Source organism: Scardinius erythrophthalmus (genome assembly GCF_964197995.2).
Source record: "Scardinius erythrophthalmus genome assembly, chromosome: 23".
NCBI classification, from domain to species: Eukaryota; Metazoa; Chordata; class Actinopteri; order Cypriniformes; family Leuciscidae; genus Scardinius; species Scardinius erythrophthalmus.
Window position 1 is genome coordinate 7,291,054 of NC_138243.1, and position 144,179 is coordinate 7,435,232.

At 39.0% G+C, this 144,179-nt stretch overlaps 6 protein-coding genes across 13 annotated transcripts; 3 read left to right on the forward strand and 3 right to left on the reverse strand.

Annotated features, from left to right (window-relative positions):
* Nucleotides 1-23,750: 23,750 nt before the first annotated feature.
* Nucleotides 23,751-54,847, reverse strand: smad2 (SMAD family member 2). Of its 5 annotated transcripts, none has more exons than XM_081354756.1 (12): nucleotides 54,685-54,847; nucleotides 54,368-54,446; nucleotides 50,084-50,501; nucleotides 38,955-39,044; nucleotides 37,271-37,464; nucleotides 37,024-37,158; nucleotides 35,749-35,823; nucleotides 33,959-34,012; nucleotides 33,591-33,803; nucleotides 32,543-32,680; nucleotides 31,269-31,413; nucleotides 23,751-25,892 (listed from the first exon to the last, which is right to left on the reverse strand). In XM_081354756.1, the coding sequence occupies exons 3-12, from the start codon at nucleotides 50,320-50,322 to the stop codon at nucleotides 25,769-25,771; spliced, it is 1,407 nt and encodes a 468-aa protein (XP_081210882.1). In that variant the 5' UTR covers nucleotides 50,323-50,501; nucleotides 54,368-54,446; nucleotides 54,685-54,847; the 3' UTR covers nucleotides 23,751-25,768. The 5 variants fall into 5 exon arrangements, with proteins under 5 accessions (XP_081210882.1, XP_081210885.1, XP_081210883.1 ...); XM_081354759.1 differs by having other exon boundaries at nucleotides 35,761-35,823; nucleotides 54,685-54,837; XM_081354757.1 differs by having other exon boundaries at nucleotides 54,368-54,442; nucleotides 54,685-54,825.
* A 3,437-nt stretch (nucleotides 54,848-58,284) lies between these two features.
* Nucleotides 58,285-90,025, forward strand: LOC308683387 (uncharacterized protein). 2 transcript variants are annotated; one of them, XM_081353855.1, is made up of 52 exons: nucleotides 58,285-58,355; nucleotides 59,211-59,330; nucleotides 59,446-59,676; nucleotides 60,704-60,817; nucleotides 61,073-61,192; nucleotides 61,869-61,994; nucleotides 62,078-62,281; nucleotides 62,385-62,553; nucleotides 62,627-62,795; nucleotides 62,883-63,111; nucleotides 63,591-63,710; nucleotides 63,809-64,027; nucleotides 64,507-64,827; nucleotides 64,909-65,127; nucleotides 65,205-65,372; nucleotides 65,633-65,899; nucleotides 65,977-66,192; nucleotides 68,063-68,269; nucleotides 68,347-68,610; nucleotides 68,688-68,903; nucleotides 70,277-70,483; nucleotides 70,561-70,824; nucleotides 70,917-71,132; nucleotides 71,446-71,598; nucleotides 73,195-73,461; nucleotides 73,557-73,772; nucleotides 74,077-74,229; nucleotides 74,318-74,584; nucleotides 76,045-76,260; nucleotides 76,353-76,505; nucleotides 76,596-76,859; nucleotides 76,937-77,152; nucleotides 77,316-77,498; nucleotides 77,580-77,783; nucleotides 78,107-78,271; nucleotides 78,361-78,576; nucleotides 79,234-79,463; nucleotides 80,214-80,343; nucleotides 80,429-80,622; nucleotides 81,886-82,072; nucleotides 82,317-82,532; nucleotides 83,773-83,956; nucleotides 84,040-84,241; nucleotides 84,831-84,995; nucleotides 85,096-85,302; nucleotides 85,566-86,115; nucleotides 86,828-86,953; nucleotides 87,405-87,512; nucleotides 88,403-88,636; nucleotides 89,213-89,492; nucleotides 89,573-89,687; nucleotides 89,929-90,025. In XM_081353855.1, the coding sequence occupies exons 1-52, from the start codon at nucleotides 58,301-58,303 to the stop codon at nucleotides 89,968-89,970; spliced, it is 10,284 nt and encodes a 3,427-aa protein (XP_081209981.1). In that variant the 5' UTR covers nucleotides 58,285-58,300; the 3' UTR covers nucleotides 89,971-90,025. The 2 variants fall into 2 exon arrangements, with proteins under 2 accessions (XP_081209981.1, XP_081209982.1); XM_081353856.1 differs by lacking the exons at nucleotides 70,561-70,824; nucleotides 70,917-71,132; nucleotides 71,446-71,598.
* Nucleotides 90,026-91,502: 1,477 nt separating this feature from the next.
* On the forward strand, nucleotides 91,503-95,885 carry LOC308683305 (uncharacterized protein). 3 transcript variants are annotated; one of them, XM_081353723.1, is made up of 4 exons: nucleotides 91,503-91,926; nucleotides 93,245-93,534; nucleotides 95,205-95,283; nucleotides 95,387-95,885. In XM_081353723.1, exons 1-3 carry the CDS (start codon nucleotides 91,924-91,926, stop codon nucleotides 95,251-95,253), a joined length of 342 nt encoding a protein of 113 aa, XP_081209849.1. In that variant the 5' UTR covers nucleotides 91,503-91,923; the 3' UTR covers nucleotides 95,254-95,283; nucleotides 95,387-95,885. The 3 variants fall into 3 exon arrangements, with proteins under 3 accessions (XP_081209849.1, XP_081209850.1, XP_081209848.1); XM_081353724.1 differs by having other exon boundaries at nucleotides 91,556-91,761; XM_081353722.1 differs by having other exon boundaries at nucleotides 91,560-91,745.
* A 315-nt stretch (nucleotides 95,886-96,200) lies between these two features.
* cldn23.1 (claudin 23.1) lies at nucleotides 96,201-98,016 on the reverse strand. The gene has a single exon (XM_081353720.1). The coding sequence runs from the start codon at nucleotides 98,013-98,015 to the stop codon at nucleotides 97,182-97,184; it is 834 nt and encodes a 277-aa protein (XP_081209846.1). The 5' UTR covers nucleotide 98,016; the 3' UTR covers nucleotides 96,201-97,181.
* A 1,323-nt stretch (nucleotides 98,017-99,339) lies between these two features.
* Nucleotides 99,340-101,442, reverse strand: cldn23.2 (claudin 23.2). Its single transcript, XM_081353746.1, has one exon. It carries the CDS (start codon nucleotides 101,312-101,314, stop codon nucleotides 100,595-100,597), a length of 720 nt encoding a protein of 239 aa, XP_081209872.1. The 5' UTR covers nucleotides 101,315-101,442; the 3' UTR covers nucleotides 99,340-100,594.
* Nucleotides 101,443-104,125: 2,683 nt separating this feature from the next.
* Nucleotides 104,126-109,773, forward strand: parm1 (prostate androgen-regulated mucin-like protein 1). Its single transcript, XM_081353738.1, has 4 exons — nucleotides 104,126-104,277; nucleotides 105,048-105,644; nucleotides 106,879-106,957; nucleotides 107,474-109,773. The coding sequence occupies exons 1-4, from the start codon at nucleotides 104,241-104,243 to the stop codon at nucleotides 107,553-107,555; spliced, it is 795 nt and encodes a 264-aa protein (XP_081209864.1). The 5' UTR covers nucleotides 104,126-104,240; the 3' UTR covers nucleotides 107,556-109,773.
* The last annotated feature ends 34,406 nt before the right edge of the window (nucleotides 109,774-144,179 follow it).

Here is a 144,179-nt window from a genome sequence, read left to right on the forward strand (position 1 = left end):
TTATAGTGTTACAGTACAATAAGGCACTAAAACATTTCCTGTCAGAAGAAAAAATCAGTTTTTGTAATGTTTATGATTGTAACGCCTCACTCTTTTTGAGATGTTTATTAGATTGTGTGTACAGGTCAGTGTAAGTGTTTTTATTTGTACAAAATTCAGAAATGTGTGATCATCAAAGATTTGTTCACTAGATCGTAACCAAATCTAAAATGGCAGCACTTATGTTAAGTGCCTCAAAGCTGTGTGTGTTATCTCTGAGCTCTTTATCTTCAGGCCTGCTTACACTGATCAGACGGTATCTTCTCATTGACTCCCTCCATGTGTTTTTTGAGACTGATCTTATAGCTAATTCATGATGCAAGAAAGTGATATTTAGGGAAAGGTGGCGCTGTAATTACACTCCAGACACATTAGCTAAACTCGTTCTCCATTTGGTTCCCTCTCGCATTATTACACTTTGACGTGACGACCTGAAAGAAGATCTGGCTTTGCAGACGAACCCTTTGACTGTGCTTTACAAGTTTTATAAAAAACTGCTGGGGAAAAAATTATATGAAAGTTTCACACAACGTTTTTTTTAAAGCACAAATATTCCATTTACAGTATAGGGATAACAGCTTCGCATTTTAATTATAATAGATAAACACAATTAACATTACAATATTTTTAGTAGAGTATAATGCATCATGTTATGATTGCGACTTGTATCTCGCTATGTGACGTTATGTCGCAATTCCATCTGTTTTCTTGTAATTGTGACTTTATCATCTCACAGTATGACCATTTCTTGCAATCAAGACTTTGTTAGACCACACTCATAAATGTGATTTAATATTTCACAATAATATCTCTTTCATTTCCTATAATTGATACATTATGTCTCACAATTGCAATTTCATTTTTCAGTTTGCAATTTCATTTATTGTAATTGTGACTTTCATCTCACAATGGGTTTATTTGTTACAATTGCGACTTCGTTACTCATTATTTTGACTTAATATCTCACAATGTACTTTTATAACTAGAAATATGACTTTACTACTAATTATGACCCTATGTCTCATAATTATCACTTTTTCTCTCAAAATGTGACTTATTGTCTCACAATGTAACTTTAGAACTAATAATGTGACTTTAGTTCTCATAACTGTAACCATATTTCTTGTAACTGCGACTTTATATCTCAAGATGGAACTTTATTTCTCATAATTGTGACCATATTTCTTGTAATTGGGACTTTATTTCTCACAATGAAATTTTATTTCTCATAATTTTTACTTTTTCATTTCAAAATTGGTTTATTTCTTACAATTGCGACTTGGTTACTCATAATTTTGTCTTAATATCTCACAATAACTTTCTCATAGTTGTGACCCTATTTCTCATAATTGCGTCTTAATATCTCACAATATGACTATTTCTCATAATTTCTTGTAATTGTGACTTTATATCTCACAATGTAACTTTATAAGTAGTAATGTGACCCTATTTCTTGTAATTGCGACTATATATCTCACGATGGAGCTTTGTTTTGCATAATTGCGATTTCATTTCTTGTAATTCTGACTTTATATCTCACAATGGGACTCTTGCAATTACAAGTTTGTTACTCTTAATTGTGGCTTAATATCTCAAAATGTGACTATTTCTTGCAATTGCGACTTTTTGACATACCGTAATGTCTCACAATGTAACGTCTATTTGTGACTATTTCTCATAATTGTGATTGTATCTCACAACAAGACTTTATTTCTTATGTTAAAATTTAACTCACAAAAACCTTTAAAAATGTATTAAACAAAACATTAGGTTAAGGTTGTAAAGAGCAGACTTTTGAATCATGTGACTAAATGCATCGCCCCATTGTGGCCGCGTTCTGAGAGAGTATTTAGGAGACACATTTGGATGAGGGATTCTGGGATAGCTGAAGCAAAGACCGAGGCAGACCGCGTTTACTGCGGCCTTGCTAATTGAGTGTCGGAATGTAACGTGAACGCCAAACTGACCTGATGTCTAGCTGATAAATAAGTAAAGAGGGGATCTCTCAGGTTGCCTGCCAGACTGCTTGAGGAATGGCTCCTCCACATACACGTCACCCATGTGCCAATCTAACCAGGCAAAAGAATGATAATGACAGCTAGTGATATGCTAGGCTACATGTAAGCAACACAACACTTTTAGCTAATTAATAGTTTGATTTGCTCTATTAATACTACATTTCTAATATAAATATATCCAACCAGCATTTGAAGTCAGTGCGAATAATAGCTAAATAATGTAAAACGGTGTGCGACAGGGAAGAGTGAGAGTATATGTGTGCATCACTGTCAGTAACTTGACTTAACGTCTACAACAAGTCTAACTCAAGGTCACTGCATGGAGATAAAGTTTCCATTTGAACACAGAGAGGCGGACAGGGTGCAAAGTATCATGCATTGCAATAATGGAATTTCATCCAATGCACATCTGTTGTGTTCAAAAGCAACACTTTATGACACAAAATAATGGTTGGCAATAGGGCCTCATTTGTTAGCATAAGTTAATTAACTTAACATGAACTAACAAGAGTTTCCATTCAAAGTTGGGAATTTAACTTCTGCACAAAATTGGAATATCGCATAAAACATTCGTGAAAAAAAGCAGTTGATCCATCCCATGTGTTCAAGAGATCAAAATCGTCACTTCCTGGGAAATTGGTGTAAAATTTTGTTATAAATCGGCTTTTTTTCTCTGCTCTGACATGGTTGAGGATCCAAATTCAGCTTTATTAGTGCAATCTAGAATCATAATCCATAAAACTAAGAAATAGGTCAAAACACAGGGCAGATAATCCAAAAAAAGACAACATGGCAGAAATCACAGGCAAATAGGGAAATCTGGGAAAACAAGTCAAAACCAAAACACAGGTAACCCGAGGGAGAGCGCTCAGAAATGCTGTGTGACACACACAAGACTTTGCAAAGAGTGAGTGAAAACACAGGGCTGAAATAGGCTGAGTTTAACAGGATGAGACACAGCTGAACCGAAGCACACATAATGAGTCCAGGTTATGGGAAGTGCAGTTCATGTTAGGAAATCAATGGGCAAAATATCCTGGGCACTCCAGCATTAAACGCTGTCATGTTCTCTTGCGTCCGGATGCTGGTGTTTGGAAACACAATCATGTGAGGCGCTTCTTGGAGAGAATTAAACCAAATCATTGAGATGCTGTTCGATTGGTCCGCTGGTTAGTCCAGTTATCCAATCACAGCCTCTGTTGAGGCGAAATCACAAGAGTTTTCTGTTGCGCATTGAGGGATCCGCCTCATTTTAGTGCATATGTTTTTATGCTCATTTTTACAATTTAAGCACATCTTGGCGTTTCAACTTTTTTTAGCATGTGATATCAAAAAAATGTGCATAAAAATAGATGGTGTGCATTATATTAACAGATACAACTTGTAAATGTTGAAATTGACACTAGCTAAGACTAATAAATGCTGTCGTTATTATGTTAACTAATGTAATTAAAGGCCCCTTGAAATCTAGTATTTTAGTTTTTAGTATGAATATGTTAGCCTTAGGTTATTAATAAGACGGTATGTTCCAAAACAATGACAAAATTCGCAATTAGGAGATACAAGCATTTTAAACTCTCTCTCAGTCTCTTATACAGTCTCTCACTTCCGCTAAAATGGATCACAGATTTTTATGACATCACCAATTCTGTCCAATCAAATGCCTAGAATCTAAAGCTCCACCCCCTATGCTATGAATGACACCTGGCCAAAGTGAACATTGACACGTCACAGAGCAATATGGGTTGGAGATGTGTGTTCAGTTGCTCAAACGTTCGAGTTTTATTCCGTTTTCCAACTCTATGTAGTTAAGAATGAAATGGCTAGAATTTATTATTGAATGCAACGTATCAGCAGCGCTCAGATTCGCTTCCAAGTATGACTTGCAGTCTGTGAGGTAAACTAAACGCTATTGGCTATTTGAAAAGGGGGAGGGGCCATTCAATATGTCCCGCCTTAGCTTCCTGTCTCAGTGGAAATGACGTCAACGCATCAAACAAAGCCGCGCGTTCCAAGGCACTTCAGTGGGGCTTTAACTAATGTTAACAAATGAAACTTTATCGTATAGTTTTACCCATGAGTCACGTACTCATGAGTTTCTAAGCAAACCAGTTCAACAAGTTAGATTTTGCTCTGCTCAGCTCAGAATCCATAACGTTACGTTGGACAACAGGACAACTCCTACAAACACATGCTGGGCGTCCATGTCACTTCCATTCAGACCGAGCGTGTAATCGTGTGTGTGGACAACCGCAAAACACCGCGGCCAGTTATTAAGCGCATGTAAACCAATCCGTCACCCCGCTCAGCAGAAAGGTGTCCGCGTGTGTGTTGGGGTCACAAACAGAGTAATTAATTTCCATGCATCTCATTGCCAGAATTGCTTACTGATCCAGGGAGCAAGATCAGAGATGTCACTGGGTAAATTGAGTCAGAGGCCCTGGCCTCACATCAGGCACTCGCCCAATTTCCAGCACACTCTCCTTGACAATGAGAGGGGAAGGGGTCCGCCACCCTTCTCTTGCTGTGATGGACAGGGGGAATTGGCCCAATAAATTGCACCCTGTAAAAGCGGTGTCTTCTTCATTAAAACACAGTGAATCTCCATTGCTATTCATTAACATGCTGCCGGACTAGACAAGATGTTTAATCTAGCGAGCGCGCATCTCGCATTGCCTCGGACGGTGTGGGACACCGCGAAAAAGAGATTCTTATTTATTAACGGGAGGTGACAGGTACTGAATAAGTTGTTGTTGTTCCCATTTCGTCCCACGCTGCTCTTCCTCGGCACAAAATTGCAGGGTTTGCTTATGAAGGGCTCTAATTTGGGAGAAGGTGTCTTCCTAAAGCAAAGCTGACAGCGCGCTGTTGGGTCAGGCTAGCTGTCCGTAAACATTAGCACGTACAGAACTTTAAGAAAACAAGCCTTATGGGTCGAGGGTGGGCTGGAAATGTACTTTCCCTGTAAAAAGAGTGCATTTGTTATAGAAAGAAGCTGTTGACTCGGTTTAATGAAATAAAATTGAAGCAGATTTTTAGCACTGCATGGCAAAAATGCTTCCATATAGTGAATATGAAGTTATTTGCAAAAACAAAGATGTAGCTATACATTACTACTTGTCAACATAAAAAAGTCTATACTTATATAATAAGTAATTATATAATAAAAAAGTTCGATATTTTGCAATGATATTCTTAGGCATTGCCACATGAAGTGCAAGTTTACAGTGTTGGCAAAAATGCTTCCATATAGTGAACATGAAGTTATTTGCAGAAATATTAGCTATTCTTTATAACTATTTGACAACATAGTAAAAAAAATAATAATCTAATAGACAGTATATTTTGTTTACGCTTAAACATGATCAATACATATATTTAAGCACTTATTTATGTCTAATAAAAAGTAATTATATAATAAGTTTAGGTCAGGTCACTGTAAACAATTATTTTCATGATTTGTTATCCCAACTTTTTATCTTTTGTCAAATCAACTTAGATAATTAATGTGGTTCAGATAACATCATATTTTGAGTGTCTATTTATTAAACCAATCTCCTTCATTGTACTAACTCAAATTTTTAATTTCAATGAACTCAAAATTTTAAGGCAACCAGATTACTTACTTTTTTACGTTAAACCAACAATAACTTTTTACCGTGATATTTTGCGATAATATTTTTTTAAGTGTTACCACAGGAATTACATTTAGATGGTGTTATCAAAACAATATTTCTGTTCTGTAATTGCGAAGATATTTTCAGATTTACATGTTCTTTATAACTATTTGTCAACAGAAAGAAGTTTAAGAACTTATTTTTAGACAAATATCTTAATATATTTTTTATATATGCTTAAACACTATCAAAACATATTTTAAGCAATTATTTATTAATAAAAAAAATCAAGAATACTAATAAATTAATTATTTTCATAATCACCAGATATCACACAACTAGATATTTTGCACAAAACATATAATACATAATTAAAAGAAAATACATAATTTTATACATAAAATAGAAAAATAATATTCTTTATTTATAAGTACGTGTTTTAATTATAACATTTATTTTCAATATTACAGATATGCATTATTATAAAAAACAATAATCTTGATTTATTAAGTAGCTTAAGTACACATGTTTTATTAATAATATTTAATCAATAATACACAAGCATCATTCTGTGTGGGCCCCGTAATATAAAACAAGTACATGATATTTCCGACACTGATGCGTGACGGATGATTAGTTGTCACGTCCGTTATGTCAATCTAGTGGAATATACAAAAAACTGTGCAGAGACTTAAATCCGATCAGTCATTTATCTAATAGTTCAAATAATGATATATTTGTTCAGATAAAATGTATTTCTGATTTTCAAAGCAAATATTACATGTACTTCTAATTAAATAGCAGGCACCTCCATTTATCAGTGATATGAATATCCCCAGAGGATTTGAAGCTTGTAATGCACACATTTACAAGCTCTCCTGCTTAACACAATGACAGCGGTGCACACGCCTCAAACTACAGCTGGAAATGTCAAAAGTAGAAATCAGACACATGATATGAAAAGAAAAAGAAAGAAAAGTGGCAACAAGAAGCGTTTCTGCAGCATTAATCCCATTGTGCTGGTCTTGGGCTATAGTCAGAAAAATAGAGTTGATTCCCTGGGCCTGGACTCCATCCATTTTCTGCCTCCAATCAATATTTATGAATCCCCAAGGATGTTGCGGAATAAAGCACATAAACAATCAGAGCAGTGGATGGGCCAGAGTTTGTGCCCAGCCGAAGAACACTCAGAAAACCCAAACCACTGCAATGAGAACGAGAGACCTCCATTAGCAGAGACCAGATCACAGTCATAGCACAGTCCCCAAGCCCTCTTACTGTGAGCAAATGTGTGTGTGTTTGTGTGTGTATACTGACTGTATATATAGATGGAAATTCAGATTTTTGTACCTGAAGGAGTTAATGACGCAAGAAAGGGCCTCAAAAGATCTTTGTGGGATTTGTATTACTTTAGCTTGATTTTATACGCTCCATATCACGTTTGTAATGCTCTTTAAAAATAATGGGACACTTAGATTATATTGAAAATACTCAGCATTGAAATGAAATGCTATTTTTGTGTTGGTTTTGGTGCCTGTTATTGAATTGTAGTATTTAAGAACATGCAGTGTTTTTCCTTGTGTTTCCCTTGTGGCACAACACTGTAAAAATGTCCACCTTTCAAATTAAAAACTTAAGTTTGGTTGCTGACGTACATTTTTAAGCGAAATAAAATTGGATGTACAAGTCATGTTAAAGTTCATTTGAAAACAAATGTTGGAATGACTTGCTGATCATCTTTTTATTTTACAGTGAAGTTTACTTAGATTTGATTTACTTTTGTTAGCTAAGCTAGAATATATTACATTTAAAAATTAAATTAAATTACAATGATTTGTATTAAAATATTAAAATAAAATATTTGTATTAATATAGAAATATAAAACAATAATATAAAAGTGAAATAAGATGTCTGCACTATTTCTAGGTCAAGTTTGGAACTGGGAATTTAAACTTTAAAATTAATTGGGAATTTCAATTTAGAATAATGAAAAATTTATATATATATATATATATATATATATATATATATAATATAAAAATATCGTTTTTATTACAAATCATAACAAATTATGAAATAATATAGTATTAGTATTAAAAAGTAAAATGCACTATACATGTGTGTTATATAAAAATATAAAATAATGACATAACTGTAAAATATTTTAGGAAATATAAATAAAATCTGCACTATTTCTAAGTAAAATATGTGACTGAGAATTTGAACTATTAAGTTAGAAAATAATGGTTAAATTTGAACTTGTAATAAAGTATAAATATATATATTTTTTATGAACATTTACATTATTAGTATTATAATTAATACTGTAAAATATGTGTGTTAAAATGTAATATATTTGTGTTCAAAGTGTATACATAACACTATAACGAACTAAATTGTTACATTTTACGCCTTCACGCCACCATCAGAACATCTTCAATGTGACAGATCCCCCACAATTAATTGATTAATTAACAATTCATTGTGTTTTTATCTCCAAAAATGATATTTGTCTCGGTGCGGCTCCTTTTTGTTTTAGAGTGCACCTATCAGTTGTGCAGGTGCAAACATGGCATGTAATTAACATGTCATAATCAAAATGACTAAGTTTGACACATTGTAATCACTGCATGGAGATTAGCCTGTAGCCAGGGGCCATCCATGCGGCCTGTTTTAATATCATTTGCATAATGAAAGCCCAGCGCCAGTAATAGCTTTGCTTTCTCTTATTATCATAATTTCACCCTGGGCAGAGAAGACTGCCACCACGTCTCCTCATTACCTTGGACAAACTAAGAGACAAAGTCACGCTCAAGTCTCCGAAACTCAGGGCTCTGCTGTCCTCTGACGCTCTCAGGTGAAGCTCATAGAACAAAGCTGACGCCTAAAACAAGTCACCTTGATGAATCAGGCGAGGGGGAGGGACATTCGAATGTGAAGTATTCAATAAGTTTGGAATTTTTACATAAAAAGGCTTTTAAGATGCAAACAAATTACATATATAGTCATTTCATCTCAGAAAAAAGGGTCCAAAAGCGAAAGGTTCTAATATGTAGACTTTGGTACCAAAATACCAATACCTTAGTCATTAAATGTCATGTCATATTTTCCCTCACATTATTATTATTTTGCTAGTAGATCAACAAGATTGACCCCAAAATAGACACACTAAAAATGTCACACTGTTATTACAAAATATCAGTAACGCTTTACAATAAGGTCCCACATATAATGAAAATCTTCAAAACCTTTCTTTTTAGTAAACTCTGTGTACACAAACAAAGCTCTCAATGCTGGAGTTCATGTGTAGAGCCCATGGTGATACTTCCAGCAAAGTTTCATGTTGTGTCGAGCCTTCTTAGTGTTTTAAAAATAGCGGTTTTTGATGCTATCATAGAAGTGCCCCAAGAACTCCCATTCAAAAGGCAATTTGCTCGAAAACGAAAATACGGTCAAACTTAAAAGTGGCGTTTCCATCCTAATTATGCTTTTAAATGAAAGTTTGCCTCGGGTAGATTAACAAAAAGACCCTAGGTTGCATTTTGGCGAGAGTTACCCTTTAAAGAGTAGACAAGGGATCAGTGATAAACCTATACCTTCTGTTAACAACCCTCTGTCGATCCGACGGTCTGTGGGCGGGGACACAAAAACGCAGAAGCGTAATCTGCAGTTTTCACGAGAGCCATGGAGCGGTCAAAACTTTTGCTGACAAATAAACGTGAATTTCTTGGTCAAGGAGAACTGGTAAAAAAAATTCCATTTACATATACCAGAGACACTGTAACAATACAAAGTGGGTTGAAAATCAAATGAGTTACAATGCACAAATGCACTGTGAAATGACATAAACATAAACGACGGTTAGTAACAAATGTATTGCTCATTGTTAGTTCATGCTAGTTAATGCAGTAACCGTTACCTTATTGTACATTTTTACAAAAACACTCAAAATCCTATTTAAATAATTGAAACAAAAAGCAATACACTTAAAAATCAGACCTGAAGGTGAAAGCTTGATAAGACGCTACTCTCTCTCTCTGTCCCTGGTGTGTGTGTGTGAAGCTAAATGCACTGTAACCTGCTGGGACCCGATGTGATGGGCTGAGATGGCCTTCCTATGGGATCACACACACACCGCACTATCACGGATCTGTCCTGCTGGAAACACTCATTGATGGACGGGAAGACACTGATCCTCAATCAGTACAAACACCTCGCTGATATGGAAAAGCCAAACACTAGTTGAAACATGAGACCGCATGGTGACTTGCGGAAACACATTCATCTGTAGTTGTTTGAATTTAAATGTGTGTTTGTGTTCAATCAGAATTGATTAGATACACTGTAAGAACGGCCAGAAATTCACTGTAAATACACTGACAGTGTTTCAGGCATTACGGCAGGAATATTGATTATCTAATTTAATGATCTAGAATTATAAATAGCTAAATAGCATCAAAACCATGAACAATAATAAACCTGCATAGACAAGGAATAGTCTAATCACAAACATGGAAAAATGCAATACACGTGACGTTAAAATAAAGCAATGAGCAATATTTATATTATTTTGAATATTAGATTCATAATTTTAACAATATTTAAGAGCATGTCACATCACTTTTTTGAATTACAAGAAAAAGTATTGATATATTTTTGCCATTGAGATGAAAAAGTGTCCCAATCATATATGTATGTGTGTGTATGTATATAATATGGTGTATATATATATATATATATATATATATATATATATATATATATATATATATATATATATATATATATATATATATATATATATATATAAAATACAGTGTGTGTGTGTGTGTGTGTGTGTGTATATATACACGTGTGTGTGTATGTATATGGGTGTGTGTGCTTGTTTATATGATTTATTATGAGGACACAAATTTGTATAATGACATGGGTCACACTTGTAATATGACGTAAGTGTGGTTTATAATCCTCAATTAAAATGGTTTAAAAAACATTTGACAAACTGTTTTATTAAAAATGTAAAACTGCAGAAAGCTTTGTGTGATGGGTCGGTTTAGGGGTAGGGTTTAGTGTAAGAGGGGAGAATGTACAGTTTTTCCAATTTTTCCATTTAAATCATCAAAATTTCTGACAGAAAAACTCATGTACTTTTGACTCAAAACTTCTTTGACTAATTTGCCACTTGAAAATGGACCCTACTAAAACCATGCAATATTTTATATCAGTCCCAAAATGGTGACTCAAAGAGCAAAAATCATACAGCATTTTGAAGTTCCAATTTAAACTCAAAGACAGAAACCAAGTGTGTGGAGAAAAACGTGCAAAGAAAGACTGAGTGAACATAAAAGGATGAAAGATGAACAAAGAAGAGACAGGTGATTGTTAAAACTAATGCAATGTTAAATAGACTGTATTCATGAAGTCTAATCTAACACCTGAGGCTGTCGGGAGTGAAGTGGGACATGTCCGATTTAACAACAGCCTTACAATACGTTCAGAATCAGAGTATACTTTCTCATTAAAATCAGCTCTAAAAGATGATGCAATAGACATCATTGCAGAAAAACAATATTAAGATCTAAAGATCTCTTTACAAACACGTATATGAATTACACCACTGTAGGATCACCAGAAATCAAATTAATGTGGCATTTCATCTCTGGATCACATTGATTCCCAACTAAAATGAACTATCAGCAAACGTGGCTCTATAAAAGCAGGATCGTGTTTTGAGCCGTCGAGACGCGGAGGATTCCTCGGACTGATGTAACTCATCGTAACCGTACCGGTCCCACATCTGTGCAGTCATAAAGCCCGGGCAGAGTCGGATAGGGTGGGCACCCAAAGCCAACAGTATTGACAAAGGCATGCATTTGCTAAAATGATGATGAATATTTCATGTGGACAAGGGTTTCAGAGCTCCTTGAGCGGATGTAAATAAGTCAAGAGCATATGATATTTACCCCAGGATGAAACATTGATGAGAGCTCTGGCTATTTAAGAGGGCTAAACATGACATGGTGTTTACACTAGGGTCAGACAGTAGGGTCAGCCAAAGGCGTATGCTTCCAGCTTTAAAGAGGCGGATAACGTTACAGGGCAAAAAGGCACACAACGCCACAGAAGTAGTGACAAGCCATCAGGCTAATATTCCCACTTAAGATGCTTGTAAGACTGTTCGTGTGTCATAGTGTATTATAGAGTTGTTGTGTGCAAATGTTTCTTGTCCTTTCTGTATTTAAAAGGACAGTTCACACAAAAATGTATATTTTGTCATCATTTACTTGCCCATATGTTGTTCCAAACTTGAATGACTTTCCTTGTTCTGTGGAACACTGAAGAAAAATTCTACTAAATACATTTTTTTAAACTGTTATCCAGCTTGTCAAATGTTGTTTTGGGCCCTATTGTCTTTCATTGTAAAAAAAAAAAAAAAAAAAATATTTCCAAATGATCTTGTGTGATCCACAGAGTGGATTTGGTCATTTATGGCAGATTTTAAACTGTTGCTTCAACAAGCACAACTAGATTTTTACATTTTCATAAGAACTGTCACCACCACAGTGTTATCAGTAGTTGCCAAAGTGTTGTTAGACAGTTGTTAAGGTTTTTAAAGTCAAAAGAGCGTCTGGTCCCGAGACACGACTTGCAGCTCTCCTACTGGCTCATATAATTATGCTAATGCAGTCATAATTAGAGCTTTTGTTTTTCATAATATTCACAAAGCTCGTTCATTAATGGCAGTTTAATCACTGGCTCTTCCCTCTCATACACTAATGCAGTGTTATCAGTAGATTTAATGATGTTAGAAGTCCAGTTCACGCAGTGCTTCTCAACCCTGTTCCTGGAGCTCCCCAACACTGCACATTTTGAACATTGTCTGACATCTATTTCAAGGCTTGAGTCTCTGCTGATGAACTGATGAACTGAATGAGGTGTGTTTAAGGAGACACGTAAAATTCACTCTGTTGTATTCTTGGTCATGCACTTTTACCATGGCAAGACACTCTTGTTAATCCATAATGTTCTTGTAGTTGCATAACATTCTTGTATCAGTGAACCGTTCTTGCCACGTCACAACGCTTTTGCCACAGCTTGACCTTCTTGCCATAATGTGACCCTCGTATCATGGTGTGATATTCTTGCCGTGGCAAAGTTTTTGCCCTTGCGAAAGGCTCTTTCTGTGGTATGACTCTCTGGTCAATGGATAACGTACTTGTAGTTTTGGATTAAGCTTTAGATTCTTGTCATAGGGAAACACTCTTAGCATGACATGATGTTCTTACTGTCATGATGCTCTCGCCATGGCATGATCTTCTTGATTGATGTTCATGCTGGGATTAACATTATTTTGCATGGCAGTGTTTTTGCCCTTGCGAAAAGCTCTTGTCATGGGCATGCACTCTTTCCATGGCAAGACTCTCTTATCAATGCATGAAGTACTTGTAGTTGTGTGACATTCTTGCCATAGCAAAACACTCCATTTGTCCATTTATAAAGTTACAGAATGTACAGGAGTGCATTTCTGGCCCTGTTTACACCTGGTATTAAGATGCGTTTTGGTCGATCGGATCTCGAGGGGAGGGTCTATGGGCAGGTAGATGAGTGGGCTTTTTCAGATATTTGGATCTAATGGACGAAATAATTTTGTGCAATTTACATATAAACGTGACCGGAGACGAAAGAAAAACACAGAGACAGCATCAGCTTTAGTTTCTGCTCTGACAACTCAAGACCAGCCGAACGCTGTGAGTGTGTGTTAGAAATCAGGAACGGTGAGAGAACATTGTGATTTACGTTTTTCATCTTCAAACCTAATTTGGGTCTCCAGCCGACAAAGTTTAAATCCCGTCTGGCTAGAGCGCTTCCCATAATGTTTACTCGTTAGGTCAGCAGGAGGAGAGTAGACGGCCTTTAGTGGCTGTTCCAACACATTTGATCGATCACATGAGCATTTACTACACTCTGATGTGTTTCCGACTACCTCTGAAAGTGTTCAAAAGTGTACTCAAAACGTTTAGACCCCGTTCACTCCTGTATTTAGCGTCGTCCACTTGTGATCCGATCTTAATACCAGGTGTAAACAGGACCACTGACAGAAAGTGGAGTTGTAAGAGTGATCAACATGATAATGTGTTCCCAGATGCACTTCAACTGTTAGGCTACATCAGTCCTATTGTTTAACAGCAATCCCTCAGCCCATGTTTACTCAGGATACTTAAGTCAGAGAGAGCTTTTTAATGTAAGGTGAATGGAGAAGCGTAAATACTTTGGCAGTGGTCAGAACTGCTGCATTATGTATATTGCGGGAACTAAACCGAGGCGCTGCGGTCAGGCCACAGAACAGCCCGAGCACTTCACTCCGATCTGACGCATTACCCATTCACCGCAGCGAGACTGCCTGTTTGTGTGCATTAGGTCTTCAGTAGCCACAGTCATACGATATCAGATGAAGTGGTTGCTGTAGAGCGTATGGCCTGTATGTGTGTGTGAGCGTATCCCATGCGCACACAGATGAAGCCACAGAATTGACTTACCTCACTACCGCCCTGCTCCAACAACAACAAGAAGTCAAACTAAAGACAAACAAAAAAAGGACTCATGCGTAAAAAAAACCCTCAGAAACGATAGAGTGGCGACGTCAGACTTGATCAACAGATGACTGATCATACTGAGTGCCGCCCATCCTTCACAAGCCCATTGTTTGATGACAGAACGGCGAGCTGCTCCTGTGCATCCATTTCCCACAAGTCCCTTTCAATCCCTCTCCTCCTCCTCCTCCTCTTCTTCTGCTCCCCCGGGGCAGGAGCATCAATAACGCACACACCCGGCCGGTCGAGGGAACAGGGCCGGCGTGAACCCCCCAGGCCTCTACCACGTGCCCCCAACATTACAGCCCGGCCATCCGTCATCACCCCGACCCCGCCTGGGGTCAACGCCACCCTGTGACCAGCCAGAGGATGGGGCCGTCCAGGGGTCTGGCTACTGGTTCATATCACTCATACATCATATATCATGAGATACGGGAGATTTGTTGTACTCAGTATGTCCGTATGATGCATGTCGGATATGGTGCAAATGACAGAACAGCTGAGCTATGAATAGCGAAATGAAATGTTCAAAAAAATTGTCAGGATGACAGAGCTAGGGAGGACGTTGACAAAAACAACAACAAAAAAAAAAACGTATAAGCATTATTATTTATATATATATATAAAATACCTGGCAAACATCACTAAATTGCATTTTACATTCAGAAATTAAAAAATAATAATATTTTTTGTCTTTAAGAGAATCTTTTTTAGAACACCACACAATAATCTTTAATTTTATTTTTTCTACAACACAACGCCCCCAATACCTGACTACCTGAAATACAAGTTGTCCCTTTATTTATTTATAGTTGTTTTGATGACTACACATGAAATGTCCTTCTACTAAAGACAAGGATACGAAAAATGAGAGCAGAGTTTTTAAACATTTATGATACAAGCCGTCATGTTTTCTTGTATATAGAGCTGTAACTGTAATACGCATGAGTTCTGACACATCACTGTCCTTCTACTGACTATCTTTTGCAACTGTCTTGATAACTTCGGGTGTGTAAAATCTTTGAAGTGACTCCCATGAGCACAGAATTGTAATGACTGATGCTCTAGATTGACGTAAAAGTCGCATGAATTCCCATATGACTGTTCAGACTGAGGTCTCATTGCAAAACATCTGACCTGTGTCGGATTTAGGACCACAAATGGAAGTGGCCCAAATCAGAACTGAAAAGATCAGATTCCACGTGGGTTGTGCCGTTCACACTGTCGTGACAAAAACAGATCTGAGTCACATGTGGGCAAAAAAAAAAAATCGGATTTGGGCCTCATTTACCTGCAGCCTAGCCGTACACTGCTGAAATAATGAATTTGGCTTTTTGAATTGAATTTAAATTGTCCGACTACCTGACAGAAACCTGAAAAAAAAAAGTTTTAAGCTTTGTTTCAGGCTCTGAATCTGTCCATGGCCCTTGTCTAAACCATGGTTGAGGGAGAACTGAGGAACCTATTTGTAAACTGTATTTGTAATGTGTAATTGTTTGGTCCACGTACCTTAAACTCTTCAACACAGATCGCATAAAATGGATTTTGATTCACCACATGAAAGGAAGCTAAATGCAAAGCAAGGTTAATGCCCCCTTCAATCCATAGTTGTTCATTATGATCTGGGTGTCAATGTCAGCTTGATGAGCTCGCTGAGTGCTGTCCTGCTAATTGAACGTAATGACCTTTGGTTGCTTGCCAAAGGCTGCCAACTCCTGGAGGAAATAACAGGTCTCCCCCACTTCATCTCAGATGAATAAGACATTAAAGTTGCCCAGGACACGCAGTCTAGGATCGAGCCACTCTAGTTTAGACCTGAAAGTAAAACATACTACCACGTAAAGTGTGGAATATCCTGCAGTTTCAGGGTGGTGATGTGTAGAGGTTGAAATCTTCCTCTACGAGAAAGTCGAGGGTAATCAATACATTTCTAGTTGGTTTGTTTATGGCGTCCCAAAATTACCAGTCCACTGCCACCTTTAATCAAGATCAATATCACAGATGAGACACAAAATGAGACCGCTAACTTATTTTGCACACACACTTGTTTGTTTGCGCACCGAAGAAATGAAACGCCATTTCATCCGAGACTTACCACATGCAAACCTAGAATGTGTCAAGAATGTTTGCAATTAACAAGAACATGTTGTCTTAAATGAAAGTGTTTTAGGCTTTAATGAACTGGAACAAAAGCCCTTGATAGTGATTCTATTAGCATGGATTACTGCCGTCTTTTCTAAGAAAATTAACTTAGCCTCAGTCAGTACGTATATCGTCAAGTGTATCTTCTTTATTATGAATAAAAGACGGAGAATGAAATTGATTAGCAGAACACAGAAGAGTACACTCAAGACAAAAGCAGAAGGGCCGGCGCTGTGGCCCAGCAATCGGTTGTTGTTCAAAACGGATAATAAGCTATCCGTACAAAAGGGCCGTTCCCAAAGACGGCAAGTGCGGGAGGAGGTAAAGCGTGCGCCCGGCTCCGAGTGTAATGGGAGGCTCCTTCAACACCTGAGACCATCGCACATTTTCAAGGCCTCCAATCCTGCCACCAAACCTCTCGCCACACTCGCTTTTCTTTCATCTCTGACAAAGCCCTCCCTTTGCCTCCTTTTTCGCTATTTGGTGAGGGGACATCTCTACAACCGGCAGAGAGAGGAGGACACAGAATTAAACAAACAAACACAAAGCTCCGTGAAGCAATGCTTAATAGAGTCGCACATGGCTCCCTTTTCATCTTCTCAATAGCTGTTCAGGAAGGATCAACACTCGAGAGCAAGTCCTCTCCCGCTTCCTCTCTCAGGGGCCTTGTATCAGTCGCCACTTCACAAGGGAACTTTCTTTCTTGTTCTGACACACTTTTTAATTAGATTGTCCACCGCGCGATCATTTCCACCGGCCCTAAGGTTCTACATAAAAAAACATGTGCTATGAATAACACTACTAAACAACTGGCAATTCAAAGGAGTCGCCAATAATGAAAATTCAGTTATCATTTACTCACCCTCAAGTTGATCCAAACCTGCATGACTTATTTTCTTCATTGGAACACAGATTTATATATATATATATATATAAAGTCTAAAACATTGAAATGTTGGTGTTGAGTTCATATGGTTTCGAAAAACCTTTGCACAATTTTCAATTTAATGACTCTAAAAAATACCATGTGTAACCAACCACATAATTTTTTACACCTTGAATACATGAGGATAGATCTTTTTTACAGTAATTATTTACAAAAAAGATATCTTTCAATGTGAAACGAAGTAATGCCTAAATATCAAGATTTTACAGAATTACACAAAATGAAATTGAACTAAACTTGTCATAAAACAAGTCTAATTATCTGATATATTAGAAATCTTATAGACCTTGACACACTTTCATGAGGGTCTGCAGAGGTCCTCTCTATGAAATGATTTAGTGTTTTATGTATCTTTTTCTGAATGTTTATGCATGACGAACTACCCAAGACTTTCTTTTCCAAAGATTTAATTATTTAAAGGCTTTTTTCTTTGTCAGATGTCAGAACATTTGTATCACCTTGACTTTATGCCAGAAACGTTATCAAATAATTTTCAATTTAGTAATTAAAAATATGCATGTCATAGAAGTCATGTATTTAAGTCATATGAAATGCATTTTTATGTTTATTATTATAATTATAAATTAGACATATTGACCCTTGAATTTCACTGTTCTTCACACAAAGTTATCTTAAGGCTTTAGAAGACTGTGATTACTGCAGAAAACTTCTCAGATGCCCATGCTACTCATTGACTAAATGGCACTTTGACAAAACTGACCTTGAAATATCCAAAGGAAATCAATTTGAAATCAATGCCAGAGCAAAAACAGGCCTAAAGATTGAGTCAAGCTGACTTTTCGCCTGAGTCACGGATGGATTTTGGAGGGAGGAGGTGCCTCTGTATATTTAAGGATTAGCAACTCCCCCTTCCCTTAACTGAGCTTCTTAGTTATTAATTTTACCGTTAAATACCCAAAGAAAAGCACTTTTAAGCAGCTCTCATTAATACGCCTCTCCTCCATATAGCCCAGCTAGGTGAGAACCGTCACTGTGGCTAATTATTACCTTCATATGCAAATGCCGTTAGTCATGCTTAAAGTGTACTTTTTCTTATTTAATTAATTAAAACAATCATCTATGAACTTTAAATTAGTCTGGTGTAAAATAATCTCTTTTTATCGTTTAATAATTAGCAGGCAGTAAAGCGGCTGTATTAATTGCATTTAGACTTCCGCCCCAGGAGACGCACGGAGAGGAACGCATCTCTGCTTCCTGAAATAGCGAATTCCCATGAACTGAGGAGCTAGGAAGGAAAAGAGCGAGAGAGAGAGAGAGAGAGAGAGAGAGAGAGAGAGAGAGAGAGAGAGAGAAAAGAATAAAGAAGAGAATAAACTCTTTTCTGCGTTCTTTCTTTAAATTACCCCTGGGAATCAGAGACAACCCTTAATTAGCCTAGCGCCATGGTAAAATTGATTGAAATGCAGCACATCAATTATTAAGCGAAACAGTTTTTTTTTATAACTCTCCCCTGCCTCTCTTTGGGTGGGAGTGGGGTACGGCAAATCGCTTGGGTGTTACCTCTGAAAAAAGACAGTGAAATGAGAGGACGTTTGTTCAGATCTTCACAACCCCTCGTATCTCTTGCATGCGGTGCCGTGCATCAAAGCCAAGTATCATTGATACTCCTCATAGCTCTTGTCTCCTTTGTTCTGATGCAACGTTTACATAGTAGGTTAGGAAACTATGACGCGTACTTTTTAACACAACCATTCACACACTTAGTGCTTTGAAATAACTAAGGGGTTCAGCAAGGCTATGTATTAGGCCCTTTTCAAAACTGCTCGAGCATATTTTTATGACTTGCGAAGTGAACATCTCAAAAGAGTGTAATTCCATTCATCTATATCAGCTTTGATAAAGGTTAGCATGACAAAAACATCCCGGTCCAGGACTCCAGTTGTTCATATGCAGCTTGACCCTTGAGGTCAAACAGTCACTGTCAGTTAAATGGCCTCCCTCCGATCTGGAGTGTCACCATGTTTAGGTCAAGACAAGGTCATAGCATTCACAATCTCTTTGTATCATTTACGCAAAATGCTATTGTTAGCATAGCCTCCATAACATAGTTAAGATTTGTCCCCACTCAAAGCCACCTAAACAGCAAGTACTCAGGTAATAAGCAGCTGGCACTTTAAATTATTCATGTGATTACCAAAACAGAGCTGTTAGTTAAAGACATCTCACTGGCAAGTAAAAGTGTTCATTACTGAAACGGTATTAATCGGTTAAAACAGCAATAATCTGTATAATTGCTTTAATTACCCTGCCAATAAGAGCAACACAAATTCACAGCCTGGCTGTTGGCCCACAGCCCCACACAGATCATTTTCTTTATAACTGCTGCCAGCTGCTGGTAACAATGTGCATTACAGTATTCAGAGGTGCATTGATTCTTGAGGGTTAGGGACTTCCCATAATCAAGTTAAAATTACGCTAAAAGTTTGTCGTTTCAGGTTCCAACAATCATCCGCCACTAAATATGACCTCACAAGCAAGACGATTGCCTATTGGACAATCATTGAAATTTCTCTCCAGGACTTTCACATGACGTTTCCATTACATGGCACCATATCTTCTTATAAGATGGTTGAGTAAATCATGACAGAATTGTCATTTCCAGGCGGACTATCCCGTTAATGTCTCCACCATCCCTGGCTCCTGAGGTCTCTCTGGGGTCACAGGCTGGGAGACTACCTGACCACCCTGATGTCCTGTAGATCCTGGTCATTGTCAGTGCTTACCATGGGTGGAAAAACTCATTTGAGCCTAATTAATTCTTTGCAGGGCCCTTGTGCTCCAGTTACAGCTGCAGACCTTTGCCAAAGTATCAGGAAAAAGACTTCAGAAGACATCCAACACTTCACACTGGACAAGTCGGAGGGCAGGGCACAAAAGGATCTGTAGAGCCCATTGTAAAGGAGTCAGGGTCAAGTATAGGTTAGGACGATGTTTTAATTAGTTGGCCATAACTTATACATGATTGCTCTTTCCCTATGGCCAAAATTTAACAATAGAGCTACTCTTGAGTGATCCAAGCAGAATAAGACGGTGGAGTCATTGTGAAGGTCAGTAAGGTATTGTATGTAAAGAAATCTCACAGTTAACCAATCATGTGAATGAAGAGAGCTTCAAGTGGCAAACTCTGAATGGAAAACAGTATCGTACTTACATTATGGATAGTTGGACATAATAGTTTGGCCCCTGAGTACTTACCGGGTTAAGCGAAAAACAGCCTTCCTGAAGCTCAAACAGTAGAAAATGGCACCAGTATCACCGCCAAGGTCATGCTTCGATTCACAGGGAAAGCTTGACACAACAAAAATCTATACCTTGAATGCATTGCAAGATAAACGAGTCTGCCAAATGCGTGAATGTAAAATACTGTGCAAGTACCACAGTCATATCGAGAACACGCTGATGTCCTCTGATTGTACGCCCATTCAAATCAAACAAGTTGTGAACCCAATAGGCCTATTTAGAAGGCATTTCCAGTAAGTCGGTTTGTAAGTAAATATACGTTTTTGGGAAATGTTTTTTTCTGGTGCACATTAATGAGCCATCGGGGTTTACGCCCTGAAACGCTGCCAAACCAGATGTAACTTCGAGACTAAATGCCACATGAATTATGAACTATTACAGTGTAACTTGGAGAAACCACTTAGTGCCTATCCCAACCACAGAGAGGGGTTTTAACAGGAGAGGAATGATTAACGAATGCTGTGATACGACTCTGAGCTTTTAGCAACCGATTGGCTCTATGTGGTCTTGCCTAACATCAAGGCCCCAATGGACATAATCAACAGTGAGGTCTTGATTCAGTGAAGTGGCCGAACACTTCTTGACATAGTGAAACGGCACACAAACATTCATCGTAGATGTATATATAAGCCTTTATATGCCGTTTGTGGTGATGACAACAATTGATCAAGGTCCAACCAACTCACCTGCCAAGAACTTTAGCAGCCCTGAAGACTTGATTCGCATGTTCAGGTGTGTTTGATAAGGGTTCAGGTAAAACTCTGCAGGAAAGTGTTGAGAGGATAGAATATCCATCAGGCATTTGATGGGCAGCTGAAACACCGTACCTTACTGAAGCTCTTGCGCTCCCTGGTGGCCAAAGCAAGGAAGTACAGCAGTAGTTGTTTTTTTAATTGACTCATACAGAGTTCAATGCTATAATTTAACAGCTATCCCAGCACTTATGGAGATAATTTTATGCATTTCATTTTTTCTTTTAATAAAACTGCTATACTTGGATTCATCCATCTTGTTCTGTCTGTGCCAATTATTAGAGAAGACTAGACCTCGGGGACCGCGGTGGCAAAGAGCCCACCTCCATGTGTCAATGCTATTATAGTGCTGAATTATGCTTATACTGTTGTTAGTAAATGATAAATAAACAGTGTGACATTAAACAAGTCTAATAAAAAGTTTGGGTATTTAATGTGATCAATTTATAGCTACAATTTTAAGGTGAGATGCTATTAATTGTAAAAGATTATCAAGTTGATTCGGTCCCACTTTATATTAAGTGGCTTTAAGTACTATGTACTTACATTGAAATGAATAATTTGATACAATGGACTTGTGTACCTACATGTTTTTACATTGTACTTACATTTTAAAAATTCCTGCATGTAATTACAGCTGTAATTAATTTAAGTAATTACATTTGTAATTACACAGTTGACCCTTCCCTTACACCTTAAACCTACCCAATCCACCACACCTGTCCCTAACCTTACCCGTGTCACACCTCAATAGCAGCAAAAGTGTTTTACAATACAACATGAACACAATAAGTACATTGCACCTATTTTTTGATGTAAGTACATAGTACTTAACGCCACTTAATATAAAGTGGGACCGTTGATTCTGAAAATTGTCAGATTACATTATAATTATTATTATAAATATATATTATTGGACAATTTGTGTTTTTGTCTAGCTCAGTTTTTCAATATTAGCTGATTTATTATTATTATTATTATTAAAATCAGGAGTTTTCACTCTCCACATCCAGAATAAAGCCTGTGGGACACCTGTTGGATAATGGCCACTGACTATGAATTAAATGATTTTACCCTATTAGTCCATTTACTATAATGAATAATAAAGATGTTTGGAAAGTACCTCTAACCACCCATGTCACAGAATGAACCTCTGCACATTTTTATAACATCACTATTACATAACCAGCACGTTTCAGGATCACACAATTCACAAGGTAGTCATTGTTACTAGGAAAACCCTAACAAATGTGTTGGGCTCTTTGGCAATCTTTGTGCATCTTATCTTCTCTTTTACCCAGCTTGGATTGGTATGTGGTCTTGATGCAAACCAGAAAATCCTGCCATGCACAAATAAAAGCTACTAAACACCACCAGCAGCTTCAGTAATACCTCTCCATATTCACCTTTTATGGCACAAACAAAATCCTGCAGGTATATATAACTGGACACATTGAGTTCACATTTTATCTCATGTAATCTTGTAGATATGAGAGAAGGATGTAGTGTGCAGTATACCATTTATATTTAGTAATAATTTTGTAAATTCAGACCGCAACTTCCGTCCTTTTGTTATATAAAGGTTATATAACATTTATTGTGTGAATATGTAAGAAGTTTCAGTAACAAATTATTTTATGGTGTCATTATTACATATAGTTACTATAGTAATAACAGTAAATTATGCCTAATTACATGCAACTAACCCTAAACTTTTAGTAAGTACATGTAGTTAGTTATTATTACTCAGTACTTAAAAGTATAATTACAGTCTAACAAAGACACCTTGAAATAAAGTGTAACCGAAGTTTCACACAAATTATTTATGACTCTCACATTAGCAGCATCATCATTTCCATCACAACCAACAATTTTGTTGAAGTATAAAGTTCCAAGAAACTCTTCAAGTCATGTCGGAAAGAAAGGACGCACATGAACGCAAACAAAAAGTTGTAAATCCCAGTGGGAAGCTCGGGATTCTCTTTAAGCCCCGAGTTTATGAGTTGGGAGGTGTCAGTGAGAAACATGGTGGAATATTTAGCAGTGACACTGTCAGGCTTTTTTATTTACAACAAACTAAGCTAATTACCTCACCAAAATATAGCAGCATTGTATTATGATGTGCAACGATAAAGTTTACAGTGGCTTCATGAATTAATTAAAAACATGAAAAGCAAAGCACACCGCATGCACAATCTTTGTTCTTCCTTTGCTACAAGTAGTTTAAAAACATTGCTGTATTTTTGTGTAGTTTATTAAGTGAAGGTGCACTGCCATTTTGCTCTGACGAAAGGGACTTCCCAGGAGGACTTGAACGCACCAATAATTTATGCAACAAAGAGAGAGAGAGAGAGAGAGAGGGAGAGAAAGACAGGCTTTAACATGAGAATTAAAACTTTTTATTAGTGTATTTATGAAGTCTGCATATGCAACACGCCTGAAAAGCTTATCGCCTGAAGTTCACGTCCTACCAATACATCTCTCTAATGGTAAAACAAGCTCACCAACTGTTAAATGCTTTGCAAAAGGAGAAAAAAAAAATTAACAGAAAAAGTAAAATAAAATTATATATACACATTTATATGCATATATGTCTGGTCCACTTTCAGTTCTATTTGGTTTTCTTTCCACACCCAGTCAAAAATGGCAAACAGAACGTTCCCAGTGTCTTGTTGGCCGCTTATGGGCTTTAAAAACGGGCCACAACATCTTCGTCAGCTTTTTACTAGATGCACTTAAAGTACAATCACAAGAGTAGTAAGATCAATGAAGGAAAAGATGGAGACAGAGGTGGGAAGAGGGGAATGGATACTTGCAACGCCTGGTCACAACAAGTAAAGAATAACAGACAGCTATATCACAGTCATTAGTTAAAGTTGTACAACGAGCACGCACACTAAAGTTGCACAGTTCTCCCTGTTTGGAAGTCTTTTTTTCCCCAATTGCAAACAAATAAAACACTGCGATGTTCCCGTAGGCTGAATGTCCCCTTCGGGTAACCGTACTTTGAGGGGCGGTGGGTTAAACAGTATCGTGTTGTGAACATGGGAGGAAAAGCAACTAAAAGAAAATCAAAGAGTGGTGGGGTGGGGCGGGGGGCTTGGGTTCAAGATCAGGGCGAAACGTTAACCGGGACAACAGCTTGAATTGGAAGAGGAGAAAAGATATTTGCGCTTATAAAAATTTCATGCTAAATAACGTTTTCGTATGATAGGACATTTCATTATGAAGCCATGTTCCTTTAAAAAGAGGGCATGATCTAAAAAAATATTCAATTCTAATAAAAAGGAAGAGAGCTTTAAAGATCTTAAATATATTTATATATAAAAATACATGAAAATACAAAAAGTAGCTAAAAGAAAGATAAAGGGAAAAAAAAATCTTGTAATTGTGTGAAGGATAACCTAGTTTATTAACACTTAAAGCTTAAATACTTAGATTTTTTGTTTTTTTTTTATCAGTTTTTTTTTAAGATTTGGACTGCGTGAGACGTTTTAATAACCTTTGAAAGTCTTTGTCCGTCCTTAAAAGAAGCCACTTTCTGAAGAAAACCACTCGACAGCCAACTAGTGAATATTTCACCCAGTGAATAAAAAGTTAATTCTGAAGTTCGAATTGAACGAGGGGCTTTTTTTTTTTTGCGCTAAACATTCCTATCAGTTTGAATAAAAGAAGCATGTCTTACAGCAGCATACCTCGAATCAAAGGCAACATTCATATATAGTGGTTTGGGGGGAGAACGCGTAAAATATTCAAATAAAAAGGTATCTTTTGGCATTACTGAAGAAATCGAAAAACATGATTAAGTCTTAACGCGCCAATCTACACAATCATAACGTGTATAAAAACAAAGAATGTGACTTTTTGCCAGAAAAAGTAACCTCCTTGAATGACCGGATTGGGATCGCCATCCAGGAAAAGTATTTACTTCATCAAGGGGGGAAAAGCCTTTCTGCTACAAGTGTGTGTGTGTGAAGTTATTTCCTGCCTTCTTGAACTTCCACACATCATACGCACATTCCCTCCTTCTCGAAAACCATCCAAATAAAATAAAAAAACCAATATACATTTCATATTCTACTACTAATACATTTAATATTGAGGGTTTATGAAAGAAAAACAAGAGAGAATTAAAGGTGCATGAAGCTGATGAGACAGCAAGTGCTGCGTTCAGGTCCGAACGGTGAGAACGTCAGTGTCGGGAGATGAGAGAGAGACAGAGAGAGAGAGACACAGAGAGAGAGATAGAGAGAGAGAGAGAAAGGCTCACGAGTACTATGATAGAGAAAGAGGGGGCGGGGTTATAGTAAGTCTGTTGTTCTTGTTGTCGGTTGATGTGATTGTAGAATCAGTCGTTTTTGGGAGGGGGGGGGCAGAGGACAGAGAGCTTGGTCGTGTCGATTAGGACATACTGGAGCAGCGTACGGAGGGTGAGCCCATCTGAGTCAGGACCTTGTCCAGCCACTGCAGCGGGCCGTTCAGGTGAAGCTCGATCCAGCATGGGGTGCTCGTCACGGTCTGCCGTCTACACAACAGCAACAAACGACAGGTCACAGGGTGCATCATGGGAACAGGCAACAGGAAAATTGCCTGTTACTATGGTGAAACACGTCCATTAGGAACTGCTAGAGTGATTGACAGCCGGCGCTTCAAATCCTACTGTGGTGAAGGCGTGGCTCATGAATATTAATTAGCTCCTGGAAAAGTAGCATAGCAACAACCTCTCTGACATGCATGAGCTACACCTTTGCCATGGTAAGACTGGAAGTCATTTTAGCCATAAGTACTACCAATGCTGTACAAAAACTGTTCCCGTTCTGAAACACTGCTGCTTTTAATATCCGGAATTACAAGCACAAGTGAGCTAGAAAGTAACTAGCTAGAAAGATTTTTGATTCGGCTGATGCATTTAAGACTTGTCAATACGGATGTGTTCACACTTGTAGTTTGGTTCTCTTGGGTCTTTTGGTATGGACCAAAAACAAAAAGATGTGTCAATAAGGATAAAAAACAAGGGTAAGATCACAAGCTGATTGGATGGCTGTTATGACATACATCCAAAACAATGCTGGGCTAAATGTTGTCGTCGTATGTGTGCACATTTTATGGTATTTGTCTCAACTTATAATGAGCTTATAAAATGTGTAAAGGAGTAAAAACAGCGTCAGGAATCCCGCCGTCACACACACACCAAGATCTGCTCCGAAGAGACACGGTTCTGACGCCTGAACTGTGATGGGCAACGTCACGACTATGATGAGAAAAAACAGGAACGCTGGAGTATTCCATCTTTTTTTGTGACATCACATCCTGTTTTTGGTTTGTTTACATGTCTTTGGTCTAGGGGTGTGCTCAAAATATCGATTCTTAGATACATACCGATATAATAAAAAAAAGATACAGTATCGATATTCTAGCCCTTAGAATCGATACTCCGCCCAGCCATTAGGGGGCGCAGCGGCGCCCGCGAGTTTAAAAAAACCAGAGCCATAGAGAGAAAGAGTTGCGACACTCCCTAGACCTCCGTTGTAAATAATGGCGGCGCTTTTAACCATAGACATCATATAGGTAGACGCCCTATCGACCGCTACTGCCTATTGGCACGGACGAGCCGTGGGGCCGCCATCTTAAACCGGTCAACCGCTCCGCTCAGTGTAATCTGTTTGCCAGGTGTCAGCACATTTAATTAATCATATCTCACTGAATACCGAACCGATTTTCACGCGGGTTTTTTTGCTGCAAACGTCATACATGTAGCTATGATACAGGACACATTGCATATTTTATTCACAAAATACAATCAATAGTACGGTAATGTTAAATGTTAAATCTAACTTGTGAAAAGTAATCCCAGAGCGATGGTCCGCCGATTTGAGCAGGAATATGTTGCACAGTGCTCTGGCGTCTACTGCTGCTATGCAACGCAAATAGGAGTATGACCGGTTTAAGATGGCGGCCGCATATTTTGCGCCCAGCGGCCAATAGGGCGTCTAGCTATATATGATGTCTATGCTTTTAACCGCCCACTTCCGGGATTTAAAGATCGGAAAAGTTCCAAACACTGTCATTTTGGCGTTGGACCCCATTCACTTACATTGCTGCGCGTCGAGTTGTTCCAGAGTTAAGTTGTTGAAATATCGACCTCTTTTGATTTGTCAACTGTCTATTTTGTATCAGAGGCCCTTTGCGATGCTTATACTGGTCTTCATTTGTACATGCACAGCGTAATTATTTATATTTTATGTTAGTTGTTTCAACCAATTTTCAAGCACTGCCTGCTAACTTAGCTAGTTAGCTAGCGCGACTTCGTCAGTTAAGAGTTCGGTAATGAATCGCTGCCACCTTTATAGCAACTTTTATTTAATTTAATTTTTTGGGATATACTAACTGTTTTATTGTCTTGAGTGAAGCGGCTTGTGAGAACAATGCTGGACCTCTAGGATTGTTATGGCCATCACCAGTCCTGTCTGTTTCATGGATCACCTGCCCCTGGTTTTTGCTTTTCTTGTTCACACAAGCACACATTTTTGTTGTCTGTCATTGTTTAATAAAAATAGTTTATTTGAAAACCTTCATTTGTATCAGCAATGCTTAAATTCGTTTTTAATCTGTTATAGTTTTGATAATGTGTATGGCTTAATATTAAAATAATATTCTTGGTCTTAACATGATAATGTTTCACGTTGTGGTCCTGGGGTGGCCACTTTCATCAGAAGAAGTGAGCTAGCTTAAGCGAACTCTGAACGGACCGCCACGGCAGACCTCTTTGCGTGATCACGAAGGTAGGCTAATGGCTGAATCAAAATTTATAAGCAAAATCATGTGAATCAATAGCCTAATACAGCCCAGTTGTGCTAAAATAAATATCATGAGACGTCCATCATCAGATGAATGATATGGAAAAGTTAAGTTAGAGCCGCTAAAGCCATCAGTGCTACAACCCATGCGAACATGAACACTAAGCTTTTCCCTCCAAAAATATAGCCTAAAACTTGTCTCCAAATGCAAAACTGACATTAACAAAATGCAATAACAGCTGAAAAAGTACTTGGGGTGTGTTTTATTTTATATTTACCGTTCAATAATGCAATCGCTGCTGTCTGTCCCATAGAAGAACATGACAGCCAGCGTATGTTTTAGAACTATTGGGGCTTACATGAACCACGTGACAGCCATAGCGGCGACATCAAAGAGTGTCGCAACTCTTTCTCTCTATGGCTCTGAAAAAAACTAATGGAAAATGTCGAAGATTTTATTACAAGCCTTTGTTACAATCACTTGCCATTATGTTAACGAGGAGTGGGAACTGATGTCGCACGTTTTACAAACGCGAGCCATGCACGAGAGCCATACGGGGTCAAACATTGCAGAGTTATTGAAAGCGGCGCTGGAGGAGTGGGACCTCGTATCCAAAGACCCAGCTATTGTGACTGACAACGCCGCAAATATGAGCGGCGCAGCGGAGCTTGCCGGTATGTTGCATTTCAGGTGCTTCGCTCACACTTTAAACCTTTAAAGCGTGCACTGAAGCTTCCTGCTGTCGCTCGTTTATTGGGACGTGTTAGACGGATATCCACCTTATTTAAGATTTAATAATAAGTTAAAGGAGAACTCCGGTCAATTTTAACATTGAGCTCATTTTTTTGTACATTTGGAGTGCTGTCAATACAGAGAACAACGTCAAAAATCGGTGTTGCCTACAAAAAAATTATGTTATTTAAGCCAGCGCAAATACCTGTGTTTACATCCTGTTTTTCGGTTGAAGTCCAAAGTAATCGATTGCCGAGTTCACGCGCGTGATCATTGGTAACTAAACCTATGCACGTGAACTCGGCAATCGACTACTTTGGACTTCAACCGAAAAACAGGATGTAAACACAGTTATTTGCGCTGGCTTAAATAACATCATTTTTATACATATCTTTCACATCTACTGCAGTCAGATCCACCCGTGTTCACTCAGAAGGAATCACTCACATTTTCTGTGCACTTGTAATGACACATCAAGGATGTTAAGAGGCTAAAAGCAGGTTTAGTACTTGCCCCATTGAAGTCAACAGGGTGCAAATTTTAAAAAGAGGATAACACGGTGTAGGCAACACCGATTTTTGTAGTTGTTCTCTGTATTGACAGCACTCCAAATGTACAAAAAAATTAGCTCAATGTTAAAATTGACCGGAGTTCTCCTTTAAGAATAAGAAGAATAAGAAGATTTTGTGCTTGTGTGAGCTCAGACTGTACCCTTGGAAAGTTAAATGTTGACTTGTGGTAATTTCCAGATTAATACAATTTAGCCCCTTTCACACAGCGCTTTGAACCCGGGAAATTGCCAGCAAATTGCCAGAGCGCCTTCTGTGTGAACGCAAACTCGACCCGGGATTGATGCCGGATCGATGCCGTTTTGGGGACCTAGTAACATTGCCGTGTTCAGTCCCGGAACGCGCGCTGTGTGAACAAAAGCCATAATAATGCCGTGTTGTAGTGATGACGCTGAAGCCGGGATCGTTCGCCAGCTGTGAAACGGTACGTAATGCGCAAGTTTATGATCGAATCAGATAAAAAAAAAAAAATGCTCAAGCATGGTTTCTCGAGAGAGAAATCGTAGCTCATAAGCAAACTTAAGACGCTGCTGAGACATTACATGTCACATCGATGTCACGTGTCTTTACGGGATTTTTACGGGTTGTGTGTGAACGCACTCTCTGATTCCGGAAAATCACTGGCAGTGTGAATGAACCAAAATTAAACGAACCCGGGTCAAATCCCGGGACACTTTATCCGTGAATTTTCCGGAATCTCTGTGTGAAAGGGGCTTTTGTGTAGAATTAATCAGAGCACTTAAAGTTGCAAATATTTAAGCAAAATGCACTTTGTTATAATGCACTTTTGTCTTTAATAAATTGAAGAAAAATGCAGAGTTTTGTTTGTTGAGTAAATGTGTTCAGCATTAACTAATTGGCTCTGGCCCATGTATTTTTATTGAATCGTATCGAATCGTGTCACATTATATCAAATCGTATCGAGACAGCTCTGTATCGAGGTACGTATCGAATCGTGACCTGTGTATCGAGGTATGAATCGTATCGCCAGGTTCTCCAAGGTATACAATACAGCCCTACTTTGGTCCATGTTGAGTTCATATTTCAGTCAAATCGCACCAGAGTTCGTTTTAATCCAACCAAACATGCCAAGTGTGAACACACCCAAACTGAGCATCGGGATCTCAAAAACAGAAGAGATCACAGGAAAACCAAGTTCAACAGTCATTTCAGCAGGAAAAATTGAAAAAAGTGAAAAATGAGACATTTAAAGTCATTTGCATGGTTGAATTCGGTAATCTAAGGTCAACAGCAAAGACATTGGTAAATAAAGTGAGATTAAGTGCATAACGTACATTTGCATATAATATTAATTATAGGAGGTCTGCATAATATTCAGTGCTTGTATTCCCGTGTTTATTAATTTTGAGAAATGTTGATTCATACATTTCACTGCAAGTGTAATTTAACCTTTACCTCTCTCGAAAGGAACCGTATGCATTCACACTTTAAATATAGTAAAAGACTTGACAGCTCCACAGGAATAAAAATAAAATAAACATTCACATTTGACGTGAAGGGGGCTTGATGTGGAGTCGATAATTTGACTAAAAAAACAATTTATAAAGATAATACTGAAGTGCCTCCTTGGCATATTTACCATGCTGTCGTATATTTGGTCATTGGGGTTGCATTTATTTTTTTGTAGTTATTAGATGATTTTTTTCCACCTTCTATAGCTTTAGCTAAATTAATCTGAATACAGATCATATTCCCATCCCTGAGTGTAACGGTGTTATTTTCTGGCATTAAAAAGATGCGCTATCGAAGAAGTCTATGCTATTGGCAGAGCTTGTCCATACCTGTACTCGGCTCCCCAGCCTTTGACAAAACTCATGCGAATGGTGCACATCCTGGTCAACTGATATACAGCCTCAAAGCCCTGGTTCACTGACTGAGCCAGCAGTGCCGCAAACTCCTGGTTATTGAAGATCTTCAGGTTACAGCCTAAGAAAGAGGATATCATGATGTCAATAGTTGACGTAAATTGGCACATTCTGATGGACGGTACAACGTAAGGTGAGCGATATGACCAAACTCTTATCAAACGATACGAGGAATTTATTTTCCCGTAAGTAAGGTTGTTACGACAACAAAATTTTAGAAATCGTAGAAAATGTCATAATTATCAAAACATTTTTGATATCACAATAAAAAACAAATACTAGCCTAACTAATGTAAGTAAAAAGTTCAAGCTTATGGAAGACAAGAAAACAATTAGTAATAAAATAAGAATTAATTATTAATTACAAGCAAAATGACAAAAATGCAACAGAAAAAAAGATAGAAATTAAATAAACAGTGCTTACATTTCTACTACAGAATCTGAATGAAGACTATGCAGGTTTTTTTTCCTTTTTCTTTAAACATAGTATTTCACATAGTACTTTACTATGTGAATTAAATACACATTGATTTTAATACACATGACCGTAATATTGTGAAATAATATTACAATTTAAAACAGCTGCTTTCATTGTGAATGTGTGTTAAAATGTAATTTATTCCTGTGATCAAAGCTAATTTGTCAGCATAATAATCAGAAATGTTTCTTGAGCATCAAATCATCATATCAGAGTGATTTCTGAAGGATCATGTGACACTGAAGACTGGAGTAATTATGCTGAGAATTCAGCTTTGATCACAGGAATAAATTACATTTTAAAATACATTCACATAGAAAACATTTATTTTAAATTGTCATAATATTCAAGAATATTACTGCTTTTTTTGTGTATTTTTAATCAAATAAATGCAGCCTTGGTGAGCAGAAGAGACTTCTTTTAAAAACATTTAAAAGAACAGCTCTCGGACAGCACTCGAGTACCAGATTGAGTTCACTTTTGCAGCTTACTGCGCTTGAACGATTTCAAATTACTTTAGTATTTAAACTGGTAAGGCTTAAAAACACATGCAAAATTATAAACTTTAATGGCGATGCAGCACCGCAAAAGTCACGACAGAGACAAAAATCTTACACAAAAAACTACTGTCGCTGTTTATTCTGTCTACCGCTTTACTGCCCACCTGAAGTACCAAGGACACATGGACACTGAAAGTGAGTGAATCTCTTACCTGGGGGGATTTTACAGACTGTTGCAGGGTGCCAGCCATACCTCTGATTACAGTTAGGGCTTTGAACGAAGATGGCACTATCGCTAAGACATTCGGCAAACACTTCCCCACCAATATAATACAGCCTGACCCCTCGACCTAATGAAAGACAAACAGCAGTGAGAACTTAATATTGTACATGTGACCATTTTGCAGGAGTCTCAAATTGTCTTGGTACATACAAAGGGACAGGTCAACCAAAATTGAAAATCATCATCTTTTACTCATCCTCATGTTTTTTCTGTATCATTAACTTTCATTGTATGGACAAGAAAAGACCAGTTTCAAAATATTATTTAGTTTCATTAAAGAAAGTCAATAGGGCTTTTCACACTTGAACTAGTTAATCCTGGGTTATTCTGAACTGAGGGTAAACAGAATCCTGGGTTATCTTGCTTCACGTTTCACACTGCTCATAATTTACCCGAGGTTAACAATTTATCCTGGGTATTCATAAGATGCCATTTTACATTCCTAAACCCTGGGTTAACATCCTTGTTTGCATATTTGAGGTGTCAGTGTCACTGACTGGATGAACACTGTACGCAAACTGTTCACATAAAGGCTCTAGCATTGCACATCTTTGGATTATATCTTGCCGACTGAACAGTCAGACTATAAAGGTAAGAATTTAACTGTCTCTTCTTCACTACAATAGCACATTTTGTGTCACCATTTGACATTTTCCCCCTCAACCGCTGAAACACAGCTTCTGTTTATACAACACATGCTGTTCCTGTGACTTGCAAAGCATGCAAGGCATGTGATTGGCTGTCTGTTGCTAAGCATCTAGCCGGGGCTTCACCCGGGGTTAAAAGCAGGGTTTAGAACAATGATAACCCGGGGTTAAGCACAGAGCGAAAAGCCCTACTGAGGTCTTCTGTGTTCTGTAGACTAAAGCAAGTCATACAGGTTCAGAATGACGTGAAAGCAAATATAAGATGTCGATTTTAATTTTTGGGTGAGCGGTCCCTTATGATAGTAGACCAGCTGAAGATGTCCTGGATACCTATGTGTCTCCGGGTCATCTCCACGGTGGCGTTGCGGTTGACGTTGGACAGCAGGCCCAGGCAGAACCGCTCTGAGTTGGAGGGGTCTGTGAAGCCATCCACAGTGAGGGAAGGCTGAGAGGCGTGGAACGTTTCTCCCACCCGCTGGTTTAGTTCATAGTAAGCTATGGAGCACCAAAACGCAGGCTCCGAGTAAGTCACTGGCTGCAGGTCTAAAACAGAGATGAGGAAGACCAGTATAAGGGAACAAGTTGACAATCTTGTATTAACTGTGCATAGATCTTTGAAGTCCTCAATCTTAAGAAATGGTCAAGATGTCAATATAATGGCTATCAAGAGTGAGGTTCAGCAGTTAATCGGCTCTTACCCATGCCATGATTGACAGGCGAGAGTGTGCTTGGCGAAAGTTCTGCAGGAGAACCTGACAAAAAGAAGAGGTTTTCCTTACAATAATAGAGATATTGGCAGCAACAAGAAATAACTGGTTTATTTGGTGCTTGCCAATGTAAAAGTGTAATAGTCCATCAATGGACACATGATTTGAGGCATCATTCCTGTCTGAAACACAACTAGTGGTCGACCGATATATCGCCAAGGCCGATATATCGGCCGATATTTGGCATTTTTGAAATATCGGCATCGGCCGATAAGTTTTTCTGATTGGCCGATGTGTTGGAAGCGGGACTTTTATTTTGACGGCGCTCCGGACTTTTATTTTGACGGGCGGCGCAGAGAACACCGGTGCCTGAAGAGAACGGCTGCTCCTCAGATCAAACAGCGCTCACTCACATTCTCAGTCTTCATTAATTTACGATCTCTGTCAGTCATATCTAATACTTTGTTAGTCAGAACTGGTAAAGAAAGAAAGTAAATGGTAATTTATGCGAAGTAAGTAAAGTAAAGCGTTTGCTTTTATATTATTTGTAACAAAAGGCCAAACAATCAGGCTAAAATACTTTTTTATTTGCCGTCAACATTCAGCAAATGCGCACCTACGTCATTTAAACAAATCTCTGAATATCTAATAAACATTTAATTTCTCAAACCTTGCAGGTTTAATCAAATCCAGCTGTGATATCATGTGAAGTGTGCAATACTGTCTGCAAGTGACGGTCGGTCCGTGCGAAGTGAGTGAATGCGAACAGAAGATCAGCTTCACAGGAGACGCGATCGAAAAACTTTAAATCCTTCATTTTAAAATATGCTGATATATAACCAGTTGCCAACTGTGTCATATTCATAACATTTTCACTGTGCTGTATGTAAAATTAGCGTTACCTTGTCCTTATTTGAAAAAATATGATTACCAGCAAGAAAATAAACCAGATTACTGAGTGCCCTGTACAGTGTTTACATTCTTTTTATTCACATATTCATATATTTCTAAACAATTACTTTGTGAAAAATACTGTAATAGGATTGCAAATTTAAGAAGTTGCCATTCTAAAGTATAAAAGCATGTTTATTTAAAAAATTTGTTTTATAATTTATTTATAATTTATTAAATATTGATTAAAATAAATATATATAAAAATATCGGCTTTATATCGGCCATCGGCCACCCTGCTCTCTAAGATATCGGCATCGGCCATCAAAAACCAATATCGGTCGACCACTAAACACAACTGAAGTTTAATCTTTAATTCAGGGGTCTGTTTAGACCTGGAACCCAACATATGAGCAATAACAAAAGACAGCACTGCACTAAAATGGAAATTCTTGGTACACTGGGTTGAAAACTGAGTAAGTTGCAATGTTGTGATGTACATCTGAGTAAAACAGATTATCATAAACACAGAAAATTAGGACAAGGGCTTGGTTCAATCCATCGGTTGTTGAAACTTGCAGATGATGTGACCAGAGAGAAGTCTGTCTCTCCAATGGAAGATTGAGTTGCATTTAAAAATAACATATTCATGGATGAATTGCTCATAATAAAATCAATAACATGTATTTAGAAAACCTGAAGTGAAATGAAATTTGGAATATTTAAAATAACTAAAGAAATTCTAAGTATTATTATAAAATTTAAGGTGGCATGTGTATGATGCCTAGTGTTTTGAAAAAAGTTGTGTAGTGTATTCCAGTCTATAGTAAACATGTTCTGTCCAGGGAGGGCTGTCATTCCCATGTAGTGATGTCACTGTGGGAATGTACCTGTGTCCATACTTTGATTCATCTGCTGGTCGCTGGCCTCTCCATCCTCACTGATGTATCCCGGGGGAGGAGTTTCTGAACAGATTCAGAAATCAAAAACAAAGATCACCAATTTACTCTAAAAGCCCGTTCACACAGAGAAAGATAACTATAAATATAACTATATTCGCATTAGGGCTGCCAATCTTCCTCTATAATACTATTCGAATTCCATTCCTTATTTTATTTAATATTCGAATAATATTCGAATATTAAATGCTCAAATTCATCCTATTATTAATATTTACGACATTACACAGTCTTATGGATTGCCAATGCGTGATGTTGATCGGTCTCATATCTTCACAGATAAACCGTCAGTTTGTCTGTTATTGCCTTTTGGCGGACAGCTGGTAACTTAGCAGTTGAGCCCCGTGATGAGGAGAGAGAGAGAGGCAGAACATAAGTAATTCTTGCCTGTTTTAGCGGCGGTTCCTCGGACAGATCGCCTAGCTTGTCAGGTTGTAAGTTGTCATAAAAAAAATAATGTATATTTTCCTCTCCGTTTTGGCCTTCCGTCCACAATGAGACGGCGTTTTTATTAATGAAAACGCACTCCAAAGTGGATATATTTGAAGACGCCGTTTTCACGTTGTAGTGTGGACTGAGAATCAAATTGTTGATCTCCGTTACCGTGGAGACATTCCTCTCCGCGACTTTTGACCATGCTTTTGACAGTTGTGATGATACAGCGTGGATAACGTGCACAATTGTGTTACGATTCAAAAACTTTATTGTTTATCAGACGAAACAAAAGCTTTTAATTTTCACATGTGTGTGCCAAGGCGGCGACAAAGGCAAGATTGCATTTTTTAAAAAAAATATACATAAAAAAGCAATATTCGAATAGGAACTTCAGCATTCGAATAGTATTGATTTTTTTAATATTCAAATTATATTCGAATTTCGGAATTCGTTCCAACAGCCCTAATTCGCATCCACACCAAAGAAAAATATCTTTCTTTATTCCAAGCATGCTGCAGTTTAAAATGGCCGAGCTCTTTAAAGCAGGATGGATTCGGATTGGCTCGTTCATCAGTTAGATAAAATCATTCTGAAAGTGAGTCCAACGATATCGTTTCTCTGTGCCGTCATCGTTATAGTCTTTTTGTTATTACAGTTATCTTTCCTGGTGTGAACAGGCCTTAAACTACACACTAACCCATAAGGTCTTCGGCCTTAAATTGGGAGTGAAGCGATCTGGTGAGACATTTGGTGCGAGACGTGTGTTCCTACCTGGTATGTAATTGTTAGGGGGCTCTATCCCTGTTGGGAAGTTGGTGTTTTCAGGTATGGAGTTGGTGTAGTCGTCCAGAGGCGGCAGCTCCGTCAGGATCTCTGTGTGTCTTGGCACGAGGACGGGAGGAAGAACTACAGGAGAGACATTCAGAATCGAGAGGACTGAATGAACACTCGGTTCAAATTTCACACATTAGGAAGCGTTCAGAATCTTTCTTGGCAACTCCGCTGCCAATTTCCCCACCTGGCGTCTCCACCCGCTGGTAGTGGTAGGGGTTGATGCAGACTTCATCCTTCTTGAGGTTGAAGGCGTACTCGCAGGTCTCGATGGCGCGCAGCTCGTGGTGGCTGTGCAGGTCGGGCCATCGCCACAGGCGGCAGTAGATGACATGAGGCAGACCTTTACGGTGAGACACTTGCAGACGCCCGTCCAGAGATCTGACCCGAGCATCCACAGAGAGAGGGCGAGAGAAATGGAAGAGAGGGGAGTGTGCCAAATGACCAGAGAAAGACATGCATGGATGGAGGGAAGAGGGAGGGTGGTGCGGTTAGACAGCAAATCATGATCAAGATGCAAGGTTAAACCATTACGATTAAAACTCCTGAATGTTTATACACAATAACGGAATACTATCATATTAAATCAATGGTTCTCAACTGGTGAGTTGTTGTGACCCAAAAAATTAGTTGTATACATCAAGGGAGAAGGGAAAAAACATTTTAAAAGCAATAACCATATAACAGTGCAAAGTCTTAAAACGTGTGTGCGGGGGAGCTTAATATTAATTTGGTCCCAATTTATATTAAGTGTCACTGACTACAGTGTTAACATTTAAATGAATCATTTGATACAATGCACTTATGTTTTTACAAAGTACTTATATTAAAAATAAAATAACTGCATCTAATTACACAGTAATTAATTTATGTAATTGCATCTACAATTAGACTGTTGACCCTTCCCTGACACCGTAACCCAACCTTCTTTTTTGATGCATGTACATAGCAGTTAAAGACACCTAATATAAAGTGGGGCCCTAATTTTGAGATGCATCCAATCAAACGGCATAACTAAATAACTATATAATACGCATGTATACACAACCATTCAAAAGCTGAGCCTGTAAGATTTTTAAAATCTTTATGAAAGTCTCTTCTGCTCATCAAGGCTGCATTTATTTAATCAAGAACACAGTAAAAACAGTAATATTGCTACAATTTAAAATAGCTGTTTTTAATGTGACAATATTGTAAAATGATTAAGCCCTGTGCTCAAAGCTGAATTTTCTGCATCATTACTCATGTCACATGATCCTTCAGAAATCATTCTAATATGATGATTTGATGCTCAAGAAACATTTCTGATTGTTAATGTTAATAACCCCTTTTCAGGGCTCTATGAATAGAAGGATCAAAAGAACAGCATTTATTTGAAATCGAAATCTTTTGTAGCTTTACAAATATCTTTAACTGGTAAATTTTGATCAATTAAATGTATGCTTGCTGAATACAAGTATTAATTTCTTTCAAAAAAAAAAGTTTTTGTTGAGCCCAAATCTTTGAACGATATATAGGTTAACATAAAAAAAGCCAGAGGACACGATTAATTCTGCATAAATTTGGCAATGGGTTGGGTCACCATTTCAGAGTAAAATCAGTAAAACCAGTTGAGAACCACCGTTTTAACCCTTTTCTTTAGAGAAGTGTATGTATGAGTTATGAAAATATGTCGATCTGCTTTAAATCTATTGTAACATTCAGAGTTAAAACTCTACAATAAAATAAGTGATGCCATCATTAAGATATGTCAGTCTAAATCATCATAATAAAGCAGGTTATTACACGGCCCCTGGAGCCCCCTGTGCTCGTTCATCCCCACCTGTGGCTTGTGGGGTGAGTGTGGCACAATGTCAGCAGAGGATATTCACCTGGTTTGGTCAGGGTAGCTGTAAAGGCCTGAGGTATCCCACTGTTCTATCGTATTTGGTGTACTCAGTCCCCAAATTTCAGAGCAATTGCTGTGCACAGAAAGTAAAAAAACAAAAACAAACAAAAAAGAAAAACAAACACAAAGAAACAAAAAAAATGATAAACATGGGGCATGATTCATTCAAAAATACCAAGATGAAGTACCATGAGGGGAAAATCGAAGGGCATCGTTTCTTTTATTTGAGATGTTTTGCGCAGGTCGTCTGAAACTGGCGAACGACGCGGTCCACCTCGAATAAAAGAAGCCACTCTAACGGAAAATTCACATATAACAGTGAGATGAGAAAACCGAAGAGAAACTGACAAATGTATTTACAGTTAGGGCTGGGCGATATATTGAATATTCACAATATATTCGCGATGAAAACTAGGCAGTGTACAGTATGTCAGTCTGATTCATTTCCATGATTCGAATCAGCTCAAGATTGTCATTTAAAAAAAGTAGACTTCAACAATTACCGAGTCAAATGTTCCTGGAAAATTGGCATATTTTTTAACTGAAACAAATGCTGCTGCACAAATGTCATTTAGTGGAAAAACATGCCTAATTATTTTAACGTGACTATTGTAGTTGTTATTTTAAAAGAAGTTTTATAGCAAAAACGTATGTCGATATCTAAAAGGCTAAAAAATACATTTAAGAGGCATTTCCTGCTACATCGCCCAGCTCTAGTTACAGTGCATAATCTCTTCCCCGGTCATCATGCGGTGTTATGAGACGAACAGGGCAATTGACGTTATAAAAAGACGTTTCATTCAGGGATTGATTTGACATCAGATATCAACATTTACACATGCAGCACAGGACAGGAGCCTATGACCTACTGTCGCTCGACTACATCACACTCAAGATAAAGAACGCTATCAGTCAATCAGACAAGCACACAGACCTTCAGTAGTTCTGAAAAAGAAACATGGGATGAGAAACAGACATGGTGACGTGACAGGAACAGGACTCGCACAGACTTGATATGTGATGAATGAAGTTTTGGCCCCCTGTGGTTTAACGGTCTCTGAAAAGGGACTCGAAAGACAGAAGCTCGCAAACACGTGCCAGACTCCACCAGCAACCTGGAGTCACTTCTTATCACAAACGGTCTTGATAATCTTTTTCAAACACAGACTAAGTGATTTATTTATTTTTACATCTGTCCTGCAGCAGTGGTCCTATTGGATAGAGAAGTACTTTTCCAACTTGCACTAGTCACAACTGAACATAAAGGCTCATGTATTTGACAAAGAAAATTCAAATATCTTTAAAATCGATAGAGATCACGCAGAGAGTTCCCAGAAGGTTGTTTTGATGCTAAATATATTTAGTTAAATATTCCTTTTACTACGCTTTCTGACACGGTTTTTCTTTGTTTAATGTAAATGTATTAAATAAAAAGATTTTAAATGTAGCTACCTTGTGACCCTTAAAGGGAAAGATCACCAAATTAGTTATTCACCCTCATGTTGTTCCAAACCCAGACCCTGTAGACCTTCATCTTCATTTTTAATAAAACCTGTGTGATTTCTGCTCCTCCATTGAAAGTCCATTCCACCAAAACTGACGGCTAAAAGAGCTGATCAATGCATATTCATAGCACATCAAATATGGCAAACGCTAAAGCTCAACTGTACTTGCTTGCCGTGCAAGAACTTGCTTAAACCTCTCAATTCATATGGATTACTTTTACGCGGTTTTTATGAAGTTTAAGTGTCAACGTTTTGGTTGAATAGACTTTCAAAAGGAGGAACAGAATTTTCATTAAAATATCTTTATTTGCGTTCAGAAGATAAACACAGTCTTCTGGGTTTAGAAAGACATGAGGGTGAGTAAATGACCATTTTCATTTTTGGGTGAACTATCCCTTTAACTTCTTCAAAAGACTAATTTGTGTCACGTTTGTGTGAAGCTTGAAACTCAAAAGTAAAGCCATTGACGAACAAGCATTTATACAACAAACTAACCTACATTAAAACAGGACAAGACCAAAGGAGCCTGTAAAGAAAGAAAACTCTTGAGGAGAACATTAACATTAGAGCAGGTTATCTGAGCGGCGCGTGTATCGCTAACCCTCGACCTGTACACTCGCTGCTGCCTGATGTCAAAAGTTAATGAGACCGACCCTGATGTAGCGATGTTACCCGAGATATTGAGCGAAGCTTGCTCAGAGTATAACGTGTCCTTATTCCTCCGGGGAATTAAGATTTCATGATGCCCAGAGAACATGATCGATAGGCAGTTTTAGTCAACGACATGCCAGGAGAGTATACAGATTAAATCATTCTACTCATTTTTATAGGAGAGATTCATTTGTAGAACTTTTAAACCAGAAACTGGTTTAAAAATGGCTTTTGTTTTTGTAATTCTACATGGTGACGCTAGTGGCATAGAATTCACTTTTTCTTTTTTTACTGTAATTATGCATAATAACATCTAATTGAACTGTTCCATTGTTAGTATTGGACCAATATTACAAATCTGGACAATACTGGAATAATTTTATGCTGTGGCTAATAACGATTACATAATATTTAAATTCAATAGAATTGCATCTAAATAGATTAAATAAAAACACTAAAACCTGAAATTGTCAATTTAGGCATCATAACATTGCAATTTACAGTATCAAACATGTATATTCATTTTAAGATGCATGTTTAAGTTTTATTAAATCCGTGTTTTAAAGATTAACTTTGAGCGTTAACCCTGCCTTTATTTTATTTAATTATGCATTTTAGTTATAAAATAAAAAAAATCCCCACAACACTCCAATATTCGCCATTAACTGATACTTTCTTTGTAGTCTCAGTTTGAGCTTTACTAAAAGTGAATTTCAAATGCCATGCAGTGTTTAGGCAGAAAGAAAGAGCAAAGTGAATGTATATGCGAAGCCATTAAAGAAGTGAAACCACAGAGTTTACATAAACTCACATGACCTGCTTTAGGGGGGATGGGGACTTCAGTTTCAACACCAGTGGATGGGAGGGTTTCCCAAAACGCTCTTAAAACACACACGCTCGGCACACAATAGAAACCCGATTCAGTATTAACCCTCAAATTAACAATAGAGCAGATGGCCGATCACTGTGTGATATCAGAGGTGCATTCAAGCACAATAATGATAATTCACAAAACTATGATAAACTTTTGCAGAAATTCTATCAATATTGCATGACTCTAGATAAGTGGTGAAAACATTAATGTAATTTAAAAAGAAATGACTAAATATTTTACAAATGCCCTATACCCAAAATGCAATGGTTTATTACTTAATGTCACAAAAAAAGAAAGAAATCAGGACTAACCTATATTAAAGTCCATCATAAGATGGACCCCATCAGCAATTCAAAGTAGAGCTGCTCGATTATGGCAAAAATAATAAATCACGATTATTGTGGTCGATATTGAAATCAAGATTATCAATCAAAGTCTTATTTCATGAGATGAGCAATTTTAGTTATCTGTAAAACAATTATTCACAATTCACAATTATGGATGGGTTTATTAGGCTACATCAGCAAAAACTAGGTTACTAGGTTAATACTACTAAGTAATGGAGCCAAGTAAACAGTTACAATCCTCAAAACAGTTACAGGTTACAAGTAAACAGTCGGCAACACAAGAAACTAATTACAAAATACAACAACACAAAAGATAAAACCTAAATAAACAGTGATTTAAGTTGTTCAGGGAGATGTACTAACAGTGGCATTCAGATAACTAATAACCTACAACAGAAACTGAAAGTAATCCAATGTAAATATACAATACAATAAATATAGATTAATCCTTATTAAAGCTACTAAAGTTGAGTGATTTTATCTTTGTTATTGTTTGATTAACATTAATGACACTGAATTCGAGCAGTAATATCAGGCCGCTGCCACTCAAAGAGCTAATGCATGGATCCAATATACTGTTACACGCGTTTTCTTTCTCAACGGTTTACATTCACTGAAGACATAACCGACTGGATTTACGAGGACACTTAAAACGGCATCTTGGCATTTGTGCATGTAGGCTATTTGACCGTTTAGCCACGTATCTGAAGCCCACAGAATCCTTTGCTTATGCGCGTTTGGCACAAAGAAAGACACCGGGGAAGCGTCTCTTTCGCGGCTTAATTTGCTTTTAATGATAGTTCATATCAGGCACGTCCCGCTGTTTAGCAACAGTAGACTGCATTTTACAACACTCACTTATTCGGCCGTTTTGGATGTTAACCCCCTGAGGTCGGCTATCGCGCCGGCGCGATAGGCTCGTTTTTTTCCGTATGAGTGCAAAAAAATAATAAAATAAAAATATTAATTTTTATCTTATATGCTTGTGTTATACATCAATCTATCCTGTTAAGTGTGTATTGTTTTTGTGTACACTCACAATAAAAACAAAGTGTTGTGCTTTTCGCCAAATAAAGAAAAATAAACACGAAGCGAGTTCTGCCTTCTCTCTGTCCGTGTCGTTCATTCTGAAACGCGTCCGAAAATGAATCATAACTCAGCGAATACTTCTCACACAGGCACGTGAGATATGTCTTTATGAAGCTTGAAATCTCCTCTTTTAAATGAAGTAATTTATATAAAAAACAAATGTTTTCAACTCATGTAATCCGTTTGAAAGCAAGGAGAGGTACCGTTTTTCCTTCTGCCTCATTATCTCTATAATCAGCTGCGGCCGCCCCGCCCCCGGCGCGATTCACATGTAAATCGTTAGATGATCTAGTATGCAGCGCACCCGCCCCCTGATCAATGCCATAAAAAGTTTCTTCATCAGACTTACTGATAGTTCATCGCGTTTTGAGTATGACACGCTTCTCCGGTAATAAAGACTCCCTTCAGATGATTCTGGACGGCGAGGAAGAATGCACCTTTTCCTCAGAGGAAGATTGTAACTCAGACGACGAACGGCAGCATATTGAAGAGCGAAGTAAGTTTTACTTAAAAGTCTTTTGTCTTTTATTTTTCGTGTTCGCATTTATGAGGAAAAAACAATATTACGTGACAGTTCTCCATTATGGACGCGAGCGCTCTAAAAAAATCACTAAAAGACTTTCAAACTTTCACAGAGACCTCAAAACAGAAAGTACAAATCCTTTCTTTAAAACGAATTTCGTTTTGCATCAATTGTATCTTACTTTTAATAATTTTTTCATTAACAAATTTCCTGGATTTAAACTGCAAATTAACATTTATATTTCTTATAATAAAAATGAAAGACCTATGTTACAGACATATGAAAGACAACATTTCGTTGATTAGTTTTGGATAGATTATACATTTTTAATGTAAAATATCTGCCACCTCAAATAAGCTTTTGTTTGCCAATATTTGCTTATGTTAAATATAATATGTTTTGTCAAAAATAAAGTTATCAAATAATCAATCAAATCCTTAACTTTGAAATATGTATGATAAAATGTATACTTTAGTTTTTACAAAGAAAGATTACACTTGAATTGTTGTTGTAATTGTAACCTTTTTAATAAAAAAATATATTTACAAGGTAGATGTAAACAAACTATTAAAAGGTAAATATAAGCCTTTTCTTTAAATAACTTTTATTGTGTTTTATTATTGACAAATTTGGGGAGCACATAAATATTCCAAAACTGAAAATACAGTATGAGAATTAACTGCACAATTACTAGACATGTTTTCCTTGGATATTATAGGCCAAATTGCAAGCACAATATGAGGAAAAATAAAAAAGAATTGAGATGCTTCCAACTGTTGCTCTTGCATTCTTGTGGCTCAGTGACTCACCTGAATGAATGGCTAATTAAGTATGCGGGCCCCATTGTCTCCTCAGGTGTGAACCACTACATATACATGACCGTTGACGCCCACTCCGCATATGGCCTTTCCAAACAGAAAGTGCTTTGCAAAATTCAAATCAATGTATTGTGTTATGTGAATGATAAGGCAGGGTGATTTTCACTTCATTTTGAAGAAAAAACACTAGGCGATGACATCTTTTAGACAAAAGTCTTATTGGCACATATTTAGAATGTGTTTTATGGCCTTATTTCAGAAACTTTAGTTTTTAGTTTTTTCAATAACCACGCATAAACATTATTCTCTCAAAAATGCAGACATGTACATTCTTGTTGCTCACATTTCATGGTAGCCCTGTTTGTGCTAAATAGTGTGTAATTTTTTTTTGCCATTAATATGTTTATAAGCAACTGAAAAAAGCAAAAATGTCAGGGCATGTCAGAACATCTCAAGGACCCCAAAAACACCTTAGACCCCAGAGGGTTAAGTTTGGCTTATGGAGGAACGAAAGCACACTGTTGCCACATTAATCGCGCAATAATCATTTTACCTTGATTATCTTGTTTTCATGATCGTTGGACGCTAAAAACGAAATCGAAAATCATTTACAATTAAATCACACAACCCTAATTCAAAGTGACCAGAACCAAGCTGATAAATCTGGATCCCACACCAGCATCACTGGGCGTCCGTGTCCCAGACAGATGACACACTTTTGGAAGGAATTAAGCCTTGTATCCTGGTGAGCGGAGACCCCATCCCCACTAAACCACACACAGAGTCCATCTGCTACCCTCACTTGGCACGAGATGAAAGCAAAAAATACGTTCTTTTAAAGCAGCACCTTCTTTGACTACCATGTGACTCGCTAATAAAGAAAACTTAGTCTTAAAATACAATGCAAAGATTTAGCAGGAACAATGAATGGGCTGCGTATCAAAACAATCCCCAGGACGGATTAAAACAGATCCATCACAAAGGAAACCATATGTCTCTGTCAAATCTCAGGATCATTCCTGCAAATGAACAGTCAACGAGTGTCCCGTTTCAGGCTTCCATTTGAACACGTGCCAAGTGACCAACATCTTAATCCCACGAGAGACGTCTGAACAAGCAATCCAAGATGGTCTTTTTAAATGCCTCATAAAATGATTTCCTTTCACATAAAACATGTATCCTTTTGTTTAAATGGCTAACATGACTGTCTCTCCCACTTATACGATCTGTTGTATTGATTTGCATTTTTGTTGGCAATCCCATAATACAAAGGCTAATTAACAGATATGGTATAACTAATATTCTGACTACATTGTGAACCGAGAAAAGATTTTTCCCTCAATTCTAAAGTCATTTATCAAACCAAATGAAAGCCAGGCCTTAATTACTGTATGGAAAGCCAGACAGACAACAGAGTCTTCAGGTTACAATCAATAGACCCGAAAAAGCCACAGCGCCAGCCGGCTCGGTCCTCTCGGAGAAACCCTCTTCACATTCTTACACTCACTCAAGGCATCTTACAGATACCCTATCAGCACTTCTGTACAAAAGACCTGCGGGGAGATCTTCAACAGGAAGTTAGGTCGAGACAGATACGGGTTTGTTTTCCCTTTAAACAAGAGTAACGTAACAAGTAATGAAAAAGGACTAAACATCAGCTAAAATTGAACGCCTATTCGTATTGTTTAGTTCTGGATGTACGCATGCAGGAACATTTTGTTTTGTGCAAATTAAACACATGGCATACAGCTGGATCTGCTTGGGAAAATTCAAGACTGATTTCCCAAGCAACTATTGAAATGACAAAAGAACAAATCATCTCCTGACTTTCATCAGGTCTGTATAATGCACTTGATAACTGGATAAAAATCCTTAAGGAGGGAAACAGGGTGGTTTCATCACGGCATTTTAAAAGCACATGATAAATCATTCACTTGCAACTATTTCAACTTCGAAAATTCAAGTCTGTTCGGTACAGCTACAATACAGTACATATTCTGCTTATCGTAACGTGTTTAAGTGATGTTTGTGCTTCACTTCAAGACAAAAACAGGGATCTAATTTGCTCTAATACAACAGAACAAATGTTGAGCATTAAGTAATTGAAACATTGTGGATGTATTATTCTCATGCTGCCAAAAAGAAATTCAGTTTGATAGAGTAAATGCACAAGATATGCACATTCTGTAAATAGTGGTTTTGTATGAAACACTGTATAGAAATGTGTTCGAAAATCTGTGGAATGGATTAAAATTATGCTCCACCACAAAGATGAAAATTCATTTCAGTCATCAAGATCCTTTAACAATATTAATTCGGAACGAGTTGACTTCCATTGTACGGTGCGAGAGAAAAATGAATTTCTCAAACTATAATAAAGTTTCAGAAAAACAGATTTTGTGTGGAAAATCATTTAATGCCAGCTTCTTTTAAAGTGTGCCATTTGCATAAGCTCATCTCATGAATATGATCGTTTCTACACGACTTTCCAGGGCGAATCATGGTATGAAAAGCACGAGACAGAAAAAACACAGGAGATTTTATATTTGAGGTCTCACTGGATGTGATGTACAGCACAAACGGAAACAAATCTGAAATCAATCTTCATTTCATTTACAAGCTATTATGCCCTTTCATAAATGAAGAACTCTCTAGCTGAGCCTTTTGTTCACGGGTATGTGAGGGAGGCTGGAAAGGACAGTTGCGGAGGCTTTTGACGTTGCCATTACCAAACATGACAACCGGCGGACACAATGACTGATCCAGCCGTTCCCACAAGCCTCCAAGGTTAGAGAACAGATTAGCAGCAGAAAACACATGCTGGAAGCAAAGTTTCCCACCCTCTGAATCCACTCTCAAGGGAAGACAAAGCCCTCTGGATGACTTGGAAGCATTTCTGAAGGCCTGACCTGGGCTCTGCATCTGAGCAGAGAAAAGCCATCATTTTAATGTTCACTTGTACACATTTCAGCTGGAGGGAGGATAGATTTAACCTGCATTTACTGTAAGCTATACAGTCTTAAGAGGTTTTGCTGAGTGAACCTGATCAAGTATGAAGGCATAGTGCCAAGTCACAGAGCATTTTCACAATAACCATTGCACAATGTTTCAATAAAAAGAGGGAGATACGCATTCAGGCCTGCATTTGTTAAATTACACACTTAAAAAGACTCTGTGGATTTGAGAAGTTAGAATTAATTCAAAAAGGGTTCAATAGAAATAAATCTCTCAAGGACAAAGGACAAGGCCTGTTTGCCATTACAAGCGGCTTGCGTTATCGGTTTCGACAACACCTTTTCAAATGATTTAACCCTGGAAATGTTTAAAGCCGCTTTCATGCCCTTTTCACGTTTGTTCAGCATCTTACAGCAAAATTAAACTATATTAGACGGCAAAGAACTAAAACCTGTGCTAAACCTTTACATAAGCGCTAGATAATCTAAATCTTAAAACAGGCTGTGGCGATCTTACAAATGGACGGTTTATAGAATGTTGGCGTTATAAAACGAAGCAAAAAAAAATGTTTTCCATTCAAAGTTGCGAATATAACTTATTCGCGAAAATTTATTTATCTCGAATAACACACCGTTTCCATTCATGGAGTTGAAGAGAACAAAACCACTTCCTGATAAACTGGTGCCAAATATCACATAAGAAAAATGGAAGTTGCTGCAGTAGCAGAAGCCACTGTGGGTCTTTTATTCGTATATAATAAATGACTTGCACACAGGTGAAACGTAATAAACACTGTCGTGTTATCTTGATTTCGGAGGCAGATGTCTTCTGTTTTGGGAAGTCGTGTCAGACGAGGCGAAGGCATTTCTGAATGACCAAAACAACATTTCAGCGAGTTTAGTCCAGTTATGCCGTCCCATTGGGAAGTCACGTGTCTCTTTTGATGCGCGGAGAAATTTGGAGGGTAAATGTGTTTCCAGTGTAGTTTATGTGCATGTTTTCTTATCAGTTTTCTGTATCGCCTTAAGCAGACAAGCTTTTTATGCACATTTTTTAGAATTTAGGCGCATCTTGAAGTTTCCATCCAGCGTTTTTTATACGGTATTCTAAAATGCACATATAAATCTGGATGGAAACAGCTACTGTGAATATCATGCTGATCTTGCACTTTGACCAACTGCAGATCATAACGACTGCTTTACACTTGATTTATTAAAAAAGAAATTCCATTTTTAACTGGAACTTCAAAGTGGACAATTCAGATTTCCATTATCGCTTCTAGTTTTTAATCATGTACGATTATGGATTGCTTTAATAAGGCTGTAAAAAAGTTAATCAAAGTTGTCCTAAGATGTTCAAAATTCAACTGATGAAAGGTTTTGATCCACCATCAAATGTTGACTACTGTGTGTGTGTGTGTGTGTGTGTGTGTGTGTGTGTGTGTGGGTGTGTGGGTGTGTGGGTGTATTATGTTTAGTATTTAAAAGTAAAAATGTGAAGCTTGTTTTCTACAAGTTCTTACATTAATGCATTTTACATTTACAAAGGAACTAAATCCATTCAACTGCAAATACATCAATATATTTCTCTCAAATATCACCAAAGGGCTGAAAACAGATGTAATGTATCAGACGTCACCCGACCCTTGTGTATCTGTAACGTCTTGGTTTCAAACTATTGATATGTTGTGGCTCGGACACACAACTCATCCTCTCCTCTTAGCATTTCCCTAAAATAGCAGCGCTGATATTTCACCATTTGTCATGATGAATGGAATAAAAGCAGCCTGATGGTTGATAGCGCAGACATTCACAGAGCATGAGAAGCCTTCGTGAGCTCAGAATGGAGGTGACGTGGAGCTGTACAGAATGACCTTAACTCAAGTCGAGACAGATGGAGCAGAAATCATTGAAAGAAACAAAGGGGAGTAATGCTGATATTTTACAACGGTAGACGCAACTCGGCGTCACACCTTCACCTTCACTCACGAAGCAACACACGCAATGATACGGCTACGGTTACTTCTAAACTTAAAAGCATTTCTAAATCATTAAAGGAGTTTATAATAAGATGAATGCAATGCGGTTTGCAACTCTAACCGTATTAAAGGGATACTTTATCTAAAACTAAAAAAGTACATATTTACTCGGCCTCATGTCGCTTCAAACTTACATAAACTGATTATTAAATTACAGCATACTTTTTCAAATGACAAGGAGATGAATAAATGACACTTCTTTTTTCTTTTCTTGCGTTTTCCCATTTCAAAAGACTGAAGCGCTAGATTCCGGAGTCTAAGACGACACTGGGCTAAAAGCAGGAATGCGAGCGGCTTCTGGTGTTGGCGTACCTGGGGATGGTGACACACTTGGTGTTGAGGTTCTGTGTGGTGATGGCTTTCTCCAGCTCGTCCAGCTGGCCCGTCTTCTTCAGCTTCTTCACCAGGCTTTTGACGGCCTTCTCGCACCATTTCTCCTCCTGGCCGTTCTGCTCTCCGCCCCCTCCCGCTCCGCTCGAACCGCTGGCCGACTTCTTCCAGCCCAGCAGGCGCTTCACCACGGGCGGAGTGAAAGGCAAGATGGAGGACATGTTTTTGGGGTGTCCGATGAGCGGTCAGAGTTAGAGAGACAGATGGAGGCTAGGAGAATGGGGAGGAACAGACCCAACGTTCCTAACTGGCTTTTAGGAAGAGGGTCTCTGGGCTGATTATGAGGGGGCAGGGGACAGAAGCTTAGGAAACGGGAGAGGAAAGGGGGGCGAGGGGTCACCTGAGTGGAGAGAAGCAGAAATCAAGAACAGCTGATGACAGACTCTGTAAAGACCAAACTTCAGGGATGACACTAGCACCTCCATCCTGTTTCTTGCCCTGATTACAATTGCAAAATAAAGACTTCATTCACTTGTCTCTTCTTTGTTGTATTGCTTTTTATTATTATTATTATTATTCATTCTATAGCTATTAACCCATTTCTGTATTATAATTATTGGTCACTACTGAGGCTTTATTACCCAATAATTAATTGAAAATCATGAACCAATTTGGTTCATTTTTGTTGTTTTTTTAATACACTTTTTACACAACTATTCAACAGTCTTGGGTCGGTGAGATGCCCCAAATGTTTTTTGAACGATGCTCACCATGGCCGCGTTTATTTAATCAAAACTACAGTAAAAACAGAAATATTGTGAAATATTATCATTTAAAACAACTTTTCTATTGTGAATATAATCTGAAAATAGTTGTGTTGATTAATATTTTGGAAACCTTGATTTATTTTTTTCAGGATTCTTTGATGAATAGAAAGTTCAAAAGAACAGCATTTATTTGAAATTAAAACGGTGTCACAAATGTCTTTAATTTACTTTAATTTAATGCTTCCCTTGCTGAATAGAAGTATTCATTTCTTTTTCACACACTGACTTAAAACTGTGTAAAAACATTCTCTTATTGTAATTAAATATGCAGAGACAACAAAGAAGCCATTTCTTACGCCAATGCCGTTGAGTCTGGACTATCTGTTTTTTGACCAATGAGTGCTTGAGAAACTTAAAACATAATTTTTGCAATTTGGTGACACTAGTAGAGCAGAAATCACACGTCAGCTTTAAATAAAGGAGCGCGTTCAATACAACTGGCGTTTCTTGTGCTACCAAGAACCGTGGAATTACTCTTGCTTTGGTCTCAGCCACTCAGATTTCAGTAGTGACTCAACCCTAGTCAGCAAATGAGAGATTTCATTGACAACTATTTTCTACAGGAAAAAAACTGCAGAGGACAAGCTAGCCTTTCATTTAAAAGGGTTTAGGACTTCATTTGAAAAGAGGTTCCGCATAAGAAGAAAATCTACGCACAGAAACCAGGCGAATCCTGCCAGGTTGTGAACATGGGGAAGTGGAAGTAAAACATCTTGATCATTTCGGTTAGGCTTACAACATACCATTACTCCGGGTGCCATTTATGATCAGGGAAATGACGGGCAATGAGAAAACACCTCGAAATGCAACTTCAGCAAATGCATTCGACTTTGAGAAGGGATGACATCAGAAAAGATTTAATGATCTAATGGACTTTTCAGACGCTTTGGGCTGGAAGAGTTTCTTCGCCCGTCACAGCCAAATGTGCTAATGTAATAAAACCCAAACCCAAACAAATCCTCCTAATTGTCTTGCTTATATGAAGAGTAACTAGGGTCACGATTCCTCGATTAAATTAGAGTAGGCTACTCGATTTAAAAAAATCTTTGATTGCAATTTACCCGTGTCACGCCTTCCACGAACGAGAATCCGTGAACCGCATTATTATATTAGGCTGTTTTCTAAGGCTGCATAATGTATTAAAACATTTTTAAAAGCCATCCTATAGCATAGTGCTATTGAGAATTAACAGAGGCTGCAATTCAATTCAATTAATACATGTCCTGTGGGTTTAATATATGCGCTTTATTTACAAGTCTCAGCGCGGCTCCGTTCACAGTAAATGTTGCTCCACGTGTTATCATTCACATGCATGAAGCGTCTCAGACTCAGTCTCTGCTTATGCTGTGAGTTTGAGTTGCTTATAACATTCATCTAGGAACACAACGTGCGCCATTTCATCAGATTTGTAAGATAAATCATGTATAAACATACGCCAACACAGGAGAATACATACATATTCAAACTCGCAATTTCAAAATAAAGGTTTAAACGCTCGCTCTGAGTTTGCATGTTTTGATGTCCTTGTTCAAGAAATTACAGTGGCTGTAGCATTTCTATCATAAAGAAGTGGCCAAATATGAAAGATTAAGTGAACATTTGAATTAAATATTGTTTGGCGAATATTAAACAAGGATCTGATCTGCTGTAGAGAGTGTAACAACACCTGCAGGCATTTGTTATAATACATAACGTACATAAGATTATTAGGCATAATATGTATTTTAACAGTGTTGTTATATAAAACCAAACGATTAGGCTACTTGCTTTTGATACTTTATTTAAACCAAATATTATTGCCTCATTGTTATTATACATGTATTAATTCATCTTAAAGGCAGTTGTTCACTTAGGTCTAGTTTTATTACCATAAAAAAAAAAACCACCTAATCATCAAAATAATCGACCGATAACCAAAAAAATCGTTAGTGAAACTATTCAACATTTGAAATCTCAAATCGGTCAAGCTTGACAGCACTTACATGCTAGTCTGAATGATTTCAATAGAACGTTTGAAGCATTTTAGCACATCAAAGGCACATTTGGAAAGTTACATTCGAGCATGAATAGCAGATTTCGGGAGCATTTGAAAGATTTATTATAACATACCAGTCATTTTGGGGCACGTTCACCTTTTTTTGGCAACGCGTCTATTTGAACGGTTTAAATTAAATATTAAACGCCCACTGATAAAAATTATTTTGCTGTGAAGTAAATACTTCTAAAAAACAAATGTAATTTCTACATGAAAAAGAATATAATTCTATATTAACACTCAATTCAAGCTTGAAGAAATTAAGCGTAAATATCAGCGTTATAAAATTAAGTAAAATCAACTCAACTTTCTGTTATGGTGTTCCCATCATGCACTGGAGCACGAATAATTAATAAAGTTGATTTTTCTAGCTGTATTTACACGCGCTGTTTTGTGGCATCTGGAGTTAATTTTCTTTATTAAAAATGACATTCACACTCAAAAACAATCCATCAAATATTACCGTCATTCTGTACCAAGTATCGAGGTTCCTGTGTTCGGGTGGGAACTGTGTTACCTCTATTATGTAAACATGGTGTCTACACAATAGCTATTGTATAATTTACTACTTAGATATTTCTAAGTAAAGCATACACTTTAAAAGCATGGTTTAATTCAGCGTTATCTTGTTTGAGAAATAAGTATTGCAAAGTAAACTTCAAATAAAGTTATTATTTACTTTGATAATTTGACTTAACTTGCGAAAGAAACAGTAAGTCTACTTAAATAAGTTAAGTAAATTGCACATATGGAATTTTACTTAGTTTTTTCAGTGCATTGATGAGATATAGACACGCCTGGAAGATTGATTTTTGCTTTAAGTTTTCTGGTATTATGGACCAAAGTGGAAAGCACAAAATAAACGCATTTGGAACACAGTAAGCAGGAAATCATTGAAGTGTTCTGAACGTTTTTAATTGAACGTTCACAAAATTTGAGCATCACAGATGCTTTGAAAGTTTCAAATGGAACGCTCAAATGGAACGCTCAAATGGAATGCTCAAATGGAACGCTCAACTTTGCCTATAATTCGCGTGCTGGAATGTTTGATTCTAACGTTTTGGCGCGTTCCTTGTCAGCAGCATTTAGAAATGCAACTTTGAAGCCCAAAAATGTTGTCTAGGCAGACAGCTCTGTAAGTTTTGACAGCCCAACCCTGCGATGAGCAATACACAGAGGCCAATAAGGCAAGAGTAAGTTATATCACAATATTCTTATGAATGCATTTGTGTACAAAAAACGCCAAAGCAAAAACATATGTATGGGCAAAACAAACATCACCATGTACATCAGCTGGTATCATCTTAATCATGCATAGAAGTCGAGCCAAACAGACCCTGCTCGCCATTAACTCATCTGTAAGCTCTAAATGACTAATAATTAATAAATAAACGCATTGTTTACCTTCTCCAGTGATCTGGTGGAGTATCACGGGCTTGTTATGGCTGCATGGGCCGCTAATCGACTCACTGTCCCGGTCTGCCTGCGATATAACAAACCCCAGGATCAATACACTTACATTAATCGCTGCATTATAAACTCTTTCATCTGTGCAAAAGCGAAAAATCGGCATTTGCCTGTTTATGAGAAGCGTGTGAGTTTGCGTGGCCGTTGAGTTTGTGGAAACCGCTAGCAGCCTGCGCTACTTTCTTTGACAGAAAAATAAACAGCTTTCAAACGGGTTCGCGAGCCGTTATCTTCACATTTACCCTTCAACTCACCCTTTTAGCGAGAAACTTTCTCTGTAAGGAAGGAGTAGCGTAAAATCCCAGCGAAACGGATTATTCGTGGGTGGGTAAAAGTCGACTTTAAACAATATTTTCCTTCCCACTGTAGCCGAATTACAGCAGCAGACGACGGCCTCCAGCGCGCGCAACCTAACCTTAAAGCACGCAACGCGATACGCGCTCTGCACAAGCCCCGCCTTCTATCTTTTCATTGGATAAACGAGAAGCCTGTCATGGATATGCTTATCGTCGATTGGCTTATAAAACCGTCAGTCTTGATAAAAATTGAATATGCAAACTACAGTCGATTTTTATTGGCTAATCAGATTGTGTCTTCTAATTAGCGATGTTTAGGTTCTAGTAGAAGGCAGTGGTTTGTCAATGTGGCTGTCCATCTATTGACTTCATAATAGACTCGAAGCGAACGGGGTGGGGAAATTGCAAACGAGTTACTGCCTCTAAATAACATTACTATGAGAGTGGGATGTGTTGTGTGCGTTCATCCGCCATTCAGTGTGTAACAAATAGGACTAAAACATCCCATAAGCGTGTGCTATAAACCACCTGTGCTCCTTTGCGGTAATAAAGCATCTGTAATAAAGATTACGAGGCAGCGTGCACATACATACACACACCACACACACACGTTTAAAAAAATAATCACCATTGTTTTTCTGCCCTCAACAGTGGTGATGTTCGCTGTAACGTCGAGAAATGGGCAAAAGTGTGAGATTAGGGAAATCATTATAGCAATATGTCAAGATATGGTCTAAATTATATATATATTTTTTTTCTTCATAAAGGTGATTTAATGTAACGATAAAGCCCAAGCACATAATCCAGTAATAACAAAAAGCACACAAAGCAATACCAGCTCATGATCACTAGATGTCACCATTGTCCATTATTCAATCGCTGCATGTTGTTTTGCTGTCAAGAGCACACTGTAAAAAAAAAATAATAATAATAATAATAAAAAAAAAAAAAAAAAAATATATATATATATATATATATATATATATATATAAAATCAGTAAGTTATGACAACACGTTTTTACATTGCTTTAGCTTATCCAAATAAATGAAGGAATTTATATATATTTTTTATAAGTTAAAGAAGATTCGACTAATTTTGTAAAAGTCAGTTTAATGTAATTTAAGTTTAAAATGACTTAAACATCCAAGTTGATTGTACTTTTTTTTTTTTTTTTTTTTTACTACAGTGCATGAATAAACGTGTACAGGTAGAGTACATGTTTCATCCTTTCCGGACAGAGACATGTAACGTGACATCTGCACAGTTTCTTGAGATACAGCAGGAAGAACCTCTGTATTGGAGAGATGGGGGAAACTAGAGGTAATATTGCTCAAAAATATAATTTTAAAATAATAATTAAATATGAATTACATTAAGTAGGTCTAGATTAAAATTCATCCGTAAAAATAATTAAATTATTTTTATTTAAATTCATTATTAATTATAATTACATTAACTAAGCATCTTGCTCTGATATATCTTAAAATATGTCAGTGCCATTGTTTTGTCTCAAGATGCATAACAGTAGGGGAGAGTGGGGTGATTTGTGCCGGGGGGGAAGTAGTTCCACCCCTTGTTCTGGAAAACCATAGAATAATTTGGTCATGTGACCACATAATTTTGAAAAGCAATCAATTTTACTCATCCTCCAAAGAAGAGAGATACATGGCATGAGAGTTAAGCACATTTTAGTGCAAAAAACTGTTTTTTCCCTTTCAAAGTAAATTTTCTATGATTAAGGTTTTTTGATTGTAGTGTCTGGACAATTATAGACAAGTTTGAAAACATTTCACACATGTTTTAGTGCTTTAGTAGGCTACACAATGAGTCTATACAGTTAGCATGATGTTAGCTCTTAACTGCTGGATCATGCTAATTATTCAAACTTGTGGGTCTGGGGTGATTTGTGCCAAAGGGCATGGGGTAAGTTGTGCCAGATCCAGACCACCTAGAGACCTACATACTTACAGGGGATAATCTTGAGAAGTGAGGAGATGGGCATGCCTCATCAGTGTTTGACTTAGGCCTACCTGCTATTTGTTTAATTGAGCTAACACTGATTTCAGTTTTGAGTTTGCACTATGTTAATAAAGAGAAGTTTTATTCAGTTTTTAAGTGGCCTAAGTCACAATAGGATGTTTAGAAATTAGCCTAGTAACTTTATTCTTATGTTACATAATTGACAGACAGCGTTCTGTCAACAGGCATCTATTGCCAAAGCCTTTTTTGCCTGAAATGAATCACAAATATCATATATTGTGTTGCTATGGTGCTCTAAATGGTTGCTAGGGCGTAGCTTGATAGCTTCACAATGATCCTGAGAGACTGATTGGTCGTCTGAGTAAAATGAGCCCGCCCCCTTGTCTCTGTGACACTGTGATCCAGAGTTGTGTTCAATACAAAATCCCTATGCAATTGACCATAGTAGGAAAAACGCATGCTATGGTATTCCAGGGTGACAATATCTAAATAAACCTTAAATTAGTCATTTTGTATTGAATTTGTCTTGCTTTCATATAGCATACGGTTCATAACAGTAAAATGTTCTGTTTTACTTCAGAAAGCACTGGCACAATTTACCCCAACATATTTCCCCAAAAGGCACAACTTACCCCGCACCAGGGGCAAGTTGTGCCATGAGACCACTTTTTTCCCAAAAGCTATATTTCTGAAACTATTTATTTCAGATCCAAAGTTATTGTTCTCAGGGATGCACAACATCCTGAAATACATGTACATCCTTAAGTTGAAGGCATTACTGTCATGGCCTCACTTTAAAGTCACTTTGAGTAAAAACTGGCACAACTCACCCCACTCTCCCCTAATGTTTTGTTTGTATAAAAGCTACTTAAATGTCCTAATTGAACTAAGGCCTAATCCTGGCTTAATCTAAACCCTGTCTGTGAAACCAGGCCTAACTATTATAGTTTAATCTCTTCTACATAATTTGGCAAAATTGCATCTTGAAATTACCCACAATAAAATTATATTATTTAGTAATAGACATTTTGTTACTCACTGTTTTTGTACTATATTTCTAAAACTTTGACTAGACTAATATTTTCATGTTTTCTTGCTACAAATTAAATTATAGATGAAATGTTAATATTATGTAGGAATTTTCAATAAGACTCAAAATGTGTCAGTGATGTGCACAATCATCCCACAAGTACTTTGTTCATATGCAATGTATTTTTACACTTTATTTAATGTTTTGTTTTAATATTTTATTATATTCTGTATTATTCAGATATGTATTTATGTTTGTAAATCATTTTATTTACATTTTGTGACATTATCATTATGTTGTGTAAAAAAAAAAAAGAAAAATGCAAATTAAACTTTGTGTATTTGTACTGAACTAAATGAAGTCTTGGTGAGTCCTTTAAAAAAATATTTGAAAAATCCTAATTATTCCAAACTATTGATCGGTAATGTACTGTATATACTTATTATTTAAAACCAAAGATGTTTTATTTGACATGCCTGCATGACGTCATGATTGAGCGCGTCTTCTCCAGCGTATAAAGGACTGTGATTGGCCCGCCGGCGCGCGTGGCTCGAACAGGTGTGATGGACCTGAGGCGTGTAATCTGCTGGTGCACGGCAGTCTTCGCCTTACTGCCAGGTCAGTGTCTTGCCTTTCGCCTTTAGATTATAAACTTACAAAAGCGGCAGGACATTTTATTTTAATATGTCACCGATAAAACATAGCTAAAGGAGAAACCGGGGCTAGTTGTAATAAGGATGCGTCTCAGTTCGGTTTCACAAGTGACTAATTTCGTTTGTTTGTTTCAGACACTCTCTTCAAACTACAGTACTTCTGTTGTATGAATTCTGTCCTTTTAAACTAACCTAAGTAACAAAGTTATATTATAATTTTTCCATCCTGAGACAAGTAAGCACAATAAAACCCATGTCACACCACCATTCAAAATTTAGGAAATTACACTTCAGAGTTTGATTCATTTTGATTCATATATTTTTTTTATTTTTCTATTGACTCCAATAATCTTAATATTAAAAAACTACCCTTTCTGCTCATGAAGATTTTTGTTTTTCAGCAATAAATGCATTAAATTAACCGAAAGTGTCAGTACTTTCACATTGTTGCACAACAATTGCTATTTAAAATAAATGTTGTCACACACAGGGTATCATGTTTTCCACAAAAATATGAAGGAACACATTTGCAGGCCAAGTTTTATGTTGCAATTTTATATAATTCATATAATAGTTTTTTTTTTTATCGTTTTTCTTGCAAATGGTAAATGTGTGTTCAGTTCTCAATCAGGAAATCATAGATGTGAGTAGGTATGCCACTGAAAAAGCTATAAAGAAAACAAAATTGGACATCCCTATTTTCATTTTACCTGCTGAAAAGTATTCATTTCATGCATTTAGTATGAAGTATTGAGTGGTCGTATAATGAGTATGTGTCAGAAGCACTGAAAGTGAAGGAGGGCTGTGAATGTTCTCTCAGGTGTGTATGGAGACTGCAGCAGGAGCCAGTGGCAGTGTGATGATGGGGTGTGTGTGCCGCACAGATGGCGCTGTGATGCTGTCAGCGACTGCCAGGACGGGTCTGACGAGATGGACTGTTGTGTGTACCGCCTGTTTCTTTACATTCACAATAATCTTGTTGTAGTCACTCGATTGCAGCTTGATTCTATGGAAGAAAAACACTTAACAAACAAGCATACGTTTTATACCATTAGTATGTCAAGCAGGGGACTTTGAGTGTGCGGATGGCTCCGGGTGCGTGCCTGGGTCGGCTGTTTGTGACGGGCGGCCCCAGTGTCCTGATGCTTCAGACGAGTGGGATTGCAGCTGGCGTTTAGGGTGTCTCTCGGGTGACTGGAAGTGCAAGAACAAGGTCTGCATCCCGCAAGACCTTCTCTGCAATGACGTCAACGACTGCGGCGATGACTCTGATGAAGAAGCGTGTGGTGAGATGCTCTAGAAGTGTCAACTCGTTATATGGTGTATGAATGTCATTGCATTTGACACTTGAACTGACTTGTTAAATTGCTGTACCACTTGGTTAAAGTAAATTCAAGAAGAGACAAGCTCTGATTATCAGAGTCTTAACACAAGGGGAATTTGTTCACATAATGTTTGCAAAATTGAATGGAAAAGATTCAGATAGTTGTATTTGGTGGAAAATGAAAAGTGCCTGTAATTTGCTATTTTAAAGATTCCTGATTTGGTTTACATGCATTCATGGTCAAAATACACACTTTCTCATATTTCTCTCCTGTGGCCTCATATGATAGAAAAGTGTTCATTGTATGCACAGAATGCACACTAGATCATCTGGGGACTTTTTACCTACTCTTTGAGTACCTTGAATTCGGACATACCACTTGTATCACATACTGTTGTTTTCGCCTACTACATCGTAGGTAAGTTATATATATATATATTTATTATATATATATATTATTATATATTATATTATTTTATATTATTAATATATATATATATATATATATATATATATATATATTTTATTTTTTATAATAATTTTTTACCAACCCTATGCAGGTTCGAGCAGGTCGTTAGATTGGAATTACTGACGACTTGATTCAGGCAGTTCAGAATCGCTTTCTTTTTGGAGACAATAACTCTATTTATCTGCACTTTGATCTTTGAGACTTTACACAGCTTTTATATTCACAAACAGCCATATATCACACACTACCTGACGGGTAACATCTGAAAAAAAGCATAATAAGGGTACTTTACCATTGTTACTCATTGGTGTATGATTGTGCATGTAAATGCCTTCACTTCACTGTCCTGTGAACTTTGAGTATTGCACTCAACACGCAAGCCAATGGAAACTCTGGGTTACGGCTAAAAAAACGACACCCTATATGTTGTACAGCACTTCTGTTGATGTCCAGAATATCATAATGTCCTTTTTTGTTGATGATCTCTAAGATTGTTCTATATGTGTGTGACGTGTTGTAGGTTCCTGTGGGAAGATGAGCCTGCGCTGCGCTGATGGCAGGTGTGTAAGCCAGAGAGAGAGGTGTGATGGAGTCGCTCAGTGCTCGGATCGGAGGGATGAGCCTCTTACATGTGGTACATAAAGACTCGCAATGTTATTTGTGTTTTGTTTTTGAAGTATGTTTGAATTTGATCATGCAGCATATCTCCAACAACAGGTTGGCTCATTTATTTTATTTGTTTTAGTTATTTTAGTATTTTATTGTTTAGGTGTTTGTATTTAGTTATTGGCTTAGTTTCATTTGGTTTGTATATTAATTTTGGTTACTTATGTTTACTTTTTTTTTTTTGTATTATTTGGAATTCATGTTTCTCTTCTTTCTTAACTAGGTAAAACCTGTCATGATGGCAATGGTGGCTGTAGCCATTCTTGCACTGACCAGCTTTGGGGAGCCTTGTGCTCTTGTCCCACTGGAATGACCCTTTCTGCAAACGGACTCGATTGTGAAGGTACAGTCGTTGCACTTGTGCCTCTAAGCAGGCTGTGTTTGGAGTAGCACACATACAAGTCATACAGAATCTGCAATGCAGTATCTGCACTGTTTTATAGACGAATGTAATTTGACAAACTGTTGCATAATTACTAGATGTACGTCGTTTTCTGAAGAAAACGTGAGTGGTGCTTTGCAGTGCACAACTACACTGCCCTGAGACAAAAGCTCACCCCCATTTCTCTACAATATTCTGAAATGTATATGGGTGTTTTTTTTAGCATGTGTCTAGCATGATGCTAAAACAAAATGACATGTTAACGTAATGCTAACACAATTAGCATGTTGTTAGCATCATGTTTAAACAATTAGCATGATGATAACATGTTCTTAGCACATTTTACCACAAAGATAGATTATGCTAACATGATTTAGCATGATGCTAGCACATTTTGACTTCTCAACAATAGCGACGCTTCGCAAGCACAACTAATAGTAGTTGTTGCTAATACGTAATGGGTCGGCAGTATGCAGTTGTCTGTACACTGCTAATTCCAAACATTACCTTTGTATCGACAAATGTTCATCTTCCACGTGACCAATAGTGTTCAGTTTTAGAATAAGTAATTGGTTGTACACAAATCTATTGCGGTGTTTTCAGTTTGAGTTAAGGATTCTTGTCTTTTATATTGCAGATGTCAATGAGTGTGATCAGTCTTTTGGACCATGCATGCATTTGTGCTCTAATACACCAGGCTCTTTTCGCTGTCTGTGCCAGAATGGTTTCAAACCTCTTGGCAATGGCTCGTGTGAAGCACAAGGTAACTTATGGCATACATTTTTCAGATTTCACAAGTAAAAACTAGTAGACATAATACTGATAATGTCTAATTGTTGTTTCAAGGAGCCGTGATGAAGATTTTGACAACTAGGAAGGGACTCATTGGGTTAGTGAATGTGAAGACCAGAGTGTATGAGCCACTCTTTACAAGTGAGAGTGACCCAGTAGCTATGACCTATGATATCCAGAGGAACTTCATTTACTGGGCTGATCAAAATGGGAATATCTACAAGGCTTATAACCGGAAGAGCATGATTCTGTATTCAGGTTAGACATTGGGAGGGATTTTTGCTAAATTCATGAAGAAATTCCTCATATTTTGGCATGGACCAAAAACGTTATGTATGTGTTTTTATTCCCCACTTATCAGGGCAGTCTGGTGTGAAGAGTCTAGCCGTCGACTGGCTCACTGGACAGCTGTATTGGGCGAGTGTTACCCAGAAAGCCATCTACACTGGTGCAGCTGATGGTAGTGCTGTAGGCAAAGTCATGTCCAAAGAAATGGACCCAAGCGATATGGTCCTCAGCCCAATCGAGAGGTACAAACTGCTTTTCACCTTCACACAGATTTGAGGAGCACCATTTATATCTGACTTTTTTTCCTCTGCGTAGTTTCATATTTTGGATTAATACAGCAACGAATGAAGAAATAACCATTGAGAGGGCGGAAATGGATGGTTCGAATCGGACAACACTGTTGTTTATTACTGCACAGTTACCAAGAAGTCTTGTGTTGGATGCGGCAGCACAACGCCTGTATTGGATCAGTGTTTATAAAATGGTGCGTTACATTTGGAAAAACCCTCATTTTGTATGTCAAATGTGTTGATTTTATATTTATTTTGAGATCTTTAAATTGATATTCCAGTCAGTTGAGAGCATCCGGACAGATGGCACTGGGCGGCACACCTTTTTGGGTGTCTTTCAAGGAAATCGTGCTCAGACTCTGGCTGTATTTAATGGCTGGTTCTACTGGGCTGATGATCAAAAACTCTGGCAGGCTCCTCAAAATCTGTCTGTTGCCAAACAAGATGGATTCATCCTAAAAGCCTCGCTTCCTGTCCTGAATGTCTACCATGCGCTTCAGCAACCCCAAGGTGAATTACATATTGTAAACGGAAAATGCCTTCTTTCTGAATTCAGTGTTTACTAAGTGTGTGCGATATACAGTATTATGTTTACGTGCCGATCTGATACGCATTGCATTTTCAACTGTTTAAGACTTCATTTAACTCATTTAAGACTTTCAAGGATACTCGACAAAACGGGCATTTTGGCATAATTGTGTGGTTATGACCGTTCAAGTGTTGTCTTAAGTGGCTTTCTGTGCGCACAAGTGTCACGACCACTGCACAAAATATGAAGAATGGCAAAAACTTTAAGAGTCAGTGGTCTACGGCAGTCCTAAACCTGCCAAGGACCAGCACAATAACACAGCTCAGCAAAATACTTCTGATCATTATCAACAAAATCCCAGGAAATATTGAGAATTTGTCAATATCGCACACCTCTAGTGGTTACACCATGTCATTGGCTCAAGCCTTAACTAAATATTGTTTCCATCATGTACATGCAGGTTTTACACCATGTAAAAACTCAGGCTGCCAACTGTGTTTGCCCTCCAAGAAAAGCACTGTTGGATTCACCTGTCTGTGTCCTGAGGGAGCGTTGCCCATGTCTTGGGGATCTTGCGAAAGTGTGTTTGTTTATTTAGCATTTAATATTAAGCATTTATTCAAAGATTGGTCTATAACTTGGCTTTTCACGATTTGTTTAATCTCTCGTCATTGTCAGATTTTAAGGTTGCCTATGCAACTGCCACAACCATATACAGTTTGGAGTTTGCTGGAAAGACTCCTGTGAAAACTGAACTCTTTACTTCGGATGAAGACATCCAGTCCTTTGACATGTACTGGCGGCGAGGATGTCTGGTTTGGTGTAATGGGACGGGCCATGTAAAGATTAACATACGTTCTCAGGACTTATCCGAGTACATTCTGACTTTAAAACCTGGTAAGTTGTTACCATTTCACATAAGGCCTGAACACTGATGCTTCAATCTGCACACACTTGATTTTGTTGGGCCAAAAGTTTAGAGTGAAAACTCTCCTGATATATTTCATGATGGATAAAAGCCTCATTAAAAGAATTAAAAAAACAAAGGTTGGTATAATATTTTATTACCATTGCTTGGAAAAAGTTAACTGATTTAGTTTTTAATCCCTTTAGTTTTATTGACATCGCATGGTTAATCAGATTGTAAAATGCCATGTGGTGTGACATTCCTGAACCTAATTATATTTATGAGTTAATAATTCTTGATATTTGAAAATACTATTTATCTTGGGAAATATTAAACATATGAAAATTGATGCGTACACTCACATGTATAGGTGTAAGCAAAATACGATTTTTTTTTTATTGGTTACACTTATTCCCACTGATAATTCCAGCTCATGAGTAATCCTGACTTGCTTTGTCTCGTCCCTTAGCCTGCGTCGTCAGAGTTGACCAGAGAACCGGCAATCTGTATTGGCTGACATGTGATGAACTTTCCATTGGTGTTTCAACCATTGGCCCCCTTGACCAAAGCATTTCCAGGCAGCTGTATCAAGCCAAAACTGCAATCCTAGACCTGTTTGTGGATTGGCAGAGAGGAAAGCTGTACTGGCTAGAGGGAGCTCAGATCATGAGAATGAAACTGGGTCTGATTGGTGGAAGAGCAGAATCTGTCTTCAGCTTTGAGGACAGTGGAGTCGACAGCGTTGTGTTTGACAGAAAAGCGAATGACTTCCTTTGGAACATGGAGTCTTGTGAGTGTCCTCTTTCTGAATTGAACATTTGTGTGAACACTAGCTTTCATGTACTTCAGCTGAATGTTACGTTTGCTTTAGACTTGCAGGTTATGAGTCTATTGAAGATGAGGAAGTACGCAGCTGGTTTAGACTGGGTGATTCCTGGCTCCATCGTGGCTGCTTATGAACCCTACATGGTGGCATTGTTCAATAGCGTCCTGACCGTTTGGAGCCGTAAAGACGGAGCTCGTGTCTCTGGGGTGGCTGTCGAGAATGGAGTTGTAAGCGTATCTGTTGCCCTCAGGGAAATCCAACAAGGTTTGTAATGTTCTTCTGGGCTTCATTTTGTGTGATTATGCTACAGTTACTTATTTGTAGCTTTGTATGCACTTCAGATAAGATGACTGAAGATGTTCATCCTACTGAGGTGACTTGCAAAAGTCCTCTAGTTTTGTGTCAAGGCTCAACGGTGTGTATCAGTCGATCTCAGCGGTGTGATGGGAAGAAAGACTGTCCAGATGGGTCTGATGAGGCCTCATGTTTGGACATGTGTGCAAAGCCAGGTATGCTTTATGATAGGCATATTTCACCCAAAAAAAAAAAAGGTAATTTATTAACTAGGGATGTGCCCAAAGCCTAAATCTGAATGCAGAAAGACCAGAAAAATGAATGATGCATTTTACGGAGCTCCTACAGAGACATGGTTAGGTTTGCTGCTTTGCTTTTTGTGCATTTTGCTTAGTTTTATTGTGTTTCTGACTTGGTGTGCAGAGGTCATTAGACTGCAGGAAATTTTTAATTGAAAAATGCTTTGTTCTTCCAGATGATTTCCTGTGTAATGATGGAAGTAAGTGTGTGGAGAGAAATTTGGTGTGTGATGGTCGCGCTCACTGCATTGATGGTTCAGATGAGATGGGATGTACCACCATGGCTGCTAAATCTTCAACCTCAGGGCCATTAAAGTGTCGTTTGGGCTCTAAACCCTGTGAGGATGGACGTGAGTGTGTCCTCTACACTCATGTGTGTGATGGAGAGAGGGACTGTAAGGATGGATCTGATGAACGGGGCTGTGAATATAAGTGTAAAGCAGGTAAAACACATGAAGCTGATTCGTAACTGAAGCAAAGACATGTGTAAGTGGCATTTAAACCAAACGTTTCCTCCTAGATCAGTTCCAGTGCGCTCATGGGAGGATGTGTATCGACAGAAAGCAGGTGTGTGACGGCACACCTCAGTGTCAGGACCGCTCTGATGAAATGGACTGTTTCACTCGCTCACACGACTGCAAACACCAGTGTGACAATAAAACTCGCTGCATCCCAGAAAACTTCCTCTGTGATGGAGAGAAAGACTGTGTAGACGCCACTGATGAAGACAACTGCTGTGAGTTTTTCAAAAGATGGAGACTGTCATATTTATGCCCACTCAGTGATTATATAAAGTCCCCCTGTAGTCAATCTTATCCCTTAGAACTCATCTTTGATCACCAAAGACATTTGAACTTTTTTTTTTTTGTAAAAAATAATTTCTTCCTGAAAATAGCTTGACTGTAATTCTACACCCTTGCTTCATTTAATATACGTGGAAACCATGAATCTACAAATTAGTCCCCGCCTCCACCTTGTATTACACCAGCTCGGACTACCTGTTTCACTCAATCAACCTTACTATTGTGCACCGTTTACTATGGCCAGTGGAAATACTGGTTTAAGTCAGCCATATATGTTTGAACCAGAAACTGATTCAGAAGAAGTGGAAGAGTGAATTATACTGGGTCATCTACAAATCGTTGTATCAGAATGGTAATGCATTTTAGCCTAAATCAGCATCCTTCGAAATGCTTTGAACAACTCGAATGTCAGTGGAGAAAGGCATATAGTTCATCATAACGTTGTAATACACATCATATGAATAATTCACCCGCTATATTGTTAAATCTACCTGAATTTTCATATCACCAGAAAAACATACCTGTATAACCTGGCTTCTCTTGAGACTCCCCTGCTTCGCAGCAGTTAATGATATGCTAAAGCCCATTGACGGGATTGTTTACGACAGCATTTTGGCGTTGAGAACAGCAATTTCAAACCGTGTTTGAGACTGACTTTGGTTCATTGCAGTTTTAAGGAGAAAATACTCAGCAATTGTGCTGACTTATGAATTTGCACTTGGTTTGTTTTAAATCAATTAAAAACACGTACTGCGTCTCAATTCGCCTACTAGTACTACGGCCTAAAATATATACTCTTTGCTACACTCAAAAGCATCACTTTTTCTTCACAAAAAAAGTGGACAAGCTTTGGGACTTACTATCACGTCATGCAACAGGACACAATTGCATCTTTAACGGTTGCTCTGTTGCGTTCTGTCACAGTAAACTAGCCTGTCAATCAACTTGTCACAGTTAAAATCCTCCATTTCATTTCCAACTCTAACGGAGAGAAACGCAGTAGCACATTGATCTGCAGTCGCGGGTCTTTCATGCAGAGAACTTTTGATTGGCGCAATTGATTGTGCCAATATTGGCCTTTATTAGCCACACTTCGAAAATCCATCGGAAATAGTAGACCATCCGGGGGGACATACTCTTTTCAACATACTTTGCTTTGGGACACTACTTTTCATCTCACATGCTGTTTAGGATGGATGGTATGGACCTTGAGACGCAGGGATAGACATAAACAGCATTAACAACTTGATATTCACCGCAGGGGGTCTTAAAAGGTGAACTATTATCTGCATCAATAGCATCACCAAAATGAGTTGCCAAGTTTTTTTTTTTGTTTTTTTTTTTTTTTGCGGATTCACAAACATTCCACTTTTTATTGGTTGACGAACTGTTCCAACCCAAACTCTCACCATTAGTTGAGTCAATTTTGCTATGCCAGCCCAATCATACAAACAGGTGTTTTTGGTTCGCACCACTGCTATTTCTAGCAAAATCAGCCTGCCAATGCCTTGGTTTGCTGTTCCATACAAATCTGGAGTAGGTGAAAGTATTCTAACAGTTACATGCATGCCTTTTAAAGGTGCAATATCCTGTTAATTTTTTCCCATGAACTCCAATAATCATTTTGAAAATATCAATTCCTGACCCTTTCTGGCTTTTTTTGGTGCTATATACTTTTAAGACCTCTACTGTGTGTAAATGACCTCTTATTATTAGTTTACCTCTTGGCATGTGAAATGTAACCTGTGCTTATTGTTCTGTTTAACCGTTATTGATGAACGCCTGGTCTCCATGTGTTCACAGCTGAGACTAACAGAGGGGAAGTAAATTTGGTGTCTCTGAACAAAGGCGGTTCAGGTTTTGCACCTCCGCCTCCGATCTGCAGAAGTCCATCCATGATGTGTCCAGGAACATCACTGTGCATTTCCCAGACTCTGTTCTGTGACGGGAAGATAGATTGTCCGGATGGTTCTGATGAAGTCTCGTGCGTACACGTTTGTTCAAAACCTGGTAAATCTCTGCTTTATTTTCAATGTAAATCTTTTTGTTATACAAGTAAAGCACTGACATCTGTAATATTGTGCCAGATGACTTCCTGTGTAAGGACAGGAGGAAGTGTATTGATGGGAATCTGGTGTGTGATGGTCGCACTCACTGCCTTGATGGTTCTGATGAGGTGGCTTGTTACATGGCTGCTAAATCCTCAATCTCAGGGCCATTAAAGTGTCGAATGGGCTCCAAACCCTGTAAGGATGGACGTGAGTGTGTCTTGTACACTCATGTGTGTGATGGAGAGAGGGACTGTAAGGATGGATCTGATGAACGGGGCTGTGAATATAAGTGTAAAGCAGGTAAAACACATGAAGCTGATTCGTAACTGAAGCCAAGACATGTGTAAGTGGCATTTAAACCAAACGTTTCCTCCTAGATCAGTTCCAGTGCGCTCATGGGAGGATGTGTATCGACAGAAAGCAGGTGTGTGACGGCACACCTCAGTGTCAGGACCGCTCTGATGAAATGGACTGTTTCACTCGCTCACACGACTGCAAACACCAGTGTGACAATAAAACTCGCTGCATCCCAGAAAACTTCCTCTGTGATGGAGAGAAAGACTGTGTAGACGCCACTGATGAAGACAACTGCTGTGAGTTTGTTTTCAAAAGATGGAGACTGTCATTTGTTCTATGCATTATCATATTTATGCCCACTCAGTGATTAAAGTCCCCCTGTAGTCAGTAATCGTATCCCTTAGAACTCTTCTTTGATCACCAAAATTACATATTTGAAAAAAAAAAGAATTCTGTGAATTTCTTCCTGAAAATAGCTTGAATGTAATCCTACACCCTTGCTTCATTTAATATACGGGGAAACCATGAATCTGCAAATTAGTCCCTTTAAATGCAAATGAGCTGCTGCTCCCCGCCCCCGTTCAGACAACGGCCGATCCTTTGATCAAGCTTTGGATACTACAGGAATAACGAAACATACAAATCTCATCCAAAATCTCAGAAATGTCCAGTAGCGAGTGCAGCCTTAGAGAATCAGGAAGAGGTTGCAACTTTTAGATGCACCTGGATGTTTCTGAATGTTTAGTTGATACATTTATGTAGTTGTTGTCTGAGTTACATTGATTCATCTCATCGACTTTTGTAAAAGTTAAACATGACTGTACATGCAAGTTGAAACGGTTCCTTGAGGTCTTTATTTGACCAAAAAAACGTCACAGCTGTCTTAGTGTTCAGTGCTCGTCTGTGCTGCAGCAACAGAACAGTTTGCATGCTTTGCTCGAACTTTTGCCATTGTTTTAGAACTGGTTACACTGTCACCTGCAAAAACCAAATGGCGGTGCCATGGGTGGAAATGTGCAGATTAAGGGGTGGTAATATTATAATAAGATTCCCTTCCTACGTCAGAAGGGGAGTGAAATCTGATCGGCTTATTTTTTGACATGCATGCAGAGAAAGGCTCACCAAAACAGTAACTTGGGTTGTCACTTTTCACATTTGCTGGGTTGGTAGATGCACCGATATGTCCCCTTTAAAGCATATTAAAAACACCACACCACAGACATATAAACATTAATAACTTGATTTTCACCACAGGGGGTCTTAAAAGGTCAACTAATATGCATCAATAGCATCACCAAAACAAGTTGCAAAGGTTTCCCAAGGTTAATTTTTTTTTTTTTTTTTTTTTTTTTATTGATTAGACAAACAGTTCCAACCCAAAATCTCACCATTGGTTGTCAATTTTGCTATGCCTGCCCACTCATACAATTTTTGGTTCGCACCACAGTGTTATTTCTAGCAAAATCAACCTGCAAATGCCTTGGTTTATAATGTTGAAAATAATTCCTGACACTTTTTGCCTACTATATACTTAAGACCTCTATGTAAATTGCCTTTTATTATTAGTTTACCTCTTGGCATGTGAAATGTAACCTGTGCTTATTGTAACCTGTGCTTATTGTTCTGTTTAACCGTTATTGATGAACGCCTGGTCTCCATGTGTTCACAGCTGAGACTAACAGAGGGGAAGTAAATTCGGTGTCTCTGAACAAAGGCGGTTCAGGTTTTGCACCTCCGCCTCCGATCTGCAGAAGTCCATCCATGATGTGTCCAGGAACATCACTGTGCATTTCCCAGACTCTGTTCTGTGACGGGAAGATAGATTGTCCGGATGGTTCTGATGAAGTCTCGTGCGTACACGTTTGTTCAAAACCTGGTAAATCTCTGCTTTATTTTCAATGTAAATCTTTTTGTTATACAAGTAAAGCACTGACATCTGTAATATTGTGCCAGATGACTTCCTGTGTAAGGACAGAAGGAAGTGTATTGATGGGAATCTGGTGTGTGATGGTCGCGCTCACTGCCTTGATGGTTCTGATGAGGTGGCTTGTTACATGGCTGCTAAATCCTCAACCTCAGGGCCATTAAAGTGTCGAATGGGCTCCAAACCCTGTGAGGATGGAAGTGAGTGTGTCCTGTACACTCATGTGTGTGATGGAGAGAGGGACTGTAAGGATGGATCTGATGAACAGGACTGTGGTCGTCAATGCCAATCTGGTTGGACAAATTTCAGTACTCAACTTTATCACAACAATTTGGTCATCATATCCAAGGACTGACCCCATCATGCCCTTGTTCCTCCACCACAGGGCAGTTCCAGTGTACCTCTGGAGGGAGATGTATTGAAATGAATCAGGTGTGTGATGGGACTCCTCAGTGTCTGGATAAGTCTGATGAAGCAGGATGCCAGAAACCCTCAATGAGCTGCAGCATGCGTTGTGACCGGGATACTCGCTGTATTGCTGAAATCTTCATCTGCAATGGGGTTAGGGACTGTCTGGATGGCACGGATGAAGCCAACTGTGGTGAGCCAACAGTTCTCCTGAACTGTAGTAAACGTCTAAGATTATGTAGTAACTGGATTAAAATTGCAAGCGCTTGTGGAAGAGTTTTTAATGTGCATGGTCTTGTACTGCAGAAATTTTGCACTGCCTGCAGTGAGAGTGAACCTAACTTTATTCCAATATCAAGTGTATCAGTAGTTGCTTGTTTCTTTCACTCTATATCAGTCTTCCCCACTTTTCAAATCGTGTCATATTTCAAAGACTTATTCTAAATCTGGTGGAAGAATGAAATGTTATCATAATAAGACTCCACCTGCTCCGTGTTTTGTGACAGCTATATCCAGACCGGCTCAGACAAGCTGTGAGAGTCCCTCTGTACTATGTCTGGGAACATCTGTGTGCATGTCTCAGGGGCAGCTGTGTGACGGCAGAAGAGACTGTCCCGATGGATCTGATGAAGCTTCTTGTGTAGATGCGTGTGCTTCAGGTAAAAAGTTCTCCCAGCTGAAAAAAAAAAAGTTTTAACCAGTCTTGGGTGTTTTGATGTTGTTTGAAGGATTTAGGTTGTCTCCTTTAGTCACCTTTATTTCTTAAGTCAAGTCATCTTTATGGTGCGCTTTTTACAATGCAGATTGTATCAAAGCAGCTGTACAGTGAAAACATGAAAAATGTTTGTTTCTAGAAGAAAATTGCATCATCCACCCTTAAGGCAGATCAATAATATTGTTGAATATTAAATGCCCCCAACTAAGCAAGCCAAAAGCCAAGGCAACAGTGGCAAGGAACCAAAACTCCATCAGGTGACAGAATGGAGGAAAAAAAACCTCAGTCGGGGGCCAGTTCTCCTCTGGCCGACGAGCGAACAGTGTATGATTATGATCCAGGCAGCATTACAGGTCAGAAGTCAGATTGGATCAGAACATTCAGAATATTATCCAGTTCCATCTGGTTGAAGATCAGAGTCATCACGCCGGTATGAAGACGAGTTTGAGGATCAGTGCCGATGGCTGTCGTGTCGATGAGGCCTTCACAGGGCTGATGAGGCTGGCACTTCAGGGATGCGTCATGGATGGGTCCAGGTCCACCATCTGATCTGGATACGGCCGGGGTCCGGCTGACTTCAGTAAATGGGAGGGACTGGTTGACACTTCAGGACTGTTGTCGTCATGTCCAGGCGCAGGTCCTTCATCAGATCTGGATACGGCCTGGATCCGTGGGCTGCGGTAAACCTCAGGATAAACAGACTAATATTAGCGCAGACGCCATACTTATGATGTAACAAGTACATCAGGATTTATGGGGAGTGTTCCCTGTTCCGGCTGACCTAATCTATGCAGCCTAACATTGAATTATAGAAGTCTATAATGTGTTGTGTGTATGCTAGGCCAAAGATGTGTTTTTAGTCTAGATTTGAACTGACCGAGTGTGTCTGCTCCCCGGACAATGTTAGGAAGATTGTTCCAAAGTTTTGATGCTAAATAAGAAAAAGATATACCGCCAGCAGTCGATTTTGAACTTTGTACTAATTTGTACTAATTTCAACAACCTTAGGCTAATTTTAGGCCTCCTTCTCAATCTCCTATTCCTTCCTTCTCCTTGTTCTCCTGCTTGTTTTTGTTCTCCACATTTTTCCTCCTCATTCTTTTACCTTTTTTCTCCTCATTCTTCTCGTCTTTGGCATCCTTCTCATACTCCACTTCCTTCACTTTTTTTTCTCCTCATCTTTTTGCTTCCTCGTTTCCCCTTCTGCCTCCTCATTCTCCTCATCTGTGTTCTTCTCCTTGTCCTCTGCCTCCTTATCCTTCTCATTCTCCTCTTCCTTCACCTTTTCCTCTTCTTCTGCTTCCTCGTTTCATCCTTTGTTTTTCTCCTTGCCCTTTTCCTTTGAATTGTGCCTCCTCGTTCTCTTCCTTTTTCTCCTCCTCCTCCTCGTCCTCTGCCTAGTTCTCGTCCTCGTTGTCCTTCTCTTCGGCTTTGGCATCCTGCTCATATTCCTCCCCTCTCATTCTCCTTTTCCTCCTCCTTTTTTCCTCTTCCTCCTGCCTCCTCTTACATTGTGCTGTTTTCCATGTTATCCATTCAGATGACTTCCTTTGTAAGGACAGAAGGAAGTGTATTGAGGGAGATTTGGTGTGTGATGGTCGCGCTCACTGCCTTGATGGTTCTGATGAGATGGGATGTCCCACCATAGCAGCTAAAACTACGACGACAGCACCCTTCAAGTGTCGTGTGGGCTCTAAACCCTGTAAGGATGGACAGGAGTGTGTCCTGTACAGTCATGTGTGTGATGGAGAGATGGACTGTAAAGATGGATCTGATGAAGAACATTGTGAACTTCAGTGCAATCCTGGTGAGATGTTACCACGACTTCACAATATCTACCCTAGTTTATTTTTTGTCTTTGCTTACTTCTCCTCTTTTTCTGGTATGCTGATTCATTCGCAGGGATGTTTCAGTGTATTCAGGGAAAGAAGTGTATTGACTTCCGGCAAGTGTGTGATGGGACTCCTCAGTGTCCAGATAACTCTGATGAAGCAGGCTGCTGGAAACCCACCAAGAGCTGCAGCATGCGCTGTGATGGGAACACCCGCTGTATCCCAGAGGTGTTCATCTGTAATGGTATGAGGAACTGTTGGGACGGCTCGGATGAAGCTGACTGTGGTGAGTCTGCTGTAGAAACATCACAAATGACACATTTGCTTCTACATATGGGCTCTGAAAAGTGATGCGAGTCATTTTTGCACCACTGGTGTCAACAAATTAAACGCAACAAAAAAAATATCAATGTGTTTCTGAGTCATAGTGACTCAAATTGATGTAGCAGGTCACATTACTTAACTATGTAGGAATTGTCTATCAGACATTGTCAAAGAGTTTTGACTTGGATGTGAACAAATCTTAAATATAATTATAGCCTTACTTATTTAAAAAAATAATTTGTTTTAACAATCGCCAATGGTTGCAGCCATGCCGACGCCACCATCACCATGCAAAAGCCCTTATGTGGCTTGTCAGGGGACGTCACTATGCATCCTGCAGCGATATCTGTGTGATGGGAGAAAAGACTGTCCTGATGGCTCTGATGAGAGACCGTGCCTCCGCAACTGCCCATATCGCAGTAATGAACACATTTACTTTGTTTTACTGATAATATGTATTGCTTGAGAGAAAGTTCTTGCTGTCTTATAACTATCTCTTTCTGGCAGGTGATTTTATGTGTACCGACAGGAGTAAGTGTGTAGAGAGAGATTTGGTGTGTGATGGTCGCGCTCACTGCATTGACCGTTCAGATGAGATGGGATGTCCCACCATGGCTGCTAAAACCTCAACAACGGCGTCATTAAAGTGTCGTGTGGGCTCTAAACCCTGTAAGGATGGACTTGAGTGTGTCCTGTACACTCATGTGTGTGATGGAGAGAGGGACTGTAAGGATGGATCAGATGAAGCTGACTGCGACTTCAATTGTAAAACAGGTAGTCAAACCAAAGATTATTTTATACCAACACTTCATAAATAACTTAGTTTATTTATTTGTATATGTATATATTTATTTCTATATTTTTTCTTTATATTGCTATTGTATCTTTTAGTCTTCTTTCTCGTCGGCCTCTTCCTTAAGTCTGTGGCAGTCCATAGAACCGTATTGTAAAAAGTAGTGAAATGTGGCACACAGAGGACAGTATAAACCTCAACCACAGTAAATTGACCTTAACCTTTTTCTTTTTTCAAACTCCTTTTGACTGAAAATCATGAAACCAGTTTAGTCGAGCAATTCTTGAACAATGCACAAACTGATTCCAATGAAGAGCATGCCAAAATGAATGCAAGGCTCTAACTCCGCAACGCTTTATTGTATTCAGACCAAACTTAGTGTGTTGAGACTCATGACCTAAGGATTACCTGTAGTTTTGGTGCAGTGCCACCTAGTGTTCAGGAGACATGAAAAATTTATATTTTTGCTTCTAACTTCTGAACGGTCTTTTTAGATTTGGTGCTGCAAGTTGAACGATACACTGTTCCCATATCAGCCATTTTGGGTATTGGCCTCACGTAGTCACACCTTCTGATTGACGACAGAAGGCCTGAACTCCATCGCAGCTTTCATTGGCTAAAGACATTTTGTGTACTTTATGAATCGAGTTCAGCCAACAGTCCATGGGTGTGGTGTCTGAGGCTGAGACTAACATTTTACTAATGCATTGGCACATTGTTACAAATCTCTAGTGTCATTGCCACCATGTCCTGAAGGTATTTAAAAAGTATCAAGACAGCGCCACCTTGTGGAAAAAGCTAAATGTTTTTGATTAATTTTTCCTATTGTGATGAATATAGTCTTAATAGAGTCCTTGAACATGCTGAGAGCATACAGTAATGCAAATTTCTCAATACCGGCTGATCTTTCTGTCCACCATTTAGATTTTTATTTTTATTTTTTACTTTGAGACCGTTTAATTTTTCACCAAAATCAAGTCAGATCATCGGCAAAAGTCCTGAATTTTATGACGAGAGAACGATTTCCGTATACCACATCAACGAATTTGATGGCATACTGGCATGCTGCCAAACTGCAACTGAGGCTGGCCACACCAGATCAATTTGGTGTGACAATTGCTTATTGCTTGACCAATAGGTGTCACTGACATTACAAGTGATCGTATTTATGGGCTATCTACCATTTTGCTTAAAATCCCTCTAAATGTTCTCATTTTTGCAGTTAGTCTGATACTTATTGCCTTTTTTTTTTTGCTCATACTGCTTCTGTGGTGCTTGGCCCTTTTAATTTTAGCTATATTTATTATAAATTATCAATTGTTTTCTGGCGGTAGTGGCACAGAAGTTACCTTTCACCTTTAAGTTTGGTACTCAAACAAAGGACCGTTTTTAACATTACTTATTCAAAAACTGTCTTAGTAGTTCTGTTGTTGCTCCTCAGGGGAGTTTCAGTGTGCCCATGGGAGAAAATGCATTGACTCAAAGCTTGTGTGCGATGGCAAACCACAATGTCAAGATTTTTCTGATGAGAGGGATTGCTTCACACGCAGCAAGAGCTGCAGCCATCGCTGTGACAACAAAACTCGCTGCATCCCAGAAAACTTCCTGTGTGATGGAGAGAAAGACTGTGTGGATGGCACTGATGAATCTGACTGTGGTGGGTCTCTCTGATACTGAGATGTGATTTTTAGCTCTATGAATTTAGTTGAACTAATCAGTCTATTCAATATCGTTTTTTTTCTTCTGCAGGATACCCCATAAAGGTGGTGAAGTGTGAAAGTCCCGCTGTCTTGTGCCGTGATGGGTCGCTCTGCATCCCTCACACTAGTCTCTGTGATGGCAAGAGAGATTGTCCTGATGGATATGATGAAACCTTTTGCTTTGACAGATGTCCGAACTCAGGTACTCAAAGGATCTTAATTGCGTACTTAATTGCAAAGGATACTATCTTTTGTATTACAGAAGAACTCATAATTTTCATTTTACTTTTAGGTGACTTTCTTTGCAAGGACAGGAGGAAGTGTATTGAGGGAAATCTGGTGTGTGATGGTCGCGCTCACTGCCTTGATGGTTCTGATGAGGTGGCTTGTTACATGGCTGCTAAATCCTCAACCTCAGGGCCCTTAAAGTGTCGTGTGGGCTCTAAACCCTGTGAGGATGGAAGTGAGTGTGTCCTGTACACTCATGTGTGTGATGGAGAGAGGGACTGTAAGGATGGATCTGATGAACGGGGCTGTGAATATAAGTGTAAAGCAGGTAAAACACATGAAGCTGATTCGTAACTGAAGCCAAGACATGTGTAAGTGGCATTTAAACCAAACGTTTCCTCCTAGATCAGTTCCAGTGCGCTCATGGGAGGATGTGTATCGACAGAAAGCAGGTGTGTGACGGCACACCTCAGTGTCAGGACCGCTCTGATGAAATGGACTGTTTCACTCGCTCACACGACTGCAAACACCAGTGTGACAATAAAACTCGCTGCATCCCAGAAAACTTCCTCTGTGATGGAGAGAAAGACTGTGTAGACGCCACTGATGAAGACAACTGTTGTAATTGTTTTAACTGATTGCTTAAAAGGAAAATGCTTTATTAGTTCAGTTTAAAAACAACTTATTTTTAAATGCAACTTCTTTAAAATACATTGTTTTTTTTTTACATTGCATTTAATTTGGGTTAAGATATTAAATGTACTCATTGATTTTTGTTTTTTAGCTCCTATTACTGGCCCATCCATCACAGACACTTCTAAAACATCCCAGCCGGTCTGCATTAGCCCTTCTGTGTTTTGTCATGAAACCTCAAAATGCATCACACAATCCCAAGTATGTGATGGGAAGAAAGACTGTCCGAGTGGAGCAGATGAGCAGTTTTGCATATATTCATGTCCAGATCCAGGTGACATGTAGAATTTGTTCCATTCTTAAATGGGATAGTAGTCCATGTACATTTGCTGATAAGGTTTTGTACTCCAATCAGACCAGTTTCTGTGCAAGGACAGACGGCAGTGTGTTAGGAGAACCCTAGTGTGTGACGGTTACCTGCACTGCGCTGACGGATCGGATGAGCAACAGTGTCCCACCTGTGCTTTACGTTGCGACCAGAAGATGGTGTGCCTGACTAGCCAGCAGCTCTGTGATGGAAAACCAGACTGTAGAGACGGTTCAGATGAGAAGAACTGTCGTAAGTAATTTACTGAACCATTTATTTAATCATTTACATGTTGTTCAGAACCCAAATAATGCTTTCTTTTGTGGAAAACAAATAGGAATGTTTAACAATGTCCTGAATCCTATTTTTCCATAAAATTAAAGAAATATGCTATATCTTCGGAAGCCATACTATAACTTAGTGTGAGGAGCAGATAGAAATTAGTCCTTTATTAATGGAATATCTGCAGTAGAAACTCATGTGTCTGGAACATGAGTATGATGATAGATTTGTCATATTTTTGTGACCTTTACCATTTAATTTGGTCAATATTTTATATTTTTATTTTATTTCAGACACTAGTGTGGTTGCAAGTGCTTCATTTCCTCTGAAATGTCCCCTGGGATCCAAACCTTGTAGGGACGGGAAAGAGTGTGTTCTGTACAGCCATGTGTGTGATGGAGAGAAAGATTGCAAAGATGGATCTGATGAGAGGAACTGTGAGCGTAAATGTAAAAAAGGTATGCTTTGCTGTAAAAATACAATGAATTCATTGTCAATTTGGTCAGTTGTACTGTCTTCCACATATTTCGATGATTCAACCCTCCAGACCAGTTCCAATGCGCTCATGGCAGGAAGTGTATAGACATGAAGCTTGTATGTGACGGCACACCTCAGTGTCAGGACCGTTCAGATGAGATCAACTGCATGAAGCTCTCAGAGGAGTGCAGACACCCATGTGACAATAAAACCCGCTGCCTTCCTGAGTCCTTCCTCTGTGATGGAGAGAAAGACTGTGTGGATGGCACTGATGAAGACAACTGTGGTAGGTCAACGACACAGTGTTCATATTAGGGAGCTAATGGCTATAAATGTAGCTTCAGTCCCAAGGACTTCTCTGGTGACCCGAAATGAAAAGAACATTTGTTTTAATTTCAGCAAAGTTCATCTTGGCATGAAACTTAATGACTTTGTTGACACTTGCTAGCTCTACAAAAAAAATAAAAAATAATTGGAATGATATCTGGTTGTAGCCTATCATAGTGTGTGTGGGGGGGAATGTCACACTCAGGATGTTTGAGGTCTCCCCAGATCCCACATTGGAAATTAATGGGGAAATGTTTATTTATTTATTTACAAGTAAAATCACTATCACCCACAATGCGGAACGCTGGTACACACACACTGTTTCCCTGTCTTTGTGGGGACTCTCCATAGGAATAATAATTTTTATACTATACAAACTTTATTTTCTGTATCCTACCCATCACAGAAAACTTTCTGCATTTTTACATTAATAAACATACATAAAATAGTTTTTTTGAAAATCCATTTCCTTCATGGGGACTGCTGACTGGTCCCCACCATGTAGGTAATCTCAGGTTTCACAATGTAAAATAAACCTGTACACACACACACCATTTTAGCGATTTACTTTGTTCAGTGTTTGGACAGTTTCCCTTACACTTTACTTGTCCTGCAGTGGTGGAGCCGTGTTCAAGTGACCGTTTCCAGTGCAGTAACGGTCAGTGTGTGGCTCTGTCCCTCCGCTGTGACGGGTTCGCTGACTGTCGTGATCACTCGGATGAGAAGAGCTGTGCTCAGCCGCCTCACTGTCCTGTGGCGCTGCGCTGCCCTCACACTCACGAGTGTCTGCTGGAAGAGTGGCTCTGTGATGGAGACCAGGACTGCAGTGATGGCTCTGATGAGAGGGTGAGGAGCTGCACACGTCTTGTGCTAGGGAAACCTACTCTTCCTTAACAGCAAAACACTACCTATACACAACAGCATTGTGTATAGATAATGTTTTTGTGGTGTGTTTGCACTGGAAGAGTGTACTATGTATGACTTGTACTATGTTTGTTTTGTTTTTTGTAGTTTGTGCCAATATTCGTTTGTTTGTCGTGTTTTGCGTGCTTTTGAACTTGTACTTGTTTGTCTGGAGTTTTGTGTGGTTGTTTTCTTTGGTGTGTTTGTAGTTTTGTAGTGTAGTTTTTGTTTGGTGTTTTGTAGTGTAGTTTTTGTTTGTTGTTTTGGTGTTTTTGGTTTATGTTTGTACTTGTTCTGTTTGTGGTGTATTGTGATTGTGATTTTTGTTTTTGTTTTAAGAATTTTTTTTTTCTTAATCAAATGGATTTTCAACATTGCTCTGTTGGTTTTGTATTGTGATTGTGATTTTTGTTTTAAGAATTTTTTTTTTTCTTAATCAAATGGATTTTCAACATTGCTCTGTTGGTTTGAGTAGCCATTGTTGTGACTTTAGGGCAAATTTAACTTTTGTTGAACAGTGGTTTTTGGGAAACCTTTTGAAACATTTGTTTTTGCAATTTTGTCTGGTGCCATTACTAGTTTAAGTGAGTTTACACGTCAACTTGTGGTGATCTCCTTCTTACTCTGTTAAACAAATGTGCAAGTTATCAGTCTGTGCCATACAATCAGACAGGCTCTTCTCTCCGTGTGTAGAACTGCAAGGTGACTCCGCTGAAGTGTGGAGAGTTCCAGTGGTCATGTGCATCTAAAACTCAATGCATTGCGAAGACGTGGAAGTGTGACGGCGTGAAGGACTGCAAGGACGAGAGTGATGAATCTGGCTGTGAGTGCATGTCTGAATTCAATTCTAAACTCATAACAGAATGCTTTCAATAATACTAAATTGTAAGTATTTGCTTGTTTTGTAGGTGGTCAAGTCAAATGCCCGACACACTTGTTCCGATGTGGAAGTGAGGAGTGTGTGGACCCAGATCTGGTGTGCAACAGAGTCTCTGACTGTGCAGACGGGTCTGATGAGGGTGTGGGCTGTCTGAAGAGCAACTGCTCCAGTCCCAGCAGCCCATCATGCCAACACTACTGCTTCAACACTCCACATGGAGCGGTCAAACACTTCTTTCATTTTATATACAGTTTTATAATACCTAGGGCCAGATTTACTAAAGTCAAATTAGTGTGAGACCACAATCCGCTGATGGGAAAGTTCTGCAGGTGATCTAATGACAATGCACAAATTAAATAACTAAGGCTCCTCTGATTGGGTGCTGATCATTATCGGCCGATAATAGCTTTATATAGTTTGATTGGTGGTCTCTATAAAGGCTGATCAGATGAGATTTTTATGGCAGATAAAATTGCTTCACTACATTAGCCATCTGGTAGTTCTACCAGGTGTCTGAAAGACAAATATGCAACGTATTTGTGGAGGCATTGCAATGATGGCAACCCTACAGCAATGACAGCAAGAAACTAGAGCTGTGCGATTTTAGTGCATTTCTTTCCTTCACAGCTGTGCGCTTTCGTTCCTCCCTGAAATCAGCTAGGTCAGTGATTGTCGTAGAATGCAAGATACTGTTGCTAAACTGCAGGATGTACTCGATAATAAAAGGGTCATTAAAACCGCATTAAGCCATGAAAGAGATGATGTTCTCCCAGTGGCTTTCTGTGCGCGTGTACAGAGAACACAGAAGCAAAGTGAACTTTGAGCTTTGTGTTCATGCCTAAAATGGTTAAACACCAAGCTGGGAATTGACAGATTTCTGAGTATTGGCTTAAACGTTATGTCTTAAGTGAACAAACAGTTAGTAAATAAGTTGCATGTGTAACAGTATATTGGATCCATGCATTAGGTCTTAAAAGATGCCTATTATGCCCCTTTTTAAATGTCTGTGAAGTTTCAGCTCAAAATACCTCAGATAATTTAGTATACCATGTTGTAAATGCCCATTTTTGAGTGGAAGGAAAAACATGCTGTTTTTGTGCATGTATCTTTAAATGCAAATGAGCTGCTGCTCTTGCCCCACTTTCACAGGACAGAGCCTGCACCGCTCATGCCTCCCATACTCTGCCAAAAACTAAAACATTGGTTTGGATTTGATTCTCTATCGTGGTACACTGCAGTTCTTCATCATCATCATCATCATGAAAGTTTATTATCTGCATGCGCACATCCAAAACACGTGCACAGAGAGCTGGCTGTCAAACGGCGTGTCTGTATTAAACCAAAACTGGATTTGCACTAAAGCAAACTGTTTGTAAATCTGGTCCTTAATGTTTCAATCATGATTAAAACAATTTAAAATTTAAACATTGAGCGAGAATATAAATGCAATCAGCTGTATGTTCAAATATTCTCTTGTGTTTCCAGAGATGTGGCTGTAAGACTGGCTTCAGGCTTCAGCCTGACGGTTTAACCTGCAATGACGTAGATGAATGTAAAGAGATTCAGCCCGCTGCCTGTAGTCATAACTGCGTCAACACGCTAGGCTCCTACCTGTGTCGATGCCACCCTGAATTTATACTTGAGCCAGATGGTCGCAGCTGCAAGACAGCAGGTATCAATCCATTCGTTTGTAAAGCGAACAACCACAGTTCACCTTCTGTGTGCTGCTCCTCATCTGAAATGGGCCACTCAAAAAATGCTAATGTTGGGCAAAAATATAATTGAAATAATTGTGCGTGTATTTCCACAACTGGAAAATAGCAGAAATGTGCTTGGACCATATTGAGATACAATAGTTTTTCTTTTCTTAGTGTTCTACTCTATTAATAGTATATGTGAATCTTGTTTTTGTGCAGAGGAGCCCAGTCTGTTGGTCTCTGAACAGTACGAGCTGTTAAAGTTGGGTCTGCGAAGCTCCAATATTCAAGCTCTCACCACACCAGGACGGAAGCCCGTCTTCTCTCTGGACTATGACCTGAGAGAGCATAGAGTTTACTGGGTCAGTCTGGAGGAAGAGAGCATCAAATATGCCTTCCACGGAGAAAAGGACAACATTAGAACTATCGTCAAAGGTATTAAATATTTTAAGATTTAATAAGTTACAAGACACCGTGTACTATATTGTGAATATGGTCACTGTTGAAGGCCATTGTTAGGCACGATGACAAGTGTTTTCTAAGGGTGTTGTGCAATGACACACAGATCTGTTGGGTAAAGCGACCATAGTAAATAAAACGTGTCTATTGACCAATGAGCATCAAGGACAGAAAAAAGATGGACTGTGCTGTCTTCCACTGTAGAAAAATGAAGCCAAAATATCCCTGAAACGGTCATTGCTGATTATGCCTGAATCTGCGCAGTAGTGATCCTGAAGTGGAGCCGTGGCATCAAGGTCCCGCCCGATACTCCCGCAGCGCAGAATCAAACGCGAGCACTGCGGTCAATCATGACGTTACACCCCATTTTATAGCATCAAATAACTAAAACCAAACTCACTGGTAAAACAGACACTTTGTCATTTTAGGTAGTTCTTATGCAGACTTATGATCAACATCTTTAGAAGAAAATGTTTTGAAGTGTAATTGGTTTATTTATTTTTAGTTTGGCTTGCGTCCCATTCGATTACATGGAGAGGGTGGGGTTCATGACCTTTACTGCATACAGTCACCAGGGGGCGATCAATGCATTGACTTTTCAGGATGTGTGGCACACTTGGTCACAATGTGAAATTAGAATACCTTTGGAATAAAAAAGGATTACTAAAAAAGCCATGCATTTAAATGCATGTAATGTGACCATTAACCAACATCAGAGATCTGTTAAATTATCGAAAAATGACCTTTTGCATCATTCAGTGTAACACACATTACATTCAGAAATGTGAAATACCAGTAAATAAAACCAAGTTTTACAAACATTAAATACATGTATCTTAGTCCCCCCTCATTCCACCATAAATCCTTTCAATTTAATGTTATTCAGAACCGAAATGAAAAATGTTATTCATACAAATTATTTTGGCGTTCATTTATAAATAGAATTTATTGTAACCGCCAAGCCTAAACGAATTTAGAGCGAAACTGAAAATACTGGTTCACGCATGTCCCAATTAGCTCTAGTCCAAATTTGTGTGCTTTATGCGTGTTATGGCCTTGTCAGTAGTTGCATTACAAAAGTCGCTTTGGAATAGAAGTTGCACCCTGTTTCAGATGATAAATGCAGCATTTCTGAAGAAATACCTTTAGTATTTTAGATCTTGCAAGATTTTTTTTTGGTTAAGGAAGGTATTCCCAAACTTTTTTGCATGTTCAGGTGTGAAGTCAGACTCCATTGCTATTGACTGGATGGGAAGGAACCTTTACTGGGTGGATGGTGTTGTTGGGCAGATTCTAGCTGTGAGATTGGCCAGCAGCATTGTAAAGCCCCAAAACTACATTGTCATTCTGGATAAGGATTTGGAGCAGCCACGCTCACTTGCGCTGCTGCCGCAGAAAGGGTAAGAAGAACCTCCACAAGTTGGCGCTATTACATGATTGTTCATCTGTATGGATGCGTAATGTCCCCAGCTGTTGCTTGCAGGATAATGTTCTGGTCCAAGATCGGAGGTCCAGCACAGATCGAGCGCTCTAGCATGGACGGCTCGGACAGGACGGTGGTGATCAGCCGTGGTCTCAACTGGCCCGTCAGTGTGACGGTGGACGTTTTGATGGACCGACTATATTGGACTGACGAGAAGCTCGGATGTATAGGCTCAGCGACATTTAATGGAGAAAAGATACGGGTAATTTGAAGTATAACATGTTTATTGTGCTGCAAATGGACCGGTAAAATATATGATAGCACACTGTTTTTGAGCTCTACTAGAATAGGTATTCATGTTTGAACGTGAAAAAAAATATATCTTTTTTTTTTTTTTTTTTTTTTTTTTTTTTTTTTTTTTTTTTTACATGTTCTCCATTGCAGCACCTCACTTTCCAGTCTGTCAGTAACGCTCTGTCTCTATGAAGCCCCTCCTTCTGAAAAGCGCAGTGTGCTCTGATTGGTCAACCTGTTCGATCATGTTTGAGAAATGTCCTGCCTCTTACATAACCGCCAATTTCAACACACTACTAACAAACTCAATCAGGCCTCGTCCCTTTATTTTGCATGTGCCTTGCTCAGGAATTATTTAAAATCAGGAATATTGTGGTGTTCATTGTAGTCTTGAGTTTTCTTCCAGGAACGGAGTTGTTTCAGGGAGTTCAGAAACAGTGACACTTGATCTAGAGAATAACTCCTGCTAGAGGGACTTGGTGCTGTTTGTGCATGAAAAAGGTCTTAAAGCACTATTACACACTTATTAATTTTTTTTTTTTTTTTTTTTTCTGCAGGTGCTACAGCTGTCCGAGATGCCCAGTCCTTTCTCTGTGGCGGTGTTTAATGACATGGTCTACTGGTCTGACACTCGTAGAAGATCCATTCAAGGTGCCAATAAACTGACGGGCAAGAACCGCAAAGTTTTTCTCAAGAGACCCGGACAGCCTTTCGGCCTCAAAGTGAGAATACATACTGTAGATGTAGTAATGTCATCAACGTTGTCTTATACATCAATATATGCTTGCATTACTGATGAGTGTCTCCTCTGTCTGTCTCTAGGTTGTCCACCCTCTCTTGCAGCCCAACGTGTCCAACCCCTGTAAGAAGCTCAAATGCTCCCACATGTGTTTGCTGGCTGCGGGGCTCACAGCGGTGTGTCGCTGCCCCGCAGGACTTCTGTTGGCTGTGGACGGAGTCACTTGCACCCCACTTGTCGATTCCTCTTCCTCTTTCCTTATGCTACTGTCATCTACCATGATCACTCAGGTACTCCGCTTGAGAACGACTGAATGGCTTGTGACCTTGTGACACACAATAGTTTGTCGCCAGGACAGGTTGCGGTGGACCAACCTGATAACCAACAAAAAACTTAATTACAGAATAGAACTATAACTTGTTTTATATGTATATGAGGAATGAGGCTTTTTGCCATCGATTGAGCTTTTTTTTTTTTTTTTTACTGAACCCTCAGTGCTCCTTTGAGGAATATTGAGCCATTAATTCCCTGATCTCTTTCTTCTCCTGCTCAGATCTTCACCAAGAGCCTTCAAGGACAGGTTGGGCTGAAGAGCTGGCCCGAGCACCGTAACCTGACTCTCCCCGGCGTGAAGGAGGCTTCAGACTTCGATCTGCTCCTCAGAGACCGCACCATCTCCCTAGCTGACGCGGGACAGGGCTCCGTGGCTCAGTTTAAACTCAGCAGCTCTGGCTTCACACCGATCGGCCCCGTGCTTCAGCTGAAAGGGGACCTGGTGACCGCTCTGGCTGTGGACTGGGTCACCCGTAACCTGTACTGGAGCAGCGTCAATAGCCCGCAGCTGTACGTCACGTCCCCTGGAGGGAAATTCACCGTCCTGGTGCTGCAGGCGGAGCTGGGGGGAACGCTCTCCATCGCCCTGCACCCTCCCTCGGGCCGGCTGTGCCTCACCGCTGTGGGGCGGGGGGGGCCCGAGCCCATGCCTCAGGTCCACTGCGCTCACATGGACGGGAGGAACCGCACGCTGCTGTGGAGCAAAGCCAAGATGCCCGCTTCACTCGCTTTTTCTGAGAAGGGAACATCACTCTATTGGGCAGATATTGGTGCGTTAAAAGCAAAAATGACATTCCCTTTCCACAAATAGAGTACAGATTGTCTTCTATGGGCAAGTCTCACATGAAACTTGGTCAGTAGTTATAGAAAATCAAATTGTTGTTAAAACTTGGACACTAGTTATATAAACTGTTATTTTATTTATTTTCTTCTCACTGAGAATTTATCCTTCATGAAGGTCTCGCACAGTATTTACAGAAATCCTGATTTTTAGTTTGTGTAATATTATATATATTTATATATTTGACTTATGTTTTGCGTACAACCCTGTTACTGCTTTAGTTATTTTTTTCCTCTAAAAAACAGAATCTTCCATTAAAATTGAGACATTCAGGAAGTGACATCATATTGGCTCTTTGTAAAGTGTTATTATTATTATTATTATTATTATTATTATTATTATTATTATTATTATTATTATTATTATTATTATTATAATAACAACCACTAAACAAACTGTTGTATTTCCCAAAACAACAACAAAAAGTTATGCCTACAAACCAACATTGTAGATTCGGCCTAAATTAAGATGGAGCTCGCTAGTTTAGGATACAATCTGCTTAATCACTTTTAAACACTATTTTGTTTTCATTCACTAAAGTGAATGTTTATTTGTTTGTTTGAACAAGAATTGAATGGCTTGCTTTATGCTGTGGTTTTTCCAAAGCAATCAATAATGGCAGCTGACTTTGTTTTTTCCAGGCAGTGAACTGATTAGCTCTATTAATATAGACGGCTCCGGTTATAAGGAGTACAGCACCGGACCCGCCTTCATGATCTCTTTTGCCCGTATCGAGAACATCAACTTCTGGATCACCCTGGACAACGGTAACGATTCGAGACCTCAGAAAACCAGTTTCTGTGTCGGTGCCACTAGATGGCATGAAGCCATTAACTTCCTGTTTTCACTCCTAAAATATACAAAAGATAGATCTTAAATATAAAATATATTTATTATTAAAATGCAACACTTCAAGGCTTCTGTAACCAAGTCTCAAATAAAACTAGGACAGTAGTTTATGGGAAGTAAAATTCATAGACAAGAGTTACAAAGAGTTATAAATTCATTAATCAGTCAAATTTCATATGTTGATTAATCAAACTCTGATAAATATCAGTATTTGTTGAGAAAAGCTTTCAATCAAATGTAATTCAGGCAATAGACATTGCATTCTAAAACAGAAAAGCATTTAATGTGCAGTGCATTAATGCACCCTGTTAAACAAAAAAAATCAGAATGGCAAAGGCCAGCTGTGTGTGTGCTTTCTTCTTGAAACAGGGACAACTCAAGTGTGGTACAGCGACGGCTTCCAGCCCAAGCAGAAGTGGTTTGAGGTGAAGATGAGCATTCTAGAGTTGAAGGCTTTCAGCAGGTCCAGTCAGAAAGGTATTCTCGTGTGTGTGTGTGTGTGTGTGTGTGTGTGTGTGTGTGTGTGTGAGTGATCTGAGCTGCACTGAGGGGCGTGTCACGTTGTGTTCCACACAATAGACAGGTTCTTCAGTGAGAACTCTAGATGTGTCTATTTGTTCAGAATGACATACAGCTCTTCCTATTATTGTGCATAGTATGTAAATGTAAACTGCTTACATTTTCTGTATACTTGAAATGCCTTAATAATCAAACACATTTAACCAAAAGGCACACTATACATCAGGACACATACTTTATCACTATGGTTTATTCCCCACACTGGAAATGTAAGGCCAAATTCAGTGCATTGTGGGATTAAGATTTTTTTTAAACTATTGGTCAATTGTTTTTTTTTTTTTACCTCATTTTATCGTTTTATTTATATCCAATTTTTAACTTTGGCTTTTTACTTTATCTTTTTTAAGTTTGTGTTATTTATCATTTATCTGATTTGATCTTGTACATTTGAACTGATTTTGTTTACTTTTTGTACTTTTTTTTTTTTAATCATTTTTCTTTTTCTTATTTTATTTTTATCATGTATTTTAGATTTCTTTTCTTTTATCTATATTAGTTTTCTTTTTTTTTTGTCCTTATTGAACACCAATACATTTATCTATACATTTAGTTTAACTTTGTCGTCTTTTTCTTTTATATTTCTTTTAATTTTAGTTTCATCTTTTTTTATTTTAATTTCTTATTTATAAACAAGAGAAATAAATGCATATCTATTTATTTTTATTTTACCTTTTTATTTTCCAGCGAGTCAGCTAGTGTTTCCGTCTGAACACTACAGTACTGTATGAGCTGTAACCCTCCCTAAAGTCAGTCATGTGACATCTGGTTTTGTCTTTTCAACCCACCAGGAACCAACGTCTGCTCTGAGAGCAATGGGGGCTGCAGTCACCTGTGCCTGCCGTATCCCGGGGGACGCTCGTGTCGCTGTGCGCAGAACTACCTTTCTGTGAACAAGACTAAATGCGTTTCCAACCTCAAGTGTCCTGTTGGCAGTAAAGCCTGCCGGGATGGCCTCAAGTGTGTCCCTGTGTCCAAGTTCTGCGACCAGGTCCCAGACTGCCAGGACCGATCGGATGAGGACTGTGAGTGATTTAGTTATTCTAAATGACATCATAACTAAGAATCAATAACAAGTCCTATAACATATACCGGTATATAATTACTCCTGTAATGAACTTCCTGTCCACATGTTACACTTATTTATATAGCAACAAATAAATACAAATAATTAAATAAATAAATGGCGACGATGCCGCATATCGCGCTATTGAGGCACTCAAAATTACCGCAAGGGAAATTCCTTCACCACGACAGCCCTAGACGTAGTTCACAGGCAGCCGATGAAGACCACAGGCCAGCATTATGCAAATGTGTCACCGTTGCAGGTCACTGAAGTGAGACCGGGATTACTGAATTACTATTCTTTCTTTTGGGAGATAATAACTTTTGACTTTGCAGACCGTTTACGTTGACAGAAAGCTAGATTACACACTGCATGAAAAGGGGATTTTTGAATAAGCATAATAGGGGCACTTTATATTTTAGTGGGCATTTGTCATCTTGTAGTACAGCATTTTAATATGAATGATTTTTAACCTGGTATTAATGTTCAAAACTCACACAAACCAGACTTACCTAAATCTCCTGCTTGTTGACAGGTGACCTTGTGAAAATCAAACCAGGTGTCAGATCCAAATCTGGGCCTTTCTCTCTGGGCTCTGTTGTGGAGCAGGATCTGGGCGGGCTGTCGTGTGAGGAGCGATGCGGGAGTCACGGGAAGTGTGTGAGCGTGGAGGGAGAGCCGGTGTGTGAGTGTGAGGAGGGCTACAGCGGGGATCTCTGTCAGAAGAACACTAGCTCCAGCTCCACTGGCCTCGCGCTCTCACTCAGCTTTCTCTTCGGTGGAGCTCTGCTGGCCGCAGTCATCCTCAGGAGGAGGTTCACACTCTTAATATAATACATGCATCTCTTCTGAGCCACAGACTTTTCATACTATCCCAATATGATTTAATTTACAGAAGGGTGCGAGCAGCGAGGGAAGAGGCTACTGAAAAAGAGACGCTGGTGCCTACTGACATGGAGCACACAACCTACACTCAGAACTTTGATAATGAGTTGTATGATCCAGAAGAGGTACGATCATGTTTCTCTCATTTTTCTTTTCTATTAACTAATCTGACAATCTTCTGGAGCACAAAATGAGTTTTGAATGCTTGCATGGCTGTTTTACATACAATGACACTGACTGTTATGGAGTAATAATTGTCTGTGAATTTAAAAAGTATGTCTGGCCACAGATTTGCGGGTCTTGTTGTGTGAAAAGTACTCTTGATTCAGAATTTAATCATGACTTTTCTTCCCCTCTCTCCTGTAGGCTCAGATTCCTCCAGTTGTCACCACACCTGTTGTCAGCTAACTTTTTTTCTGTTTCTTTTTTAAATGTCTAATAAAACAATTGACTTTGTAAGAAATAGGGTGTGGTTTACTTTATTCAAATAAAAAAGCTTTAACATGGAAAAAGAGCTGTAGTGTAATCATTGCAAAGTCTAATGTCAAGAAAAGTGTCGTGACGTAGGCTACTGTGTATAAACTTGTAACTGATGTCAAACTGCAGGTGAAATATTTACACAGCACTTAAAAAAAAAAAGCTTGTTGTTTCCTTCTAAGTCTTTGTATTTCTAACTTGAAAACTACTTTTAAGCAGATGTTTGGCAAAGAGTTGCTCTGTTCTGTGCTCAATATTGTAGTGTCTCATACAGTTGTAAAATACCCTTATTTTATGGGTGTGTATTTTCCTATGTAGCTGTCAAGCCAAAGCTTTGAGGGCTTTATTGAATGGTAATTTGAGAATGGTGTGTTCCTCCTTGGGCTTGAGTCACTTCTGTCTGCCTCTATGCACAACACAAAAGGCTTGTTTGGCTATTCAAATCAAGGCCTACTTTCAATACTGTTACTCCACCCCATCGCCCTCACTGAAACCTGAGCCAGTATCTGAACAAGAGGAAGAGGCTCTCAGTGCGTTCAAGTCAACTCGTAAAGATCGTGTTTACAGCTGAACGCACATGAACGTCGCCACAATGTCGTAAATACGAGTGGGAAGCTCAGGATTTTCTTTAAGCCCCGATCAGAGTTGTAAAAGCGTTATAATTCACCAAACTTTAATCAATTGTTAACCAGATGCATGCAGAGAGACTGAGCAAGGGATGATCAATGATTTTGGGGTTTGGGATATCAATTCCATATAGGCCTCCATAATATAAAATGCTGATCTCAACAGTTCAGATTATTTAATGTTAAAATTAATTGAGCTTTTCCACACAAATGTACTGTTGGTAATGGAGATTTAAAAAAAAATAGAATTATTAAATAATTTGCATAAAGCAAACCCCAATAGAAAGTAGCCTACATCAAATACTCGTGTTTACGTTAAGGTAATCTTAGAAAAGTGTTTTTGTTTTGTTTTGTTTTTTTGGCGACTCGAACATAACCTGTTGTGACGATTTTCTGTTCTGTGAGAAGCAAGCACTAAGCAGTCTGTCTGATTCAACAGATTCCCTTTGAATCGGTTCTTCTGAATCCGGACAGCATCGGCCACTACTGGACACCAGCCGAGGAAAATCAATGAATTCACATCTTTACATTATTCCAGAGAAATAGTAACACGTGACGTTTTGAGATAATGTTGCAGCAGTATTGTAGTCACCAACAACAAAAACCGAGTTCATTTTCATATTTAACTTTTAAGATTATTCTTAACGTTTAAGACTTTACAACAGTTCATTCTTTGAATCTTTAACTGTTTCAAAAACAGTTGGGATGATTTGTGGACTCCGTTGTTGATTTTCGGTCTCTTTCTCGCATAAAGCTATCGTTTGAGTTAATTGTATATAGCCATAAAACATTTCTGCACTAAAATATGAATTAAGTCACATTGTGGCAGTTGTCCTCACGTGACCGCGCTGTGGATCGCAGTGAGATTAGAGAACAGGACGTGCGCCGCTGGGCGCGGATATATGTGATTGTTTAAAGGGTGTCAGCGCCCGCATGATACATACAACACTGATTTAAATGTTGTTAGACTGTTACTGCACTGTTATCTTCATCTCTGGCCCTTATTTTACCTTAAGTTCACCCCTCCTTGCCCACATGGTAGGCGACCAAACAGGAATCTTGTTTCACCGAGTTAACCAGGTGATGTGGTGAATGGGTGGGTCTCTCTACTCTCTTCTGCTTGAGAGCATTGCTTTATTCTTATCGTGTCAAGCCGTTCAGCTCCTCTAAAGCCGTTTCTATCACTGGTTTCTCTTCAACATTTGTATACAGTTAAACACCTTGAGTTTTGATTGTGTTTTCCACCTTGACTTGAAAAATGGTGAGTATATTTGGACACTCTCGCTAGTTATTTTGTCTTAGGGCTTTAACACGCTTTCTGAATGCTTCCATTGACACTTAACTGTGTTATAAGGTGTGTTCATGATGTCTTCATGTGTAAATTTGCTTGGAGAATTTGCCTAAGAATAGCTATAAACATTTGCTTCCTGGTAAGTGGTCAAGTTTACACTGGCATACATTTTTTACTTTGTCTCTTTCTAAAGAATTAGCCTAATTTATTTTTTATTTTTATTTTATTCTTTTTTTTATCTGAAAAGAAAGGCTCAAATAAGAATTGACTAAGATCGTCCTTGGTTGAACTGGCAACAAATATTGCAATTCCACATTGTAATCTGTTTATGTGTTTAATTGTTTGATCCTTTTAGGATTGGTCCGGTGTTAGAAATTCAATTCACAATTATTTCGCATTAATTTGCAAAATTATTTGCTAACTTAGTATCTCAATCCACTTGTTCCAACAGAGAAAATTCAGAATGATTTCTGAAGGATCACGTGAGACTGAAGATTGGAGTAATGATGCTGAAAATTCAGCTTTGATCACAGGAAAAAATTACATTGTAAAAGAGTTATTTTAGATTGTAATAATATATATCACACAATTACGTTTCGACTGTATTTATGATCATTAATAAGAAATCTTTTAGAAGTATTTTTACATTGTGTCCTCTCCGTTAATTCAACTTATCCGTTACCCATAAAGTGGGGTAAGATGTGTCACGACACACCTTTTTATGAAATAAGATTTCTATGGGCTTGTGATAATGCTGATTTCTTCTGATAACATTCGATTAGAGCAGGGCTAGGCGACATCAGTCCTTCAGTGCCGCTGTCCTGCAGAGTCTAGCTCCAACTCTAATCAATATCTTCAGGCTAAGCAATGGATTACTAAGGCTTCAAGCAGGTGAGGATTTTTCAGGGTTGGAGCTAAACTTTCCAGGACATACGTTGCCTATCCTTGGATTAGATAGATCCTGAAAAACAACTGGGCGTAGTTCCCTAGACGAGCAATGTTTCTCAACCCCAGCCCTGGAGACCCACCTACCTACATTATTTTAATAAAAACGTCTGTTTCAACTTCTCAGCTTCTTTGTGGGTTGTACTGTAATATGGAGAGGCATCTGCGAGGTTAGTCCCGGGGACTGGATTTGAGAAACACTTCAACTTTTGTAGGAGGTGGCACATCTTACCCCACTGTCCAGAACCTTGTTGCCACTAAGAGATTTTGAGGTGTGTGTCTGTGTTCTTGAAAGCGATTTATGCAGCAGTTGTTTATGCAGTTTGTGTGTGTTTGACTCCAGAGCTTGGGTATGTCTGCCCCGTCCACCGGTCCTCTGGATGAAGAAGGTGGCGTGTCTCGTCTTCTGGCTGCATGTGAGCATGTCATATGCCAGTATGGTAGATGTGTGCTGGCCAACGGGGAGCCCGGCTGTGAGTGTACGCTGGGATACATGGGAGACTCCTGTGACGAAACCATCAATGAGGCTCTGTCCGTTCCTCTCACCGTCGGCGTCCTGGTGGTCATTGTCGGCTTCATCGCCCTGTTCTTTGCGATGGCATTTTACCGACAAAGGCAAAAGGCAAAGAAGAGGTGAGACTTTGCCTGGATTCCTTTCTATTTCTGTTTATTCATTATTATTTGTATTAATTTATTCAAGCCCTGCAGACCTTCTATGATAATTTAAACTTTTTATGACCACACTCTTTGATTTTCTTTGATTCATTGATTCCCCAAAGAACCTTCCAGCGAACAGTTCTTAAAAGAACCCTGTTTTCTTAGTGTAAAGAACAATTTAATAATCTAAACAACATTTTGTGGAATGGAAATGTTCTATGGATGTTAAAGGTTCTACGTGGAACCATCAATGCCAATAAAGAACCTTTATTTTTAAGAGTGATTGTAAGGTTAGTTCCTTTTGTAAAATGTCATGTGTTGCAACTCCTCAAAAACCTTATGAATTAATAAATCATTTTTACCTCAGAATATATATATATATATATATATATATATATATATATATATATATATATAGATAGATAGATAGATAGATAGATAGATAGATAGATAGATAGATAGATAGATAGATAGATAGATAGATAGATAGATAGATAGATAGATAGAGAGAGATATAGAGATATTGATATTGATATTGATATTTTACTTCTCGAAAATGATTACAATGGTTGCACTTGCAACACATTTACAGTACAGTGATATGAAATGTTATATAAAGGTTTTTAAATATATACAGTAGGGGTGGGCAATATGACCAAAATCTTATTTTGAGGTGAGAGAATTTATTAAAAATAAGAATATAGCAGTAAATTACAAAAAATAGGACAAATACAATAAAACAAAGATACAAATTAAATAAACTTTACATTTTTCAGCTACCGTAGGTTTATTTAACGTACCAAGAAATACTACAGAAATTTAATAAAGTGTATTACTAAAACACGCCATAGTCTTCGCTGTATGAATCAAATATGAACTGATTTTTATCAAAGATACAAAAGTGATTCGGTCAAGATCAGTGAGTCGGATCGGTCAAGATCCGGTTTATTATGCTGCTGTCCCTTTAAGACCGAATGCACTGGTCCAATTTACTGACACACGCATCCGGTTTTCACAGAACTGTTTACGTTCATTTAAGACATAACCGACTATTTGAATACACCACACGAAAGGCATTTTGACATTATTGTCCATCTATCTGACCATTCAAACGCAATAAGACATGAAAGAGAACTGAACTGACGACCGCGTGCTGTCTTGAGAGGTGGTTTCTCAGCTGTGTGTCAATTCTTTTTCATAGCTTATTGTGCTCAACATCAAGCACATCCCTCTCTTAACTCTCTCATTCATGCATGTTTCTTTGTCAATCTCACTAGTTTTTTACTTTAAGTTGTACTGTCCTACACGGATATATTTACAGACCGTGAAATAAATGCTATAGGAAAATCTCTTACGATGGACACTTTGTACCGTGGTCACGATAGTATATACCGTCATAACGGTATGTCACTTAGTGGCTATTTTTGGTACAACGCCTAAACAAAATCTCAAAGGAACCTCAGTTTTTGTGATATCAAGTTTAAATTTGGGACACAACTTGATTAGACATGCAGCTTTGAATTTATAACAGTTTTAGAGTCCACATTATTTTCTATTTTAATCTGCTGAGTGTCTTCTTTAAAATGTGACCAAACTTTGAAAGCATTTATGAAGTCTATAAACTGATTTGACCTCTTTGTCTACAGAAAAAAGGCCGCTGAAGAATCCCTGATGAGAAATGGAGCGCATATTTAACATGTCTTAATGCAGCGTGCCATAAAACAGGTTTGTCATTTATTCAACGTCACAGACCATGACCCCGATGAGCTCTGTGGTCACAAAAGTAAACTCACACTGTTTCTCTCTCTGTGTTTCCCTCTTCAAACAGTACATTCAACGCATAAAGCACTTGTACGTCAAATACATCAGCTTTCCACCATGACACTTACATCGCACTGAGATGTGCATGAATATATTCAAATGTTATTGATGTACATTTGCAGGTATTTAAGTTGCTCTGAATGCTCTCAACATTTAAATGAAAACTATCTGCACGTGAAATACATGAGGTTTGCAACATATTTAGATGATTTCTAAACATGGTTTGGACTGGCGTTCCTGCAGGAAATGTTCCTGTTAAACATGCATCGACTTGTTTCTAAAACACGCCAGGCATTCCAGTGCGGTTATATTTGGCTCAGGGCTGTCTGGTGAGTTTCACTGACCGAAAGCTGATTAATTTCATGGACTGATGAGTATCATTTATGGAAAACAGTCACCACAATTTCTGTGGGTCTTAGTTGTATTTAATTTTACTTTTAGAGTTACATAAACTGCATGAAACCCTTTTTATACAGTATTTTATAATAAAGATTTTTTGTTTGTATAATTATGGCTGTTTTTATTTCAAGTAAACTGAAAGATTGATCCAACGCACTTCAACAATATTTGCTATATAAATTAATATATATATATGAAGAGTTCAGATGCAAAAGCCTCTAAGTGCCATCTGAAATTTTCTTCTAGAATGATAATTTTTATAAAGCTTGTATTTTTTTATAAGGCTTTTGCATCTGAACTCTTCATATATACAGTACATGTTTCCACATGAAATAAAAGGTCTTTTCCATTTTGCATTTTACATCTTTAATAATGTGAATACATTTTCACATTTAGTTTGCTATATACTTTAGTTGGTTTCCATCTGTTATCATCAATATGCATGCAAAAATAAACATCAAGTTTATGTTCAATTTTATATTTAGTAGGATAAATCACAAAGGAAATGGGCAGCACTGTTTGTTTTTAAATAAATAGTACTTTAATACAAACAAAATGGTTACAGAGATTTAAAAGATGTTTTATTGCTGTTAGAAAGCACACAAGCCTTGAACCCTGAGGAATGGAAATGACATGATCTGATGAGTTACAGCAAAATAAAGTCACATTAACACTCTACTTCCTTTATCTGGATGGTTTTATTACCATTTAACCACATTTACACCTTGTTGCTCTTATATGCATCTGTTTTTACAGTTAATGATTAATGAGCTTCATTTATTTGTTATTGTAATGTATCTCATGTAATTTGTGTAACAGGTAAGTTTGTTTTGATGCTTCCAGACTGAAGAATGTACGTTATCTGCTCACTGCCCTTCATTAAACCGTAACACTTTATATATTATATATACTTCATGAGTGACTATCGCTGCATTGTTCACGTGACTCATGGATCACGTGACTGTTCAGACATGACCCACATGCTTGCAGTAAGGATAAAACTGAAACAACCAGTATTACTAGTTATACTGCATCACAGAAAACCCTGATACCCCTTTTCACTAAACTCTTTCCAGCAGCAAAAGAAAAACATATTGCACAATTCATTGTTCTTAAATTCTTCAGTATTAATGTGATAATATCATTCGGCTAGATTAAGATGCATGATTAGATTTTAACCCATATGACAAACCTTCGACAGGAAGATACATTTTTGGCTATTTACAAGTCTAAAATTAAAGTCCTCATGTTACTTAACCTGAGAGTGCAACTAGCAAAAGCACGGTCGCTTTCTGTTGTAAACATTCAAAAGTACTGGTGTAACAAGTGTACGCTCCAGTTGTAGACAGCTAGCACGGCGTTCACAAGTGGTAGACTAATATTCCCAGTATGCGCTGGTCATTTTACAGATCAGCATCGTACGGTCTTCCACTGTAGGATGTGTTGACAATCCCCCTGTCCCGGGGTTTGGCTCTCGGGAAGTCCAGGTCGTCGTCCAGTGACTTCTGCGAGTACGGTACGCTGCTTTCACTGGTGTAGCTTCTCGGGACGCTGACCCTGGGCAGAGGCGTTGGCCTGTCCGCTGCTCTGGTCGTTGGTCTGGTCGCTGATCTGGTCGCTGGTCTTCCTGTGTTGGTTCCAGGCTTTTCTCCGCGGTTCCGTCCACCGCAGCAGGAGCAGATCCCGACGAACATCACCAAACCGCCGAGGACCTCCATGATGCCTCCGATGTAGCCTAAAACGATGCAGTATCCCACACGAATGTCATCCGCTCTCAATGGGTTTCTCAAGACCGAGGTGGAGTTGAGGCTGTTGAGAAGATGAGTGTACCAAGCAATGGGAATAATGGTCAGGACTCCGGACAAGAAGATGAGGAGCCCGCCGATACTAGCCAGGATCCATCTCGGTCGGTCCCTCCAACATCTGACTCCAGGGGTCGCCACCGCTAGGCCAAGGATGGTCACGATCAACGACGCGATCATCATTCCTTGAGCGATCGGAATGATCTGGTTGTTGAAGTACGTTTGGTCATTGGTGCGTTGGTTGCACTGTTGCGATCTAGACGTTGTGAAGGTATTGCAGATGTCCCAGATTCCTTGCTCCACCACCAGATCCACAGGTTGGCCAGCCAAGTTGTTGACGGTGCGCCAATTGGGTGCAACCGTGCTAGTCAGGTCCAGGATCCATCCGCAGGGGGCCAGGACCATGCCGAATATCAAGATCCCCGGAGTACGCATGGTTGAGGGTTGAGCAGCCGTCCCCGTCTAAAGCGAGTCAAGTGTCTCTGGTGCTTAAGAAGAAACACACTGAAACCTGGAGGAGGAGGAGGATCTGTGTGATTAGCATCTGAAGGGCGTGGTGTCGAATGCCTGGTTTGAACTCAGACAAAACTGGTTTTTACTGCATGCCATGTTTCAGCCAATACCTGGAATACCAGTATGCGAGGGCTAGAGGATAAATAGGGTTGACTGGGGCAAGCTGTCACAGAAAAAAGCTGTTTACAGTGGTTATACCTGCGTAACTGAGGTTTCAGGTCAGAAGTTCATCTGCATAAACATTAGTCTGTGTTGGTTTCAATCAAACAGTTTATTTCAATCAGCTCAAAATGGTCTTAAAATATGTTTTCATAATAGATGTTTCACATTTGTATCTATACACTGTTACAAAGACCACAAACTGCCCAACTAAAGGAAACACTGATCACAATTATGGTGACCAAACATTCTCATGAAATAGTTTTCAATAGACAGACACATTATTAAAAGTTATTTATTTTTCAATGGCTCAAGTTATACCATTACCCTAATTTGTTATATTGGATGAATGAAAACATTTTTTTCAGTATATTCATATGCCTTCTCATTCTTGTTGTTTTACATGCTGTAACTTAATACAGTTCATTAATTAATTTCTTTTGGCCAAATAACTGTTTAAAGTTTATGCATTAAATACATTTTGCCCAGATTTTCTGTTTCATGATGGGGTTTGTTTAATAACTGCTTTACAGTTGTGTTTTTTTTTGTTTTTTTTTTTCCATTTTTGTCATGCCCGGAGAAATTACTTTTAATATAAAATATATGCTTAATATAAAATATATGCCTATAAATAATGAAAATATAATGGAAGCCCATTTCTGCCACATAAGGAATGAATATATATATATTTTTTTGTAAATCACAATTAAGTCATATTTATTAGATGGAAATTTGAAATTAAGACATACTAAGTCTAAATTGACTTAAAAGTCTAAAGTCTAAATTACATTAATAAGTCATAATCTCATAATTTTTCTTTTTTATTTTACTTATGAAGTATGTAATATTTTCAACTTTTTTTCCCCTCATAATTATGACTTAAATGTCATAAGACATACTAAATGAATGGCTTAATGTTATATAATTTCTATGTAATGTCATAATTATGACTTCCATAAAATGTAATTTTAATCACGTTTAAAAATAGATTATTAATGGGAATGCAAGAAGAGGATACTATTTATTATTAGGACACATGAAGTTGTACCCAACATTGTTTCAAATTAGTAATTTTTTTCTTCATAATTTATTATATTCATGCAGGTAAATGTATGAGCCACAGCTCTTGACAGTGTTCATCATCACCATAATAAAAATACAGAAAAATTACCAGCCTTCAACCATTTGCATTAAAATTGATGGATGGACGTCAATTACAACATTACTGTGCAAAAAAAAAAAAAAAAACTTCCACTAAGATATTTTACATGGTTATGTCCAGAGAAATACACTTCTGTACCATGTGCAGTGCAAATATTAGCTTACTTCAGAAAAATGTGTTTGCTTTTTGCAGTTGGTATAACTGCGCAAACTTAAGAGGTTCCCGATAAGTTACTGTATTTACACATTAGAGCCCAGTGTGCTACAAGACAGTGAAGGTACTGCCAATAAAATTACAAGGGCTTTACATTATAAAGTGCAAAGTATAAAACCAAACTGATGGTGTTATATAACTTCAAACCCTCACTTCCCTTAACAACATTTACTGTATAATGGTACCCATGATTTCCGCCACAGTTGATATGACCTTACACTGATAACATCAATGATAATACAGGTGGTAAAACAGATGGTCATATGATGAATTATAGTTAATCAAAAAAGGCCTTTTCATGTGCGCACACACACAATGTTCAACGTGAACTAAAAACCTAAAATGTAACAAAATATAACCGACAATAAAAATAAAATCTATTTAAACTTTAGGCTCATTACTTTTACTGCTTGCTTTGACTGTAAATTTTACAGTGACTAAGTTTTTCTGGAAAATCATATTTTACAAAGCCATTGCAAAATATAAGGCATTTTCTAAATACATATTTTTTTTTTCACAATATTATCTGTTATAGCTAAAAAATAAAAAAAATGTCATTCAAAAAATGTAATGAAAAGTTGACATCCCTGCTGAAAAAAAACAAACAAACAAACACATACACACACACACACACACACACACACATAGCTAAAACCAGCCTAAGATAGTTGGCTGGTTTAGCTGGTCTCCCAGGCTGGTTTTAGAGGTGTTTTGGACACTTTTTTTTAGCTGACCACTGACCAGGCTGGGAGACCAGCTGAGACCAGCCTAGGCTGGTTTTAGTTGTGTGTTGTTGTTGTTGTTGTTGTTGTTGTTGTTGTTGTTGTTGTTGTTGTTGTTTTCAGGGATTGGAAAGACTGATTTGATCAATCTGCCTAATAAACAACGGAATTTTCACGCGGAAGTGATGGTTACAGTGGTGTTTGTCGTAAGGGTCTTGCGTTCACAAGGTGAAAAGTTTTGTATTTTACAAGTCTGAGTCGTAAGGTCGTGCTTTAGTCGCCGTGTTCACTGGTCGACGGTCCTGTTGCGTTTTCGCTCGCGCGAGGTCCATCTCGGTTTGTTTGGAGTAGTACGGGACACTGCTCCCGCTGATCACACTGGGCACCGGGACTCTGCGCGTGTCTGTCCTCGGCTTCCGTCCGTCACAGCGCCGACACAACCCGATGGACATAACCAAACCCCCGAGCACCTCCATGCACCCGCCGATGAAGCCCAGCACCAGGCAGTATCCCACACGAATGTCGGTGGACGTGGAGAAGATGGAGGTCATGATGTGAGTGTACCACGCCACCGGGATGATGGTGAGGACCCCCGAGATGAAGATGAGGACACCTCCGACGCCCGCGATGGTCCAGTGCGGGGTGTCCCTCCAGCACCGGACTCCGGCCGACGCCACGCCGATGGCGATGACATTGAGGATGAGTGACGCCAGCATCAAACCTCGCGCGATCTGGATGATCTGCGCGCTGAAGTACTGAGTGTCCGGCTGGTTGCACTGAATATTCTGGGATGACGAGAAAGTCTGGCAGATGTCCCATAATCCTTGCTGGAGGACCAGATCGATGGATTGTCCGGGGATGTTGTTGATCGTGCGCCAGCCTGGCGCCACTGTGCTGACCAGCTCCAGAATCCACCCGCAAGGCGCGAGCACCATCCCGAAAATAAAAATCCCAGGAGTTCGCATGGCAGATTTGGCAGATCACACACACAAAAAAAAGTAGCCCCGCTGGAAATGAATTACTTTGTTTCGTGTGTTTAAAAAGTATATGGGCTGTAGAAACTTCTGGTGGGAGGATCCCATTAAATCTGGCTATTGTTGAAAGTCACGTGACTGTCGGGCTCGTCAACATCAAAACTGCTCCAAGTTTCGGCACACCTGTAGGGCCACGCCCACTCGGCATTACGTCACATGCGATACGAAACATTGCAGGGGAGACTGGTGCTGATGTTGTTGGTCATCTCGAATAAATTATTTGTTAATAAAGTTATACATGTTACAGATAACTGGAATATGTTGTAAATTTCTTAATTTCATATAGCCTAAAGATTTTCTACTCAACGTTTTGAACGAAACAAGACCCAGAGACCCAGATATCATATATCTATGTTATTTTTAGATATTTTATTTTACCTTTTTGTTTTCTTTTAATCTTTCTGAATTTCAGTCATCTTAAAAATCAGTAAAACTTTTCTATTGTCAATCAGTGCTTGTCTTGTTTTCTGTCCGCTTCCCAGATATAGCAAATTGATTCTGAGCCGAATCGAGGTTGAATTACGGCCCAAGGTCGGCCCAAAAGCTGCTGGCCGAAAGTAAACCAGATCTGGAATCAACATTCAGCTTTTGGGTGTGCTCTGTCCTTAATGTATGAGAAACTCTGTAACAGGGTTAGTTAACTTATAACTAACTAAAACCATCAAAAAACATTTTCATTATTCGAAATAAAATAAACACTAATTCAAAATATTAATAAAAACTAGCCTAGTAGTACCTAAATGATAAAACAACACTGCTCTGTAAAGAGTTATTGCTGCTTAAAATGCATTAAGTTCTGCATTGTGACCATTCCACAGTGTTGGCACATTGTATTCTGTACGTGGGAAGGTTGTTACATCATTTTGCATATATGTTGAAACTCTCAAAACCATGAAAGCATGTTTGAAATGTCACTCTGAAACTCCAGCTGTTCCCAGAACAAGCGCCTCGATGACACTGCTTTCTGTTTAGAGTCTTTGATTAAAAGGTCCACATATTCTTTCCTCTTTCACCACATTAAACTGCTAATGTGCTGACAGGATCAACGTTTTTGATACTGTACCCAAAATACCAGCTTAGCTCAAGTTAGTTTATCTGGCCTAGTCCGGTGTTGATTAATCTGAAAGCAGTGGAAACCAACTGGCCAGCTTAGACCAGCCTTGTGCTTCAACAGGTTTCTTATTCTGTTTTGTGCTATTTCTGATATCATTGATATTACTGATACTGTTATCATCGCCATACTATTCCATGGTGCACTTGTGAGTTGCAAAACATAATCAACATGCCCTTTGCTCCTACTGAGCACCACACCTCTATGACTGTCTGCTCGTATTTTGACAGATCATCATGGAATGTGGTCAGGAATGAGGATAAACCTGACTAAGTCTCAGCATATGATGATAAAACCACAGCATGTTGTTTCCGCCTGTAGTCTTGCTATAACAGTTCGTGAAATAACTGCCAGGTGGCGCAAAGAGACGGTTTGCATTGCTCAGTAAGGCTGTAATTGTGACGTTTTTACTTGTAAATGAAGATAAAATAATGAAATAAATTACTGGTAATAATAACAATTGTAATATAGTATTATAACATTTGATCTTGGTTAATTATATAAGTGCGCATGTTTCAGCTATTTGACTATTGTTAGTGAGATATTACAGTGAAGGCAGTGCATGAAGTGTGATTACATTTTACCAGTGTTTATGCCAGAATATTTTAGATTACAGGAAAGGTGGATTTTTAGGTGGAACAGGAATATAGCCCATAACACGTGGATGACCAAATTATTTAAAAATAAAATGTTTGAAACTACATTCAATAGCCTATCATTATCTTACAGTAAGCTTATTGGAGAAACAATAACTTCTTAAAAATACACCAATGTTTGTGGAATAATATATTAATTAAAAAGCTGCAGCAATAATCACAGTGATTTTATTATTACATTCAGTAATGGATCTTAATATCCTGCGTCTTTAATATTTGAATGGTCATAATGTCATATTGAAACATCACATTAACATTAAAGAGTATAGGCTTTATGTCAAACGTCAAGGACAAACAGGAAAACCGGTCTTCTCGCATCCGCTTGTCGGAGACTGTAAAATAATGTTGCTGCCTTAAATCAAGTACAATCAACTTGGATGTTTAAGTCATTTCAACTTAAATTACATTAAACTGACTTAAAAAACTAAGTTGAATCTTGTATAACTTCTAAAAAAAAAGTTTAAAATTGCTTAACTTATTTGGATGAGTTAAAGCAATGTAATGTTGTCATAACTTATTAATTTTTTAACAGTGACTTTTAGCTGCTGCTATTGTGGTTTTCTATTGGTGGATCTCAAGTGAGTGACAGGTAATTGTCCCGCCCCCTCAGAGAAGAAAAGAGAAGAGATGCTGCTAGAGGGAGAAGGGGAGTTATGTTGATTAAAGATTAGGAGGCACATGAATAAAAAAAAAAACAGTGTGCATGGATAAACAATTTATAATAAACACTGTGGTATTCCATAATTTCATGGTGACTAAGTGCACAGAGGTCTCAGTGAATTTGCTTCGACCTAGTGTTGAGTTTTGGTCATTGCACTTCTATGGTCTCTTACGATGAACTGTTTATAATTCGTGCCATTAGCCTACACTCCGAATACAACACTCCGCTTTTGATCTGCCTAGAAACATTTGCCCGCCTGTTTTTTCGCTCATCTGACATGTCATTATTAGACCGGAGGCGTGCACGTGTCCCCTGCGCGCTCACGACATATGCGCGTGAATTTCCTTCTTGTCACTCACATGTGTTACAGTGCGATAGAGAAACTGTTTAACAGACACACGGTGCGTTAGAAACGAAAGAGGAAGGAACATGAAGATGTACTTCTCAGCGGTGGTGATATTAGCAGGTAATATTTAAAATGGTTACTACTACTCACACATTAAACTGTTTACTCACTGTCAGAGCTACTTATAAGTTAACAACATTTACGCACGCATTAGTCATTTTACGGACCTTTACATTGAAATTACATTGCTTTTAATTAGACTATATTTACATGTAAGCGACACGTGTAATGGAAATTGTATTATTATATATTAGGTTTAACAATTATATATTAGGCTTAACATGCGCTACTAAAATTACCCTTTGACGTCACTGTATGTGTAACGTTAGCTCATGTGTGTTTCTTTCGTTTTATAAGCTGTAATAAAGGCAATGATTTGAATTTAAACGTAATGCGCAACTACTGGACATTAAAGGGAAAGTTCACCCAAAAATGAAAATTTTGTCATTACTTACTCACCCTCAAGTTGTTCCAAACCTGTGAGAGTTTCTTTCTTCTGTCGAACACAAAAGAAGATATTTTGAAGAATGCTGGCAATCTTTTCCGTTGTACTACAACAGGTAGCCTTTGACTTCCATAGTAGGGGAAAAAATACTATGGAAGTCAATGGGTGTCATCAACTGTGGTTGCCAAATTATCTTTTGTGTTCAACAGGTTTGGAACAACTCTAGGGTGAGTAAATGATGACAGAATTACATTTCTGGGGAAACAATCAATTTAAAGCAACTCCACCTAAGTGCAAGAGGTGGTTAGTGTTGACATTTACGTATTGTGCACAAGTTAATGTAGACTTTTTGTGCCTTTTTTTTTGTGTGTGTTGTGGCATGAAGGTTGGATGATATTAGGAGGCAACACAGCTAGCACAACATCAACATCGACAGCAACAGCTACAGCATTAGCAGCTACAGCATCAGCAACTACAGCATCAGCACCTACAGCATCAGCAACTACAGCATTTCATTCATCGACGTTGACTTCTCCTTTCACAACATCTGCAGATGTCACGACGAATCAGTCTTCCTCCACGGTCCTCAGTACAAATGAAACAACAACTGTTTTCCCTGTGAATTCCACCTCGAGCACCACGAACGCCTCTACATCAGCTCAGACAACATCAAATACAACCTCTGGCTTTAATACTACTACCTCCTCAGGAGCTGAGTTCACCAGCCAAGTCAACAGTACGACAAACGCATCGACCACAGCCTCGAGTTCGGTGACTGGAACTCAAACAACATCCTCTTCAGAGAGTCCTACCTCACAGAAAACAAACACGACCGTGAATGTTACCAGTGTAATAACTACATATACTACGGTAACTAAGCCTACATCTAACCATGTGTGCTCTTCTACTGTAAATACTGGTGAACAATCACCAAAATCTACTGTTGGACAAGAAAAGCAGCACCCAGAGGCCCTGAGCTCAGGTATGAGTGCATGCTTTTGGCAATTTGTGTAAATATTTCATTTTATTACAAATCATTTTAATACTGTGTTTCAGTTCCTGTTGACCAATTTATCTAGTTGAAAGAACACAAAAGTTTCGTTTTATGACCTTCTGCTCCAGATCTTAAGTAGGTCAAGGGTGTATTTTCTTTCCTTATTAGACTTTATCTATAGTGTCCTATATGATTTTCATAAACCGGGTCAGTTCAGCTTTATTTAAATATTCAAATTTAAACTAATTTATTGAGGTTATCAACTAAAATGACCCTAAAATATGAGATTTTAGTATGAAATTTAAGAAAGTAAGATGACTTTCTCAAGATATTACCATTTTTATTCCTTAAGCCTGTAATTAAAAAATATTGCGAAATACTCAAATTCTTGGATAGCCTATTCATCAAGGCATTCGCAAATAGGTTTGTGTTTTTAGCAACTGGATTGATTATTTTGTACACATCCAAACCACTGATTCCCAAACACTTTAAGAGTGTCCCAAGTTAATATTTAAAACCGTAACTAAGTGATTGAACTTTTAACAGTTACCTAGCCTTTTCCCGTAAAGGTTATATCATCCCTTACCCTTTTTATAGCATCTAATGTGCTGTTTGTACTTTATACTCAAACGGTGGCATTTGGAAACTTCAGCCAGACTTAAAACTATCTGAATGTCATTGCACTGAACAAGTGTCAAACAAACAAAACAAGTGTCATCTGCAAACAAATGCTACTGGAGCTTTTCTCAGAACTAACGTTTTAGCTCAATGACTTTTAGCTGGTGTCGCAGTGATTTTAAGTGGATGTCTGAAACCAGTTCTCCTCAAATTCACACATACTGTAGCAGAGGAACCACAGGTGTAGTCCAGCACAGGAACTATGGACATAATGTGTGACAACCACAAAGTGGAACAATACTTTGTCTTCATTTTGAACACTATGAGTTTTGTTCTGTAATTTCAAAGTCAAATGTCCAAAGTATCTAAATTCTTTCCAGGGGCGACTGTACGCGAAAAGAAAGAGTGTAAGAAAATGATGCAGTTTGATTTGTCTTTTTTCAGTATACATTTTGTACATGATTTGAATGTGTTTTGCTTGATATGAATTCTAAATGATACAAACAATATAGTAATTATTCTTAATATGCTTAAAATAGGTTTCATGACTGACTATATGTCATAAATGATTGAGGAAACTAAATATTTTCCTCATTCCTTTTAGGGAGTGTCGTTGCCATTGTAATTTGCTTCCTTGCCATAGTATTAATCTTATTTGGTGGGGCGTACTACTTCAAAATACGGTGAGTCATGTACCGTTATTTGTTGATATCTTCCTTTATTTTTCTGCCAAAGCATTTTAGGGTGAATCCCACAAAGCTGGTTATTTTTATTAAGAAATATGAAAATATGAAATCTACATTACATTTCATTATGAAATTTGTTTTGAAAAATAGAAATATATACATTTCTTGCATTATACTTAATTTCGAAGTATTTATACGTACATCATGGTAGTATTTATTGTAGTGAGTTTAATATTTGCTGATTGTTATAAAAAATTATGAATGAGAAGGACAACATTTTGCCTTATAGTAGTTGTGGAGAATGTGCAGAAATTGCATGAAAAAAAATATGCTATTTTCTTCATGCAAAATGTTACTTCATATTTTTGTCTTTAAACTTTGGGGTGAATATTAATAGTTCAACCCTTTCATTTTAAATCAAGTAGTAGGGGATAAAGTAAATTCACATTTTATTTTCGCAATTATTGCTAAATGAATTGTCAGTGGCCTTTATGATTTGTTTGTGTGTTGCAGACGTTCTTCTTACGGACGTCTTTTGGATGACACTGATCACAGCACTGTGGGGAATTTTCTCAACCCAATGTTTGACGGCTAAAAAGGGAAGTGTTCATGAAGAAACATTCATTTCTGAGAAATAACCTACACACATTTCTTTAGCAATGAATACGGTAGCAGCAGATTATGTATTTTGGCCTCAACATTGCCACTTCAGTCTAAGTATAGATCATACGCAGACCAGAATCAAGAAGTTTTTAGAATGTACACTTTTAAAGGCATAGTTCACCCAAAAATTAAAATGATGTCATAATTAACTTACCCTCAAGTTTTTGAGGAAGATATTTTAAATAATATGGGTAATTAAACAGTTGATGCACCCCATTGACTTCCATAGTAGTTTTTTCCCATACTGTGGAAGTCAATGGGGTCCATCAACTGTCTGGTCATCCATATTCTTTAAAATATCGTCCTTTGTGTTCAGCAGAAGAGAGAAATTCATACAGGTTTGGAACAACATGAGGGTGAGTATATGATGACAGAATTTTCACTTTTGGGTGAACTACCCTTTTAAAAATGAAGGTTCCAAAAGGGAGTTCTCACAGAGCCAGAAGAGCCAGTTTTGGTTCCTCAGAGAAGCTTTCAGTGAACAGTTCTTAAGGGTGTGTTCACACTTGGCATGTTTGGTTGGATTAAAACGAACTCTGGTGCGATTGCTCTGTTAGTGCGGTTCAGTTGAATAAGTGTGAACGCTGCCATCTGAACCCTGGTCCCACCAAACAACTGGAAAAGATGGGTCTCGCTCCGCTTCCAAACGAACTCTGGAAATATGAACACAACACGGACCAAACAAACCAAAAACAGGACATGATGTCATAAGATGCGACCCAAAAAAGACAGAATGCTCAAGTATACCTGTTTATTCTCATCATAGTGGTGATGTTGCCCATCACAGGCGCCAGAACCGCATCTCCTCGCAGCAGATCTTGGTTTGTGTGACGGAGGGATTCCTGACGCTGTTTTTACTCCTTTACACATTTTATAAGCTCTTCACGAGTTCTCAGCTGCTCAAAATACCATCATGTGTTGCTGTGCATATACAACAAGCGCATTTATCACAGATCACAGCATTGTTTTTGATGTTCCGACGTGAAATATCAGGTTGAGAACATATCCCTATGCATTTAGGTTCGGTATCTTTAGGTTCGGTGTTAAAATGCCAATATGAACGCTAAACGGACCAGAACTAAATGTTTTGGGGTTTTTTTTTTGGTCCGGACCAAACAAACCAAGCGTGAACATCCTTAAAGCATGAAAATCCAAATCCATGAAAGAACATGGAACCATCAATACCAATAAGGAACCTTTATTTTTAATAGTGGCGAGACTTTCTGTAAGTATTACTATGAAGCCTGGAAATGGAAATTGTTAAGTGATGTCCTAGAAATGTTTTTTTTTTTTCGTTTGTGAAATGTATCGTCTAATTGTACTGGGTATATTTTCTGACTAATTAGTTTGCTCTTATAATATACACAATCTGTTCGTCTCATGATCCTATTTTTCAGTGTAAATAAACCACATTAATAACATTAGCTGTGATGTTTTTCGTATCTCAAACAGGCCACTTGTGTTCATTATCTCTGAGAGTGACCTTATCATGTAGAATAATTACAGCTCTGCCCTCAGCTGTGGCCTCCACTATTCATCTGAAGACAGTCTCTGTTTTAACACCAAGAACGTTGTGCATTTCTGTAGCTTTAACAATAACAGATTCTTCCCCCTTGTCACTGTAATGGCAGGGATCTACGTTCAGCGTGCAATTAAGCATTTAAACAGTCAAGACTGTTATTAGAGACTTAAAAATAAGCCATCGAGCAGATGGAGGCACATTATCTGCTGTTCTGGTTTGTTTGAGATCGGGTTCAGTAAGTAGTGCTGCATTTATTTTTTTGCATCCATGAATTTCTTTTTGAATGTTTAAAACCACTCTTGTTGTTTCCTCCCCTAGTTTTTTTTCTCACCTGTTCAACAGCAACCACTGTTTCCTGTTTCTGCAAAAGCCCTAGTTTCTAGAATGGCACAAACCACAGCGGCAGTGTTTAAATCACTGGTCTTGAGCAGAAGCGACTGATTGTAAAACTGTCAATGTGTATGAGAAATGATCATATTAAACTTCATTAATATATATAAAGTTATATTTAATATGATAGATTTTTTTGCATATGTCATGAATACTTTATTCAACAGAATTCGTGTTTAAAATCAAATGATTTCATGTTATATACTTTTTTCTGTGATTAAAATTTCATGTCACTATCCATGCTGTGGTGCACTTTAAGTATTAGAGGTACAAGTCTGTTTGTTTGTTTTTTGTCATGAGACATATAGATATGTTTTATAAATCTAAGTTATGTTGTATATAATATCTAACATAAAAATGAATTTTGCATCAAGGTTTTAGACAAGCTATGTTCAGACAATGTCCTAAATGGTATGGAAATCAAAACAGTTCATATAAAATGTAGTTTGTCCTTATTAGGTCCGCTAGGGGTAAGATGCAATAAACTAAAGGAAAAAGGGCCGTCAGATCAAAAGAACCGAATAACGAATACCAAAGAAGGCAAAAACCATAAATTATAATATAAATTTATTATGAATCACAGAAGTAAATAACAATAAAGTAGAATTCGTTGACAAAAAATTAATAGAGAAATAAATCAACAGAGTGGTATTCTCGTCAGAGAGACCCGAGGCCCAAAATAACAAACAAAACCCAATCTAACGAAATTAAACAGCAACGTAATTAACCTAACACAAAGAAAAGAAAAGAAATTACAATAAAGCTTACCTAACTACGCTGATCAAAAACATAGCATAAATAAGTTCCAAACAAAAAAAAAGGCAGGTCTCTCCTACATTACTACATTCTAAATGAAACACACAACCGAAAGAAACACAAGAAAAATATATTTTGATCTGGCGGCTGGCAGGAAGTCTGAGCCATTGCGACCGACCCGAAGCCGCAACAGGCTGCTTCTGTCAAGCGGAAGAGGACTTATAAGGACCGCCAGCTGATCATCAGACAGTAGCACCTCAATGCAGTACAAAAGATCCGGGGGGAGGAGTCGGATCTCATATAAGGGGTGGAGATTGGTAGGTTTAGGGGTGGGTCTAGGGATCAGGGGGTGGAGTTGGGTAGGTTTAGGTACGTAAGGTGGGAGGAGTTAAGGACACAAAGAAAAAAATACACATAACGTAACAGTCCTCCTGAGGTTTCTGAAGATGATGCACCTGACCATTTGTTGCGAAAAAGGATGAACTACTCCCTATTTTGTCCTAAGAAAATTGAGAGTTTCAGGTAGCATTTCTATGCTAAGACCATGCAGTTCATACCCTCTGAAATATGACTGTGACCTCGATTATCAGAAACCTGACCTCATTTTACTGGAGGATAAACAATCATTGTGCACTCTACAATCTAGCATTTGTAACATTATAAGCCAAATCTCATTTGAGCCTAATTTCCCCTTAATTTCAGCAATCTGTTGAGATGAGCCGAGTTTGCTCTCATGCTGTTTTCATTCAGCTGTGCAGTGTTTGTGTGATGTTCACAAAGGGTTGTTTTTCAGTGTGCTCTTGTAATAGGCTATAATGAGTGGGCCTGTCATTAACACACAGCTGAGAGCTGATTGCTGTGATGACTGAATGTCAAACTGTGCTCGCAAAGCTATTCTCTCTACTTCAACACCTCTTAACATTGAGTTTATTTTAGCCTTTACAATGCCTCGTAATACTATTATTATTATTTTTTTAAATTGATATTTAATTTTTTTGTCTTTTTAACTTATCTAAGTATCTAAGTCTTACATCAAAATATAACAGTGTTCTATCTCTATTGAGTAACACATTTATATAATATTATATATATATATATCCAGATTTTTATTAATAGTTTAGCTGGGGAAGTTATTTCTTTGACAAAGTTGTAGTCCTCACATCAACTGGTTTTAATGTAATGTGGGTCAGGAGAATAAAATGAACCCTGACCAAACCATATATCCAACCAAACACAATCTCCTCTATTTAGTTTGCACTTTTTATTGATTGATTTATTGAATATAGTAAAGGAACACTAATTTCACTACAATGTTCTTTTACAACAGTACTGGCCCCAGCACCGAGCCCTGAGGTACACCACAAGTGATTAATGAAGCTCATTTCTTTCCAGATTGTTTTATAATATTTTAGTTGCGGGAGTTATTTTTTGCTTTGATATAAAATGAGTAGTCCTCATTTCAACTGGTTTTACTGTTTTAATGTCATGTGTGTCAGAGGGCGAAATTAACCCTGACCAAACCATATATCCAAAAAACCTAATCTCCTCTATTTAGTTGGCACTTTTATTTATTTATTAAGTATAATCTTTATTTGTTTGTTTATTTATTTATTTCATGAATATAATACAGAAGTAACAATAAATTCACTACAGTCAGTGCAATGTTAAATCTTTCATTGTGTAAAACAATTTTACAAGAATGGACAAAATAATTGGACGAAGTGCACTATTGGTCATGTGATATAACTTAATTAAATCTTTTTAGATACACACAGTAAATTGGAAACAGATCACATTATTGCACACTTAAGGTATATTTATTTAAGAATTGAATGAAGGACATTTTTTGTCGAGCATCAGCCTGAAATATACATAATGAAAAGCTTTCACCTGTGCCATCTGCCATTGAAGCTGTTGAAGTAATGATTCAGGCAGTTTCAGGGATTTCTCGGAGGCAGACTGATAACAACAGGGGGAAGTGTAGTATGGGTAGTACGAGTAGTATGGGTAGTATGGGTATTGGTAGTTAAAGGTGGTATCAGTGATTTCAGGCCCAAAAATATTTTTATCACATTCCTCTAATCTTTCCTAACGATCCGCTAGCTGCCCGCCCCATAAGCATGCCGTCAAAAAAACGCGTCTCTGTAGGCAGCCTAGGCTCTGAGATCTGCACACAAAAACAAATGGTTTAGCCAAACACTCAAAACCAAAACAAATAGTGTTACAACCAATCACCGACAGGGGGAGGGTGTTGTGAGGTTTTGTGCTCGTGCATGGCTGCACGCGAAGTGACCTTTTCAAAGTAATTGCATATTACATGACGTCACGAACGCGCATCACAGAACAGAGCAAGGCAAGCATTTGTACTTATAAAACTTAAACTTTTTTATTTATTTTTTAAATGACCGATCGTTTCGCTAGATAGGACCCATATTCATCGTCTGGTATCGTTTAAAGCCCTTTGAAGCTGCACTGAAACTGTCATTTGGACCTTGAACCGTTTGGGTCCCATGAAGTCCATTATATGGAGAAATGTTTTCATCAAAAACCTTAATTTCTTTTCGACTGAAGAAAGAAAGACATGGACATCTTGGATGACATGGGGGTGAGTAAATTATCAGCAACATTTTTTTTTAAAAGTGAACTAATCCTTTAATGAAGCTCAAGACACCTGGGCCCAGTTTTTCAAAAAATGTAATCTGGATCAAATTGATCCGGATTTGGAAATCATATGTTTTGCTATCCAGGATCACCTGATCCATTTTACTTTTATGCCAGTTTTTTAAAGGAACCTTGGATTGGATCACTGTGATCCAAATACCAAATTTCAGGATTACCAAATCCTGTTTACTAGAGCCTTAAATGGAACCAACAGTGTAGCCTACTGGCTTAGCAAAGAACAACAGTTGGCAAAATACCGGTGGCCACAAATAACCATTGTTTATTTTAATTTTAAGAAACAGAAACACTGTAATAAACAGAAACATTTTACTTTCCTTATTTTGTTATAATGTTAAATTGTAGATTTTGTTGTTTTACCATATCTCATTAGATGTGACATGCTTCATATATGCTTCAAATGTGAAGAAATGTATATATCATCAGTAAACATTGATTTGTGATCATTCACTTAAAAAAAAACTCTCTGGTTTTATTTGGTTCGAAAAATCACAACTGAATCCACCCTTCTGATGGGATCAGGATAATCCTGTTTTTTTGGATCAAATAGATCCCAAACCGAGTTCAAAGTTCTGAAAAACCCAAAGGGCAGGCTTGATCCAGATAAAATTTAAGATCGGATTACATGATCCAAACCGTGATCCAAAATCCCACTGGATTACTTTTGAAAAACTGGGCCCTGATATTGTAGAGCTATTGAAAGCAGTGTCGTCTGACACATTGCCTCTGTCTATCAATTAGAAATGTGTAATCAATTGTCCCAAAAACTGCACTCAGATCAAATGGGCAAACACTAAGATTATACATGCAGTATATATATATATACACTGCTCAAAAAATAAAGGGAACACTTAAACAACACAATCTAACTCCAAGTCAATCACACTTCTGTGAAATCAAACTGTCCACTTAGGAAGCAACACTGATTGACAATCAATTTCACATGCTGTTGTGCGAATGGAATAGACAACAGGTGGAAATTATAGGCAATTAGCAAGACACCCCCAATAAAGGAGTGGTTCTGCAGGTGGTGACCACAGACAAGGGCGTAGATTTGGTTTGAACATTGGGGGGGTTGAAGTTTGGGTCTGCATATTTTTCATGTGATCATGGTATAAATATTAGGGGGGTTGTAATGCATAGATTTAAATTTGGGGGGGGTTATCTCCCCCCCAACCCCCCCACAAACTACGCCCCTGAGACCACTTCTCAGTTCCTAAGCTTCCTGGCTGATGTTTTGGTCACTTTTGAATGCTGGCGGTGCTTTCACTCTAGTGGTAGCATGAGACGGAGTCTACAACCCACACAAGTGGCTCAGGTAGTGCAGCTCATCCAGAATGGCACATCAATGCGAGCTGTGGCAAGAAGGTTTGCTGTGTCTGTCAGCGTAGTGTCCAGAGCATGGAGGCGCTACCAGGAGACAGGCCAGTACATCAGGAGACGTGGAGGAGGCCGTAGGAGGGCAACAACCCAGCAGCAGGACCGCTACCTCCGCCTTTGTGCAAGGAGGAGCAGGAGGAGCACTGCCAGAGCCCTGCAAAATGACCTCCAGCAGGCCACAAATGTGCATGTGTCTGCTCAAACGGTCAGAAACAGACTCCATGAGGGTGGTATGAGGGCCCAACGTCCACAGGTGGGGGTTGTGCTTACAGCTCAACACCGTGCAGGACGTTTGGCATTTGCCAGGGAACACCAAGATTGGCAAATTCGCCACTGGCGCCCTGTGCTCTTCACAGATGTTGCAGGCAGCAGAACGTTCTCCATGGCGTCTCCAGACTCTGTCACGTCTGTCACATGTGCTCAGTGTGAACCTGCTTTCATCTGTGAAGAGCACAGGGCGCCAGTGGCGAATTTGCCAATCTTGGTGTTCTATGGCAAATGCCAAACGTCCTGCACGGTGTTGGTTCTGTCTGAGCAAGTGGAGAACCAATAAGCTGCTGACCCTAGATCAGTAAACACAATGTAAATACATTGTTTTGGGATGTTGTTAATGCAGAAATGATTTTCTCACCTTACCAGTTACTTGCTCATTAACTCCGTCTGCGTATTGCTCCGCCTGTATGAAGACAGAGAACGCTGTTCAGAATGATTTTATTTTAATTATTGTTTAATCTATTTAACCTATCGATTTTTTAGTGGAACTTACTGGAGCACTGAGACAAAGACCCAGGATAGACTACACTACATTGACTGTCTTTAAGTTTTACCCTAAAACACTTTTTACATAAAGCAGATTAAAAAATAAATAAATTAAAAATAATTGTAATAATTACAACAACAACAATAGGTATTATAATAAAAATGTGTTTGCAAAGTGCTTCACAAAGCATAAAGCAAATGTTTTAAAAAATAATTAAAAATAGATTAAAAAAAATAGTAAAAAAGCAGACCATACATTCATACTTGAGAATAGACTATTCTGAAATAAAATCAGCAGGGCAATGGTTTGGCACATTTAGTCATGTGCCAGCCTCAAAGACTACGTCCTTACTCAGAGCTGCAGTTTGTAAAAAAAAAAAAAAAAAAAGAAAAAAAAATAGACCCCACGATTCTTAACCATAATGACCTAAAGCTTTCCAAAAGAATAACTGAATATATGCTGAATGACTTTTAATGATTAATACAATATCTGTTTTATCTGCATTTTGCTGAAGAAAGTGGTATCAGTGAAAACCGCACTGGCCCCAGCACTGAACCCTGAGGCACACCACAAGTGATTAATGAAGCTCAAGACACCTGATATCGTACAGCTATTGAAAGCAGTGCCGTCTGACACATCGCCTCTGTCTGTCAATTAGAAATGTGTAATCAATTGTCCCAAAAACTGCACTCAGATCAAATGGCCAAACACTAAGATTATACATAGTATACATCAAATATCTTTAAAAAACACAACAACCATAATCACTATGCCTACTAAGATAATGCTGACATGTTTACATTTCAGAGTTGGCTAGCATCAGTGTTATTTTAGTATCATTGAGACTTTATTAGTTTTTTATTTTTATATTTATTTTTATTTTTGTCATTTTTTTTGTCATTTTGTCATTTTTATTTATTTTGTAATATGTCTATATATGTTTTACTAATTTTTAGTTATTTTAGTACATCAAGTTAAACTAAATGGAGAAGAGCTTTAAATGTGTACTTGCCATTTGCTGCTCAAATTTTGGCCATCAAAACATTATATCATGCATGCCTGATAAACCAGTCATCGAGTGTTTAAAGTGTATAGATGCAGTTCTTATCTGAATGTCAGTCATAATAATTCATAGTCCTTTGCAGATGTCACGCACTGTATGCTTTGAAGTTACAAAGTCCTGAATACCTGACTGTTGAATAGGAATACATGCAAAAGAATGCTTTATTATTGCAATAGATACTTTTAAATACCTTATCAAAAATCTGTCCAATGAGATTTTACCACACGTGACTACAGTGAAGTCATAGCAGAACTAATTAAATTACAACATCAATTCATTCAAGTCTTGAATATTCTTGTCAAACCATGCAATTTAGACAGAGTTCAGATAATATCATATTGTCCAGAATCAGATAAGTAAAAATTGTTACTAAAAGTTTATTAAGTAAAAATAAGTTTTAAGTTTATAGTAAAATTTTACATCTCAGAGTAAGAAGATTGGAACCACATCTTGTCACGTCATTATGGTCTTGTTTATGTCTCCATAAACTGCAGGTGTATTTGTCAAGACTTTCCTCAGTAATTATGGAAAACCATGTTGTACTGTAACTACTGCATCTTTGCATTCCAAAGGTCCTATGTCGTTTAAACCAGCAAATCACTTGTCTTTCACTTTATATTTAGAATAATACATTCAGTATTTTTTATATTGCTGTCAGTTATGAGGTCTATGTAAGATGATCTATTCTGAGTGGCTATACTCAATGGGTAGCACACCATTTACTTTGGAGGGATAAAAATGACTTGATTAATTATTCAAATAATATATCCAAAGTGGCTAACTAGGCTTGCACCAAGCCACAAAGTGTATCATGTTTTCACTCTTATTTGTCCAATTTCACGAATGTAGAAACATTTATACATTAGCTTTTCATATATCTTATGTTTGCACAACAGCCCTGAAATCATTAGTTCAAAAATCATTTATTTTCAAAGATTCCTTATTTTATTTTTATTTTTTTCATTGATGTGGTTGAGTTTATGTAGGTATGTTTTGTGATTTTATGTTTATTTTTTTATACCTGTGTGAATTATTACCCTGTAAAAATGTTGTCACATGATCTCAAATCATATATATTAAGTGTTTTTATTTTAGGTAGAAATAGTACTTTCCATTTTACAGTGCAGAAAAAAAAATATTTATCCTATTTCAATGACAGATTTGAACCAGTAGAGGTCAGCATCTCTCTCTCTCTCTCTCTCTCTCTCTCTCTCTCTCTCTCTCTCTCTCTCTCTCTCTCTCTCTCTCTCTCTCTCTCTCTCTCTCTCTCTCTCTCTCTCTCTCTCTCTCTCTCTCTCTCTCTCTCTGTGTGTGTGTGTGTGTGTGTGTGACATGCACACACACAGGCATATAATATATATAAATATAATAATACATACACTCATACATATATTATGTAAACAAAAACTTTTATGTTAAATGTGATTAATCGCGATTAATCAATTTGACAGGACTAATTTTAATCAGTGAACCGAATTAATTTAGTGGCACAAACCAGTGACAACACTACACAACAAAATTATACACTTGTTTTTATCACATATACAGGATCAGCTTATCACAAATTTGCATAAAATGTTGTGAACTTACAGTTCCTTTAAGCAATAAATAATCAGGTCTTGCGTAACGCTGCTATTCATGTTTTTATTTGGAAAAACAAACAGTTCATTATCTGATCAAACTGTGAGACCACATTTGGTGAAATAATCACACACCAATTAAAATTGCAACATCAGCTCATTAGGACTTCCCAATAAAAACGTAATAAAAATGTGGAATAAACCTCAGACTTTTGGTAAACCCAGATCATATACCTGTTACACCCAACAAAATATAACCAACATATGACACACACTTTTACAAATGACTTTAACCCCTTAAGTGTCTCTTATAATGTTCTATAATGTTTCTATAATTTGGTACATTAATTATCATTGTGGATCACGCTGAGTAACTAACATGTCGTCCTTGTGTTAATATTAATATTCTTTTATATCTCATCATGGTTACGGTGGACTGAAACCACATCTGATCTGGGTTCACTTCTGATAGTATAATGATAGAAAACCACTGTTGTAATAGGACTAAAAGTGATGATTGCATTCCTAAGTTGATATTGTTTAATTAACATAATGAAAGCATAATTCATCATTTTTAATCATATTTTGTTGATTAAAGACATGATGCACTGCCCTCGTCTGATTGGTTGGACAAATCGTTGATATGCACTCAAAAGATAATTACTTGTCATTTACTAAATGCTTCCAAAGAAAGGTTTATCGTCTTTCACCCTCTTCCATAACTTGGTCTTTCAATTCAGTTAAAGAGGTGAGTTATTTTATTCTAATTTCACTTATGCATGTGCTATTTTTTGCATGTAGGCCTCCTACTGTATGAGTGACAATGAGTTCAGAAACCTTATATGGGTAAGAAATATAAATGAAAAACGTTCTTTTTGTGTTTTTAGAGATCCAGTCATGATATCTGTGATGCTGGGGCTTGTATTCTGTGGACTCTGTTCATGTCTACTGTAGAGTGTTGGCGCTTGCAACACCAAGATTATGGGTTCTGTAACGATCACCAGCTGGAGTGCCCTTGAGAGCCACCAGAGGGCACTCCACACTAGACTCTCCTAATCACTCACAAACTACATTTCCCATAACTCACTGCCTGGACTCATCACTCATCACTGATCACATTCACCTGTACCTCATTCACTGATTGCATTCACCTGTCTCATCCTCCTGTTAGCCTGTCTATTTATACCATGTTCATTCATTCACTCACCGCGAAGTCTTGTATGTGTAGCACTGCATCTCTGAGCATTTCCTTGTTGTCATTGTTATTCCTGGTTCTTGATCTCTGCCCGTGTCCTGGTTTTCCTGTTTCTGCCTCACCCTCTGGATTTGTCTGTTTGTTGGATTGCCTGCCTGTGTATGACCTTTGCCTGGATTTTGAGTACGATTCTGAATAACACTTTAAATAAACTGCATTTGGATCCTCAACCTTCGTGTCTCGGAGCAGTACGTAACAGAAGACTTCGCCAACATGGATCCAGCAGTTTGTCTCTTCAACCTCCACCAAGGTAACCGTCCAATTGAGCATTTTGTCAAGGAATTTTGTAAGCTTAGCCATGGGGTTAACTTTAATGATGCTGTCTTAAAGGACATTTTTCACCATGGACTTAATGACATTCTTAATTACCTCATGCCTGACAATACCCCTCACTGGACTCTAGTACAATATATAGACCTTGCCCTTTTGCTGAGCAGCTCATCATTTACTGTGGGCTTTACGGATGTGGAGCCCTGCAAGCTCACAGTAATACCTAAGCCAGAGCTTCACGTCAGTCCTGCCGAGCCAGAGCTTCACGTCAGTCCAGCCGAGCCCGCACTTCACGCCAGATCTGCCGAAGCCAAGGCAGTATGCGTCGTGCCCGCCGCCCCTGAGACAGCAAGCGACATGCCCACCGATCCAGAGCCCTTTTCACCGCTGGTCCCGTCCAGCACGGAGCCTTCACCGCTGGTCCCGTCCAGCACAGAGCCTTCTTCACCGCTGGTTCCGTCCAGTTCAGAGCCCTCTTCACCGCTGGTTCCGTCCAGTTCAGAGCCCTCTTCGCCGCTGGTCCTGCCCAGCTCAAAGCCCTCTTCGCCGCTGGTCCTGCCCAGCTCAAAGCCCTCTTCGCTGCTGGTCCTACCCAGCTCAAAGCCCTCTTCGCCGCTGGTCCTGCCCAGCTCAAAGCCCTCTTCGCCGCTGGTCCTACCCAGCTCAAAGCCCTCTTCGCCGCTGGTCCTGCCCAGCTCAAAGCCCTCTTCGCCGCTGGTTCCGTCCAGTTCAGAGCCCTCTTCATTGCTGGTCCTACCCAGCTCAAAGCCCTCGCTGCTGCTGGTCACGTCTGCCGATCCAGAGACTGTTCACGTCACTCCACGCCTGTGTCTTCGGACAAGATGGCCGACTCCACGCCTGTGTCTTCGGACAAGATGGCCGACTCCACGCCTGTGTCTTCGGACAAGATGGCCGACTCCACGCCTGTGTCTTCGGACAAGATGGCCGACTCCACGCCTGTGTCTTCGGACAAGATGGCCGACTCCACGCCTGTGTCTTCGGACAAGATGGCCGACTCCACGCCTGTGTCTTCGGACAAGATGGCCGACTCCACGCCTGTGTCTTCGGACAAGATGGCCGACTCCACGCCTGTGTCTTCGGACAAGATGGCCGACTCCACGCCTGTGTCTTCGGACAAGATGGCCGACTCCACGCCTGTGTCTTCGGACAAGATGGCCGACTCCACGCCTGTGTCTTCGGACAAGATGGCCGACTCCACGCCTGTGTCTTCGGACAAGATGGCCGACTCCACGCCTGTGTCTTCGGACAAGATGGCCGACTCCACGCCTGTGTCTTCGGACAAGATGGCCGACTCCACGCCTGTGTCTTCGGACAAGATGGCCGACTCCACGCCTGTGTCTTCGGACAAGATGGCCGACTCCACGCCTGTGTCTTCGGACAAGATGGCCAACTACACGCCTGTGTCTTCGGACAAGATGGCCACCGCCGCTGAACAAGTGTCTCCGGACAAGATGGTCGCCGCCACCGAGCAAGTGTCTCGGGACAAGATGGTCTCCGCCGAGCCAGTGTCCTCAGCAGAGTTACCCTCAGCAGAGATGGCCGCCGACATGCCTTTCCCTGAGCCGGTGTCTGTTCCAGTTCCTGAGCCGGAGCCAGTGTCTGTGTCTGTTCCAGTTCCTGAGCCGGAGCCAGTGTCTGTGTCTGTGTCTGTTCCTGAACCTGAGTCGGTGGTTCCAGTGCCAGTTCCGGTGGTACCAGTTCCAGTGCCTGAGCAGTTGGTGCCAGTTCCAGTTCCTGAGCCGTTGGTGTCTGTTCCAGTTTCACCGCCGTGGCCGCCCGAGGGGTCTTCACCGCCGTGGCCGCCCGAGGGGTCTTCACCGCCGTGGCCGCCCGAGGGGTCTTCACCGCCGTGGCCGCCCGAGGGGTCTTCACCGCCGTGGCCGCCCGAGGGGTCTTCACCGCCGTGGCCGCCCGAGGGGTCTTCACCGCCGTGGCCGCCCGAGGGGTCTTCACCGCCGTGGCCGCCCGAGGGGTCTTCACCGCCGTGGCCGCCCGAGGGGTCTTCACCGCCGTGGCCGCCCGAGGGGTCTTCACCGCCGTGGCCGCCCGAGGGGTCTTCACCGCCGTGGCCGCCCGAGGGGTCTTCACCGCCGTGGCCGCCCGAGGGGTCTTCACCGCCGTGGCCGCCCGAGGGGTCTTCACCGCCGTGGCTGCCCGAGGGAAAGTCTCCGCTCTGGTCGCCCAACGGACTGTTGTCTCTGCCTTGGTCGTCCGATGGACTGTTGACTCCGCCCTGGTCGCCCGAAGGTTCGTCTCCTCCCTGGCCGCCCGAAGGGTTGTCTCCCCCCTGGTCGCCTGCACAGCCTGCTCCACCCTGGTCGCCTGCACAGCCTGATCCGCCCTGGCCTCCCATCCTGCTGCAGTCTCCAGGTCCTCTGCCGCTCCACGGGCCTGGCCCTCCTTCCCGCCCCCGGGTCCGCCTCCGCTCCACCTCCCTCCTGGACAATCTTAGGAGCGTCTGGAATCCGCTCCTTAGAGGGGGTGCTATGTAACGATCACCAGCTGGAGTGCCCTTGAAAGCCACCAGAGGGCACTCCACACTAGACTCTCCTAATCACTCACAAACTACATTTCCCATAACTCACTGCCTGGACTCATCACTCATCACTGATCACATTCACCTGTACCTCATTCACTGATTGCATTCACCTGTCTCATCCTCCTGTTAGCCTGTCTATTTATACCATGTTCATTCATTCACTCACCGCGAAGTCTTGTATGTGTAGCACTGCATCTCTGAGCATTTCCTTGTTGTCATTGTTATTCCTGGTTCTTGATCTCTGCCCGTGTCCTGGTTTTCCTGTTTCTGCCTCACCCTCTGGATTTGTCTGTTTGTTGGATTGCCTGCCTGTGTATGACCTTTGCCTGGATTTTGATTACGATTCTGAATAACACTTTAAATAAACTGCATTTGGATCCTCAACCTTCGTGTCTCGGAGCAGTACGTAACAGGTTCGATTCCCAGGGAAAGCAAGAACTGATAAGAGTGTAAATGTGTCTTGAAATGCAATGTAAGTGGCTTTGCAAAAATGACTTTAGATAAACATCATATTTGTGTTTAATTTTTTGTTTTTATTGCTGAAGAGTGTTGAACATTCTTCTCCTGCGTCCTGTTCTTTTGCGCACCAGGTTTGCTTGAGCTGAGCCTCTATGATACAGCGTGAATCTGCATTTCCTTCAGCCTGAGGCTTATTCATTTCACTTTTGCTGGGAAAGGACCTTTACATTTGCCAAAAATATATATTTTTTGTTATTAAAAAAACAAACAAGCAAGATTAGAAAAAGTAAAGCAAAAGTAACATAACACATTACTTCCCATAAAAATTAACTAAGTAAAGCAATTAGTTACTTTTTTAGCAATACTGTAATGCATTACTTTTAAAAGTAACTTTCCCCAACACTGTTTATAACATTTTACTCAACTAACATGCATTTGATCTGAAGATTATACTAGATTATTGCGTCTCAGTGACGTCATCAGTAAATAATTAGCATGCACGTATCAATTTGTGTCCTAAATGACGTACTATACACTATGCACTATGTACTCACTTGCGTAGTGGATGAGTTCTATAAGGCTATTTATTTTGTCATGTTAGCCCCTCCCCCTCCACTACGTAATTAAAGAAATATAGTTCACTTAAATATTTAGATTATGTCATCATTTACTCACCCTCAAGTTGTTTTAAACCTGGGTATGCAAGTCAATGGTGTCCATCAACTGTCTGGTTAGGCTACTGACATTCTTCAAAATATCTTTTGTAAAATATCAAAAATTGTCATTGTTAAGTTAACTATTCCTTTAAAGCTGTGACAGTTGAGTGTGTGAAGTGTCCAACTTTGGATTTTTTGGTTAATTACACACTAAACTAAACTATTTACACTACAAATGCGAATTGGGTCGCACCTAATGTTTTATGTAATAAAAGCTTGTATCATGAGCTCAAAATGATGCTTAATCAAGTGTAAATTTTGAAACAAAAGATAGGACCTCAGTATGTGTATGATATAAAGAAGCTCAAACTGTTATACTTTCATTTCTTTCCATGACAGAGTTTATCAGATTTATCCGACGTCCTTTTGCTCAGAGATTCGTCAACAGGTGACCAGTACACACTATTATCCTTCTCCCAGACAGGAATCCTTCAGCCCCTTCAGCCGGAGTCGTCTGACAGCTTCTCTTATGGCTCTAACTTCTTCCCACATTATAACCCGTCTCTCTATAACCCTCTGCGTTCTCAGGTGTACACACACTATTCTCACCTGAGTGGAGCTCACATTAACCCACTCAGAACTGTGCAGAGAACTGAGTCCTCAGCTTCAGAAAGACTTAAGGAATTATTATAAAATGTAACGTTATTAAACATTAAAGTATAAAAAGTTCAATTGTAATTCTGTATTCTAAAATACTATTCCTCCTGATCAGCTGTGGTTTGGATAAAGTGGTATGGAGAAAATGAAAACTATTGTGATAGTCCACTTTAGACATTCTACTGACTAAAAGTAACTTGGCAACTATTGTACAAGTCAACTTATTCTACTAAACCGAACACCTAACCCTAACCTACTAATACTCTAATGAGAGTCAGTTGACATGTAGTTGCAAAGTTGTCGAAAGTTGTAGAATGTCTAAAGTGGACCATCGAAATAAAGTGTTATTCTTGTAGTAATGTTATTCTTATAGTAATAGATATATGAACCACTTTAAAACAATCATCATTAATGTAGTCACAATAATGTAGTGGGATAGTTTATATTTTAGAAAATTTAGGACTACTTTTATCCAACATTTTGTGTTTGTGTTTAAATGTATTTTTAATCAATTTACAGTCGTTTTTCAATCAATTAATCGTTTTTACCTGACTATTTCAGGTTAAAACATTCCATGAACAATCTTTTTGTAAATAATCTTTTTGAAAAAAGTATAACTTTGAACAAATGTTTTATTAAACTTACATGAAGATTGTTCCTTCATGCCATGACGTTAGCTTAAGTTCTGAGAAAGTTCTCTGTTAGCTGCCTGGATGTTTCCTGTACGTAGAGGTTACATAATCAATTATTTATTATTTGTAGATTTAACTTTTGTCAAGAAACTTGAATAATGGATTTTATTTCTGTTCCTGATTGAGATTCTACATCATCTCCTCCTGTAATGAAATCAGAAATCATATAAACCAGCTTGCATGTATAGAAAATAGTGGTGTAACATACTTCAAAATTCACTCGTGACCTTAAAAATCATTTGATCATTTAAAAATGCATGGAGCTTTCTTTCTTTTTATTATGTGGTCTGTGGTGATCTGAAACCACTAGCCTTTCAGATTTGTTTTATGATACTCTGTAATGATATATGCTTGTTTTTAAAGACATTAAGAAATATAATGCTACAGGGCACATACTACAACCCAAAGAAATATAAGGGACTTGAATGTACAGACAAACTGTGGCATTTACAGCTGTACCTCCAAATTTTATCTAAAAGATATTCACAAAATCTGATAATTAAAAGCCCATTTATAATGTTGTTGTGCGTATGTATCTATGATGCATTTTGTTCCTGTACTGATCTGCGCAACAACATTTACCACACCAAATGACTTTCACAACAGTGTAAGTGCTATGAAGAAATCAAGTTGATTATTTTCCGTCTCTGATCCAGTAAACCGCTCACAGTCTGCACGTCTTGGCTTGTTGTTTGAGGAAATGTTTATTTGTGGTAACTAAAGATTTTACATTAGCTAACAAAACATTAAACCAAGTGTCATCTGAGCTTAAATGCTGCAAGAGGTCCACTTTCTTTAACCAGCTGGTCTCTGTTTGATTTTTACTAGATGTATGAAGTCTTCAAGTTCTCACAGGTCTTTTATCACATTAACCCTACCGGCGCTGACGTTTGATATTCAGAAAGTGTCACAATACCTTTTGTCTTCATTTTCAACAGTATTTCCATTGTTTATCACTTAAAACCTTTCAAACTAGTCATGGTGAAATATTTCACTTGAAAACAATACTTGTGCTGATTTACTTTGTTGTTCTATAACACAATGGCATTCAGACAGTTTTAGGTGTGTCTTAAGTCCAAATACTCTTTGGGGCCACTGTCTAAAAATAATATTATGAGATGGTATCATATGCATTTAGATTTCCACTTTAAAGTTATAGTCTACACAGGGGAAAATCAGATATCAGCTGTCAAGTATCCTAAGTTTTTACCAATGACAAAATGTACCTGTTTAGATTTTGGAAACTGGAAATGAATGACCTTTTTAAAGGAACAGCTAAATGACTTTATTTCTTCTCTGGAAAACAAACAAAAAGTCATACCTAGAGATTTTTGTAAAGGCTGAAGTTGTTGTTCGCTGATGAACTTCCCCTCCACTGCACTGTTTTCCACTGGATCACTGGATCAGTGAGCTGACCTTAAGAACCAGATCAGTCCGAATGTGAACGAACCATTTAGACTGCTTTCGTGAGGTGGATGGAATAATTAATTGCAATTTAAAAATAAAACATTAAGGAATGTTCACAAAATTGGACATCACGTCTACTTTTAAGAATGAATTTGTCCAAGGAGACAATGCAGCAAATGTGGCAAATTCTGGAGAAAAAGGACTTTTATTTTGCATGGAAGACAGAAGGTCAAACAGGTTTGGAATATAACAGGAGTAATTATTTTAATATTATTATTTTTGGGTGAATTATTTTTCATCAAGACAAAGTTGAGACTGCCAGAGCAACTCAAAGAAACTTTACTAAACCTCACCATAGCGGTTGTGTCACAACTGCGTCAAAAGAGACCGATTGTGTAAATGAATTTCCCCTAAACACCATGATGTTTATGTGTGTTTTGCCTCAGTGCCGACCACAGGTTGCATTAACAGATCTTTTGTGGAGTTTTCTTAGCACAGTTTAGAACATTTTTCTGGGCTCAAATTTCTGAGCAGATTTTTTCCTCTTCTTGACTTGATCCTTGACTTCTTGTGACTAAGTCAAAAAGCTTGTGATAATGCAAAAAGCTTAGTGCTGGTAATGAACTGGTGAACATTAACATTAATGAAGCTCACATTAAAATCAATATTAATCCTAGAGTTTCACATTTTAATAAAAATGTGTAAAGGTGCATTCTGTAGAAACGTTAGGTGATTTAATTACGTATGGAGCGGGTTATCCGACTCGCCCCACTTATATTTCGCCATGCTGAAATGATGTTGAAATGAACCATTATATTATATACATGGTTCAAATGAATTAATTCAGATTTTTTTCCTCCCATGTGGCACAAATCGGTCATGACCCACAAACATGTAAGCAGAAAAAAAGCATACGGTTTCCGATATTCTCAGATCAGTTTCAGGCCTCATTCATACGTGGAAATAAATCTGGAGTCCTGGATAGTCAACCAAATCGCATGCTGCTCAAACAGTTCTGTCATGACTGCTGGGATGATATTCTTCTAGCGGAACTACGGCTAGAGCGAAGGAAAGTTAACCCTCCTTGTTTCTCTGAATTACTGCTGAATTTTTGCACACAGAGGAAGACCGATTGGCAAAATGTTTGAAGAAACATCTTGGTGCATCTAAGGCTAGATTTATGTCAGGTTCACAAATGACATACCCATTAAACTAGATGCAGTTTCTATCATGGGGCTGATGGGAACTGGAAAACATAATGAGTGTCCCAAGTATTTTGAACAAAAAGTTTTCCAACAAAGCCAGATTGAGGGAATCAGAAATGCCCCTGCCCAAGGGTCTAATTAGAACAAAATGCACAGCTCAAGTAAACATTGCGGGTAAAAACTGCAATTGTCTGCTGGACACAGGATCACAGGTGACTACCATTCCATGGTCTTTCTATCAGACACACCTGTCAGAGCAAACCGTTTCTCCCTTGAGTAATCTTCTTGAGGTTGAAGGAGAAAATGGGCAATGTGTCCCATATGAAGGATAAATTGAACTCAGTGTTATATTCCCCAAAGTGCTTTGTGGGACTGAGGTTCCAATGGATACCTTAGCACTAGTTGTCCCTGACTGGCACTCAAAGAATCAGTCCCAGATGTTGATAGGGACCAACACTCTGTTATGTGGTTGTAGGAGAGATGAACCCAATCGCAGACGGTATGCAATACACACAGATTTATTAAGACAAAACAGGGAAAACAAAACCCACGATGGGGCAAAACAAGGCTGGTGGGCAAAAACAAAGACAAACTACACTAGACTAAGATTAAACTGATAACTAGACAAACTAACAACAGCTACAAGATCAGGACTTTACAAGACAGTTCTTCACAGGGTACTCACAGGAAGGTTTACACACACTGAGAATCACATAAAGTAAGGCAATGAACCGACACAAGACAGCAAACACAAGGGGATTAAATAGGGAGAAACTAATGAGGGAAACAGGTGACAAGGGTAAAGCAATGATGACTAAACGAGGATAACAAGGGGGCGGGGCAAGAGAACGAGACAACACAAGCACATGGCCCAAACAAAAGGCCATGTGCTTGCACATAAAACATGGGCCTGTCATGATCCTGCCTCAAGACCAAGGAAAATCAGACAGGAAGGCAGAATCATGACAGAACCCCTCCCTTAAGGAGCGGCTTCCAGACGCTCCCTAAGGGAACACTAAACACGTGACATGACAGACTGAGACAAGGACACAAACCAACAAAACATGACAAAAACCAACAACGGCAAACATGAATAAACAATAACAGGGTTGGGGTGAAAAATTAAAAACAATAAACAGGGCAGAGGAGGTGGAGGAAACACAAAGTCCTTGGGGGGCAGTCCAGGGTGAACAGGCGGACTAGGGGTCTTGGGTGGACAGGACGAGGGCTGACGGCGAGGGGTCCGGGCAGACATGGATGGGGACACACGAGAGGATGACTTGGGGGAAACAGTCCGAGGCTGGGAACTCACAGGGGTGCTAGGGAAAACACTAGGCAGTCTGACAGGGGTGGAATCTGACACATGAACAGAAACAGAAGGTGGCAGGACAGGACTCTTGATGGGGGACACAGGAGGCGACACACCAGGAGATAAGACAGGGGATACTGCGGGTGACGATGGAACAGAAACGAAAACAGAGCTCCCCGAAGACGGCTCAGAATTAACGCTCCCCATCACAGAATCGGGGAGATCGTCGTCAGCAGCCAACTGGGGTACGGCGCTCACGGCAGCCGACTGGGGTACGGCGCTCACGGCAGCCGACTGGGGTACGGCGCTCACGGCAGCCGACTGGGGTACGGCGCTCACGGCAGCCGACTGGGGTACGGCGCTCACGGCAGCCGACTGGGGTACGGCGCTCACGGCAGCCGACTGGGGTACGGCGCTCACGGCAGCCGACTGGGGTACGGCGCTCACGGCAGCCGACTGGGGTACGGCGCTCACGGCAGCCGACTGGGGTACGGCGCTCACGGCAGCTGACTGGGGTACGGCGCTCACGGTGCTCTTAGAATCAGTGGACTCAGGACAAGACATGACTGACTTGACGGGGACTTCAAGAATCTGGACAAGACGTTTAAGGTATTCAGACATTGTCTCGGCAGCGACGAGGACAGGCATCTTCTGATGAGCAGAAACCGACCGCAAGACAGCTTCAGCAGCTGAATCGGCCGCTGCTCTCTCTGCAGCACTCACAACTACAGACTCGGGAACGGCGCTTGCAGGAGCGGGCTCTGGAACAGCGCTTGCAGGAGCGGGCTCTGGAACAGCGCTTGCAGGAGCGGGCTCTGGAAAAGATAGAGACGGAGAATTGGAGGCTCCCTTCCTCCTCTTCTTTCTCCTAGGTCGCGGTGCGGAAGTGATAGCCGGACTAGTGACCGGTTGGAGAAGCTCAGCGGGATCTGTGACTTGAGTAGGAAGGGCAGTCTCAGGCAGCGCAGACTCAGTCAAGGATGACTCTGACAGAGAATCCCACGAAGTCCGTCTTCCTCGTTTGCCACGAAGATCAACGGGTGTGGATGAGACCTCGGGAGAAGTGGAGAGGGCCTGCTCACCTTGAAAAACGACAGCCAGGACCCGACCCTCCAGGATCACGGGCAGCTTGGCTGGTGGCGACAACACGGTAGGACTCTGCAGCTCCTTTTGACAAAGACAGTTCACCATGTCCCGGAATGGGCGGTGGACCAGCTTCTCCCGTTCAGCCAGAGGTGGGGGAACCTTGAGACCAGCAAGGAAGTAGCAATTAAGGAGGATGTCAGGTGAGAAAAACCTCCTTTCTTCTGCGACTTGAGCGTACTCCTTCAGCAGCAGCTCTCCCTGAGGGGGAATTGGGAGCTTGCCTCCCCTCGAGTCAGAAATGGTCTTGAGCCACCACTCTTTAAGAAGATCCAATTGCTGATCACCAGGAGAAGACAAACGGTCTGCTGGGTTCTGCTTTGGTCGGTACATTCTGTTATGTGGTTGTAGGAGAGATGAACCCAATCGCAGACGGTATGCAATACACACAGATTTATTAAAGCAACATGTAACTTTTCAACCTTCATAATATATTTCCAAGACCCTTGTGATAGTACATCGACTTACAATAGGTTGAATGAGACGTCTGCCAGAGCCTGACGGGGTCTGTATCGCTTTTACTGGCACTATGTAACTTCGGGGTGCGGGTAGTAACCAGAGCTCAAAAAGAACTACAAAATTCGACTGCTTTACGGCATACGTCACTTTGCCCACCACTTCCTCAAATGTGGCCAACCAGCGCGTTTGTTTTCGTACGTCTGTTTTCGTCATGGCTGAAGCAGCAGCGAAACGTAAGAAGTCCAAGGTTTTGTCGGAGTAGAGTCGGAAGAGGAAAAGGGAGAGTAATAAACTGAAAGTCAGGACGAGGATCAATATTGGTCGAGCGTTTGCTCACTGGCGTTAGCTTATGGAGGAGGAGAGTTACCAGACCGATGCTGACTTGGCCGTCATGCTGTTGAACTAGTAAGTAACTGTAAATTGCATGCATACTATCTTTAGTTTTTCTAATCTGTTGTCTGCCTGGCTACGTTACGGAAACTATCTGGTCCTCCATTTATCTTCATGAATCAGCTAGTAGATGAGCGAATTATCAATCTGGTAGCTAGTAAACACTAACATGGTAGTTTTAGATGGTTAGGATGCTATCGCTATCATTCTCGTTCAGATTTGAGCATTGCAATCGACATGCAAATCGCAAATGTTTGAGTTAAAATGTTTAGTCTACTAAACATGTATAAATTATGAAAGGGGGAAGATTAATAATATTGTCATTGCCCATATGAAAAAAACCTGCATGCTTCATATACAGTAACCGTAAATCATTTTACGACAGCGGTAATGGACAATTCCGCTTCCAACCTGTAGGGCGACCGCAGAGGAAAAGTTCCATGTTGTTGCTTTAAGACAAAACAGGGAAAACAAAACCCACGATGGGGCAAAACAAGGCTGGTGGGCAAAAACAAAGACAAACTACACTAGACTAAGATTAAACTGATAACTAGACAATAAACTAACAACAGCTACAAGATCAGGACTTTACAAGACAGAGTTCTTCACAGGGTACTCACAGGAAGGTTTACACACACTGAGAATCACATTAAGTAAGGCAATGAACCGACACAAGACAGCAAACACAAGGGGATTAAATAGGGAGAAACTAATGAGGGAAACAGGTGACAAGGGTAAAGCAATGATGACTAAACGAGGATAACAAGGGGGCGGGGCAAGAGAACGAGACAACACAAGCACATGGCCCAAACAAAAGGCCATGTGCTTGCACATAAAACATGGGCCTGTCATGATCCTGCCTCAAGACCAAGGAAAATCAGACAGGAAGGCAGAATCATGACACACTCTTGATGTTTTGATGTACAGTCAAATTAAATCCTTGAAACCTAGCCAAGCACCCTCTGGTTATATGGATGTGTTAAAAACCCTTGATCTCAGAGAAAAACAACCTACCATTGGTAATCTTGGATTGGTGAGGTTAAAAGGAAAAACACCAGAAGTCATTCCAGCTGGTCAAAGAGTTATTTTCCATGGACATGCTCGTGTACATAACATCAGTACTGGCAAAGTAGCAGTCATTGAGTCATCATCTGAGTTTCCTTTGTCTGGTGGTATCAACTATATCAATATAAAATCAACCATACAAAGTACTTGTGATGTTAAAAAATGAAATGGATCATGATGTCCTCATTCCAGTCAACAGTGTGATTGCCAAGATAAATTTAGTTCAGTGTACCTACGAAGAAACAGGCTGTGCTGAGTAAAACATCTAACAGAGCAGAGAGAACAGACAACATAGCTAACATTACCTTTGACTTTAGAGAATCATGTCCAGTTGAGGGGAAGGAGAGAATCACTGAAAAGTTTAAAGGTATGACTGAAGTGTTTGCACTTCACGGTTTAGACTTTGGTCATATAAAAGAAGTGAAGCAGCGAGCAAGACCAATACATCCCAATGACTTGGAAGCAGTTAGAAAGCATATACAGGAGCTTGTAGATTTGAGAGTGATAAAAGAGTCACAGTCCCCATTTCTATCCCCAATAGTGGTTGTGCGGGGAAAAAATGGAGATGTTAGATTGTGTAATGATTATAGAAGGCTAAATCTGCAGACTGTGAAGGATGCTTATGCACTTCATAATTTAGAGGAGACATTCACAGCACTCACTGGATCAAAATGGTTCTCAGTCCTAGATCTGAAGTCAGGGTATTACCAAATCGAGTTGAAGGAGTCAGATAAATTCCAGACTGCTTTTGTTTGTCCCTTGGGGTTCTGGGAGTTTAATCGGATGCCACAAACACACCAAGTCCTTTCCAAAGGTCGATGGTGTGGCGAGCACGACAAGGTCGAGGGCCATGGGAGGATGGCGCGAGGCCAGTGGCGTGATTGATAATGAGCGACATGATACGCGACGCACCGGTCTCGTCTCTCTCAAGGAGGAGCGGAAGCATAAAAGGAGGAGCGACGACAGTGGTGATCGAGAGAGGAACAGGCCTGGACTTATGTTGTGTTTTGTTTCTGTTTTATTGTGACAGCAGTCGTCCGTGAGGGGCTGCTGTCTTTTACTTTCGTTTTGTATTTGTTTTATTTTTATTATTAAATATGTGTAAATGTTTGCCGGTTCCCGCCTCCTTCTTCCCATAACAACATACCTCGTTACAGATGGAAAGGTGTATGGGTGTAGAAATGGATCCAGAGAAAATATCTGCCTTAAAAAGTCCTCGAAACCTTAAGGATCTAAGGTCATTCCTTGGGTTCTCTGGATATTACAGATGTTTTGTTAAAGATTATTCTAAGATCATTAAACCTCTAAATAACTTAACAGCTGGATATCCACCCTTGCGGAAAGGAAGCCAACAGCAGAATCCTGAGACAAAATACTTGAATCCTAAAGAACTGTTTCTTGATTGATGGACTTCCCAGTGTCAACTTGTGTTTGACAGTATCACTGAGAACATTACAATGGGTTCTGTTCTTGCAAGTACAACTTACCTGGTGGCTTCCCTTAACCATAACTTATGCTGAAACTGTAAGACTTGAACTCTCAGACATTCCTTTATTTTTGAGATAGTGGAAATGGTTGGAGCTCAAGGCTGGAATAATATGCAGGAGAAGACAGAATTGCAGTTAATGATGCCAGTAAAGTATAAAGCATACATGATGATAAGGGGCATATGGGTGTAGACCGTACATTGGAGCTGGTTCGCTCTAGATTCTATTGGCCAAGGATGATGGCTGAAATTGAAAGGAATGAAAAGACCTGTGACAGATGTGTAAGGAGAAAAGCATCACCTGAGAAAGTTGCACTCCTTGTAAATATTATTACTACCAGACCACTTGAACTTTTATGTATTAATTTTGCATCCCATGAGCTTGACCAGAGGAATATCAAAAACAATTCTTGTTATGACAGATCATTTGACCAAATATTCAATTGCCGTGCCCACATCAAATCAGAAAGCAAACACAGTTGCTAAATGTTTGTGGAATCAATTCATAGTCAATTACGGATTTCCTGAAAGAATACTTAGCGACCAAAAACTGATTTTGAATCTCGAACAAAGAACTCTGTACTTGGCAGTGAGACAGAAAGTTAGCACTAGTCCGTAGTGGTGGGCCGTCGGGGCCAGCAGGGCCTTCTCTGCTGGCCCTGTCAAAATCTAAAATATATGTTTTTTCACAATTAAATTGAATTAATGTGTCTTCAATTACTGTATATTTCAGTACGTTATTATTATATTTCCAGAAAGAATATGGTAATTTTTTGTGAGGCTGAGCTGAATTTCGTCATCTAATCGCAGATCCGTGGACCAGCACTAGTAGTATAGCTAGCCTTCTGTTGAAGCTGCCATTTTCCATTTGATTATAACTTTGACTGACGTGTGTTATCAGCCAATCAAATTTTGATGCGTAGTGACAGAACACCCCAAGGGAACAGCGATATGCCAGCGGCTAGCCCGCGCTGATGACATCAACAGATATGTACAATACATGTGTACAATAACAATTTTCGGAAAAAATAACATTACGATGTCCAGAAATCAATTTCAATAGTACATTGGGTCATTTTGGGTACATTTGTCATTTAATGAGATCTACTAACATATATTGTTACTGCCAATCATGTGAATAAATGCATAGATCCGCAAATTTTATTTGTGAACTTTAATGGTCTCGTGGCAGAACTTTTGCCTATTACAATTAACCAGCACATTCCGTATTTCGGAAGGAGGGGCTTACGACCGGACTCTCGTAGACTCGTAAGTTACACGGACTTCATCCTGTGAAGTGCTTAACACACAAAAAAGTGCCCCTCTTCTCTCGGTATAGCCCAAATCCAGCGCTTTTTCAACATTTCGTCACAAGGAAAGCTGTGCAATTATAAATAGGATTGTTTCTTCTATGAGTGCAAACATAAAAAGGTACGTAACACGACCATTTTTGTGAAATAGGCCTATCGGAACCATAGACTGTAAAAAAAATTGGACGACGCCCCTTCGCTCTCTTCCATTGATGAGAACTGAAGCCGCCAGCTTCCCGATATGGAGCTGACATATTGGAACGTGAGTCTGCGCAGTAGAGATCTCGGGACCAGACCTGCGCAGTAGTGAGCAGTTAGTAAAGCCGCGTAATCAGCGCTCCGCCCTCACTCTCGTAGAATGCACTCAGGGAGAGTGGATTCTGCACACTTTTTTTAAACATTGATTGCAGTACGACAAGAGGCTTGTTAAAATAAAGTAAATACAATCTCCTCAGTCCTCCGAAGATCCCGAAAAAAATATCCGTTGGTGCTTCAGTGACTACTTCGCTCAGAGAACCTGTCAATCACAGCTGTCAATCATGACGTTACACCACCGCATCACGTAACTAACTAAAAACCAACTTATTTTTGAAACAGACACTTGAACTTACATCAGCGTGATAAAAACGACAGCAAATGAAAAAAAAACACCTTTGGAAAAAAGATATTTGAAGTGTAATTTAATTGTTTAGTTGGTCTCACGTCCCGTTGAATAACACGGGAAGGCGGGGCTTATGACCTATACTAGGACCAGTCACCGGGGGGCGATCGAAACGTTTTCACTTTTCAGGGCTTGTCGGGCACGCTTGATCGGAACGCATGTCTGGAAGGTGGGATATTCACCTTATTTTTCACGTAAGAGCGGGCGCCACCATTTTCGAACTATAATGTGTCAGATTGAATAAAAGGGGCGGCTGAGAGTACAGAGAGAGGAGGGGGAGAGAGGCAAAAGCGGTGGGGCAGCAGCAGAAGCAGAGACGGGAAGGATAAATAGCGGTTGAGGCGCGGGGCATGATTGAGATCGAGAACGGACAAGAGCGGAGACAACAGGAACAAAAACAAAAACAAAAACAAGCAATGTTCTACTTTTTTAATGTACTCTATTTATAAAATTCATTATTTTATTTGCAAAATGATGTTGCATGTGAAATGTATTAGAGCATTTTTATTATTAAAATGCTAAAATATGCATCTCTGTTAATATGTTTAGCAGTTTATACCTCTGTATAAGCGAATGAACTTCTACCATTCATGTAGGGGCTTATATATGGGATTATGTCAGATGATATCATCCATGTAGAAAATTACATTTCTGACAGTTTCACATCCTCAGTCAACGTTGACGTCTTTTGGGTTGGTGAAGTATCTGTCTGAGCTGCTAAACCGGTTTGCTCTGGTCATATGAACTGTTACACTCACTCATAATCTGAATATCCATCATTATGGATCAGCAGTTAGATGTCATGCCATTGACATCTTACAACAATGAGCAATGAAATTCTGAAAACAGTGTTTTTTTCTTTCATTCGAAGTATGTGATACATGCCATTGATCAAGTAGGCCAGTGGTTTTCTTAAAAACAAGTGTATCTATTCTGGACTTTATGTTACAGGCATTGTCTGTATTTGGTATCTGAGAGGAGACTGAGGGTCTGACCCGTGTGTGGAATGCAGTAACAGTGTTAACTCATTTAGCCAGAGAATAAACATCTACTTGTTTTGTAATTAATTAATTTGCTCATACAACCAAACTAATCAAGAGACATATGTTGTAGAAAGAGAATTGTATGAGACATGTAAAGACAACTGTGTCTAAGGTCATGAAGGTCAATAACACACCAAATGTATCCACTAACACATATGCGTACTTAGCATGTGTAATTCTCTTTAGGATTTATAGCACAATTTGTCACTATATGTTACACAATGGCAGTGAATCATGTGTATAAGTTTGTATTTCATTTAATTTCATTTACTTTATTTATAAAGCACAATTAAAACAACGTGATGTTGACCAATGTGCTATACAGTCACACAATAAAATTACATAATAAAATGTTTTTTTACATTTTTTACTAACAAACATCTGTAAAGAGCCTCTTACCAATTGAACCAAACGCTACTTCTAGCAAATGTAGTTTCAGATTTCGTTTAAAATAACCTAAAGAGGGAGCCAGTCTAAAGTGTAAAGGTAGATTATTCCAGCACTTTGGAGCTGCCACAGCAAATGCCCAATCACCACTCAATTTCAATCTAGTCCTTGGAATGTCTAGGATCATCTGATTTGCTGATCTGAGAGACCTAGAAGGTTTGTGTATATGAATGAGATGCACAAGGTATGGTGGGGCCAAAGTATGCAATGATTTGTATACAAAAATCAATAATTTCAATTGTTCAACAGAATCAATTCTGAACTCCACAGGCAACCATTGAAGTGAGGCTAAAATCGGTGTTACATGCTGCTTTTTACAAGTCCCTGTTAAAAGTCTAGCAGACGCATTTATAACCAATTGAAGACGATTCAATAGTGCTTGGCTGACACCTACATATAGCGAGTTACAATAATCTAGTCGTACAGAAATAAAAGCATGAATAATCCTTTCAAAATCACTAGAGGACAAGAACGGTTTAACCGTCAAACTTCAAAGAACTATCAAATTGGACACCAAGGTTCTTCACTACAGATTTACAAAAAGGAGCTAACTCGCCCAGATCAAAATAATTTTTAGTGTCAGGGGCCCCGAACCAGATTCAGTTTTACTTTCATTCAGATGCAGAAAATTTTCAGACATCCAAGATTTAACTTCTTGTAAACATCTCAATAGTGACTCAAAATAATTTTTGTCCTGTTTCCGCAACGGTAAATACACCTGAGTGTCATCTGCGTAACAATGAAAGGATGCATCAGTGCTCTGTGCCGTGTGGATGCAGTTTCATGTTCTGTTCCAGTGAAGTCCTGATGAAAGTCATCGCCTATGTTTTATTTAATTGTGTTTGCAGGGGTTGTTTATTATTATGAGCCTGAAAGCACCAAATGTGAGTAAAAATCGGCGAGTATATAAAGCGTTGTCAATCGACAGGAGGCCAGTAACATTTTTATCAATTCTAACATTACAATGTCATTAGAACATGAACTTAAACAAACGTGAATGATGTACGGGACAGTTGGGCCAGTGCTGCATCGTCACGAAAGTTCAACCCTTGCTAATGTAAATGTTCCGGTGCAAGAAGACGCAAAATTCACTTTGTTGTTCACGTGCTTTGTTGGAAATTCCCTTTCGAAGTGAAACTTGCACTGCATCATAGTGTTGCTTCTATGGGAATGCTCCATGTGAGCCGGTGTCTGAAGCATGTGTACTAAACACCAATCTTGATTGGTTACTGAAGTCAGGTGAAGTCACAGGTGCGCCAACTGGCTATACTGTATAAAGGAGAACACATACACAGGTTCTTTGTCTTCAGGAAGCTGTTTGTTTGTGTGTACATGTGCTATAAGTACGTGTGAGAGAACTCAAAAAACAAAAAGAGTGAATGCAGATATAGGAAGTGTACTCCTCTGTGTGAATGATATATCATACCAAATGACACTAACGATCTTGTCTTGGAGTGGAGCATGAGCGGTCAGCCCTCGAGGGGGCTCTGTGCTCACTCTGATCACTTCACAGTGAGAAAGCTTCGTTCCCACCTTTTGGGTGGTGTTTATGGTCGTGGGGTTCGCAGCTTGATTTGGTCGACGAGATTGGGCAAGTCTTTCCCTTTCGCCAGTTCCTGAGGCTCTTGCTCTGAATCTGTAAGCCCACTCGCTGGTTTCTTCCGGTCCGGCGAAGAGCTTGTTGCTTGGCCGCTGTAGTTCCGAGGAACTAGATGTGACTGGAGTTGAGGCGGATGTTTTGTCTGAGCCCGCCTTCCTTGTCACCCACGTACGAGGAGTTACTGGATGTAATTATTTGCACCAGCGTCAGACTGACTCTAAACTGGACGGTGGCTAGGCGAGCGGTTCATGGCAGGTCACAAACATTCGTCTCCTGCAAGCCTTCCGTTTCTCCCAGACCTCTACGATGAGGTGTTGAGGTCTTGGGGGAAATCTTTTTCTGCCTGTATATTCCCACCCAGCAAGTCCAACTACGCTAACGTTAATGGGTTGGAGGAACATGGGTATGTGAAGATGTCCTGGATGAAGGAATCGTTAGCTGGTTATCTCTCATCCGGCGAGGCTCCCACTTTGCCCTTAAAGCCTTGTCAGTTTACATCTAAACTTGTGGGCAAAGCGGTAGTAGGCCAACCTGGTGGTGTTACAGGCGTACCAAGCCGCACGTCCTGATTTTGCCGAGTTAGACACGTTCCTGGGTCAAAATATTTTGTTGATCCAGGAACAACATTCCTGTCCAAAACTTTTGTCATAACCCTATCCCTCCCCCTAAACCTAAGCTTACCCATAACTTATCCCTAAAAATCAGAGGGAAATGATAGGTGAATAACACTGATGCAGAAGCACCAAACCATGGTTGTAAGCCTAAACTTGGAATAAACTGTAAACTTGTCCCTCAAATCCGATTGGTTGATGGGAATTTTGTTCCAGGAACATGTTGTACTTGGTGAAATCAGCTACCAAGCTGACCTCATGAGGGACGCTGATGTCGGGACACAGTCGCAGAGCTCCGCCGCACCACCGACCTTGCACCAAGAACTTAAAATATAATTTAACTTTAAGTAATTTGACAAATAATGCATTTCAGTTGTGAGTTTGTAGTGTATTATACCGTAGAAAAACCAGTGATCCATCAAGATCCCTCAAGCTGTGTTTCGAGCACTGGAGCGTGTCCAAAGTCACACGCCATAATTTCCCACGCGTGTATTTGAGATATAAAGTACAGTAAATCCTGTACATAAGTTAAATAGAGTCCGCTTAAGTTCTGAGCCTTTCACAAGCTAAACACATAGCAGACAATGTGATTTGTCTGAACAATGCATTGGGACAGTGGCGTTGCATGATTTACACTATTGTTTGGATTACTACACACTGAAGGGGCAGCTTTATGTCCCATTGGGGATGAAGAGGATTAAGTAAAGGATTTTGCAAGGCATTTTTAAAGTTTTGATATAGACCCGGAAGTGTCACAAATGTTGACTTATTGTCACGTCATCTTCATGGGAATTCACTGGACCAAGCCCTGGTTTATTCACATCCATCCAGTATTTAAGCCACATTATCACAGATGCCAGAGTAATACAGACTGTGACATTACAGTAACTGGACGAGAGCATCAGCGCAAGGTAACTCACTCATCTCTTGAGTTATGCTACATTTATGGCTTTTGAATCTATGTTTATTACTGGTAACTAAATAATCACTGAATATGAGCAAGCAAAATGTGTATTCTGTAAAAAAATGTATTCTGTGATAAACAATATTTAGAGAATAAATGTTTCACATTAATCTCTTTAAACACTTTTGTTTTGTAGGATGAAGACAATACAGGCAATGTTACTGATGCTTTTTATTGCATCTGTCTTTTCAAAACGAGTAAGTATCAGTTATTTGTTTTCTTTTACATTTTTATTTTTTATGATATTCTAATATATATAATGTTACTTTTATTGCTACTTCAGTTTCTTTCAAAAGCATACAGTGCTATTAATAATAATATTTTTTTTCAACTGTTTGAATCCCCAGGTTCCTTTGCGCAGAGGATTTGATTCATCAGACTCAGGATCCCGTTCCAGAGAGGATTCAAACTCTGAATCAAATGAGTCTACATCAAGTGAATCTGAATCTTCTGAGGAAGTTATTGTGCCACGCACATTGCCTCCACCGACCACTGTCAGGACATCACAATCCTCCATCTCCCCAAGGACAGGAGGATAACCCACAAACTGTGTTATGCTGAATTTGACCAGTCTTAAAACGACCTGTGGAAAGAGTGATGATGACAACTGCTAATAACTTGCAATATTGCTATTTTTAATCATATTTTCACACAAAATTAATGTACAAATAACAGTATACAATTGATTTTTATTGATTGATTGACAATTGATTATAGCTTACAGTATAAAATCATGTTTATGCATTGACAATGAAGGTCTTGATACTAATGAATTATGTAACTAATTAAGATTAAAATTGCATGTCTATTACATGGTTTTAAGTGTTCTTTTTTTCTCAATTTAAGAAAAAAAAATTTATATAAGAAATATAACCATTTTTAAATGGGGTTTAATATTGGTAGTACTTTTTTCTGAAGTAAGAAAATACAATTTCATTTCAGCATATTAATATGTGAGATCAGTAACTTGTCTTGTACCTTTTTCAGTAACTAAATGAAGTAATAATAATAGTATAAAAGTATTAGTTTTATTATTATCAGTAGTTGTAGTAGTATTAACATAGCATTAGTGTAAATGACATGAAACCCTCTATATAAGATTTTTTTTTTTTTTTTTTTTTTGTGAGGTCAAAATAAGATTAATAGCACTACCATTGTTGGGGAAAGTTGCTTTTAAGGACGAGCTGGGAGCAAAAGAAGATCATTTATAATTTTTTTTTTTTAAATTGTGCAATCTGTACAAAGTACAACTTAACAAAAATAAATAAATAAATACATTTAAAAACTAAAGTTTGCTGGGCAAACACAAAGGAAAATGGCCAGAGCAGCCTCCCCACCTCCCTTAACTAAACGAACACTTTGGTTAAATAAGTAATTTTCCCGCCAAACAGATATGAGGACAACCATTTTAACCATATTCCAACAATTATTTTTGCTTAGCCAAATAAATACACTAAGCACAGTATTAACCAAAGTAAACTATTACAATAATAAACATACATTTAACACATAAACATCAGAAGTATAACATGTGAAGCACCAGGGTTAAAATGGTATGACCACTGCCACTGCTATTATAGGTTACACGCACTACCGAAATGAACCAGGACACAGCAGAAATCAACAGGTAAGCAAAGAACGATACAACAACAAAACGCTGAATCATATGATATTAATTGACCAATAAACACTCTGTAAAAACCACTAGACTCCTAATAATTACACTTCAGCGAGTAACACCTGATAAACAGTAAAAGAAACTTACAGGGTTTTTTTGTACGAGAAAACATGGCGGAAGGTATAGTGACAGTGCTCTGGAGAATTTGTCCGATTTTTTTATTTTTTATTTTGTATTCATGCTCTTAGGCTACATCTACATTGAAGGGGTGGATTCTGGAATCCACCGCTGCTTTAATGTATATCTAATGAGTGATTATAATCAAGGTCAATAATAATAATCAATATTTTTTCCTTCTAAATATCAAATGAGTTGAATGACTTATAGGCTTGTGAGATTTTACTTTGTTATAGTAGTTATAAGTGCGATTACTGAATTGTTCTTTTCATGTATTCTCTAATGTCTGTATTTGGTATCTGAGAGGTGACTGAGGGTCTGGTTCAAATGCCAGGAATGCAATAACAGTGCTTGCTCATTTAGCCCGGCTTCCAGAAATGGAAGTTTTGTGTTTGAAAAAGATCTTCAATATGTGTCAATACATACATCTGTTTTTCTAGGGTACCCTGAAGACTATAAGTCACAGGTGTCATGAAGTCTAAGGGACCATTTCTTTGTTAAAGCTTTCCTTTACTGCGTCAGATTAAAGTGTCCTCTCCTTGAGAGAAAGAACGTATTATCTCGTTTATAGTTAGAACCTGGCCAAATCCAACCTTGAAGAAGCTGTGTGTATGTGTATATTAATCTTTTTGGTTACAGGTTAAGGAACTAGTGCACTGTTAATTTTATTTTATTTTTTTTTATGGTAAAAAATGGCAGCTGTGTGTTAGATTTTGGTGTATTTGGCCGAGCAGTGGTTTGGGTGGCTCACCAATGTATTAGATTTCTCCAATACATAAAATAAGTAAGCTTGACCAGAGTTCTTGTGGGGAGAATTTATTATTTTTATTTTATTATTTATTTATTATTTATTATTATTATTTTATAAAGAATTTATTGAAGGTTTGTAGTGTAGCAGTCCTTCAGCAGCGATGTTAGTATGTCGCCCTTCAACAATCTTAACCCAAAGTTCTGTCTGTGTGACTGAACTTTATACACGAAGACAAAAGCTACAAACAAAGGAAAACTGTTAGGACCTCCCACAGGAGATCGATCTACAGTGCAATCTACCATGAGCAATGTTGTTTCACACCTATCAGTTTCTATGGGCCATATGTCTGTATGGGCCATTTGGTTCACACCTTTACAGACACTGTTTTCAGCTGATTAAATCTAAGTCACAATGTAGATGAATCTGACGACTGAAAATACAAAATCTTTCATGTGGTTGCCAGTATTTTACCTTAAAAAATATGGTAGCAACCTTACTTTGGACTTAAATTTACGGCAAAAACAAACAAACAAACAAAAAAAACAGCAGGACTTAAATGTGTGGTAAAAAAACATCAGCTGTGGTTCCCAGTGCTTCACCATAAAATATACAGTAGTAACTTTTTCGATTTCACGGGACAACCCTCATACAATATACAATATTTATATTCAGTATACAATATACAGTAATACAATGTTTTTACATTACAGGCAACAACAGATGGCATGTTTTTTTATACCATAAACTGAAGTTCAATGCCGTAAAACCTAAAATATTACTTCCGTATTTTTTATGGTTGTTATGATGAGACACACTGGCCACAATATAAAATGACTGCAAAGTCAGTTGGACTCGTTTGTCTAGGGGGTTTATTAAACAATTGAGTAAATTACCAACAAAACAGAAAATGGGAGATTAACTACAACAGAATAAAAACAATGCAGGAAGATCAATCACAGGCGTGGTAGCCGGAACACAAGTCTTCGCTCTCTGCACGGAGTGCCTGAGATTTTAAAGGGTGTCTCTCCGCCCACTCGTTACAGATCACACCTGCACACAATAACAAATGAAAACGCAGACAAACATTAGAAGAGGAAACAGAGCCACCACAGATAGTGGAGGGACATAACACACCCCCACTCCAAAATGGTGACTCCAGTCTCCATAATCATAAAATAAATGACAATACACATATAATGCCATACACAAACACCCCACCAATAGAGATGCGTGTGACAATCTCAAAACTCAAAAAAATTATTATTATTTTTTTACATTTTACAACAATGCTGTAATTTAAAGTACAAAAACACACAAACAAACACACACAAAAAACAAAGAAAAAATTGTTGACAATACAGTTACCAAGTAACTATAGACATGAAAATACTGGACTAAGGTACTCTAGATAAGGCGTCTGCCAAGACGTTATCAGTACCACGGATATGCTTGGCCTCAATATTAAAAGGTTCTAAGATCAGACTCCACCGCATCAGACGCTGATTGGCATTTCTCATGCAGCTGAGGAACTTCAGGGGGTCATGATCACTATAAACAATCGTTCTATCTGAAGCACCGAGATATACTTCAAAGTGTTGGACAGCAAGAACAAGGGCCAGCGTCTCCTTTTCGATGGTGGAGTACCGCAATTGATGTTGATTAAACTTCTTGGAGAAGTAGCAAACAGGGTGATGGACATTCTCAACACCATCTTGGAGGAGGACAGCTCCAGCACCTTGATCACTCGCGTCAACCATTAAAAAAAAAGGTGTCGCAAAGTCAGGTGCAGCCAACACAGGAGCTGAAATAAGTAATGCCTTCGCATTCTCAAAGGTGCTCTGACACTGGTTAGACCACTGATATACCACATTTGGACTGAGTAAATTAGTCAGTGGAGCTACTACAGATGAAAAATTTCTACAAAAACCACGGTAGTAGCCCACCATACCAAGAAATCTGCGTAACTCACGACGATCAGCAGGGGGAGGGAAACTACAGATAGCAGACACTTTGGTATCCAAAGGACGCACCTGGCCACCTCCTACTACTCTACCCAAGTACTGTAAGTGACTGTTGCTTTGCCAATCTCGCATTTAGCCAAATTAATGGTCAAATTGGCTGCGGACAGTCGACAAAATAACTCTTGAATCTGTGGAACAGGTTCTGGCTATGACGCACTATAAAGGACCACATCGTCCAAATAGGCCTCACAGCCAGACATGCCAGACAGC

Bases quoted from the DNA above. Each gene is read 5' to 3' on its own strand.
- parm1 (XM_081353738.1), top strand. From the start codon at position 104,241: ATGAAGATGTACTTCTCAGCGGTGGTGATATTAGCAG. The intron at 104,278-105,047 runs GTAATATTTAAA...TGTGGCATGAAG, and splicing joins AGCGGTGGTGATATTAGCAG to GTTGGATGATATTAGGAGGC. The intron at 105,645-106,878 runs GTATGAGTGCAT...CATTCCTTTTAG, and splicing joins CCCAGAGGCCCTGAGCTCAG to GGAGTGTCGTTGCCATTGTA.
- LOC308683387 (XM_081353855.1), top strand. From the start codon at position 58,301: ATGGACCTGAGGCGTGTAATCTGCTGGTGCACGGCAGTCTTCGCCTTA. The intron at 68,904-70,276 runs GTGAGTTTGTTT...ATGTGTTCACAG, and splicing joins CACTGATGAAGACAACTGCT to CTGAGACTAACAGAGGGGAA. The intron at 84,996-85,095 runs GTGAGAATACAT...GTCTGTCTCTAG, and splicing joins GACAGCCTTTCGGCCTCAAA to GTTGTCCACCCTCTCTTGCA.
- smad2 (XM_081354756.1), bottom strand. From the start codon at position 50,322: ATGTCCTCCATCTTGCCTTTCACTCCGCCCGTGGTGAAGCGCCTGCTG. The intron at 33,804-33,958 runs GTAAGAGCCGAT...TCTCTGTTTTAG, and splicing joins GCCTGTCAATCATGGCATGG to ACCTGCAGCCAGTGACTTAC. The intron at 32,681-33,590 runs GTATCCAGGACA...GTCTTTCATTAG, and splicing joins GATGACCCGGAGACACATAG to GTCGAGGGGTCAGGCTGTAT.
- cldn23.1 (XM_081353720.1), bottom strand. From the start codon at position 98,015: ATGCGTACTCCGGGGATCTTGATATTCGGCATGGTCCTGGCCCCCTGC.
- LOC308683305 (XM_081353722.1), top strand. From the start codon at position 91,623: ATGTTGTTAGACTGTTACTGCACTGTTATCTTCATCTCTGGCCCTTAT. The intron at 91,746-93,244 runs GTGATGTGGTGA...GTTTGACTCCAG, and splicing joins TGTTTCACCGAGTTAACCAG to AGCTTGGGTATGTCTGCCCC. The intron at 93,535-95,204 runs GTGAGACTTTGC...CTTTGTCTACAG, and splicing joins AGGCAAAAGGCAAAGAAGAG to AAAAAAGGCCGCTGAAGAAT.
- cldn23.2 (XM_081353746.1), bottom strand. From the start codon at position 101,314: ATGCGAACTCCTGGGATTTTTATTTTCGGGATGGTGCTCGCGCCTTGC.